Here is a 144,179-nt window from a genome sequence, read left to right as displayed (position 1 = left end):
AGACGAACTGCCACACTATCTAAATAATGGGGGTGGGGAATCTAAGGAATTCCACCTGAATTATAGGTTATTTATCAAAGCACTTTTTGAGTTTCTTTAAAGTCGAGTTGTGTAAGCTTTGATTTTGGAGGGAAGCGGCAAGATTTTGACACCACAAAGAGGCGAGCTAGCTGAAGGGCATCTTTCTCCTGGAATTTTCTGGAATTCAATCAGGACAATCCCACCTTTCTCTCATGAGAACAATCCTTTGTGGGGCTTTCCATGAGAGGGAACTTACTGTGGCACCCCCTGGCCCCCTGCCAAATACATACAAGCGTGCATACCCCCTCCCCCACTCCCAATCACCACCATTCCTGTCTCCCCCGTGCCTTCACGTCAGAAGCTACATTCCTGCTTGGGGGGAGGGAGAGGTGAACATGTAACTCTGCAGTATTCCACGAATTAGCACGCAACCACTCTTCACACTTTGGATGTCCACCATTGGACACTGCATTGTCTGATGGTGGGGTAAAAAAATGGCAACTCGATGTCTACTCTGCGTGTTGGAATGAGGGTGTCTTGCTGCATCTGCGTAATGTAACTCACCCATCTCTCCGTTTCTACTGAGATAAGGGGATCAAATGCCATGTGTCTACCTCTGTCAACAATAAGACTGATGGGCTTTTCCTATGGCAGATAAGCTTAACATGTCCTTTGAAGCATACTAACATATACAAAAGCTGACACAACACAGGTTGAAGAGCACTTCTTGATAAATAGGAGCAGATACTCACCAGATCCAGTGATACAGTGGCTGATAATAATTCATATCCTTAAGTATGACTTTTCCTGCAATGACTTTTTCCTTTCTTTCTTTCTTTTTTCTTTCCTATTCTTTTACAAAATCCAGGATGAGAAAGGCCTAAGCCCTGTTTTGTATATGTGCGTGCATATAAACACACATACTACACACCCTCCCGAATCAGCACAATTACCTCTTCATCCAAAAAGCTCCCACCCACTGCTCCCTATCACCTGGTCACTGTGGAGTCAAATCTGAGCTACGCCTTGAGCACGTCATGTGAATGGCATACAGCCATGGGGCCCAGGCACTGGCAGCATTGCCAGCAGTGAGTCACTGCTTCTTAACTAATATTTTTTTTCTGTGGAGACAATGCCAGCAGCCATATCACCCTGTGATTTTCTCCTGCCTTGATAGACAGTTGAGGCTAAGCAGGGCTGAGCTTGTCTAGTAGTACCTGGATGGGAGACCTCCTGGGCAAACTTGAATCTCTTCCAGTAGTACCAATACTGCACTGCAAAAAGGGGTACTGAATGCTTCCTTCTAAATGAGATGCTAAACTGAGCTTCTGACTCACTATGGCTATTAAAGATTACATCTTTAATGGGCCTTATCATAAACAATTGTTGGGTTTCCCAGAGGTCTAGACAAATTCTTGGTCACCTAATCATCCCACAATTAACTGGTTTAAATTGATTTCCGCTTACCCCCTTCTCATTTACTAATAACACTACCACTACCACTACCTCTACTACTACTACTACCACCACTAATAATAATAATAATAATATTGCTCCTACTGTTGTGTCTACATGCTGTCATGAAGTCACTGTTCCTTGGAATGGCAGGTATTATAAAAAATGAAATCAATAAATACTGCTGATGTTGCAGATCGCATCAACCCCAGGCAACGCTCGGATGATGGACCTGATGGTTTGGCGGCAGACCTAGTGGCAGGAGAGCTGGTCACTGGGGGAATTTCACACATGAGTAATAATCTCTTCAGCTACAGAGAGCTTACTCAGCACTTACTCTCAGCAGAGGTCTTGAATCAGGACTGTGAAAGTACCTCAGTTTTCGCACGTTCCACAAAATGAAATTCTCCCTGGAGCAAGCAGTGCGAGCTGTTGAAATATATATTGGATATCAGATATATTTCCACTGTGTTTCTGCCTGACAGACAGAATGTTACTTGAATTTATGAGAATTAACCTTCACATGGTACCACTGCCACATTACTGTAACTCTAATATACACTAACTTACTATAATTTCAGTGGTGGTAATTAACAATGCAATAGAAAGGGTTACATCTTCTTGAATAAAAAGTGGATCTTAGTTATCTATGCTACTGAAGGCTCAAATGCCACTTCCAGGAACTACAAATATTATTGTGGTGACCGAGCACATATTTCAATTCTATCTGGCCAGTTAGCAAAATACACTCAAGCAAAACATCTCAAAAATCATATATATTTACTGGGTTCTGTTACCAAGATATGGTATCAATAATGAAAAGCAGGAGCAGTAAATTATTGTGAACACAATGGACATATCTTTAAGCTAAGCAAGTAAACTGTGATTACACCAGAGTAACATGGTTACTGTGAAACATATACACCCAAGTAATAACACAGAGTAAAAGGCTTGCTTGGGTTTGAGCTTAGATTTATGGTTAGCATTTAAGGCTGGAGTAGGATATGGGGCAAAGTTAATGGTGTAATAATGTTATGTTATGTCAGTCATGTTATATGAATTTACATAAAGCAATCTCGATTTACACGTACGGATTGCACCAACAATTGCAGTGATCTAAAATAGTAAAATTACTGTTTCAAAACCTATTTTTGTCATATGTTGAAACAGCAACTCAGCCTTTGAAAAGCAGCGTCTGTTCACTCACCAGCTTGGAGGTAACTGACGAGATCAGCTCTAAGCAGGCAAGCTGGTGACCTTGGATTCAAAAAGCACCCATGCTACTTGAGGACAAGTTCTGACTGCTGCTGGAAAAGCTGAGGGCAGGTGAGTATAGCGTTGTTTCCCTCTTCAGCCTCTAGCTTCTAGCATAAGATCATGGGTGCGGCTTAACATCACTCACCTCAGTGCGCCTCCAAATTTCATTTTGGCACACGGGCGGGTGCCAGACATGAGCAATTCTTATTCCGCTAAGGTTAAAATACAACGTGGTGTGTTTTTAAGGTAGTGCATCCCATAGACTGTGTTTACAGAGAAAGCCCTCTGGCAGCAGTGTAATTCCTGCATTTGACATAACCATGTCATTTTGTGGCAGGCTTTGTCACTCCCTGTCAAACTGTAAACTATACACAGGCCAAGAGTTTCTTGTGTACTCGTGTTTTACTCTTAAGATTTTGGGATAATATGTCTGCTGTCAGTTAACCTGGAACACTATGAGATTATTGGGTTTTCTGTCATAGTTACTCCAAAAAAAAAATAAATAAATAAAATTTTTTTTAAAAAACTCTACCATAATGCCAAGTCATTTTCCCCTACTCTATTCCTCATCCTAACCCACAGGGGAGAAATCTATTGCTCTATAGCTCAGGCAGTGATTATCAGCCCTGGGCCTTTAAAATCACAGGGTCTCTTAGTTCTGTTTTCACCTTAAAATCAGCAAACAATGAAGAACCATTCAGCCATGGGCTTCTTTGAAGTATTTAAGCTTGACGTAGCGCAGGAACTGTTCCGGATCATCCGTGACTGATTTGTGGGCTTACAAACTGAGCGAAATGATGTAATTAAACAGTTCCATGAATACCCCCCACCTCCCCCTACAACTTTTTTTTTCATGTCCATTTTTCTAAATTTGCCAGTCATTTCCATTACCGATTTGTCAAGAGCTCAGCACACCCTGGCACCATGGAAACCAGCTGTCCAAACGCACCTCCGACAGAGTGACTGTTTGCCCAGCGTCTCGTGCCTCGCTACAAGAAGGCTCCTGTGTCCGGCTAACTATGCTGAGTGGCGCCACCATCAAATTGTTGCTCAAACATTTCACATTCCACCTTAAACAATGGAGGACGGAGACGTGGAAAATACAGGCGTTTCTCCTGTTTGCACCACTCTCAGACAGTAACAGGATGGCTAAGATAAACAGACTAAAGTTGTTCTGCTTCTCAGTCAATGGTGGCTGTTGTGCTGTTATTTGCTGAATGTAATTTCTCTGGAGCTGTCTGGCTGTTTTACAATATCCTTACTTGTGAGGGGTTGACGTGCTAATTTCATGATACTTTTATTCTATAATGATTTTCAAATTTCATTACTGTTTTCTGTCATTACTTTCATTACTACATACTTGTTTCTATTTACACCACCGCCTTTTCCTGGACTCTGGGAAATACAGTTTTTCCCCAATGGCTGTTTTTTACAACTCCTGTACAGCGCTTTCTATCCACAGAACTGTCAGAATGTGCAATAACAAATACAGATTACATTTCAACAGATTGCATGATTTGTTGCTTCTAATAAAAAATCAAACTTTTACTACCGCAATCAAAAATGAATCCTTTGCATTATGCTGAATTCTGGAAGTCTCATTTGGCGCTCAAAGAGGAGAAACAGAAAAGGCAATGAGCTCATTCATCCCATAACCCCGGAGCCAGGGGTGCAGGGAGCTGGGATGGGGTAGGATGGGGTGGCGGCCAGAACACCCCCAACCCCCCCCGAAACATGGAAGGGCCTTGACCGGTCCTCTTCACCCGGGGGAGCACTCGATGGGAGATGAGATCACCACGGTGCTGTCTGAAAACTGCTGTCCAGGTCGCTCACAGCTGGTCCAAAAGGAGCGATTCTTCTGTATTAGTTCTGCTGGCCCTAGTTGCTCTTAATGCTAAGCAGAGCCAAACCATGACATTTCTCTCTCTCTCTCTCTCTCTCTCTCTCTCTCTCTCTCTCTCTTCTCTCTCTTCTCACTCTCACTCTCTCTCTCTGTCTGCACATGGGTGTTGCCTTGGAATAGCTCACTGCATCTTTTCCAAACTGCATTAGCTGCGATTATGAAACTGGAGGGGAAAAGAATTAACTGCTTCGGTCTCTGTACAGTCTACAGTTTCTTGGGTGGTTCCAGGGGTTTTCACCAAAAAAAAAAAAAGCAAGAAAGCCAGCAACACTATCAAAATAATCATTTCAGTCTTGAACCAATTAGGGTTAAATTATTTTTTAATGTGTTACATATGAATAAACATCTCATATATGGAAAATGTTAGCAGAGCTTTAAACGACATCGTCGCCTTTTAAAAATAGTTTATTTTTGTTTCGTAAAGCCACCAACACCCCTCACAGATATTAAATTACAACGATTCTCACAACATAAAAAATACATTGTAGCAGTGTAGCTATTTGTATATATGAATTTTCCTTCAATTCACATAACCTTCCCTGAAACTCTCTAAGTATATAACCGAAGGTAGAGTAAAATCATATGAAATCAAAATACATTCACTCATAGCTTTGACTTTTCATAAGTGGCACGTAATTTATCATTCTTGCCGTGCATTATGCAAGTAGTAACTTATAATTTAATTGAAAAAAAACAACAACAACAACAACTCAAAACAAAGTAATTACAGTGAATAAGATAAACATGCATCTGTCTAAATACACATCAGTACCTTGCTTTCAGATCCAGCCATTGGACAGTATTCATCTGAGGAAAAGTGTGTAATTTAGAACTGTTTGTCATCTGGTGAAAGAGCAGGTTCTACTCCCCCCCCTCATCGCCCCTCACCCCCTGCCCCACATTAACCTCTGGCGTGCAGCATAAACACTGCCTCAGCTCAGGAACCGTCCACCCCAAGAAACCTGTCTTTTCAAGGTCCACAAAATCCTCTGGGGAGAGAGGTCATTTAGGGGTATAGTTTTTGTCTTCATTTTTCTGAGCAAGTCGGAGCCGTGATCAGAGTTGCTGAAAGGGCCTGCCTTTGTGACTGTTAAAAGAGGGGAATGTGCAAAATGCTGACGCAAGAAACTTAGGCTTATCTCCAACTCTCTTCATAATCAGAGATGGCTGTGGTTGAATCTTTTGTTTGTCTTTTCAGACAATGCAGAGGTTCTGTGAGATCATTTCACACCGTTTTATTCCAATAAAGCATATTATCTTGGCCACAAACTGAAGCGTAACAAATTCTTAAACTGAATGTATTTTTATCCTACAAACAAGAAATCTCATGAAGTGCAACTTCTGAATCTTTTATCCCAAAACAGCTATTCTTAAACTGCCCAACACAGCAACACTGATGCTCAAATAGAGGACAGAGGACCAATCACAGTTGAGCGAGAGAAATGTGAGGTTCTTTTCCAGCCTATTGTGGTGGTTTGTGCATAAAGCCCCAAGTTATTTTTAGTGGCAGCTAGTCCCTGAGGATCACCTGACCACTCTGAGATCCTAAAGCTGATCGGCGAGATCTGAGCTTCTCTGCCCCCCCACCCAAATCTCCCCCAAGAGAGACTGGTCACCCTGTCAACGCACAGACAGGCCTGGAGATGAGGGGTGACCCCCAGGGGCATCAGTTCTCACCCCCTGCCATTCCTCACACCAGCCTGAACCTTGTGAACTCACAAGAAAGAGGAGGGAAGAAAGGAGAAGAGCAGGAGAGAGACAGGAACAGAAAGAGAGGTTAAAACAAGTAAAGAAGAGAAAGAGACACTTTGGGGGCGTGGCTGGGGGTGGGGGAGCCAAGGGGGAACCAGAAGGCCAACACTCCTAATCTTGCAGAAACACTACCCAGCAACAACTTCAGACAGAAATGTGGGTGCTGACGTTGTCCACTGCCATCATACCTGTATACCATGTCCCAGCACTCATGGAACAGCGGCTTGCCCTGACCCCGTGTCACTGCGGGAGATAAAATTTTGCTGAGTTTAGGTCCACCTAACTCCCCTACTCCCCCCCCACCCCCCAACTGCCGGCCTTGACACTTCAAACGCCCTCAACGGTCCCCTCTCCTTTCCCACTCTTGCTGCTTCCCTTTACCGAAACCCTATCTCAGCGCCTACAGCCCGGACGGTCAGCCGGACTGTCAGCGCAGAGCGCAAACGGCTCCACTCCTGCACGACAACGCGGTGCTGAAAAAGGGCGGACTGGCTAAAAAAAAAAAAACACCACCTTCTCCTTTCGTTCTTCGTCTGCAAGTGAAGCCATGACGCCTCTGTCAAGGGCAGGTCGCCCGGCACTGGGCTTACCTGTGTCGCATTAACGTGGATGCCATGCATCGCGCTAGCATCCATTTGTCACATATTTTGCACGTGACACGTTTGGGTCATTAACGCGGGGATGAAGGGGGATCAGAGGGCATTACGACGACGGCGGGGCAGCCTACCGTCCTTGGAGCGCACAAGTGTCCCCTAGATAACGCTCCTCACACATGCACACAGCAGCACAGCCAGCTCTCCCCTCTCTGAAGGGCATTCTCATTCATTAGACTTCATTTAGATTGAAAACTATTTCAATACAATGTGATACAGAGCACTGTCGCGGTGTACTGTGCCCTATAAATCTCATCCGTTTTAATGTGCGCCTTGAGCAGTTCTGTGAAGGATTATCAGTGGCGACATTCTCTCAATGTTTTCCAAGAAAAGTCAGGGAGTGAAAAAGTTGCCAGGGAAGATTTGCAGCTGGATATACAGAGGACACATCAGGTCTGAGTTTAGGTACTCCTGCTGTTTTTGTCATCTGCACAGATTTATGAGGTAAAAAAGTATTTACATTTCTTCCTGTTCTACTTTCCTCAATAGACCTGGACTCACAACCCTCTGGTTTCAGTGTGTGAAAAATAGAGACAGATTTCTGCATTTACGAGTGAAAGATCTGTGCGTGGGTGTAGAATTTTGGAAACCGTATAGCAGCGATACAGTGAGCATATGCGCTTTCCGTATCGCTCTCTCTCATCCTTTCTAATTACCTCCAATATTGCCGTTCACAGGAAACACTCGGTCTCACTCTGGCCACTGTTACAGAGCAGATGGATTCATTGCACGCCGGCCCCCACTCATATCTCTCTCAGATTCACAGACCAGGGAGCAGTGGTGTCTTTACAGTGCTGTGGCTGCCAAGCATGGCTGTTTTCCTCATTTTTCATTTAACAATTTCACCTCCAATTGCTCCAGAGTACAAAACTAATTAATAAACGTAGAAAAATCACCACCAATATTTATGGCTGAAATGTCTGAGCTGGTATCAAAATGATATTTGCCCGTAACGTGTGGCCCAAAGGAAGATATAATCATGGGCAGGTAATTGATGACACGTCACCCTTTGACTGTAGTTGCCATGAGGCATACGCTGTGATAAAACAAAATGCTTGTGCATTACATTCTACAGGGGCTGATGTCATAGATATCAGAAGAACAGTAATTCAAATCAGACAGATGAGTAGTTATGATGGGAATCAGAATGATATGCTTTGGGTGTCACAGTGTATACAAACTGGACAGAACAGTTTGAAAACTGTTCTCCATCAACATTTCACAATAACTCATTTTCTTTCTCTTAACTACATCAGATTTAGTTACTGATGTAGTTAGTTACCCGGTTACTTTCAGTCACAGTCTCAATCTCATTGGCTGTCTTTCCTTCCCTCTCCTTCTCTCTTTCCCATCTGCTTTGCTTTCCCAACCCATAACCCCTTATACCCACTGCATCTTACAAGTTTGAAAAGGTTCGTGAGGGACTCATGTGGTCTTCTGTGGAAAATGTGCAATGCTGCTGCATTTTATTTTAAGCAGTACTCACATCCTGTGCTGATTGTCTTCCGTTTGCTATTCCCTCTGCTTGCTTCTTGTCTTTCTGTCTGCCACTTCATAAAGAGGTGAAAACTGACTACAGGCGTTCCACACCCTAATCCTGGACTGCCACAGGGTCAGCTGGTTAGTATTCTAATTAATTGATCAATTAATTAGTTCATTAATTACTATTAATTACTTCTACTCTAATTGATTGATCAATTAAAGCAGTTGATGACATAGATAACTCACCTCACCTGGTTTCTTGGGTCTAAACTGGTTTCTGATTTTAAGGTGAAAGCATATCTAGCAGGTCTCATTGCTCTCCAGGACCAGGGTTTGGGGCTCTTGCCATAATACATGGCCTATTGCTAGGGTTGGAGACTAAAAAATATTATCTTGTTAGGAAATATATAATAATTTAAAAAGGTAATTACATCACCCCCACCATGTGCTGAACTTGCTGACCTTGGGAGCATTTAACACAAGCTTTCAACCGATTCTCCATTTAAAAAAGCCCATTAGTAATTGAAAAATCAGGGTTCCATGACTAAAGCAAATAGCTTGGAGGCATACAGTCTCTTCTACTCCCATATTAAAAACAGTCAAGGTTGACCGATAAAGCAGAAACACAGCTTATGCTGCAAATGTACACAGCCAAGTGCAAGCAGAAAAAACAAAAAACGTGTGGCCCTTCTATCGGAAATGGCAAAATGTTTCCCACGGAAGAGATGGCAACTCTCTCTGCTATGGACAAATGAGATCTTTGCCACACACGTAAAATGCTCTTTTATACATTTGCGAAACAATCAAGATGCCAAGAAACAGTCAGGACCATTGGCAAACTCAGACTCTAGCCATGTAGCATTCACACTGTGTTGCTGCATGCAGCAATACTATTCACCGAAAGCATCCATCAGGGTGATTGCTTAACATGTTTTAATCAAATATTCATTAGGTGCCTGACAGGCTCGGCTGTTTCTTTTTCTTTTTTTCACAGATCTTTTCCAGCGTAATACAGAATATGGCTTCATTAATATACGTGCATGAATGCAGAAAAACGCTAGGAAGGATCATGTAGCATCACCATATAAATCCATGCAATAAAAGGTTTTTGAAAAAGCAATAATTTCTAGTAATACAATACAGTGTCAAGAATACAATTCACAGGGAGGCCCCAACTGAAAATATCAGTGGCTGTGATTACACTCACTCATTATGACTAAGAATCCACAGCTGAATTTTTTTTCAGGAAATATGCTATAGACTCCCCCTGTTTTTTTTTTTTGTTTTTTTTTTTTAAGCAGCCAGGAGTTTCACAACAGACCTGTACGAGGAAAAACAGGTACATGAAAGAGGCCAGAACCCATTTTGAGCCAGGAATAAAAAAAGGACGGCAACACACACGCAAAAAACTTTAGATGCTAATTTTCATGCTCTCTGGACAATTAGTCATGGTCACTATACAGTGCACACTGACTATTGCCTTGTCCCAAGGCTCATAGACCCACTCTGATCCATTCAGTTTGTAAGCATTGCAGTTATTACTCCACTCCTTATAGCAAAGTTACTCCTGTGCTTTCGTGCAACAGTCTGGAGCATGTATGTGCCTGAAATCTCAATTTGGTGCACAGCCTCAAGGAAGAGAAGGTGATAGCATAATAATAAAAAAAAAATTAACTGAAGCTTATTAGCTATGTTTCCATAACACAGAGGGCAGCTGCTCTGTTCTCACCTCAAATTATGGGTAGCATATGGGGACAAATAGTAGCAGCGCACATTCCACACGACTGAGTCTTGTTTTCAAGTACTACATGAAAGAGTGTAGATATTTAGATCTATATCACCTCGTCTCTGGGGAATTGGCGGGCCAAACTTTGAAAGGGGAAGCCTGGGGAGAGTGATTTGTCAAAGTCACAGGAGAACGACACAAGGCAACCTATCCTCCCAGAAAAGGGGTAGTATGGGTGTTAACCTTGTCTTCAACAGGAAGTCCGAGGAGGGACTTTTTTTTTTTTTTTTTAACCACTGATGGATATTACATATACCTGAAACAACATGAAGAACTGCAGTTAAGGTTAATGGCACATAGTTGTTGAAAAGCCTGAACTAAACTGACCTCACTTATAGCTGCTTATTTTCATCTTGTGAAAATAAATCATATCCGTACCAAACTTCTTTCGACAAGTTCTTCTGTACGAGTTGCAAAATCCCTGGTTGGGTTGATGGCATCTATAAAGCTTTGGGCCTGCCTGGCACCTGGACCATTTCCATGGTAAATGTAGAAAGGCCCGTTCAATGAACTCTGATGTGGAGTCGTTTGGATAGGCCCTGTGCCTTGTGCCCTGAAGGCCGTGACTAACTCAGAAACATGTGCTGAGCACAGTAATTCTGTCTACTTTAAAACCATGGAAATGCACTTTGACATGCACCAAGGGATATATCTCACTGCAAAATTACATTGTAGTTCTGAAATAATAGATAACCTTTTGGAGTGGTACAAAAGTGTTTTCCTTTATCACTGTTTGATATACACAAACACTTATTCTTTTATATTTATGATATTTTGACAAATGTATGTATGGCTTCCACAGCCATATTATTTGTAGTGTACAACAAATTCTCCCATCAATGATTTCGGTCAATTATGAAATAAAAAAATAAAAAATGATTGGAGAATAACAACAATCAAAGGTATTATGGAATATTATGGAACATCACCTGTATTTCAAAATAATAATTTAAAAAAACTGGTTAACAGTTGGCAGTAAATGAATAATGAGTGATATACAGTATATATATGTATATATAGTTATTTGTACAATACCCATGTCAAGACGCTAACAAACATAAGCAAACTCTAAGTATTAGTCTATAAATATGATATTAATTCTAAATCACAAATGTGAAAGCATAACTGAGAAATTGTGAGCATTAGCAGATGAAATACTGAATATTTAAAACTACCGATTTAGTTTTCCACTATAAGTTTACCATGTGTTTGCTTGGAGTCATAAATAATAGTTACTTCTTACACAGCAATATATGTACTACTGTCTAATCAGTTGTATGAACAGGCTGATAGAAAGAACCATGAGGAAATTAGTTGTACTGCACAGATGCTTCTCTGAATGAATGCACACATCATTTGAATAAATTCACCTTCACAACATATAATGACTTTATGTATTTTTAATATGACATTTGCAGAAATTACCTGCACATAAATTACAGCTGACATTTATTTTTCTCAAGCATATTGCGTCATATATAATAATCTCTCCTGTAAAAATGTATATTTTACAAATTAGGACTTGCACTTACTCTACAATCTAAAACAAGGTTGTGAATGCATTAGTAATGTGACATTCCCATGCTTTATAAGTGGAAATAAGCAAAACACCCCCCCCCCCCAAGCCCCCCCCCCCCCCCCACCACACACAAAAAAAAATCCTTCATGCCAGGTGAGTGAGTCACATAATGATCTATAGGCTGTAGTTCACTGGTACCGTCAAAATTTCCCCACTCTAGAATCCCATCTTCCATTCAAGAAGACCTCTCCAGTTACTGTTTGCACACATTACACAAATATAGATTGAGGGCATACAGCCAATCTTGCTAAATTACGCTTTCCCCTCATTTAAACCCTCACATAAACAGTCTCTTGTAATCAAAATGGAGAATCTCACAGAAAATGTTTAGCCAGATGTGTTGACGTGTGTATTTCCAAGAAACTTTAGCCTGAAGTAATTTAGATAAGGTTTTGTGCATTTGTCAAATAGATTATGTTACCCAAGAAAATGTATTTAAATAAGCTTTATTGAATTTATAAACAAAAGAAGTTCTAAATTTAAAAAATGTAAAAAAATAAATAATTAAAATAAAAAATTGCAATTCACAGAGGCCCTCTTGTGGGATATCTATGCCACTGCTCACTAGAGTGGACATGCAACTTCAGCTGATGGGAATATATGTGTTATTTGACAAGACAAACTTGTAAAAGATATTTTTACTTTGTGCTGACAGGTCTGCAGTCATGATGCCTGACATCATTCATATAAAAGGGGACAATAACTGGGGGCTAGGTCTTATTTGACAATCAAAGCAGAATTACCAACTGCAACCAAGCATGCATCTTGATGTTCTCAGAAACCTTACATTGAAACGATTCAATGCAGAGCAGAAGTGCTAAAGATTTCTGATAATGTAACAACAATATATATTAATGTACAGTAGGTTTATGTGAGATTTCTAAACCGACAGGCTTGAAAAAGATCTGGACAAACCTGAAAAGATTATTTAAAAATCCAAGTGAAGACATTTTTAAAGTGAGCAACCCCTTTAATTCTTAAAGTCAATTAACAAGACAATGGGTTTTAAAAATTCTTTCAAGTTAAATTTTATACACATTAATATCGGGCACAGTCCCAGATATCTAATAAATCTAATAAATTGATCTAGGTATTTAATGCACATTAGTTTGCTTAGAATCATTTTTGAACTAGCAGCTAAGCTTGAGATTCGCAGTCTGGCGCATTACATCTGAATAGACGGCTAATTTATCACTATCCTACAGTTCTTCAAACTTTTCAAGACAGGCGGCAACAACCTGTCAGGCCTGTCAATCTTGAACTTTTCAGGACCTGTAAGCTTTCACCAACACTGGCTATTTAGCTCTTCATATCCAGACCACTCTGAACCACCACTACACCCGCTTGATTAGTTTTACATTTCCTGAAACAATAGTCTGCATTTATGAAAATACACGTAGCCTACATGTTATTCAGAAAAAGATCCTTGTGGAATATAATTACAAAAAATATATATTACTTGATAAATTTTAGTAATTCGTTATTAGTTATGGAGTTAGTGCACAGTCCTCGCATAATTTCAGTTTTTTGGACACCACTGCGGTATTTCAGGGACAACAGTGACGCCTAGCGCCAAAGCAATGGAATATTAAAAATGGGTACATCACAAAGGCTACAGTTTTAGTCTATGGTTTTAAGTGTGACGACGCAAGGGGGTCTGAATATTTCGCCGATTTAAAATGCACTTAATCGCATACACAAACTGTCTGCGCCAATCTAGAAAAGACACAAAACATGAAAACAAAAACATTTAAATTCAGAAAGTGAATCTCTTTCATTCATATGTTCATTGAGACAAAGGGTCTTAAAATCTTGAATTGATTCACTGCTAAATTTTATCTATGTTACTGAAAAACATTTCTATGATATCCAGTTTGGAAAAAGTGTTTTTAATAAAGTTAAACCACAGTTACATTCTGTATTACATTTTTACTCTTGTTTACATTGACGTGTTTTGTACCTACCCAATGGAAAGTAAACAAAAGCAGCGTATGCAATATTCTTATCTCTGCCAATTACAATAGCAATTGTGTCGGTCAATAAACAAGCTGTGTCTGTAATATTAAACTTCTGCTTCACCTGCGTCTTGTCGTTTTGTCCCACAGTAGGCTACTGTCGAAAGACAGTGAGATACGTCACGGATTATGAAACTTCATCTCCCATGCCTCTAGGTTCAGAGTTGACCAACCGCACCCGTATATTATCGATTAGCGTGCAGTACGACAGTTTACCCGATCTTCTGAAAGGTGCTGTCATCGTCGCAGACATAACGCAGTAATGAAGGGGGCTTTCGCGTTTACCGTTTTACTTGCGGCTGCAACCGCTTATTACTTCTACCTTCCGCTGCCAAATACAGTTTCCGAACCATGGAAACTTATGCTTTTTGATGGAGTGGTCCGGGGTATGTTGCATGCGGTGAGTTATCACTTCACTTTACTGTGCAGTAAAACATAAAGCTTAGTCTATCTGGCGTACCCTATTTGTAAACAGACATTTTCCTGGTTGTTCTGCCACTTGTGAAGTTATTCATTTACAGGCTGGGCAACCTTTAAATTGTTATAGCACCTGCAGTGCCTTCGAGAATGTTAAATAATTGCGTCAAATTATCACAGAATTGCAACCACTGTAAAGTAATAAACGAGCAAGTTTATGCAGCAGGCTACATGCAGTATTACGTCAAACGGCCATTTTGCATTTTCAGTTGTTGTGACATTTCTTCCAATCATTTTCATAGCCTTATTGTAGGCTAATGGTTCCACTAGCTTTGAGTTTCGTTCCGCTTTATCAGTTATTTATTAACTTTCTATTAGTTTTCGCGAAGGCTTCAGTTTCGTCCTTATACAACTTACCTGTAGCTTACATATCGATCATGTACAGTAAAGAACACTGGTCTTGACGTTATTTAAGTTATTTTAGGGCCAGTCGTGTTCAGTTTTATCACACTATATAACTTTCTTTCTGGCATGAATCTCTGAATAAAGTAGTGGTTGTCATAGCTCATGGGGATTTATGGGATAGCTACGGCAAGAAATGGATTTCTTTAGAAGTGCAAACATCCTACAATAAGTTTCGTTATGGGTTAATGGGATTTTCAAAGGCTGAGCTGACATTGCCTGTGCTGGTGAACTTTTCCTGAGCTGGCATTCAGAGATTCCTATCTGAGAGAATGAACTCTGTGTTCCATTTTTTGTCTGTACATTAACCGGATTTCACATTTTTGTGCCAGTGTGCCGAAGTGGGAGGTGGGAATAGAGAGGGGAGAAGCAGGTCTGTCACTGTGCCCAAGCGGTTACTTAGTAGCCCTTCTTCTCACAGGGACGGCTGGCCGACAGCCTGGGTATCTGCCACTTCCTCCAAGTGCTCAACTACACCATGAACCTTGCCACGCTGGACTCGATGTCCGGTGAGAACCTGCTGGTCACCGACACCACCATGGGCGGCGTCGAGGTCCGGATATGCCAGTGGACGGGAGGTGCAGAGCACGAGCTGAAGAGGGGCGTGGTGTATTTCCATGGAGGTGGCTGGGCCCTGGGCACTGCCAGTGAGTGAAGCTTAGCTCGTGCTAAAGTAGGGATTCTCACAAGGGTTCCCAGACTATTTCACCTCAAGGCCTCCTAAAACCATACTGTACTTCAGGTTGTACTACACTGGTTATCTCAGCACTTTTATACAACACTCAATACAGGAATGTATATAACAGATCTACATAAGCTGTGTAGTACTGTATACATATAGTGTGTGCGCATGTGTGTGTGTACACACACACACACATATATATATACACACACACACATATGTACACAAACACGTGCACACACACACACACACACATATCCAGGATGTGTAAACTCAGCAAAGTTTATTTTAGAGGTGTCTGGGTGGTTCATCCTGTTAAGGCACTGTTCCAGCATGTCCCAGGTGTATGTGTGTGAAAATGTTTAACTGAATTGGCTTTATATGGTCTTTACATTGAATGTTTACAGAGACTGCAAATGCAACACAAATTCTTAAACATGCAATAAAGTAATGTTGTAAGAATGATCTCACACAAATCCTTTTTACCCCCCCCCCCTTTCTAAAAAAATAAAAACAGAGAAGGGATCCTATTACCTCCTTTGCAGGAAGATGGCAGAAGATCTGAAGGCGGTCGTTCTATCTGTTGAGTAAGTGCGAGTATCTTCAAGCCATTTTTAAATTGTTTTATTTTGTTTAATTTTACATTTTTAATTATTGTAATTCGACCTCAGTCACGCATCTTTTTATTTGTTGTGGTTGTTTTCGTCTCCAGTTACCGCTTAGCCCCGGAGTCTCACTTCCCAGATCAGTTTGAGGATGCCTTCCGGGCCTCTAAACACTTCCTGCAGCCCGAGGTTCTGGCCCACTATTCTGTGGACCCGGAGCGTGTTGGGGTGTCAGGTGACAGTGCTGGGGGGAACTTGGCTGCAGCCGTAGCTCAACAGGTACATCCAGACCGCCCTGTAGAAAAACAGTGAAGTGTCATTAACATTTCTCAGTGGCATACAGTTAGCTTTATTTTAGAATTGTAGGGCTTCATCTATTTTTGTATCGGAATCAATATAGAAATTCTCTTTTTGTTATCTTTTTTATAGGACAAACAAAGCACCTGAAATTGCTACCATAGATGCAAAACAAAATAATAATGTTCTGTTTTGATATATGAAGATGATAAAATCTAAACCAAAACTACACAACCTGCAGATGGAGCCATATAACACAGCATAATAATGTTGTTGAACAGACACTCTGAACTTTATGCTGGTAGGCTTTGTTGTTTCATGGCCTGGATCCAGATTCACTTGGGAGATAATGAAAGCTCAGCAAAAACCACACTCCCTTTTTAAAAGGGCAGCCAGAGCTAGGCTCGCATGAACACGTTATACCTGAATACACAAACAACTTGGAATAGAACCCCTCTGTCTTGGATACACTTCTTAACTGACAGCTACATGCTCAGTATCTCACCTCTCCATCCACAAACCAAGCGGCATGATCACAGATGACAGCCAATGAGCATAAACTCTGTGTCAAATTTAAGTTTGTGATTGTGTAATACTTACGTTTAAGTATTACAAATAAACAAAACGTCTGCACTGTTGTGCCTACTCGTTGTTCTTATATTACAAATTTGTCTTTTTGCAATATTAACAAAAGGGTCTTCTGAAGGTATACCTTCTTTAACATTAAAAGTAACACTGTATTTTTTCATGATTATTTAAAATTAGCATTTTTTAAGCCTCATTTGTCAATTAAACAAACACCTGTTTTGTCCAACCAAACACTTCCTCTCTCAGATCCCAAATGGGTGTAGCTGAACTCATCTTTTATTGTGTTTTTTTTACCTGGTTCCAGGTGGCCACGGACAGCAGCATTTCCGTTAAGTTCAAGGTGCAGTCTCTGGTCTATCCAGCGCTGCAGGCCCTGGACTTTAACACGCCCTCGTACCAGCAGAACCAGAACGCGCCGGCCCTCCAGCGATGGCTCGTGGTCTGGTTCTGGCTGGAGTACCTGAACGCAGATCACAGTTTCAGCGACTCGGCGACGATAAACAACCACAGCGCTCTGGACCTGCACCGAGTCGACCCGTTCCGGTCCAAGGTCGACTGGACCGTTCTGCTCCCTCCCCGGTTCCGGGAGGGGTACGAACCGGTGGTGCAGGCCCACGGGACGCCCCGGATGGCGGACGAGGTGCCGGGGCTGCTGGACGCGCGTGCCTTTCCCCTGCTGGCGGAGCGGGAGGTCCTCGCCCGGACGCCGCGCGCGTACGTCCTCACCTGCGAGCACGACGTGCTGCGGGACGACGGGCTGATGTACGTGCGGCGGCTGGAGGAGGCCGGCGTCGCGGTAACCAGCGACTACTACGAGGACGGTTTCCACGGCTGCCTGACCTTCGGCTTCTGGCCCACCATCTTCTCGGTCGGCAACCGGACTTTGACGAACTACATCGCGTGGCTCGATGGAAACCTGTAGCCCTTCTCCTCTTCCTGTCTGCTCTTAGCTCAGGTTAGATGCTGTCATCAAAGTCTCTAATGGAAACCATGCTTTAAAAAAATGAAAATAAACAGGCCACTGCTTAAACGTAGTTGAATGTTAAAATCGCATTTTTGCTTTTACACGTTTTAATGTTTTATCGTGACTGGATTTGATACCGTGACTTTTCGACTTCACTGAGCCAAAAAGCTTCTTTGTTTGTACTAAACTTTTATTATTACAAACATGTCTTAGTGTTTGAGCTCTGAAAGACTGTACTGAAAGATGATGGTAGGAAAACGACTCCATGCAGCCAAAATACTAGTCTCTTGTTAAATACTACTGACATACAGTGCCCTCAAAATTGCCATCCTCCATAAAGATAAGTATAAAGATACGTAAGATTTTAAACCAAGGTAATGACCTACATATGCTTGAAAGTCATTGTGAAAACTGTTGAGAGCCGTTTTTGTGGAAATAAATGTGAAGTAGCTGATTACTGAAGCTCAAGACAAAATATAAATAGGGGCCATCCCTCATTTTTTGTTTTTAGTTTTTAATCGTTTTTCATTACTGATAATGGCTTCCATGTTTGCTGTTTGACTGACTTATTACTTGCTTATCACTGGTACAAGATACACTGTCTTCCTGTGCAATGTATCGAAAGTACATTCTCTACAACTCATAATACAAGCCCATGCATGTCAATAAAAAATGCAGCAAATACTGCCCCCTTCTGGAAGAATAAAAATGAATGTAGTCCTTTGCAGCGTCTTGAGGGGAGTTCCTCAATATACCCACTCCAGCACTTCCTCTATGAGGTTGAATAACTTGTGCTACTTCTTTCTCAATGGGTAAGCCTAATAAGCATAATCACAAGCATAGGCATAGTCACACGTTTGCATGTTTAAAATTGTTTACATCAGTTAACTGAGGCGTGTTACATCAGTTAACCCAGTAAAGTGTCTGCCCTACAGTGTAAACATTGTGTAGGTTCAAACATGGGCTATATCGTTAGCTAACTATGACCAGCAGCCCACAGTAGCAGGACTCGTCCTGCAAGGGAAAATATGGGTTTAAGTCACTTCATTTCAGTTCACGGCATGATTTTACATTCAACTGATTAAAAAATCCTGGTGGATAGAAAAGAAAAGGTGCTTTTGGTCTCCTGTAGTAATGCGTAACCTGTAGTGTGGAACATGCTGCAATCAGCGTCTTGCAAGTAAGCACATGTGCTTCAGCTGTAATGCATGAGTATTTTTATATTACTTCAGTTTAAGTGTGTTTTTGTTAGATTTTGTAAGCAATGATGTATATATTAGATACGATTCTGCAAGCAGCTTGTACATTTCCAGGGGCTGCATATGCCTGCAGGTTCATTTTTTTCACGTGTTCAAAATTATAAACAAAAAACAGTTTTAATATTTTGCTGGCACTTCTTTCCTTCTCAGTTCTCAAGCAGTTCACTCGCGAGGTAATGTTGATACAAGTAACCGCACCATTTTTTTCATGAGAGCAGGTTGCATGGACACAGGAAATAGTTCCAACTGAAAATATGGTTAAACAGAATTTAGTGAAGAATAGTAGAGTAATGCACATACAGTACAATCTCTGGAGGTATAATTACACTGTACAAGCTGCTTTGGAGTTACTAAAAGCATTTAGGATTTCATGGTCTTGCTTTAGACCATGAAACCCTAAATGCTCCGATACGTGCAGTTGTAAAGCTGACAGGTCATCAAACCTTCTGCAAGTATCTAAAATATCCTTCATTGGACACAGAAAATATCTGGGCGAATTAAAAACATACACTAAATTTGAAATATTTTAAATCCGAGAAAGTAAACTATGCCTTTAAGTAGGAAAGGAATCTTGCCAGACAGGATTCTTTATTTATAAAGCAGGAAGGTAAAACAACTAACTTCAGAATGGTATGATAAGGGGAACTTAGGCTCATTTAAAGGAAAGGAAAGCAAAGTCATCTACTTTGGCTTGAAACCACGGGATATACATTGCACGTGTGGCTGTAAATTAATTATAAAACAGATCAATGGTACCCATTGTGACATGAAATATATATCATTTTATACATATGGTGCAGATTATATTTTATAGTATGTGCTCAGCCTCACATAACATCATGAACACAATACATTAAAAATATTTCAAAGTGCATAGATCATACTGTACATAAAATCATAGATGAAATATATTTGCATGTTTCACATATACACATTCACAATCAAAACTGTGGATTTAATGTAGTACATGTTTTGTGTTCTGTATTTTACTTTTCACCAAGGGATAGTATCTTGTCCTTGTGGCTTAAATGAGATAGCAAACATATTGAACTTCTGCCCTTACAATGAATTTATTTTAAAAAGGGCAGAGATTTTAAAGAAGGCAGACCTCTGGTGAAGGGTGTAAACTGCTACAAATATTTGCTGAGGAATGCAAGCAAAAGAAAATTTTTACAGTGCTTTATGGGACCCTGGACAGCAATGTGCTTCTTTAACATTCCACAGTGAGAGGAATATACTCCTCTTATTCTCAGAATTAATGTTGACCTGAGGCCTAAATTGCCCTTTTCTTCCATCCATAAATTCATGGTTGGATTAAACAAACATGTCCCCAGTATTTAATTGTACAAATATGTATGCTTGTTTGAATAGAGATTGCTGCAGTTTCAACCCCTGTTCTGTTCTTTTCAAATGATATATTGTTCTCTCTTTAACATTTATAATCATTCACTTAGCAGACACTTATCCTGAACAACTGACTGTGTGTACAATAAGGTTAAGTGAAAAGCAGTATTGGCAGGGAAGTTGTAAAATGATCCCAACCAAGTGTCATTGTATAAAACAATGGTGCAAATGATGCAAAACAGAAACATGGAACGTGTTAAACATTGACACACACAAGTCTTATAATAAAAGTTATGAAGTAAAACAACCAGTCAGGAGAAGTGCAGTGACAGCAATCTCAGAAATCAGGGATGGCCTAGCTTATAATATTTATCATTACTGGTGCAAGGACAGAGAACTGTTTGGCTTAAAACCACTCCAAGATTTGGTGTTTGGTTTGCAGCCAAGATACAGAGGCACATGAATCACATTTAATTTAAAAACTACTAAAAGTTCACACACAAAGCAAAAACTAGGGGAATGTTTTGTAACTTATACATACATGTGTAATTATGTATTATGCTTTGCAGTACTTTGTAAACTAAATAAATCAGTATAAAAAGAATAAAACATTTTTAATCAGAACATCATTAGTAAAGCACAAAACCACTGTATTTAAGTACTGGTCAAGCAGTGTGTGCCAATGTACGAATGCATATTCTGACTGTTCAGTTGGTTGTGTTTTTCAACAAGCTGTCCAATGTACATAAATTCTTGTTTGAATATTTGTCTGAAGATGAAGTGTGAACATGCCTGGAGTTGATGTTCTGCATTTCTAGTTAATTGTGCATAAGCACAGATTTGTTGTTGTGTTTTCTGCTGCTCTTCTAGTCAAGTGTGCTGCAACCAAAGCCAAAACAGAATTACACCCATGTGATTTTATTCTCTGCATAGGGCAAAGGAATGATAAATATTTCAAGCAGTACTCCAATGGTAGCGTTTTCAGCAAATGATTTGCAGACTGAAGATTTACAAGTTCTGAACATTTAATAAGTCACTAGCTTTTTTTTTTAGCTTGAAGTTAAATATTTTACCATGAGATTGAGGGTGTGCCTCATGGTTTGTCTTGCGTAGGTCAGGTAAAGATAAGCATTGGTCTGTTAGTCTGAAAAGGAACAAAACCTCTAGTCAGTCTGTTTGCCTTTGTATGTTTTCTTTTAACTACAAAGTGAGTTTTAAATTTGGATAAGCATTTTTGGAACATAACTTGAGCTAAAGCTCCAATGCTGCCAGGCTCCAACATGCTGGAAACTGTTAATACCGTGTTCTCTGTGTAAACATGTTATCACCTGCCCCACATGCAGACGTGTATCATGTAACACTGATACTGCAGAAATATTATGTTATTTATTTGTTCAGCAGATTTTCTCATGCATGCATTCTGCTGGGATTGCTCACATTTGTCATTTAAGCCAATTATACAGTAAGATATTTACTGAAGTGCTTCGGGGCTAAAAACCTTGATCCGGCCCTGCTCCTCTCAGATTTCAAACCAACATCTGTCTTATTATAACTTAAGGTTCCAAAACCCATATCCCTCTTACTCTAAACCCAGGGTTTAATACAGCAACCCTTTTGTGACAAACCCAGATCCAAACCCACAGCCCAGTTGTCTTAGACCCAGGAATCCCATGCTACCCCCTCTTGCTAGTTACATGTTTCCACATTGCCAGGCCTGAACGCAGACCTGAAATACAGCTTGTTGTTGATTGTGACAGCGGCAAGGACCTGTATAACCAGTCACCAGCAGAAAGCAAAGATAATAACATATGAGAGGTTTTAGGTTGTCAGAGCTCAGACCCAACTTCAAGGGGGAGGGGGTTTCACGTATAAGGCCTGGACAAACTACAGCAGGACAAGAGGAATTTCATGTGTGTATACTGTACATGATTGTGACATTTGCTGCTTGCAAACATATGTCCATATAATAAAACCTGTACCTGATGTTTGATTTTCAGTACAAAGGGCATTCCAGAAGGTGTGGCACTTTGGCTTCCCAGGCCAACTGCAGAATGAAAGCTTGCCAATGTTTTTAAGCTTATGCCTTAACAGATTAAGCATACATTTCAGGTAAACCGAAACCTAAATTATCAACTTGAATGTGAAAGAGTACAATTGCCCTTGGTAGAATGTTATCCATGTAATTAAGTAAGGCTAAGGTTCACACTTTGGATTTTAGTGTCAAAACTTTCAAATGGTAATCCCTTCCTTAAGAATCAAACACTGCTGTGAAAAAGTATTTCCCCCTTCCTGATTTCTTCTATTATTTCATGTTTGTCATGTTGAATAGATTCCAATATGCAGACAAAACATAATATTAGACTAAGGGAAACTGAGTAAATAGAAAGCACATCTTTTTTAACTACTTCACTTTTTTCATGAACAAAGTTATCAAACACCCGTATTACCCATGTGAAAAAGTAATTTTCCCTCAGTAACCAATTAACTAAATTTAACTAATATTTAGATTCAGCTAATCAAACACAGCCAGACTTGATTACAGCCAGCCCTTTTGAATGCCACGATCAAAGATGAGATGAGAAAAAAAAATGTGTTGAAATATATCAGTCTAGAAAGGGTTACAAAGCCATTCCTATGGTTCTGGGACTCCAACAAACCACAGTGACAGCAATAATCTCCAAATGGAGAATACTTGGGACAGTGGTGAATCTTCCAGGAATGGCCAGCTTGCCATAACTTCTCTAGGGGTACAGGAACAACTCATCCAGCAAGTCACAAAAGATGCCAGAAGAATATCCAAAGAATGGCAGGCCTCTCTAGCTTCACCTAAGGTCGGTGTTCATGACTCCACAATAAGAAAGAGACTGAGCAAAGATGGGCTTCATGGGAGAGAAGCCAGGTGGAAACCACTGCAAGAGAAACATCAATGCTCCACTCACATAAAAGCAAAAAATTACCTGGAATGGATGATCCCCAAGCCTTTTGGGGCAATGTTTGTGTTCCCTCAGGTTCCCTTTGTCTAATATTACATTTTGTCTAAAGATCATAAACCATTCAGTGTGACAAATGTGCAATAATAGAGGGAATCAGCACAGCACAGCATTGTATTCAGTAAAGTTTATGTCAGACAAAAAAAAAAATTGTTCCAGTTTGTTTCAAAGACAAGAACAGCCTTGCATCTCATAAAGCAGTTTAATATAATAAAAGATGTTTTTTTTTTCCCTTGACAGCGGAGAACTAGACTCTGACTCACAGTCTGGTGTGTCTGACAAATACTGAGATATATTTATCCTAAAGCAGTCTTTTACTGTGAATCAGCATTGCCACTTATGAGCCTAGAAGAAAACAGAACTAGAAAAGGACTTTATTGAAGACGAACAGATTTTTATCAGTGTAGATTGTACTAGTTGGTGTCTGCATTTTTCGGACAGTGAAACGTGTGAGTTGTGTCTTTGTATAAATAAACCTCCCATTGATATCCTCTCATAAACAGCTACATTTTTGGTTCAGACACCACTCTAATTTTGAAAAAGGCTAATTTAATATGATCTTTAAAGGAACCACATGATGGATTTCAGGTTGTATCAACATACTCTACTGTATATATGCTTGAATCTGTTTATGGGTTGTATTGCTGTGCACAATTTTATTTTAATGTCAGATAGAATTAATTTGATTGTATTTGAGGATACATTCAATTGTTATATGCTACTTAGAAGTTTTCACATTTTGCATCATGCACTGAAGTTGACCTTAACATGAGTGTCAGCTAAACTGAAAAGTAATAATAAATAATCCATAACCAGATCCATAACCAGACATTGTTTATTGTGGTTTAATACGCACTTTTAACACTAACGAAATGTTATGACAGTGGATTTCTTTTTGTTCCAAGTCTGATAATACTGTTTTAGCTGTGATTTCACTTGGCAAGGCAAGCTGTAATCTTTAATTTGGAGGGGGGCTAAAGCTTTGATTAATTAGACAAAATAATTCTTTCTTATTCTGTGAATCTTGCAGACAATTTACTTAAATTTACAGCAAGAAATGAGCAGACTTTCCTAGTGTGTTTTCTCTCCTGTATTACCAACACCGGTAGAGAAACTGTGGCAGTCATACCCCTTTCCCAGCAAAAAGCTATTTGTGGAATCTCCCTTCTGCCTTCTGTCATTTTGAGTGACGTTACATCTTGCAATATATCAATGCGTGTTACCTTCTCTTCCTCCTTTACAATGTGGCAAATACAAGCTATCATGTGTTCAACAGGTCCGTAGGCATGGGTGTCCCATTTCAGATGACGGAGTAAGTCTCAGTGTTCTCGCGTATCTAATATTTCATAACCGTCATACGTTTTGGTTTGTATAATGATGCATTTGACCTAAACCGAGAAGGGCATGTGAATGGATGCTTGGTCTTCAGCTGCAATACGAATGAGATCTAAGAATTTAACATAGGCAGAGCAAACAGAACTAGGTACAGAGAATTTAAAGAAAGGCTGTTAGGCAAGGTATTCATTTACACTTCCACATTTGAGCAATCCTGTTCACAACCTTCCTTGAATCTGCTACCCATCACCCCCTTCTCTTGTTCGTCTTTATTTGGGTTTAAAGGAACGTATTGTTCTATGTGGAACATATATGAGACCACATAAAAGTTACACAGAGCCAGTGTAAAATTCCCCCACCCCCACAGCCAGTTTAAAAAAGATGCAAACTGTCCACCTTAACAGATGTGCTTCCCCATCTATTCCTTTAGGCAGTCAAAGCAATTCATTCACAGCAGTTAGAGCCAGTGAAGCTGAACAACCTCTATACTTTGGAAAAGTCCCACATTCCAAGCCACCTGATTGGTTGCTTTGATTACTCTTTGGTCGCTTTGACTGCTGTCCCTCCCCCATTTCACTTTGAACAGCCACAACCCTGAACCAATATTTCTTGTGTTATTGTCCCTGACATTAAACTACTGTGATATTACAATTGTAACATCAATGCCAAAACCTAGAATCAAAGACCAACTAAGCATTGTTGTTAATGAGAAAATAGATTATCTGAGTGATTGCAACTAAAACTGGATGAACCAGCAACTGTTACTGATACTCAGCTCTATGGCAATCAGATCAAACCTAGACAACAAAACAGCGTTCCTTTCTCTGTTGTACACCTGGGGTTTATTAATAGCTGAAACTTCAATAAACGTAATTTCTTATTTCTTTGTTCTTGCTAATAGTTTAAGGCAAACACATTAAAGGTACATTAAAGGTTGAGGTAAACAGCTACTGGGTGACGTAATGAGTATTGACCTGGAAAAACCTGCACAAAAAAAATCTAATTACAAAACAAAGTAAACTATAAATGAAATAATAATAAAAAACAATAACAAAACAAAGAAATATAACCAGGTAAATGTGAAGGGAATTGCATTGGTATCGAACCAGTCCATTTAGTAACTGTAGTACCAACGTCTTTTATGTTTTTTATGTTCCCCATGTCACCATAACATTCAAATACATACAAAAGAAGACTATCCTAAGTAATAATCTGGCTAAAAACGAAACCTAACATTTATCGTAAGTGCCAGTCGTGTTTCCTTGAACAGTGAGCACTCCTCCTCCAACTCCGCCTCTGTGTTTTTATATTTAGTCCTGTGGAACCCGATTGCAGATTTGCGCCCTGAACATTTCGACTAATGGTCACCATGCCTAGCTCGCACATCACGCAGTGGTTGGGACTTTTGCTTCTCGCAGCAATCCTGTTGCAAACTGTTGGATTTGCGGTCACCTTTTTGTACTTCAGCAACGTTTTGTCCACGGTAAGGAATGAAAATGATCAATTAACCACGCAATTACATGGGCAAGCGCGCATTGTTTTCTGCAGAGTAATAATAATAATAATAATAATAATAATAATAATAATAATAATAATAATAACAGTAAATAGAACATTTACGAGCGAATAATTACTGTTGGATAATACTGAAATGATTGCAGCATTTGATGGAATACGTGGAGTTGGAACAAATACTGTACAGTAGACTGTTGACGTTTTACGTGCAGTAACTGATAGTTAATTTAACACAATTGCAGATTAGGCAGTGTTGTGTTCATGAGAAAGCAAAGTTCATTAATTGTTTGGGTGAAAATACAGTCAGAGTTCCAGTCAGGCAATTTAAATAACTTGCTTTTAAGACAGACAATAGTAAGCTAACAGTTTCACTTTCGAATTTTACAGTCCCTACGAGCTAAAATATACAAGTAACCAATATAATTACCATTGGATTCATTTAAGTAGTAGTGGACGTTTGCTTATTCAGCATTGCAGTACTAACTATTGTACCAAATAAATACATTTCAGATGAAGGAAACGTTTTCGAGGAGCGGCGTTTCGTGTCTGATGAAGGAAAATCTCAGAAACTTGGACATAGGCGCGGAGGAAAGAAAAGACGGCCCCTGTTGGCAAATAAGGCAACAGTTCCATTTTCTGGTTGAAAAGGTATGTTTTGCGCCACTATTTTCATACGGTCTATGGTTGCGCCTCTATCAGTGGAAGTAGCGAAGTCAAGTCAACATTGAGTTGAAAATTGTATTCATGGAATGCATTTTACAGTATGCAGCATCCTTTATGCAACCTTCAAAAATGTTTTATTTTATTTATCTAATGGAACATACTTAATGTCTCCACAGACTATGTCAAATCGCTTTGAGAAGGAAATATCTTCAGCAGTGAAAGGTATCCTGCAATAATTGTGATAAAATACATTTGCTAAAGTTTTCCTGTCAGTAATCCATGTGTTCATTTAATAGCAGTAGCTATTTAGTAGCATTTTTGATAATGGTGCTATGCATTCATGTATTACAGATGAGGTATCAAGGTTTATGCCAACCTTGACTATGGAAAATCATGATTCACTCCCACGGCCTGAAATTGCAGCCCACATCACTGGAAATTACTTGGCCACTGCAGACAGAGTTAAGAGTAAGTCTGACTCTGTTTTTAGTGTCAGACCCTGGCTTAAAGATGCAGTCAAGTTCCTTTATTAGAAGGCTTTTTGGAAAGGTCTGTTTCACATCTTTGATTACATTACATCACATTACAGGCATTCAGCAGACGCTCTTATCCAGAGTGACTGGCACAACTTTTCACATAGCATTTACATTGCATCCATTTATACAGCTGGATATATCCTGAAGCAATGCAGGTTAAGTACCTTACTACAATAGCAGTGTCCTACTTGTGACCTTTAGGTTACAAGACCAGCTCCTTAACCATTATACTACACCAAACACCCAGTTGTCGAGCAGCATGTGTTTAGCACAGTCACAGCAAAAATGCTTTTCATTTTGTGTTTAGTTTAAAAGGAGTCAATATTTGTTTATGAGAAAGTAAAACGGGGCATGTGTGGGTTCCTTTAAGCATTTGTTTCTTTTTTTGTGTGTTTCCTGTTGCTGCAGGACCACCCACCAGGAAAGTTCTTGGCCAAAAGATTGAGTCTTGGGAGACAGATAGAGGCCTGGCTTTCCTTCGCAACATGAAAATGAGCAATGGGGAACTTATCATTCCCCAGGCCGGACTTTACTATGTGTACGCTCAGACCTACTTCAGACACACCCATTCCCTTGAGGACAAGCTCTCAGCCAGGAATGAACAGATGCTACAATATATTTACAAAAAAGCGGTATCCTATCCTGAGCCCATCCTGCTGATGAAAAATGCTCGGACCACCTGCTGGTCCGAAAATGCTGAGTATGACCTGTACTCCATCTACCAGGCTGGGGTGGTTCAGCTCAGTGCTGGGGACCGCGTCTTTGTGACGGTCAGCAACGTCAGTACTGTAGACATGGACGAGAAGTCAAGTTTCTTCGGCGCCTTCTTGGTCACCTAGTGGTGGGCTTTGAAGCTGGTTTTAAGAAACAAAGACTAAGTACACCCCAGGTGGGAATAGGTCAGTTGTGAAGGGGTACTGGTCCAGTGAACACCTTGCTCCAAATTTTTCACAAATTTGTCTTCCTGGCACCGATCTCGAAGAAGGATGCAAAGAGCAAGGCCAGTTTATCTCTGTGTCCCCAGGATCAGCGGTTGGGGCTCGCCCCTCAGGTCCTTGAGGGTGAACAACTGGCCAGTCAGAGATCCAGTGATGGGGCTTCACAGTAAGTGGAGGGGAAATGCTGGACAAAAGACCAGGCCATGGCCATGGTCCACCTTGGTTACAAAGTAGCAGTGCGATGCACTGCTTGAGGAGATATTAACAGCAACATCTTTTCTATATGAATATAAGAATATAGCTATGACAACATATGTAAGAACATATTACCTCAATATAATTCTTATTAATTTGTTCAGTGAGCATTTTTAAGACACGACGTGATATTTAAAGTATTTTTAAACCATACGATGGCAAAAAGTCATGGTGTAAGATGACTATTACCCATCAACAGCTGAACATTTTCTTTGTGAAACCTAAAGATATAATATTAATAGAAATAATTAAAATTTATATATTTCAGTTTCACAAAAAAATATTCAGTTGTCACCAAGCATGCCTTAATAACTTTTGTGTATGTTGTGATTTTATGTTTAATACTGAAAGAATTGTAGTTGTAGAAATAGCACCACCACTCGGCAAGCAGAAGAAGTGCAGCCTTCAGCAGGGAGCAGCCAGAAGCACAGTAAATAGTGGAAGGCACAGAAACACGAGGAACTGGAGTGGTTGTATTGTATTAAACAGTTTAAATGGATATTTCACTTAGGTATAACACAAGTAATTTTGTGGAGCTTGCTCCATTGTATTTCCGTTAACGGCGGCGCTGATCCACTCGGTTTTCCGGTTCCAATTCACTCACTCCCGTTCATTTTTGCGACCTCGCCGATATTAATCGTTTTAAAATACAAAATAACCGGAACCGGAAAGCCGAGGGAACGGCGCTGCATTTAACAGAAGAAAACGGACATCTGTTGTTGCTAGTATTCACGCTATGCAAATACAACGGGTAAGCTCCACAGAATTACTTGTGTTATACCAGAGTGAAATATCCCTTTAACTTGTTTCAGTACTTGTATACAACTTAATACCCATGAGGTAAGTCTCAACTTGTAACTATTAAATAAATAAATCTTACACATTAAGTGCATTGAGAAAAGACTTGACCTGTTTAGAATATATTACTGTCTAGTTATTTGTATCCATAAGCATTTTGCAGACTGTGAAGTAATTGAATGCACTTTATTGAATGCACTGATTGTATTTTTTTGTATATATATTTTCTAACTGGGAGGGCAAAGCCATAAGAAATAAAAGTCTCTGATCAAAAAGTGTAATATTGTTTTGATTGGTAAGACATTCCAGTGAGAAGTATGATTGAAAGACAATGCATACACAAACAGCTTGATCAGTCATCAGTCCATTGAGGGCCCCATGAATATCTGCAAATATTTATATAAAATATATGTCGGTCTAGTCATGGGTATGCACGATCAGCCCATCCACACGATATGAAACTGTGCCTTACATGGTTGCACGATCAGCCCTCCAGATATGAAGCGGTGCGTACATGGGTATGCACGATCAGCCCATCCACACGATATGAAGACGTGTGCCTGTACATGGGTATGCACGATCAGCCCATCCACACGATATGAAGACGTGTGCCTGTACATGGGTATGCACGATCAGCCCATCCACATGATATGAAGACGTGTGCCTGTACAGTGCTCTAAACTGAGGTCCTTGAAAAAATAGCCAGATCGACCATCGGAGAGGAAGGTTATTCTCATGCACAGATGCCAGCTGTAAGATTAGACATGCTCAATAGAGTCACAGCACCACAGCTACCTGTACACATATTACTGATTTCTCAGTGAAAGTAAAGGTTGTGTTACTTAGTGGTCCATATTACAGTTGAATCGGTATTTAAATGCTGTATCATTTACATAGTCAATTAGAGCTGCTATTTATAGGTGGCGGGTCTTCTCAGATATCCTACACATGGCACATTATGTACAGCGCCAGTTTAATTCCTCCATCTTCATCATTTTCATCTCGTGTTTGCAGTCAGTGCATGACTTGACTTAAAATAATGTAGCAAGTGAAAAGGAAGGGCCCAGACATTAAGGTTGTTTGTCAAAGAAATGCCTAATGACAACAAAGTTGCATTTACTTTATGATTAAATAATTATAGGTCATAGGGGAATTACTGTTATTGATTTATCAATGATAGCATTATCAATTATGACTTTTTTTAGTGTTTCTTGGCTATGTAATAAAATCAGAGAATGAAAGATATTTTTGTTGCAACAAAGAATGCACCACCTATAATTCACTGGTAAACTGAACAATAACAATTCCTGATAATACAGATAGAGCTATGCTCTTTTTCACCTGGAGGTGTCCTATAGAATAGCACTCAGGTCAGGAAAACACGTTAGTCAAGCTTACTTCTCAGGGTGTATCATAAAAGTTTTTGCACAGTGATTAGTATATTCTTTCCTCAGAAATGAGTGCTTTATTTCAAAAAGAAATTTCCTGGGGGGGCCATGCCGCTGGACCCCCTACCATTTAGGTGTCCCCCCTCAGGTTCAAAATCAATCCTACCCTGGCTCAACCCAAATTGATTTGATTATCCAGTCATGTCAAAAATAAAATAAAAAATAGGTCAGCCGTCATGTCCGCTAAGCCAATAACTAAACACTGCTAACAATGCAGCAATCAATTAAAGGTTTCTTTACAGCCAGGTACCATCATAAGAGTGCAGCAGTAAAGTGCCACAGCACTGAATTTCATAAACACAATGCTTTTTCCATAATGAAAGGCAGACTACTCTGAAAATGACACTCTGCACCATGTGGATGTATGCTTTTCTCTTCATATGCACTCTGCTGACCACACCATGTGACACACTTGGGCCAGTCATAGACAAGGTGCCATTATCCATGAGGAGAATTCTCACATCCAACACCTCACTCGTGAAGAACACTTATTTACATCCAACTGCTTTACAGCTTTACAGGGTAAAAATACCATGCACAAGAGTGCAAATGCTCTACCCCTATTAAGATTTATAACAAAACCCCCCAAAGAACAGATTGGCGCCCTTATGTACACTGATCTCTAAGAAAATTGTTTTCATCTTTATGGAAAGCCATAATTTATACTGTTTTGGGGAATCCCACCTAGCACAATTCAGTTAGGGCAGCCTTCCAACAACATGACTCACGGCCATTAAGGTGGAACACAGCTGGGTGTAGTCACCCAGGGAGCACAAGCAAGAGTCAAAGTCAGCAGGATATCCCCTGCCTTCCTGACCAACAGTGATTCCTCTGGACAGCTGGGAGCCTGCCTATTGCCTGCGCCAGCTTTAGTCATCCCAAACGCACAACATTCTGTCAAACAGGCTCACTTAACACGGCATATGAATGAGACCCTTAAACAGGGCCTTAGTTGTCATGGGCCCAAGGCAGCAAAAGCCACTTTTACCATCCCCTTCTGGGTAATAGCAGTTATGGTAGACATATTTTCAGTCCCACCAAATCCCCGTAAATTCTCAGTGAATATGTACACATTTTCCATACAGTGGAGTTCCCTCTGGCTGCACATGAAGTCCCTTCCTGTCCAAGGACTTTGCTTCAAGTACTGAACGCTTTCCAATTATGCAAAACACCCATCTGTAAACACTCACCGTGTTCAAGTCAGGCCATATTTATTCATAACGAAATGTATCACAATTGCTGGCTTCCATTGCCCCCTTGTGGTTAAAATACACAGAAGCAGCACTATAATCATGCATAATCCTTATTTCCAATGATTCAACACACCTGGATTTTCTGCAAGTGTAATACCATAAATGTTAAGTATTTTTAATGAGACCGACCACTGTTGACCATCTGGTCACAATGTTTTAGCCTGTTCTGATTTCTAGTCAACTGGAGCCCAAACAAGGAAACTTTTTAACCAATGGTCAGCCATTTCACAAATTAAACAAGATTTTGAAGGTTTACAAAAATAATCCAAGAAAACAAAGTATTTTAAAATGTTTACTTTTTATCAAAAATAGTTTTTCTGCCATCTCTTACAAATTAAACAAGAAAAAGTACATACTGGACTCAAATCACATTGTTTTTCAAGGGTTTCAAAAGAACATTCACTGGAAATGACACCAGAAAACTATAGAGCAGTGTGTGCCATTAGATCATTCTGGGAATACCTGCACATTCTTCAATTTTAAAAGATTTCTGTACACAAGGTGAAGATCTGTGATGCATGCAGTGTGTGAAATTGAACAAACATAAGTCTAGATGAACAAAACATACAGAAATGCACTTGCAGAGGCTTGCAAAAATTCAGGTAGAAAAGACTTTTATACATTTTGTTGTTTTTCGTAAAAAGCCCTAAACAAAAATGGATGGTTACTTGTCAGCGATGCACTGAAAACAAAAGGACCACTTAGAAGTGTTGTTGCTCTCGATTTATCAGACAATTTGGGGTAGATCTAAAATGCACACCCCCACCAATCCCCCATCTCATGCCCTGGATCCTAAAATGATGAAATGAGTTTACCCTGGATACAGAAATGCAAGCGAATTTTGAACAAAAATAATCCTTTCAATTTCCCTACCCCACAAACTCCATCAAGATTCCTGTTAATCGTCAACAAACTGATATTGTATTCCAAAAAATGGCTGTTGATGCATGACATTGCTTTATTGTTTTCTTTTTTGATTTTCAGTGAAAATGAAGACAAGCCTGGGGATTGTGTGTGCTGTGTGCTTACCTTTACTGATGCGTGGCAATACTGTTATGGTCACAAAGTAAGTGTGGTCATTATTCAGCCTGTTAATCCTGTTAAGTGCTAAAACTAGAGCCCCTGCCTAAAAGAGATGGCCACCATAAGTGACAGACTAGTCCACTCTTTCCCAGAATGCAGCAAGACATTCATTCCAGACCTGGGTCAAATACATATTTGTTTTGGATTCAAATACTTTTCTACGCTTTACTGATATTGTCTGGCGTATTGGAACAAATTAAATGCTCTCAAAAAGTGAAAACCCCACCCTCTGGTCATATTGGCAGGCTCAATTACACCAGGCAAGATCAATAGAGAACAGAAAAGTATTTGAATCTAAAACAAATACGTATATGACCCTGCTTCATGCTTATGTTTAAAAATATATATATATTAAAAACATGGGTTAGACCATCTTGCACTGTGTGCTGCACTACATAAAAACATTTCACACTTGGAGGGAGGGGGAGTGTACAGTAGATGGATTGACTGTGGTTATTTTTGCATTCTAGATGTTACAACAGATTTTTCAAAGCCACAAGAGGAAACAGACATTGCTCTCCAGACAGCAGAATCTGTTACCAATAACACAAGGATTTAAGACATTGCACAAACTGAATTTCTCCTACCCTGTATCTGCAGAAATGGTATCTGTTTAAACCAATAAGGCTTCCACATTAGAGAAAAAAACATATTGCTGATGTTGTCAATGCAGTATTTCATGAAAATGTACTTTCAAATGCAATTTGATAGCGTAAACAAGATTATAAATACAACTGGCCTTTAAGAACATTCCAGATACCACTTCTTCAATGTGTTAAACCTTTATGTTGATGCAGAGTATGACCCACAACAATGAGGTCAAGATTACTTGGCCAAATATCATGATGTATAAACCACCTGCAGGAAAAAAAACACCTTGCAGTAGCAATGTGCTCTAATTTAAACCTTGCAACAGCATTCTAGTCAAAACACATACAGACAGGAGCTTTGGCAATTACTGTTCATTTGCACTGGACCAGAACCATAGCTGCCATATTGTAGTGAATGCCCCATTTTCATAGCCCTCCTAAAGCATAACAAAAATTATGGTGGAGGAGGGTGAACTTGTAGGCTGAGCTCAGTAGTTAAAACCTCATGTCCAGATTCTCATCGAAAATGCTGCCCTCTCGCGAGCTGGCGGCTAGGAAGGCTGTGACGGGCGAGCTGGCCGACATGTTGAGAACGCTGCCGTTCGCGCCCGCGTTCCGCACCGCTATACTGGTGACGTTGATGCCCAGGGTGAGCCGGGTCTGCTCCAGGGCCTTCTCGGGCACGGCGAAGGCCTCAAGCTTCTTCTCACCGTTTGCCATGTAGGAGTTCTGGCAGCCCCGGCAGATGCAGTCCAGGCAGGCCTTGCGGTTGGAGTAGCACGGGCACCGCTGGCCGCGGCACGTAAGAACACTTGGGTTTTGGGTGGCCCGGCCACACTTGCAGCCCTTCTTCTCCGGGGGCTTCTTGCATACCGCTTTGTTGGCGCTCCCCGACTCAAAACTGTTGCCGGGGTGACGATCTTTCGACTTGTCCTTTGTCTTGGGAACGGTCTGTCTGGACTTTGTGTAAAGCTTCTTGGCCCCATGGTCATTGTTCTTCCTAATGCACTTGCTGGACACCAGCAACAACTTGCTAACATTGGGCATGCTCCCGTTGGTAACTGTCGCTGTTGGCTGCGCCTGGATACTGGGTTCCTGTTTAACCATCACAGGTGCCACTTCCGCCATTTTTGGAGGCCCCTGGATAATGTTGGCGATGGGCAGGGGCTGGACCTTCTCGCTGTCACTCTCAGACCGGGACCGCTTGCGGTTTGGCCATGCGGTCTTGGGCGTGGCCGCTGAGCAGGAAATCCTGGAGGAGGGGGGCGGCTGAGGGTGGCAGGGAGCGAGCGCCTTGGGGTCTGGGGCAGGGGAGGGGTGAAAAAGGCTGTTACCGAGTCCCCCCGGGAGGGTTTCGGGTCCTTCTGCAACCGTAGGGCTGGGGTCGAGGCTCTGCAGCACCTCCTCCACGGTCAGTAGGAGGCTTCCGCCACAGCACCCAACATCCTCTCCACACGCATTGATGTCAACCGGCAGACTGCTGGGGAAGCTCTGTGGCTCCAGGCCCTCTCGGGTGGAGACGCTCTCTGGGGAAGGCACACTGCTGGCTGCCGACTGGTCTTCGCCAATCCCAAAGCAGTCATCCAGCCTGTCGGGGCTGGTCGGGAGAACCCGCGTCTCGGAAAGAGGCTCCAGGAGATCTGCAGACGCCTCCGGCTGAGTGCCGCAGTCCGTCTCGGAGGCTGAAGGTGACGGAGAATGTGACAGACTGGAAGGCAGCGAGACGCAGGGCTCGTCCGGCCCTTTTTCAGTCAACGACAACCCCTCTTTCAGCAGTTCCAAGACCTCTGGACAGTTTTCAGCAGAACTAGTGATATGATGCGCCAAGGAAGACTCTGCAATGTACTCAAAGAGCTTCTTGTAACATTCCACCAGAATAGAAAGCTGCTTATTCTCTTCAAACTGCTCATAGTCCTTACACCAGCTGCATGACTGCCTCAAATTCATCTTTTTGCCTTTACAAGCTTTACAAACACAGTGCTGGCAAGATGAGTTGGTTGGAGCCATTGGATCTTTTAGTAAATTCCCTAAAAAAGTCAATGAGAAATAAGCGTGATTACATTTGGCTGGTACAAACCTCAATATAGAGCCATTACCTACAAGTGTGGCAAATTGAATAAAAATTGTTGCATTAAGCAATGAGATCAGCCAATCTATTGGTGGCACATGCTAAGAAGTCCTTGCCTGATTAGGCGCACAAACCGGATACATTAACAACCAAAAATCAGTATATCATCAAAAAAGATACTGTATAAGCATTATATCATACATTTAATCAAATTAACGCCGATGAGTTGAGGTTTTTTCCCCCCAAGCCATTTCATTATAGGTCAGATAAGACTGTTATACAAGTCCTATTCTGACCGTGCATTGATATTGGCTTCCTAAGCAACGCCGGATAGTAGCAAAAGCGGCTGACATGCACTTGATTTGCTCCAGAGAGGATGGCTTTTTCAGGATTCGTGACTCGGGTTTCCTTGGAGATGTTAACAAAAAGCCTGCCCCAGCTCCAGTGGCAATATAGTCATCTAACGTTTCTGCTATCCAGCTGTCGGTCGGAAGATAGTGTAGCGTTAAGTCGCGATCTGAATTTAACGAGCGTTTAGTACACACAAAGCAGTCTAATATTCACAGACTACCTTCTATGAGCACGCAAACATGCCGATGAAACGACTACCACTGCATCAAATAATAGAACACGAGAACTCTGTACGCGGTTTTTCCAATAACCGTGCATAACACGAAAAAGAAAAAAAATGAACGAAATATTTGTATTTGACCCAAAAAGCGGCCAAGTAGCCTACAGGATCCATGCAAAAATAAACAAAAAATAGTGCGATGTTTACTTTTTAGTGCGATGAGATTAGGCTACTTAAACCAGCCTAAATACATTCTGAAAAATATCCAAAGAGTAAAATAATTGCTTAAATTAGCAGCATAGAAAACGGATAGTTTCTCAACTTATTTGTAGGTCTAACATATTAGATCTAGTTGGAAAATACCACGGAAAGTATACTTTAATTGTTTGTTTTCTTTTCTCTCAGCAATGAGTATTTTTAAGACGTTGCACTTCTCCAGAAAAAACAGCACAATGTCGATATAGTTTACAAAACGTGGGGTCGGGCAGACGAGCATAGTTTTACATTCATTTCAAATTAACGATTTATCTTTGGGATATAAAAAAAACTCACCACAAACAAGGCAGGACAGGGACTGCTTGAAGAAAGGCAAGAGCTTAAACAGCTCGCCAAAGGACTGTGGGTCCTGAGGGTCGCACTGCAGCACCGAACGAAAAACGGAAACATACAGTGCGGTGGCATTCACCGGGTTCATCGCAGCAACTTACGCCAGGTAGTTGGCTAGCCAGGTGTAGATGTGGGGGGAAAGTACCGTTACGCAAAATTTCCAGTTTGAACCAAAAGCGATAGAGCCAAGTCGTGGTGGTGAATACGTGGTTCAGCAAGCCGTCAACAGAAACCAAGGGCGGGAAGCATTCGATTTTTGCAAAAGACATTAATGAATATAGATAAGTGAAGGAACCAGCTACAGCTCCGGGAATACAATCGAGGGTATCGTTTCCACACAGCAAAGGAAAACAGGATATGCTATCGGAACTGAGCGAAACTGGGAAGCAGCACAAAGCTCACTCGCTAGGCTAGCCTAGCTAAAGTCTTCACTCGAGAGCATCGGTCATCACCAATTTTGACTCAGCGTTATCCCACTTTAACCCGTGGCACGAAATACGCCCACTTTACCATTAGACTAGTCAAAACTGTTCAAAATGTGTAAACTGATCAAAGCGACCGCATTGTTGCTAACCACGAGGGAAAACACAATGGATATGTAGCTAGCATTATAGCTGGCGTGAATGCTACTTCCTCCTGGAAAATATCTTGGCCGTCTTCCACAGCAGACGGGTTTGAACGTTAGTCCGTTTGCTAGTCACAAGCTTCTAGCGTTCACACACGAGTCAAAGCTGGTTTCAAGTTAAGCCTGCAGCAGCTCCGCTAAGTTACAGCAAAATTTAAACGGAACATGTTGGCTTAATTCCGGTCGATTTTAAACTCCACTTCCCTCGTGGACTTCTGGCTTCAATTCATGGGGTCAACAAAGTAATCCCTCCTCCCTCCAACAATGCTCTGTTCCGATTCATTTAGGTAATTAGGGAAAAATCCTAAACACTATTATGTTTTCCACCACTTCTCATGGAAGTGTCTGTACAGAAACAAAAGAGGCTGCCTCAAATCATCTTCGCTTATTTACCCTCATACTGTTTAACGTTAAAGTCATAACAGGAAGTCTACCTGAGAACTTTTTTCAAGCAGGACATAAGGAAAATAAACGCAAGAAAGTAGAATGTTTTCCAGTCCACGAGTCTCCGTCAGTGGCTCCCGAATATCCTGAACGAAAATAGGCCGTTCTATCCCTTTCTTCTGGATTTATCCCATTTCAGCTCCTCACCGATGAGTTTCGAGAAGCTCGATTTCGTGTTCGAGCAACACTGCACTTGCATTTGATGCCTGGCTTCATTAATTTCACTCGTTTACATACCAGGATAAGTCTTAGGTTGTACTAGCATTTATTTATGTGAAAATATAATTCAACAGTCTGGCACAACTAACTGGCAATCTTGCGATGCAGGTTCTCCACAGCTTCACCCACAGTAACTGAAGTAGGAAGGTGCACGCTGGTCCCCTCTCGCGATAATTTACGTAGAAATCTCACGATAACCCTGGTTACCTTGGGTACGCAACGTAGAGCGTGGTACGTTTCGTTGAAGCCACAGAATCGTATCTTTCGTTTCAAACCAGGAGATGATGGAAAATGAAAATACGAGGTTTTCATGCTCTGATTATAAGCAAGCTTACCTCTATAGTATAATCTCCCACCTTAAATGTTTAGTAATTTCCAAACTACACGAAATACACAACTGTACAATAATCAACCAAGGCAGACAACTCAGAGCAGCATCTGAAGAAAAATCTCAATGGAATAACATGGTTAGCTATCTAGGTACATGCTACTATTTCTATGCAGTCTATGGCTACTAGCCAGGGTTAACATTACACCCCAGCGTTAGCCCTCTGTCAAATAACTAGCAACAACTATCAAGACCAGACAGATTTTATGCTCCCAATGAACCATACCATTATAATGAACTTTGTTAACGTTAGCAATAACAGCTTAAGCTACTTTTCTAACTAGCACTCAACGTTTTTTTTTTTTTTTGCATTGATTCTTGAAATGACGAGTATACACACACACACCAGTTAACAATCCAAAGAGCTGCAAATATGAAGAATAAACGACGTAATTATAACATTATATAACTGCAAGTTATGTTGCGATCCGCTAAGAGAATTAGCTGATGTTCCATTCCACTGCTAACGGGTATATTCTAAATTCTAAAACGTGGGTGTGGTGTGGGCGTTGTTGGGATGGTCCACTCACGCAGAACCAAGAATATTTTAAAGCTGCGGTTTCTGGGAGTTATAGTTCTTGCGGATTGACATTCAAGAAAGGCAAGGCAGACACAAGTTAGTCAAGTTTCTTAGTCCGCACAGCCATTTAAACCCGCCCCATCATAAAAGGCTGCTTTAGATTGGTCTCACGATAGTAAGCAAAATCGTTGATTGGCCACGTAAGGATAGCAATCATCAATTTTTGTCAGGCTATCGACGGAGTGTCACGGAGCCATGGCGGCTTTTACTGTAGCGAAATGCAGCAGATTTCTTTGCAGACTGAGATCACCCTACAAAAGCCTGGTACCGGTTAATAACGCAGCTGCCTTTGCGGTGTCACAGCGGGACCTTCAGCGACATGCACGGTGGTATAGTGTCAGCCATCTCTCCGTCGAGGAACGCATAGACCAGAAACGGAGGGCGGCGCTTATTGGAGGTGGTCAGAACCGAATAGATGCACAACACAAAAGGGTAAAGAACGTAAAAGAACAGGACGATTTTGACCTCGTCACTAACTTAAACTGAATGACAGAAAAAAATTACAGAAAACGTAACGTTAGCTTGGAAACCTCAAACTCAGTTTCAGACTATAACGTTTTATACCTTTGACATTCATTTTACGGGTTGCATATGCTATAGCAGCTACTGGAGTTGGCTGAATTCAACGTTAATAAGTTTTTAAAATTATTAATTGGAAGCTAAGGTAGTATTCTATGCAGGCAAGATAGATATTTTGCGTTTATGTCGGTCAAAGATGTATTTTATTCATGACATTATTTTAAATATATTTTTTAATAGGGGAAGCTGACTGCCAGAGAGAGGATTGAACTATTGCTGGATCCTGACTCCTTCGTAGAGTATGACATGTTTGTGGAACACCGGTGTTCAGATTTTGGGATGGAGGCAGATCACAATAAGGTATCGTATTGTTTCTCTCACACAGACTCTCTGGGCATGTGCGAACAGGATTGTCATGTAGGAGTTTAATGCTTTACTAACAATCTACCAATGGGTATCATGTACAGGTGTGTAAATATCCTGTTTTCTGTTTAAACAGAACATGGAAAGGCTAACCTTTGGGAACACAAGTCCTACAGGTTTTCAGTTTACCTGATCTGAAAACATCTAATCAGAATAGTCTGAAGCACATTACATTTTTGCCATTTAGGAGATACTCTTGCCCAGAATGATTTACTCAGTACATTATTCCATTTATACAGCTGGGTATTTTACTGAAGCAATTCAGGTTTAAAGCCTTGCCAAAGGCAATGCTCCAGCTTTTCAGCTACGCTATTTGAATTGCAGGCTTAGCTCCCCAAACTATTATTCTACACTCCTGCCCTGTAGCAGTGCCTTCCCTCTTTTAGGTTCTAGCTCACTGCTTTCATCTCTGCAGGTTAGGTGAAGTAGGTCTTCTATTAAGCAATTTTTGATTCAGAGCAAACTGCAACCCTACAGACTGGAGTTCTTTTGGTTTTGAATTTGAGTACGGTCTGGTAAAGTATTTCTGTAAAGCCACAACTGCCGCTGGAACTGAACCACACTGTTCCCGATTCCTAACACGCCAAAGCATTGAGTGACACATTCTGGTAATAAAAGTTATGTTAGGGATTTTTTTTGTTATGCATCCATGGCAACTGACTTTTCATTACTGGACTAAAATGAGATTCAGTTACTCTTCTTCATTTATATATATATACTATTCAGGGATGCTCAAAATGTACAGCATTCCGTGTGAAATCTGTGGCAGTGTAATCCCTGAATCTCTCAATGCGACTGTTTTTGCAGTTTCCTGGTGACAGTGTGGTGACAGGGCAGGGCCGAATCAATGGGAGGCTGGTGTACGTCTTCAGCCAGGTAGGCAGCTGCAGAGACAGTCCGATTGACAGTGCAGCTGACAGCTAATGCAGTTTCGCAGCTCTGAGGACTCCCTCATCATTTCTGTTCCCTCCTCAGGATTTCACAGTATTTGGAGGGAGTCTTTCCGGAGCTCACGCACAGAAGATCTGCAAGGTACAGATTAAGAGAGCCAGAAATGGCAAGAGAGATGTGTCGCTGATGAGAAATTTCAGATGTCGCTGCAATGAACTAACCTGCAACAGTGTTTGAATTGAACAAGCGAGCTAAGGTGTGAAAGTTTACAGCCTCTGCTTTGTTTTTCTTCACAGGTCATGGACCAGGCAATGCTTGTGGGAGCTCCAGTAATCGGTCTCAATGATTCTGGTGGTGCCCGCATCCAGGAAGGGGTGGAGTCCCTGGCAGGATATGCAGACATCTTCCTGGTAATGGGAACAGATGCAGTGAATAGGGGCGTGGCCACATGACATGTAACAGGTGCTGTTCAGTCGATCCGCCTCTAACCGGGTTGTCTCTCTCCCTCTTTCGCGGTGCTCAGAGGAACGTGCTGGCCTCAGGGGTGGTCCCACAGATCTCCCTCATTATGGGACCTTGCGCTGGAGGGGCCGTCTACTCCCCTGCCTTAACAGATTTCACGTTCATGGTCAAGGTGAGAAACATGCTCTCCTTCCCTGGAAGCAATTGTTACTAGCATGTGGCAAACCACTGAAAGAGAAATAGAAATTAAAGCCACAGCAGGGCTTATTAGAAGCATGCCTGACTTATTAGAAGGTGCAGATCAGTGGGTTTTACCATATGTACTGAGTCCTCCTCCATAAGCTCTCTCCTGGCAATGAATCAGGAAGTGACATCACACATCCAGTGGTGGGGGGGGATGCGGGCGGGGCAGGCGTTTTTCCAGTCCATGCACTAACATATGCTCCTTGTAAGACCTGGAATGGCACAAACTGATAGGCACAATGTACATCCCTGAGTCAGCATATTTAACAAATGTTTTTGGCTACGGACTTTTGACTCTGGGTTTGTTACATTTACAGGACACCTCCTACCTCTTCATCACTGGACCGGATGTGGTCAAGTCTGTCACCAACGAGGACGTGACCCAGGAGGAGCTGGGAGGGGCGAAGACCCACACGGCCGTATCCGGTGTGCACCACAAATACGAATACAAATAGGAGACTTTGTACTACTGTCCAAAATACAGTAAACATTTTAAAAGACAACACTCCTGACGAGACACTCGCCCTAGCACCAGTGCACAGAGCAGCTCTCCATGGTCCCCACACCAGACAGTGGATCCCACAGCCCCTTTTTAATTTAGTTTTTGCCATCAAATGGCTGCCGTAATGGATTCATGCAGCAGAGATTATGCAAATCCTTTCAAAGGGGTTTTGTCTACTGTGAAGCATTAACCTGCACACAGGCCATCTTCTGGCCTTGGAGGGCGTAGTGATATGACAGTTTTATAATGCGGTGAAATTAATTGGATTCAAGCAATGGCTTGATGTACAGGACCCTCAAAAGAAAACACTGTTTAATTAAGAGGATAAGATGTCATGTTTCTGACTGCTCTACGTTTAACAGCCTCAGAAGCTCTTGAACTGTATGAGTCACTGCTATTGGCACTGGGGCTCCTGTGTGGAATTCTGTCAGCTCTGCTTGTTTTCTTTGCATAATTGAGTTGATGAGAAACTCCGTGGCCTCAATCTGTAGGTGTACAAAGCTCTTTCAGCAGATATCACAAAACAAGTGCAGTATAATATCCATTATTAATTAACCATTAATTCAAGTTATTGCAAAGCCCTGAGGCATTTTGGGGCTTGTTAATGGCTGGTAGTCACATGAGGGCAGGCTGGAATTGAAGCAATGGGGTATCCCAAAGCCAGCACGTCTTTTATTTAAGTGATTATAATGGTGTTTCAAACAATTATCATGCAATTAATGTTTGCTTTCATTCCTTCAGGTGTTGCACACAGAGCATTTGAGAATGACATTGATGCCCTGCTGAACCTCAGAGAATTTTTCAACTTCCTACCACTCAGTAATAAGGACCCAGCTCCTGTTACCGAGTGTCATGACCCTGGGTAAGTAATTTATTTATCTATTTTAATCCAAGGAATGGTAAAGTTGTATGGTAAAACTATGCCCTCTAGTGGCACTTCAGCCTCATTGCTGTAAGTCTTTACTGTGCGGTCTCTTTGCTGGCTTTGTGGTGCTGAAAACCTAACTTGTATCATATATGTACTTTTTTGTTTATTTTAGTAAGTGTTTTTATTAATATTCCACATCTCGTCATAGAACATTTTTGCTGCACTTATAGAACTGCAAACTGCAGGTGGAAATTTGACTTGACTGACACCTTGTGGTCCAATGAGGGAATGGCAGTTTTAAAAAGCAAGGGTGTTCACTTTAGAATACTTAAATCACTTGTTGAACATTACAGTGATCGCCTGGTACCTGGTCTGGACACTGTTGTCCCTTTGGAGACCACCAAAGCCTATGACATGTTGGACATTATTCAAGGGGTAAGTTGTGGCCTGTCTCATGCTAAAATATATATTTAATATAAATACTAAGGGGAATATATTTTATGACATATTTTAGATGTATTTTTTGGTATAATTTACAGTGAATAATTGCCCGACTGCTTTCTCATCCCAGATTGCAGATGAGCGGGAGTTTTTTGAAATCATGCCGAACTACGCCAAGAACATCGTGGTCGGCTTCGCGAGGATGAACGGGCGCACTGTGGGGATTGTGGGAAACCAGCCCAAAGTGGCGTCGGGTGAGCGCGGCGTGACCTGCGGCGAGATGGTGCCCTGTGGCTTCGGCGCAGTGCTGTTTTGGTCCAGCACAGACGCGAGCGCCGTTGTTTAGACGCTGACGTGTTGAGTCTGGCTTTCTCTCCCGTCTCAGGCTGCCTGGACATTAATTCATCAGTGAAAGGGGCTCGCTTCGTGCGCTTCTGTGACGCCTTCAACATTCCCATTATCACCTTCGTTGACGTTCCCGGATTTCTGCCAGGTAAGCGGGAATTGTGTGTGGAGAAACTGACGCGGGTAGCGCTTTTTGTGCTGAGATGAGGCTAGTCACACTAGTCCGGACTAAGTTTGACTGTAAATCACTTCTCTTGTAGTGTAAATATTGTAGCAATGAAACGGGAGTTTTACATTCCAACTCTGCAGTATTTCTGGCACAAAATATGATGACTGTTCAAGGCCCGTAAAGACAATTTATTTAAGTTTTCGAGGACATTATTTTTTAATGAATGGAATTATATTAGTATTTAGTAAAATGTATAATTCTGCCCTGGCACTGTAACCAGCTAATGGCTGCTGCTTGGACAAAATGCTGAACTCTTTGTTCACGTCCTCCAAAATCACTGAATTTGTAGAGGAAACTTGCATACTGCTGCAGTATAAGAGTGTTTTAAAAAATGCTCATACTTAATTAAATTCAAGCATATTCTAGTGCTATGTGCAAAATCTAAGCACCTTCACACCCTTGAATTGGCCATGCTCAGATCCAAGCACTTCCCAAGTTTTAAGGACCTGTGGGGACCAAACCCCTGAATTCCACCAGTTTCTTCACATGCTGGCCTATTCTGGGGAAATAGATGTTTACTAGATAGAATAGTTGTATCATTCCTTGTGGGGAAATTTGTTGTACAGCAGTATTAAAGACAAATATGAAAGCAAACCACAGCACAATTGAATATGAATTGGAAAACATGGAACAAGTGAGCGCCTCTGGCTGCAATGACACGCAGTGGACCGAGGACTGAAGAACTCTGTGCCATGATTGGGAGAGAGACAGGCATCGAGGCCGCGGCGGTGCAGGTTTGAGCGGCGTTTTAAACGGGATTTTGTTTGCTCAGGGACCTCTCAGGAGTACGGCGGCATCATCAGACACGGGGCCAAGCTGCTGTTCGCCTTCGCCGAGGCCACCGTTCCCAAAATCACCATCATCACCAGAAAGGTACGCTGCAGCCACACACCTGCCACAGCCACACATGCAGTCAGGATGGTCCTTGGCAAAATGTAAAAGCTAATTTCCGTATTTTTCTGTGGAAGTGACTGTCTGAACAATTAACCTTACCTGATGTATGCGTCCTTGGTAATAATGTGATTGTTGACATTTTTAAAACGGGTCTAATATAGGTCCGTAATACCCACTGCATTTGTAGCCTGCAGCGGGTGTTGGGTAAAACTGTAAAATGGACCATTTGCTGGGATGGAGATCCTCCGCCTGTGGTAATGAATTTTTTTTGTGCCTTAATGTTTTTCAGGCCTATGGGGGCGCATACGACGTGATGAGCTCCAAGCACCTCAGAGGAGACGTGAACTACGCATGGCCGTCAGCCGAGGTCGCCGTGATGGGCGCCAAGGTAACCGCAACGCAATTAATTTGTTGAAATTGGGGGTCGGATAAGTAAAATTCACAGATGGCAAACATTTTTTTCTTTGTGAAATTAGTATCAGCAACAGTGGCTTCCGTGATGTCAACAGAAATGCATCAACTTATTTAATTCAGTGGACTGATACATTTATGTAGGCAACTGTAGCTATGGTTGACATTGTATCTCCGTGAAGTATGATCCCCCTAGTTTCTATTCCTTGATCTTGAGGGGAAAAAAGCAAAAAACTTATGTGCGTGTGCTTTTTGTTAAAAAAAAGAAATAAAATACTAAATGGTAACGGATAGAAACTGGAGGGAGTTGACTTAAGGGTCTCTCCGCACACTGTCCCAGGGTGCAGTCCAGATCATCTTCAGAGGGAAGGCGAACCAGGCGGAGGCCGAGGCGGAGTACGTCGAGAAGTTTGCAAACCCCTTCCCTGCGGCAGTGCGAGGTAAGGCAACTCAGACGCTACTCCGGTGAGCAGTGCGGAAGTAGCCTAGCGCCGTCGCTGAGCCGCGTTCTCTCTTACCGCCAGGCTTCGTGGACGACATCATCCAGCCTTCCACCACGCGGAAGAGGATCTGCCGGGACCTTGAAGTCTTGGCCAGCAAGAAGCAGACAAACCCGTGGAAAAAACATGCCAACATCCCTCTCTAAAACGGGTCTTCCGGAAGGGTGTTTCAGAAGAGCTCGTGGCGCACTTACCTACTGTAATATTTTCAAAAGCTCAAAATTAATTTTGGGCACATGTAGAATGATCTGCAGTGACTTTTTTAACATGAGAGAATTGCAGCTTTGGCCCCTCTTGTCCCTTAGGGAAAACATTGCTAACATTGACTGGGTAGCTTGCTGTATGTCCTCAACTGTAAAATCATTGGAGTCTATTAAATACTTTTTCCGGAGTCCCATGGTTTTTCCTGCAATCTGGAAGATGCTACTGAGTTGTGAATGCATGCTGCTTTGTGGAATGGATTTGAGACCAAGTAGTGATGCCATGTGTGTTTTTATAGTGCCTTTAAGGATCATTGCTTCCTTCAATCCTGATGCCATTTACCAGTGAAGCAGGGTCATTAATTCCACACTGCAATGATTAAATGACAGGAAATTTAACCCCACACATGAAGATTACAGATTTTATTTAATAAAAAAAAAAAAAAATCAAAACAAATTTGTGTTCACAGAAAAAAGATTTAGAACAGTTTATTAAAGGGAAGGGGATACATCCGCATTAGGTTGTACAAAAGAAAAAAAAAACGTCTTAATATTGAAAATGTACAATTTACAGGATTACTAACAAAACCAATCAAGGAGACACTGGGAATATAAAAGCTATCGCGTTGAACTGAATTTGAGACCCACCCACATGAAAAGTACCTAAGATATGAAAACGGTCATTGTGCAGTCTACGATATAACTTGTTTTTTTTTTTTGACAACATGATGACTGTGAAGCACAAGGTTCGCTGTGGCCGGACTCTACCATGCTGCATCTATTATGCCCACAGAACTACACGGGTGACGTGATAATCCCACCACTTTATATCCAGCTATTGACCGCCGTCGCTAAATCCTGGCTTCCCGTGATTACTGTCCAGATTGGAGCTGGTGGTAGGGTAAAGCGCGTTGTCCACAATTTGGCAACAGATCTTTCGAAATAGAACTGTACAAACATTTGAACAAAAACCTCACTTGATTCAAAACTTCATACTAAACTACTAAAATTCAAAATATGCTTCTTTTTTTTTTTTTAAACTATTAATTTGTTTTAAAAACTCCTGATTACATTATTTGTGTTGCTGACTGGAAAAAACACTCGAGAGCTAAATTTGAACTGTACACAGTAATACGGTTTCGGACCTAGACTAAAATGAGACCTAGACAGTTTACCGTTATGGGTGTGTAAAGAAAAACGTTAAAATCGCCGTTCCAAGAAATGGGTTGAGCTTCAGAGCCTCGGCACCCTTGCACACAGACGCAGCCACCGAAGGCAAGTACAGTAACAGAGAAGACGACTCGTTACCAGAAACCATAATGCACCTGTGTATTAATCGCTTACCACCACAAAATGACCTTTTCTGTTTCTGTAGCGGTGAGGGGGCCAGTGTGCGTGGTTAAAATGAGTGTTTCTGCGTACGATGTACATCATACGGATATTTCTGCCTAATAAACAAACAAAACAAAACAAAAAAAAAACCCAAATACCCAAAAACAAAACAGCCTTCTGACCAGACACAACACTGAACTAATGACCTGTACAGTGGCCTAGCCAGCGGTGGAGGACACCACAAATAAATGTACACCTTCAAACTGGGGGGGGGTAGTGGCACCTGGCACATGACCTTCCTCCGGAGAATAAGAAGTGTACCACAACGTTAACCAAATCCAGTGCTAATCCATACATGGAGTACTGCTGCAATTCTAACAGGCATGAATCTTTTAAAGTTTTTTTTTTTTTTTTGTTTTTTTTTTAGTAATTATTTTTATTTTTTTAAACATACAATTTTTTTTTTTTTTGTAATTAGAAATGTAAAGTTTAAAATTGATCCTTGAGGGAGTTTATTGGGCGGGTGGCACCGGCACGGTCTGCTCGAGGGGGGGGGGGAAGACGAGCACACTTTAAGCCATGGCGTCGCGAAGCCACCGGGCTCAACGAAAGGGCGACGAGGACAATCCTCTTTATCCTCGAGTGGAGCGATGACAGACTGACAGCTTTTCCCACAAGTCTTTGTTGTTCAAAAAGTCCACCCCCCCCCCCCACACCCCCCTCAAATACATTTCACAAACAATCACAGTTAGAAGGCCCCATTGCTCCAAACAAAACCTAATTTTTCTCTTTTTTCAGTCAACATTCCCCCCTCCTCTTCGCATCTTCTCAGAACATGGGCATGGTGAATCCCTGTCGAGACAGAAAACCATTGCATTCCCTTGAACACGAGCAATAACTTTTTAAATCCCCCTCCACAATTTCACAGGAAAGAAAAAAGATTTGCCAAGGATAAAGGTTTGGCAAAAGTTTCTGTACTCACCGATTCATCCTCTATCATGGCTGCCGAGTCGAAAAAGTCTGGTCTCAGTTCTGCTCTCTCCCGTCTGTTCCTGGATGGAGGCTGGCGGACAGACAAAACCAAATGGAACATTATGAATGGCTGTATTTAATATCAAACACTTTTTATTCTGCTTTGCCCAATTGGTTACCCTCCCAATTTTCCCTAGTCCCCCATGAAGAAATGATCCTCTCCTTGTACGACCCAGATTGACCAGTTGTTGAAAACCTGTATTTCTGAAACTGTCCCTCATTGGCATAGAAAAAAGTCTTATTTTGAAGGAAAAAAAGAAAAAAAAAAGAATAATAATGTCTCTGCATGAAGGGTTCAAACATTTTAAATGAACAGAATGAACAAAATGTATAAAATGTGTAACTTGCAGCTGACGTTCAGCCTGCTGGCTAGAAAGCTGACGCTCACCAGATCGATCACCATGGTGTCCTCAAACTCCTCGTTCATGTCCTCCAGCTGGCCGCGAGACGACATCATCACGTCCTCGAAGATGGGCTCTGCGTCATCCTCCATCAGACCCCGGCTGCAATGCGAAGATTTCCTTTCATACCGTGTCTCCCTACACCTCTCTTCCCTGTGCTACACAGCCTTCAATCTCTTCATTTACCATTCATCACCCCCACAGCCTTCAGTCTCTCTTCCTGCTATATACCCCCCACTGCTTTGTGTCCCTCTGCCTGCTATAAAAATCACCCCATAACCTTTATATATATATCCATATATCCTTGTCACAGCCTGCCCTTTCTTTTCTCGGCTAATTTCCATTGAGTGTTAAGTGCTAATTAAAATCCTTGCAGAGGTCCAGTCCGGCTGCGTGACTGTCTGGTTTATAAGTGCTTATAAGTGCTGAACCGAGCTGGAGAGCTAACGCTCGGGGATGCGAGACTAGTGTCTAACGTTTTCCTGGTCCTCGCTTACACGGTCTGCCGCACCCCTCCACTCCGGGCCTTCATGTAGTTCATCCCCGTCCGGTCCTTCCGGTTCACCTCCTCCAGCTTCTGCTGCCCGAGCCAGGACATCTGCATCTGGGGGCTGCAGGGAGAAGCGCGGCGTCTCAGTCCACATCGCGCTCTCGCTCCGGTCTCCTGTGCTCGGACGGTACAGGCTAACCGTACGCTAGCCCTCCATTCTTAATGCTCGAATATCCGCTCTCTGTTCTATTTGAGCTGTGAAATGCTCCAGTTTATTGCACCGTATGAATATTCATGAAGGGGCATGACCAAGGACAATGCCGATGGCAATGGACATTCAGTGCCCAGATACGCCTCTTCATGAATATGCATAAGCTGTTACGTCACCAGCTGGAAGCTCAGACAGCGAGGGAGCAGGGGGGGAAGGACGGCGCCGCGGGCCCTTACTTGTGGACGTAGTCGGACTCGGAGCCCGGCTCGGAGTCCTGGTCGGGGATGTGCTCGGCCGCCTGCCGGGGGTTCTCCCGCAGGACGGTGGAGGTGAGCTGGGGCGTGGGCAGGGTGTCGTTCCTCATCAGCCAGGACCCCTCCACGCTCTCCTCTGCAGGACGGCACAGCACGGCGTCAGAGGAAAGGCTTCATATACGGCCCCTACCCCTCCCCTCCCCTCCCCTCCCCTCCACCACAGAGACCGCACCCTCCGTGTTCCTTCTACGTTTAGCTCAGGGCGAATAAAATTAGCTTAACGTGGACTTTAAAATGTCCACTTACGGGTGGCTAAACGGATCTAAACGTCCATGAAAATGAAAGTAATCGTTTCGTTCCGGGCAGGTAACAAATAAATCCGACATCCCAGTCGCAACCCAATTTAGTACCCTCGGTTAGGCCGAGGAGCTCTGGTCTCCACCGAAAACACAGAGCAATTCTCGTTCTAATGTTTTAACTGCAAAAACGAAGACAGTTCAGTAGCTTGTCGCGGCGCAGTGCTCTTTACCCTCACCGTCTATCCTCTTCTTGTGCAGGGGCGGCCGGCCCTTCTTGCTGCGGACCGAGCCGGCCTTGCTGCTGCTGCTGCCGCTGGTGACGGACATGCGGTCCTCGTCCCCGCCTGTCAGCAGGGAGTTCCTGTAGGAGATGAGCGGCAGCCACACGTCCTCCCGCCGCTCCATCATCTGCTCCGTCATGAACTTCTCCAGGTACGAGTGGCTGCGGGGGGGGTTCACACGGGACCGGTGAGATATATACCTTCACGCTTACAGCGGACACTTACCCAGAGCCACTTCCAGTTGCATTATACAGCCCATTTATACTGAAGCAGTTCAGGTTATGTGCTTTGCTCAAGGGTACAACAGCGGTGCTCCATCTGGGAATCAAACCTGCAGCCTTGGCATCACAAGCCCAGTTCCCTAACCACTGTACTACAAACTCCTGCCCAATAAGCACGGAAGCACCCAAGCACTCTAAGTACAAATGGCTGTGGGGTTATCAGGACAAGGTAGACATGCACACACACACACTCCTCAGGTTCTCTATGCACACATGTATGTGGTCCCATACCCTGTGGTGTCATCACAGGACATATAAAACCGAGGGCTGGACAGAGACAGGCACTTCTCTAGGTGCCAGAGGCTGTGGTGTCACAGGACAGTCTGGCGCACACACCTCTTAACCTTCAGGTGGCAGCAGAACACAACGGAAAGGCTAAAGCTCGGACACCTCGAGCTTTTCTCACTCGTACGGAGACGCACCCACACACACACAAACACAAGCGCAAACACGCGCGCACACACACTGGGGAAAGGCGCAGTATGTGTGCGCGCATATGTACTTACACAGTCTTTTTATCCTGACGGAGCAGCTTGGAGGAGAACTCGCTCAGGACTTCCAGGAAGGCCAGATTCGGAGGGGGGAACTCCACCCCTTTCGGGTTCTGGTACTTGAAGGCAAACTCGATTCCATCCCTTGGGGAGGGGGGAAGAAATAACATAAGATAAAACCTATGACTATCTCCATATTAAGTGACCACTGAGTTACATTAGTGATCCCCATGTCACATTAGCAACCCCCCATATTACAGCAGTGACCACAAAGTTACATTAGCGATCACCATGTTACATTAGCAACTGCGGCGCTGCATTAGCGATCCCCATGTTACATTAGCAACTGCTGCGCTGCATTAGCGCTCACCATGTTACATTAGCAACTGCTGCGCTGCATTAGCACTCCCCATGTTACATTAGCAACTGCGGCGCTGCATTAGCGCTCCCCATGTTACATTAGCAACTGCTGCGCTGCATTAGCACTCCCCATGTTACATTAGCGACCACTGCGCTGCATTAGCACTCCCCATGTTACATTAGCGACCACTGCGCTGCATTAGTGACCCCACTGTCCAGTCATTAGCGACCACTGCTGCTATACGTTACAGGACCACCGTTGCGCATAATACCCCATGTTACATTAGCAACCGCCGCGCTACATTAGCGACCCGCGTGTGTCCCTGAGGCGCGGGTGCTCACTTGTGCAGCGTGGCCACGGCCTCGCGGGTTTTGATCTGGTCCAGGCCGAAGGTGAGGGCAAAGCGGCGAGCCAGCTCCTTGATGCCGCTCACGTGGGACGAGGTGCGGTCCAGGTTGGGGCCCTGGTCCTGCAGAAGCTCATTGAAGAGCTGGAGAAAGGTGACGGAACAGGAACGTGTTACTCTGACCTTTTCTTTTGCCAATTATTGGGATGCGCGCACCTGTCCCCTCCCCTAGGGGGAGCAGCAGCCATACCTGCTGAAGACTCAGAATGAGGGTCTTGGCGCACTGGATCTTGTCCGTCTGTCTCGTCTTGCTCAGCGTCTCCTTGATGATGTCACCGTAATCGTTGTAGTACTGAAAGCAGGCACGGAAAAGAAACAAAAAATTTTAAACTTGACTGCAGACCAGTTGGGCATGCACTGCAATTCACCGATTTGCTGATTTACACATCCAAACATGACAATAGGCCAACTTAAATGCATATATAAAAAAACATCTGGGGTGGTTACTTGGCTCAAGCTGAAATACTTTTGGGTATGCAATTGTGTCTTAGTTTATGCTCAATTCAATCTGGTTGACAGTTGTGCAATAAACACATGGCAAAGTGCCTAAATTGCAATGAGGTGTTTTGCCACGTGTATATGCAGTGCAGCCAATTACAACTGAGTGTAAGCATAGCCATAGAACAAACCTTTATACACCTGCCTTACTCTGCCAACAGAGGAAAGACCTGAGGCTCAACTGACACTGGTTGATAACCAATTACAATTAGACTGATTAAGCTTAGGGGATCCTAATTGGAGGTCTCCCTGCAGATGTAGTTACGCTACACACTGTAATGTCGTGCGTCTATGCTGGGAGACGCAGGTCGGCGATGCGGTCGCACCTTCATGTAGTGCTTGAAGATGTCAGCGGCGGCCGGCATGTCCACGATGTCGTAGATGATGAGCTTGCTGAAGGCCGCCAGCAGGTTCCTCCTCTTGTGCAAGGCCTCGATCTTATTGGCTTCGTCTTCCTCGTCGCCCTCTGCGGACCGGGAAAAAAGGGTCAGTTTCCATGGCAACTGTGACTTCTTAAATGGTTGCCTTGTTAAGGAACGGGAAGCATGATTTATAAGGCAATTATATGCTATGGAAGACTCACAGACCTAAGCCAACGGCAGCACTATTGCTATGGAATGCAGTCTCTTCATTGGTTCAGTCGCTCTACCCACTACAGAGTTACATTACATTACAGGCTTTTTACCAGGTGCTCTTATCCAGGGAGCACAACCTTTTTTACAAAAAATTTACATTGGATATATACTGAAGCAATGCAGGTACAACGTCATAAGATGATACAGCCTTGCAAACCCGTCGTTAGCTACAAAAAGCCACTTTTGCGGGGCGGTCAGGAGTCTCCAGTGACGTCGCCCCCCACGGCGCTGGGCCACGCAATCCGCCCTGCTAGGCTCACCGATGCTCTGGTTCTCCTCGTCCTGGTCGATGAAGACGTGGTCAAGGACGAAGGTGAGCAGCTCGTTCTGCAGCTGCCCGTCGGGGTTGAAGACCAGCGGCTGCAGGCCCTCGCGGGCCCCCGAGGTCAGCTGGTGGCTGAAGATCATTAGGAGGTCGCAGAGCAGCATGAACGCCTGGGGGGGGGGAGTGGGTGCTGTCAGTGCTGTCCTTGTACCCCCATCCACACAAACACTACCATCTCAAAACTGCCATGGAAAGTAAACCCCCTGGGAAAGAATCCTTACTGGGCCAAGGTACTGGGCGGAAAATTAGTTTGCCAAAACCACCAACACTGTCCAGGTGTTCAGTCTGTATGTCTGACTAGAAATAAAGCGGTAACACTTCTCTGGGACGCGTCTTCAAAAAAACAAGCTCGCAGGAAAGCTTAGGAAATCTCCTTGGTAAACTATTGATAATAACACCTTTCCCAAGTGACCCTGAACACACAGTAAGTTCACTCGGTTCTTAAAGATCCCTTACTGGCAGGCCCACCATTTTCCCCATGGAGTCTCTCCTCCAACACAAACATCATTTCAGTGTCTTAAAAGGATGATGTGGCTTAGAACTCCAGCTCACCTGCTCCTTTACAGGGGTGTTGACATTGGACAGGCACTGCTGACACACGGCCAAGAAAGACTTGACAACTCTCCTTAGTGCAATGAGGTCATCCTGCCAGAAGGCAATGTGAGCATCAGTCAGGGTTCCCAACTCAAATAACATCCATTTTTTCAGATATGTTTAAAGAATAAATGTACGATTTTTAATTTGCCGGTGTAAGAACCTAAGTTTAGGCTTAGCTGCAGGGATACATTTGAAAAGGGGATATACATTTTGAGACTTTTGCAAGCATAGTATATATTTTTGCAGATTAATTCATGTACAAGCCAGTGAGCCATACAATTTGTTAGCATTATTAGCACGTGGATATTGTACTTAGTAGCAAGTGACTTTATGCTTGTGGAGTGCATAAAAAACAGATGTATTTTGTCTGCATACCTCACAAATTTCCTTTGCATTTCTGTGACTCTCCAGAATGAAAGTCCATGTTTAAATCGTTAAAGGACTTCTTGAACCCTGGTCTGTGTGACGCTGTGCTTTACACAGGAAAGGTGCTGGCTTTGGCTACCTTTACTCTGCGGTTCTAAAGCTGAGGAACCGTACGGAGACGTGCCGCGTACCTTAGACGGAGAACCCTCTGTGATCTTCACCAGCTGCCACAGGATGGCGTAATGCGAGCACTGAAGAGCCTGCACTGCAATCTGCAGATATGAGAAAGGGAAGAGAGGTGCATGAGATAAAAAAGAGCAAGAAAACAAGAAAAGAAGAGAGGAACGATTGGGAGAAACAGGGATAGAGAATGCATGAGGGAGAAGGAGGGGGAGGAGAGAGAGGGAAGAGAGGTTAAAAAAAAAAGTGATTTAAAAGTGAGAAGAGGAATGATTTGGAGAAAGGGATACAGAAAGTGTGAGGATGAGGGAGGGGGGGAAAAAAGAAGTAGGGGTGCAAGAGGCAAGCGGGCAGAGAGAAGACAAAAGAAAAACCGGTAATTGTAGAAGAAACAATTGAAGAGGAAGCGAGAGAGGGAGAGAACGAGCGAGAGAGCAAATGTCAGGCAGTAATTCAACCCGTTTGTCCGAATCTTTCATCTTGACTTTCGAGTGTGCCTTGAAGATACCTTCACGTGCACACGAAAGAACAGAACAAAATGCACAAATCACTTGGAGTTCCGAACGAGTGCAGTTCTCGAGAGACCTTGGAGAGTACAGACTGTTCTAAGGCACCTCACCTGCTCGGGCATGGACCCTTGCTCGATTCCGGTCTTCAGCAGCCGGTAGCAGTTTCCAAACAGGTCCCACCGGGTGAGGTCATGGGCACTGGAGAAAGAGAGGGGAAGGACTGTGTGTTAAACCGCTGAGCAGCCTGACCTCCGGCCAGCACCCATCTCTGAGAGCCTGTGCACCTTAAAGGCAGAGAGTGACTGTCGAGTGTGCCAGTAAAACGGGGCTCACACAGTCTCCTCCTTTTTGTTTTCACCTTAAGACCAGCAAGCAATTCATAAAGAGGTGAGGCGAGTCAGCCATGCAATCAACAGCTTTAATTACGTGCTGAGTAACATCAAAATCCAGCAGACCCGACTGCTCTCTGGGGCAAGGTTTAACGGGACAGAAATAAGAAGTTAATGAATTTTAAGGGAGTTATTTCATTTGACCGAATCCAAGTAATTGGATACAGCGCAACGTGACTGGTAGGGCACGGACTGGAGTCGCTCCCTGCAATGAAACCCTATGCCTTCCCCCAGCCTTGTGTCAAGCTCAGTAAGAATTCTGAACGGAAAAATAATCAAAAAGAACACTCGCTTTTTGGTAATTCAATTGCGGACGAACTGACATGTTATCCATTTACTTTATTACATCCACTTTTAGTTCTGTATTGGTTTGCTGCACACTTCCTGTCCAGAATCTTATTTTGGCGCATTTTTGCTTCCTGGCACTGTGCATAGTTGTCCCTTTCGGAGGTCCAGAAAAAGAGCCGTTCTAATTTTATCATCTCATCAACGTCAAAGCAACCCTAAAACACAAACTGTAAGAAACCAACCCCTGTCCAATCACAGTAGATGTTACAATGCTCAAAGTTTCAAAAAACTAAACAAAATAAATTTATTGTGAGGGAGAAATGGCAAGAGAAACCAAAAAAAGGCTTCTGGGACGTACTTGTGGAACGCGGTGAGCCTCTTGAGGGTGGAGAGCACGTTGTAAATGTCGTCGTCGTCCGCCTCCTCGCCCTGCAGAAGGACATTAACCATGTTTAAAATTTCATTTTTTATTCTGAAAGCAAGAAAGATCTTAAACAGCCCACTATGGGATGATCTGGTACTGGTTATCTGGACACCCTGTTTCCTGCTCCAATAACATATCGTTTACATGTTCACCAATCCAGCTAACGGTTAGAGGACCGTCAGAAGTGAAGATTAAGTGAAAATCCATACAGGACAGATACACAGCATTAGACTTCTAGCACTTAAATTTGGCAGTGGAATACTATACATCAAAAGAAATTCTGTTCATTTCCGGCTTATAAATTTGAAAAAGCATTGCGCATATTCATATCGAGGCTGAACAAACGCTTCGAATCCAAGGGGAAACAAGCGACTGCGGAAGGTCTTACGCAAAGTGTTTATTCTGGGCCACCGTGAGTCATGGCGGGGCTTTGCTATTCGTGAGTGTTACTCCGTGGTTTCAAAACAGAAGAGAGAGATTCGCCGAGGAGCTAATTCAGCCCTTTCTTGTGGGTTTGTTTGTACCCTGCCTCACTGATGCCCGCACGCTCGGAACGGCCGAGGTCCTGCGGCTTGCTGCCGCTCCCCCGTTCACAAATCCACCCGTCACGTTCACACGCCGGCGATAACCGCTCAACGCATACGCGGGAATGGCTTTTTGGAGGCATGATGTGCAATTCCGTGTAAAACGCTTACCGGAATGAATGCAAAAATCAAGGAGAACATTTATTCATTTTTTTTATGTGACGCGTCAAGTTTGCTCATCTGGAGCTGGGGGAGAGGAGCTTTGTGAGATGCTTTTAAAACAATTGCAGTGGCTAAAACAATTCTCACTTGCTCTCCGCCTCCATACCAGTTGGTATTCGCTGAGCATTCAGATTCAAAATGGCTGCCGTGTGTCACCCAGATGGGTGCTACACATCTCTGGTGGCAAAGTGATGTGCCTCCCCTTTCTCTGTGAAGCGCTTCGAGATTGTGAAAGGTGAAATACAGACGCAAAACCTGTGAGTGTTCTCGAAGTACCACCTAAGGCGCTGTTTAAAATCGCGTGCGCGTGCAACGGGGCCTACCTCCTGCAGCAGGTCCTCCACGGAGTGGCAGAAGCGGTCGACCATCTCGTCCACCAGCTGGCTGCGGGCGATGTCCACGCGGTTCATGATGGTGTACTCCTCGCTGCACAGGGTGCTGTAGGTGCGGCTGCAGGCCTCCAGCACCTCCGTCTCCGTGTGCTTCTCCACCACAAACTTGATCTGCTTCAGCAGGGCGTCCAAGTGCTGCGGGTTTGGGAAGGGGTTCATACACCTGGTCACATGGTGTGCCCGCTCTGGGGACGGGCCGGCCCGAGGGGGGCAAGGTCACTCCCACCCGCAGGGGTCACAGGTCTAACAACGGTGCTTGGGGGAATTGGGTCGGTTCCATTTACATCCAGTCAGTTCCGGAAATGGATTTAAATTCAATTCACAATCGAAAAACTCTATTAAGCATTTGTTGATAAATACGCGTCTAACTTTATAAATGAATGCATTGAATTTCAGTTCATGAATGAACTGAATTGAAATGGAAGTGACCCCATTCACTTTGGTGGAAGGAACTAAGGGACGTCTCCAATACACATACTGAAGATATCCCTCCCAGGGGAGCCACCTTTACTTCACTGCGCAAAAGATGGCCGAATCAAGCCGAGACTCCTGAGTCGTATACAGACTGTGCTCCACTCAGGGCTTCCTCTCAAACATTAGGACCCAGCCGCACCCTCACCTTCTCCATCCTGCCAGCGCTGTACACGTCCAGGTCGAAGAACTGGGGGATCTGCAGCAGGTTAGCCACCTTCTCAGAGTCCGCCTGGTACTGCAACGGCACAGAGACAGCCAGGGTCAGCACGGAGGAGGCAGGCATATACACAGCTGCACCACAGAGAGTGCGTGTGTGAGAGTGTGTGTGTGTGTGTGTGTGTGTGGTAGCGAAGACGGCACCCTGGAGTCTGACTGCGGCTCGTACCTTCGACAGCAGCATGGGCAGGGCCATGATGAAGTGCTCTGTCAGTTTGTTTTTATCGTCGATCTGCATCTTCCTCTCCTTCGCCGTCAGCACCTGAAGACATGAAGGAAATTCAACAACGGCTCTACAATGGCTCAGCATATGGACGACTTTATCCTCCTGAAAAGCGCTCTAAAATATAACGAGTGCCCCTGGACATGCAGGCAGTGGGTGCAATTTCACAAAGAGCCTCTCAGAATGAGGATGTGTCCCCATTAGCCCTGGGAGCCACTTGTCTGGATTAGCGTTAGCCTGGCTAGCCCGGGCTGGCGAGACGGACGACGACCCCTCACCCTCTTCCCCGTCCCGCGCCCCACGGGCGGGTGCGCCTCGGCCGCCTGCCGAATGGTGCAGACGGTCAGCTCGATCAGCGCGCTCTCCTGCCTGTCCGACAGCACTGCGGGGAGAGCGAGGGAGGGAAAAGAATGAGAGAGAGAGAGAGACATTTTATCCATTATTTTTGTCCTCATGATTTGCAATGGCTATAAGCTACACAAACGAATACTGTGCGTCGTGTTGGCCTCTGGGGAGAGTGGAATACAACAAAATGAATAAAGCCGCACCCGTATCTATGGTTTGAAATGCCTAATGTTATTTTCCCAGGCGAACTGCGCAGTAAGTCAACCAAAGTGACACAGATTTGAAGATTCCAGCAAAAGTCCTCTTTTAACCAACAGTAATGAAGAGTCAATCAACGAGAGGGAGAAAGGGGTACGTTCCCAAATCCCAATCAGACCCGGCGAGCGGAGTTCTGATTGATTACACGCAGTCTGAGGGACTGTTAGACGGTGGGCGGGGTCTGAAACAGTGCAGTACCTTCCTCTCCCTGCACGGGCTCCTCCAGCAGAAGCTCTGTCATGCACTCCCAGTCCTTCAGCAGCTCCTGGGAGCTCTCCCACAGGCTGTCCACCAGGTAGGCCGCATGCTCGTGCAGCTGTCACACAGACACACACACACAGAGACACACATCACACATTTATATAGCTCTATTAATTACAAACCAATCTCGGGTTATAGACTTTGAGGCCTTGAACTTGTAACCTTCTGTTCTGTACTAATCCTGTACTTTATTTAGCCTGTGCTGTACTGATGTCTAATGTTGAAAAACATTAATAGTGTGGTACATATCACATTTTACCCTAACGTAGATGCACATTAAACAGAGCCTAGCACATTATATTAAGGCAGGTTCCCCCTTCATCCTCACGTAGACGTATATTAAACACGCAGTGTAGCACATTATATTAACCCCTTCGTGCAAGCTGCCTAATGGCCAGGATGACGGTGTCCTGCAATTGCTCATATCAAGACACCCAGTGCTCCTGCTACCAAACTATGAGTGGAAACAACAAACTGTGTCCTAGCTTTTCCAAGCCTCCGTGATGCTCAGATCTAGAATTATAAAGCCTTAAATAGAACACGACTAAATTGGCATCTGCATGAAGGGGTTAAGTCCAGGTCCTCTGCAATCCTAACGCAGATGTATGTTAAACATGCACTGCAGTACGTTATTACTGTCCCTGTGTTCTAAGTGTAAATGTGTGACTCACCTCGCTCTCCAGGAAGAAGAGCACCAGCATTCTGATCAGGTTTCCGTTGGGGCTGTTTCTGCCCCTGCGCTTGGCCAGGGCCTCCTCCGCCTGGGGGTCATGCCTGCTGAACAGCCTGGGGAGAGAGCACGACCGCAACAAAAACAGAATTTACAACCACAACCATTCTCTGTCTATATGCGAACATCCCTTGGCATCAAATATAAGCTTATTAATCAACACATTCGACTAACCACTGTTCCTCTCTACATTCAAACTTTCAAAACAAAAAATATTTGTATTTGACCAACTGCTGCTTAAGAGACATTTTAATATAAGTTTACCAGTATCACAGAATGACCCAGTAAAATGCCATGTTTACCCTTATTAAGAGCAAAGGAAAAAAATTAAAGAAAAAATAAAGCGGCACAGTGCTGCCGCCATCTGGACATGTGTGATAATGCACAACTCACCTCCTTTATACATTCATTATACAACCAGAAAATGTTCTGAAGCATTTGGAAGATGAAAGGAAGTTTCGTACGGCATAACTACTTAAAAACAAACATAAAATTCTTCATTTAAAAACAAACAGCCAAAATCAATTACTCCGAAGGTACAAAAATCCTTACGGCCGTGAACTCAAATCATAATTTGCACTCGGCACGACAAACACCGGAACCTCCGAAAAACCAATTTACATTCTTGCTACATCAAAACAAACCCCAGGGAAAGTTAAATGTGCACAAATATTTATGGAGACATTAAAGCCCCTCTAATCTGCTTTGTTTGCACTCAATTTTGTGATCTGAGGCCGTTTCGCAAGCGGGGAGGCACCTAAAAAATAATGAGGCCTTAAAAAAAGGTCGTCTCAGCAGTCTGTGGCGGGGGGGGGGCACAACAGGAGCGGCGGGGTGCGGAAAGACTGAGGGATGAAAGGGAGAGCTGACTGGGACCGCATGGACCAATGGCAGGCCGGAGGGGCGGGGCCACGAGGGAGGGAACTCACTTCCGGTGGAGGAACTCTCCCGCGGCCACGGCGACGGGCCGGTGGGCGGAGTACACCAGGTGGTAGACGTTCTCGCAGTCCTCGTTGGACAGGGCGTCCTCGCTCCCCCTGAAACAGCCGACCAATCGGATCAGGGCAAAGACTTAACAGGACGTGACACGGGGAGCAGTCACAGGCAGAAGGATTAGCAGAAGCACAGGAACACAGGCAGGTTTACCACAATGCCAACTCTCAGAGAGATTGAATAATAATAATAATAATAATCACTTTTGGTACAGAGCCTCTCAAACTCAAGGTTGTTTCACAGTGAATATACAAAAATAGTACATAACAGAAATAAACAGAAACCGTACTAACACAACTGTGACATACACAAACAGATGCAGTATTAACACAATGGGACTGAAATCATTACTGCCTTATCCTCTAGGGAAACAGAGAAGCACATCTTGGGCATGAAAGTGTGGATGATACTCACTGCAGGATTAGTGTCACCAGTCTTATGGCCTCCACTGCTACATCATACTCTTTGTCCAGGGTCATCGACACAATACGATCCTTAATGAAAGAACACGTCAAGACTTTTAGCAAAACAGCAATGCTAACCGACCTCACTAATTCAAAAAATAATATTTCAGTAACTACATTCAGGTCTGGACTCAATGTTTTTAGTTAAGGCCAAAAGTTTCAAATGTTCACACATCGCGTTACATCCTCAGTTAATCTAATTTACCCAATTCAATAATATCACTACACATGTCAAAGCTAGTTATTAAGGAACTACCCAATCAGAGCCTCTATTTTCAGGTAGGATTCAATGAGTACTGCCCAATAAGTGTTATGTGTAAAACAAAAGGAGATGAAGAAAACCTTTCAGGTCTCAAGTGAGCATCGCTAACTCTATGTGGTCCACGTTTCGTACCTTGAACCTGTTGGTGAAGAGCTCCAGCTTTGGGAAGAGCTCTCTGTTTGTGTAGAGGTTCTGGAGGGCTTTCAAGCACTTCAATCGCACTTCACCTTGCTGTGAAGGAACAACGACCATTAACTAAACCCAAACACCATTCCACTCAACCTGAAACTGTCATCCCACCAGATTCTGGAGTTCGAAACAGTAATCCCATCAGATACAAAACACTGCCCCAACTAGATTAATGAATTTGTGGGGCAGAGAGGACAGCCTACTTTCCAACTCCAGTGCTCCCTTGTTGCTTGTTTGCCACATCTTGGCTCTTGGTTATTTTGCTTGTGTTGTAAAATGCTTGGTTTTTCTCATTACCCATACCCTTATTGACCCATTTACACTTCAATATTTCACTAAAGGAACTGAGGTAGGGCGATAGCCAATAGTTCATCAGGCCATGCCAAAGCTTATGAAGTAATGTCAGTTCATTAAGTCGGTTTATAAGCTCTCGTGGCCTTATGGAGGCCTCCCAGCAGACAGCACCGTAACGTGTGAAGCAGCGAGCCCTATGGGAAAGAGCCGTGGGAAAACTCACCCGGTCGTGCAGGGTCCACCCGACGTACTTCAGGTAGCTGTCGTTCAGGAAGGCGTCGCTGTACATCTTCATCCACATGCCGATCTCCTCTATGCAGATGGCTCGGATTTCCGCGATCGCGTCCCTGGCAAAGACGGGGAGAGAGAGAGAGAGGGAGAGAGAGACAGATTTGAGCCGGGGACCTGTGTGCTGGAACGCGAAACCCGCCGTTGGGGGGGGCGCCTCTGCGTACCTGTACCGGTGGACGAAAATGCCCTTGAAGATGGAGTTCATCATGTTTTCGATCTCATCCTGGTTTTCCTGAAGCTGTGAAGAGGAACGACAGCAGCGTTAAGTAAACTCAAGCCCCTACTGCATGCACTTAGTCCACATTTTAAAAAACACAATAAACATAAAACTACTAACATCATCTGCAACAAAATCACAAATCGCATGTTTATCAGACTAGGGGGAACCAATCAGAAGAGACGCATGTTTATCAGACTGGGGGAACCGATCCGAACAGTCACACGTTTATCAGACTGAGGGAACCGATCAGAAGAGTCACACGTTTATCAGACTGAGGGAACCGATCAGAAGAGTCACACGTTTATCAGACTGAGGGAACCGATCGGAACAGTCACACGTTTATCAGACTGAGGGAACCGATCCGAACAGTCACACGTTTATCAGACTGGGGGAACCGATCAGAAGAGTCACGTGTTTATCAGACTGGAGAACCCGATCGTTCTGCCTCTGCTCACCTCCTTCCTCTTCTGCAGCAGCAGCTCCAGCTTCTCGTTGGCCCTCTTGCCCACGATCTTGTTGCGCTCGGCCTCGTACTGCCTCTGCGTGTTGTCCTGGTTGATGCTCAGGTTCAGGGCCACGTTCACCAGGGCCGTCATCAGCTTCATGGCTGCGCACGCGAGGGAGACAAAAAACGTGGAGCGGCCTTTTTGAGTGTGCGACACGTACAACATCCAAATGCAGCCCATTATCCAAGCGATAGTCGCAGTTTATAAACTCAAGACCAGACCTAAAGGTCAAAGAGTGAAAGCAGGTCCCTTTTTGGGGACTGCAGGGTTTATAATAAAAAAATTAATAAACACTACACAGTCAGTATAAAGAATGTCAAAAACCCACACTTCAGTTATTCAGAACAGTGGTTCCGGAGCTATCTCTTAAAAATCAACAACCTGCTTCATGAGGAAATTAAATTACTGTAAGTGGGCCATGACTGTTTAAAATGTACCTGGAGGTCTGGACGTGACCAAAACTAAAATGACAAATTTTTCAACACATGCCAAAACAACTGCAAGTGCATGACACTGTAATTTGGGCAGAACATGTACACAAAAAAAAGAAAGGCACTTTGTTTGGGTGCTATTACTGTCAATGTGAAAGTGGCTTCACATCAGGCTGCAAACTGGGGGTGATGCACATTAGACGGGTCATGGGCTCAGACCAATAGGGAACCTCTGCTCTAAGGCGACCGTGCACTGTGCCCAACCAATCAGAACTACACACAGAGTACTGCAGGACCGGGCAACATGGTCGAGGCCCGGTTCTGCGGTCGTGTTCTCGGTCTCCTACCTGCCAGGGTGCTGGTGTGCCGGAAGGCTCGGACCTGGGAGTCGGAGAGCCCGGTGAGCAGCGAGATGACCGTGTCCATCATGTACTCGTCGTAGATGATGCTGTACTGGCACTGCCGGATCAGGACGCCGATGAACTCGCAGAAGTTGTAGCGGAACTTCTTCCACTGCGGCCCGGGCATGGTGAGCGGGTAGTCGCCGCTGTCCTGGATTCACAATTAAAACACAGAATGAATCATTCACCAAATGAATCATTCACCAAATGAATCATTCACCGAGATGGGTCAGGTGGGAAAACATTTAGTGCGATAAACCACCGTTTCAGATATGAAATGGCCCAACTGTGATGACATGACAGCAAACAACTTGGAAACCATGATATTGGATCCACATCATTCTGGGTGCCAGAATCGCACCCTCAACTGATGATTAAGGCTGAGTGTTTGTCACGGAATATTAATTAACAGATGTCATGTGCAGGAGTGGGGAAACGACTTACACAACTGCAGCAACGGTAACACGTGCTTGAAGTTTAAATATTGAATATTGAACTTTGCAATATTGTTAAAATGCGTATGCCTATACAAATAATACTGTAGGTTACACTTTAAGGCTGAGTTACCAACCAAAACTGCATAAAAATCTGGGAAACCAATGCAAATGAGGGAAATCGCAGGAAATGCGGGAGAAAAAAAAAAAAAGGAAAGACACCCGTGACTTCCGTGACAAATACCCAGCCTTGCTTATGATAACGTGGCACATTCTCAAATAAAGCTTCAACGTTAAATGAGACTGAGGAAATCCTCGCCCCCGGCTGCACTCGAAAGGCTATTTGCGTCAAACGCTTCACTACTGAATTATCGATTACTCTCAAGATTAATTACCAGAGACGGCCTCTCTCCATTCAGGAGTCAAATGTTCACGAGAGAGCTCACCCAATCCATAAAACACATCAGCGGATATGATGAATTCTCAATTAAAGAGTATCAATCAATTATTTTCTATGCGAAAGCTTTAACAAGGCAAAACGAGGCTCTTGACCGCCCTATTAGCAATAACCTTGGACAACTGTATTGCGCAGTATATAATCGATGCATTTAATGAAATAGCAGCCGAGGTCACATTTAGTGAATTATGAAATGACAGCTGCTATAAATCTATTACTTTCAGACCATGCATTCTTTTCATCCTAAGACTGAAAGAACATTGCACTGACAGCAAACTGCATGACAAGTCGGTCTCTGTGAAAAAATAGCAAAAGATTTAACTTGGAAGTGGACAGATTAGTGCCACCACACACCGGCCAACCAGATCGTGCCACATCATAGCCAAGAAATTACCTCGTCAAACTCCTCGGTCATTTTCCGGATAATCTCAGCATTTTGCATGTTGCGAAACATCTCGATTCTTACAGTGCCTGCAAGCGAAATGACACACACGTCAGTATTTTAATGTATGATTCAAGTAAGACAGGATAAAGCAATACATTCTACTTCCAGAAACCACAATCGATTTTACTTCTCTTCCTGCAGAACCCTCCATAACTTAAAAAAATATATATACAGTTGGTAATTTAAAAAAGAATTACCTTTGCACCCAGAGCACTGAATGAAGAAGTTGATTAGGTCGAGAAGTGCTATATCTCTGTCCTGCTTGTAGGACTCAATCCAGTCATCGACAACAGACTGCAAAGAGAGAAAACGTATAAATGTTGTACTTCAGATATGACAGACTGTAGCACTGTAACTAACATGTATCCTTGCTCACCAAACCTATGAAAGAGGTACTGCAGACATAACAAAATGTATCAATGTGTAGTGCGTACAACATTAGACTGCTGCGAAATATAACAAACCAAACTTATTTGCGTGCTTTGTAGCAAATCACAATTTTAAAATTCTGACGTGTGCATCTACACCAAATGCTTTACAGCAGAGTTAACCTCTTGCTCTTAAACTGTTTCTTATTATTTTCAGTGTTCATACTGCAGTAGTGTTTTAATTCAGCAGCATGCTGCTGTGATTGGCTTTGTGATGTTGAGGCGCAGTATTTAATATGCACGGGACCAGTCCGGCGACTGTGTGGAGGAAGGGGCGGAGCCTGGCACGGCAGTGCGATGGCGACGGCAGCGGGCGCTAAAATGGGCACCTGCATGGCACTCTTTCCGAGCTTGACCACCTCGAACAGGGTGACGGGGTCGCCCTCGCCGTTCTGCTGGGGCAGGCCGTTGGCCTTGCGCCCCCGCGGGGGCCCCATCTGGGACTTCTCCTGGGGGGCCTTCCTAGGCTTCTTATTCGCCGTCTAGGGATGGGGGAGGGGGGTGGCGGGGAGACAGAGTTAATGGCACACGTTTATGAACCTTACGTGTCCAAACACACAAACACACACACGCACACACACTCTTCAACCACCACAACGGCCTTCCATTTCCTGCAGTTCCGGTCGGCTCTGGTTTGGAATGAATTTCGCTGCCAGCAGGAAGCTGCTGATAAAGAATCTCCCCCACCGCCATGTCAGCGGGGGGGACAAGAGCAGACGAGCGACTTCTGAGCGCTATGCACACATCGTTTCCTGTTGGGCCCCATGCTTTTACAGCCGTTTAACCAGGGCTGCATGCAAAGGCATATGCGCTCTGTAACCCAATGAATGAGGCCCACTTCCTACACTAATGTCTTCAAAATGGTGGATAATTAAGGTCTTATGGGCGGCTTTAGGTACGGACCACTCGGACCCCATAAATACCCCGCGCCCCTCCAGGCCTGCTGGATGCATGCTGGGTACAACTCCACCAGCCCCCAGCACAGCCCAATCAGGGTTTGCTCCCTGGAAGACGGTGGATGAAATCCGGGGACACGCCCCACCCCAGCGGTTTAGCGGGGGGTCATAGCGGGGGGGTCATACCGGCGGTCTCCCGGGCCTCCCCCTCTTCTTCTTGCCCTTGAGCTCTCCGCTGTCGTCCAGCTCGCTCACGCTCACGCTGAGGCTGACCGTCTCCGCCTGGCCCGACTCATTACTGGGGTCCCTGTGGGAGACAAGCGGCATCAGACACAGTCCAGACACGGGCCCCGCGGCCAGAACACTCCCAGCCAACACAACATGTCCTTACAATGCAACTGAAAGTTCTGTCAGTGCTATAATATTGCCACAACATTGCAGCAACATTGTGATGATGTTTTGTGTTGGCTGGGTTGAGGGTCTAGATACACACACACACACACACACACACACACACACACACACACACACACACACACACACACACACACACACACACACACACACACACACACACACACACGCAAAGTAGAAAAAGGAAGGGGAACAGAGGTTGTATCCAACCAACTCCACACCATGATCTCAAAATCATGTGTGTTTGTGCATACTGCGTGTGTATCACTGCAGAAGGCTAGCATCGGTGTGCAGCCACACGCATACAGAGTTGGGAAAGGAACAGCAAACTTTTAAGAGCCCGAGGACCACTCTCGCCCAACCCGGACCGCAGAACTCGCACTCGCTCCCCGGCAGACGACGTGTACGGGCAGGACTGGTACTCACTGCAAAACTGGCAGCTCTGAGGTAATCATGGTGAGGCGATGTCAGCAGCCTCCCCACCGCGGGACTGTGGCAGCGTGCAGCGAGGTCTCTCTCTCTCTCTCCGAAGCTCTCCGGCGAGCCTGGCCTGTCTCTGGCGAACGCGGGCGAGGTACAGGAAGCGCTTCTCTTCTGGTGCTCTAGCGCGGTCTCGGCGTGGTCATACCCCGCAGCCTGAAAACGACGGCGAAACGCACACTTTACCTTCAGCGCTCACTGCGCCGGAGCAGGTGCCCCAACACAGAGCCCACTTCACTCAGTTTCACCTGTGAGGCTGATATTCATAAAACCACATGCAGCGACAATTCAAAAGTTGTTTTATTTATTTATTTAAAGAAATACATTTCAAATGTTTGCTTTATTTCTTAGAATTTCCGTAGAATCAACACTAAAGACGGATAACTGAGCATATTGATGAATGTGTGTGTTTTCATTAGACTGGCAGGAGAAAGCGCATGGTGAGATCTTGCAGAAAGTGTACAGAGACACCAACTGGCCATTTCATGAACTGCAACGAGGAAAATTAGGCAAGAAGGGCACACGGACCCACGCAAAGGTGGATATTTAATAAAGTATGAGATTTTTTTAAATGTCATATCTTTCATATTTAAAAAACTAAAAAAATTTCACAACTCTAAAAGCATTTTAAAAATCGTAGGATTGGTAGAAACTGACATTTAGAAATTGTTTCATCTCACAAAATCATTTCAGAACAAACATTCATTTAAAATTATTTTAAACAAAAAAATAACAATATTATACAAATAATAATTGTTTTAACATTTCTTAACAAATAAACTTTTAAGAAAAAGACAAATTTGATGCCTAACAGAAACCTATAGCTACCATCTAGGTGTATTTTTAATATTTGCCCTTAAATAACGAGAACACCTGTTCTCTTGTTATATAACTGATGATTAATTTGGGCCAATAGGGAGTATCTATGGCAGGAATGATGAGTGATTAGGTCTGTGATTAAATTTTGTAATGAAAAATATATTACAAATAGCATTGAAATGATATTTGAACCAATCAAGTACTCCATGGTGACTTATAACCTTCCCCTGTAGATGCAATCAAACAGAAAATTATGTGAGGCTATAAAAATGCTTAATGCAAATTATTAGTAATTCACAATTAAGTTTTGGAAACAATATAAAAGTAGTACTCTGCAATGCCACTGGGGGCAGTGTGAACCAAAGTATTTTAACAAAAGTGAATCAAGAATGGTCAATTTAATTGGGGTAATCCGTATTTTCGAGCTTTAAAACTTGCATGAGGACTTAATCAAAATTCAGTGGACTTAATATGCATTTTTATTTGTTGTCAAGTTTATTTCAGCCACTTTTTCCTCATCAGAAGTGATAAAAACTGAGACACAGGTTTACAATGTTCCCTCAGCAACAGTAGGGGGCAGGCTAAGAAAGTCTTAATTTAAATGTTATCAGCCCATACAGCCTTTGCAAAGAACTACATCAAGGACCAAGTCTGATACAAACTTCAGAGCGAGGATACAGAAGTGAACACACATGTATGTGTGAGTGAGTGAGCGAGCGAGAATTTGTGTGCGTGCGTGCATACATGTGTGCGGTGTGCTGTGAAAAATACATGTGACTTAGACCTGCAGTGGCCAAATACCTGAAATCACACTAAAGCCATGTGTTAAATTCTGAAAGTAAAACAGCAAGTTGACCGGTGCTGTAAACAGCAGAGCACTGGGAGATATTAACATGCTATCACTTCACTGGGCCACTGGGCCACTGCACGCTACGCGACCCGACGGGTGCAAACGTTCCAATATCTATTTTCAATTTTTATTTTTCAATATTTGGGGGTTTTTGGGGGTGAAGGCTCAGTGTTTGCACGGAGGAGACAGATAATGCTGTCGGTGGGGTTATAGCCTAACCTGTCTGGCCTGCCACTAGATGGCTGTACACTGTTGGGGAAGTTTGGCTTGCTTTATTTTGCAGGTGCAGAAGTCTCTGCACGTTCAGCTGTAGCACGCAAGCTTCTGCTGCAGAGCGTGAAATGTACTCTGTCTCTTTCTCTCAGTCACACACACACACGCGCGCGCGCACACACACACGCGCACGCACGGCTGCCTTTGCAAAAGGGGAGGCCTTCATTTCTCCGCTGAAAAGATGAGAAAGGACAAGAGAAAAAGGAGAGAACCGCAGAATTGACTGACACGGAGAAAAAATGTTGAGGAGGTGGAGAGAGAGAGCTAAAATAGTGCTGAAGGTAACAGACCCCTCAGTTTTTATTCCTACTCCCACTCCACAATCACTATTAACCCAAGGAGAAGAAGAAATCTAAGCTGCCTAAGCTCATTCATTCAGTCACCCCCATCGACCCAAGTATCCCCAGACAATGGCTAAGCTACCATGGCGACCTCTCTCACTCCCCTCCTCACACACCCCCCCCTCCCCCCATCCCCCTCCTGCAGCCAATGCTATGGTGATGACAACTCAGTCAGGAGAAAGCTAGACTGTGATGACTTCACTACGCACTCCTCTAGCTAACCCCTCCCCCCTTGCCCTAGGGGCCAGTGTCATGACGATGATGACATCACAAAGATGATTCAAATATGCAGGTGGCTCTGAGCAGGCCCTAGTGGTTAGGTAGAGCTGAGGCTAAAGGCAAGAGCTCCTTTATATATCAGTTTGAAGTGTAGCCTAAACTGGAGAGCAGCATTCCCCTTCATCCCTTTGTTTGAGTATGAGAGTTGCTCCCTTTCCCTGAAATACTATTTTCAGGTTTTTTTTTCTCCCTTTGTACTTGTTTAGCAACGTTTTGCTACGCAATCTACCCATAATACCCAACCTTGCAGAAAATATAGCGACGACTTTAATGAGCGTTTCAAAATGGGCCTGAAAGAATGGCATAAATGCCTGGGCTGGGAGCCCTGGGAGAGCTTCCAAGAACAGCAAACTCGAGCAGGCTCCTGCAGTATTCACGGCCAAGCCTCAGCCGCACGCTACGCTGCGTGAATTCGGGGGGGAATGACGTGTTAGCGGCTAACGGCTGCAGCAGTAAACGACACCGGTACCTTTACAGACCAGGCCGCACGGAACTGCAGGCCACAGTCCTGGTCCGGTATGCTTCATAGGTTCCAAGTGTGGGTGCGAAAACAAAAATGATGATGAACTCGAGACCTGCGTTAGACGTTCTGGTGCATCAGTGGAAACCGTGACCTTCTACCCTGTGCTCACCGCTGGGTTGCAATCATTTTAAAGAGGAGAATCCCAACATGAAGGCCTGCGGAGAGACCTCAGCATAAATAGCTACTGGTGTCGCCTCAAAATGGCTGCAATGAGAGCAAACAAGTTGCAATCAGTCCCTACGAATTGGTGGTTTCAAGGTTTACAAAACAGCTTTGACCGCGTCATCACTGGTTTGCACCATCTCCCCCACTCCTCCCCGGTTCTGTGCCATGACTGCCGGCGAGACTCAGCATGAAAGCAATGACACTCTTCCATTGAGGTGCAGGACCCAGGGGCCAACAATTCTTGGGCTGTGGGAAATTGGGACTTGTGGGAAGAGGTCAATACATGTAGGCTAACCTTGGAGGGGTCAAGCAAAGGAGATACAGGGACCGTCATTAGTCACAATCTTCCTACAATGGCGGCAGCTGTGCCCTCGGGGGAACCACCCCGTGGGGCAGAGCCATCTAAGCATGCCCTGATCTTTCCCTGTCAGAATGCTGGTCAAAGCAGGAGATGCATCAGTGTGTGGGGTACCCATGCGTTGTGATGCAAAAGAGCTACGCGTTCAAACTATGGGGTCTCCTTACTGGGCCAGTACACAGCTGGGGGTGCAGTTTGGGGGTGATGCAACCGTGATCTCAAACTGCTGATAACTGAAGGGCTTAATGGTACCATGGAGGAAAATAGGATTCACTCGATCTTCAATCTGATCGGACACCATTTCCTTAGTCAAAGAACTGACAAGAACACTAATGCAGTACTTGTTTCAGATCGACAAATCTCTTCCTATTGCTGATACCTATTGGTCATTGTCCCTTAGACCCAATACCATTGACAGGTTAAAAAGGACATGCAACCATCCAGCCAATCAGGAGCACTGACTCAACCAGATGTTATCCGAGGTATATCCCAGAGGTCTCCGAACAAACGCGAACATTCCGCTGCAGAAGAACTCGGATGCCTGGGACAGACATCGTCTCTCTTCCCCGCTCTGAATTCCTTTTTGCAAGCATCATTAATTTTTCACCATCCCGCTTTCTGCCCCGCGCTCCTCCTGACAAGCCCGCTCTTTTCTCTTTTAAAGCGGCAAGTCTCATTTCAGATGATTACAGACCTCGGAGCTGATGGGGTCGGCAGTTATGAATCCTCACAGTAATAGTGTAAACATATCTGTGCGTGTGCATTCCTCATATGGAAAAGAGCAAGGAGGGAAACATTCGGAGACGACTCACAGAGGGCCCGTTAAAACGGAGGAAAAGCATTTCAGTGGTAACAGTAAAAAATCAATGTTGGACTCGGTGTTTAAAATTTGTGTGAACTAATCAGGCGTCCATAATGATGCTGGAACAAAGGCCGGAACGCCGCTGGAAATGCTCCTTGGGTACGCTGTTGCTGGAGACTAGTTTTTAATTAGTGTCTTGGCAAACGGTCTGGACGGCAACGTGGCGGTAAATGTTGCAGTCTTCAAAAACGACTGGAAAAACGACAAACCGGCAGCTCCTGCCAAAAAAAATAAATAAATAAAAAATGCTTGGGCTACGGCTGAGATAGTAAAATAACTAGCATTTCGACTTCCACTCCGCTCAGAACGTTCCACATTCTCTTCCGCAAGGACACAAACGGCCAGCTGTATGAGATCATACAACTGCTAAGAAAGCAATAGTTTAAAGGTAGTAGCCTATATTCCCAAATCATCAGAGATCTCTGCTGGACTGAATGAACCCTTCAGGCTCAGGATGCTCTGATGTGCGTTGGCCGACACCCCGGCCAGCGCAAAGCCAAGCCCACATCATTGATTTTCAACCGAATTACGCCGCGTTATACGTATCGAACAAAGCAGGGATTCCCGGCCAACAAACGAAGAAAATCTGTAAAGACACAGAAGGACCCAAGGTCCCCGCCAAAAGAAGAATACTTTCACAGCCATTGCCCATTGATTTACCTTTCCAGCCAGTCTCGTCTTTGCCACAGAGTAATATTTATATGTCTGCACAGGCTGACAGTGGACACGGAAAATTAAACTATTGCATTTTATGCACAGATCATAAAGGGAGTGTGCACCAAACAAATAGGTGTGAATGGGCAGGTGAGTTTTATTGAGCTTATACTCTAACTGCACCATTAGAATTTAATTATCATTCCATTTGGATGGGGATGATTTTATTTACCATCCCATTCACATAAGGTGCAGATAAAATGCGCAGTGAATTCACTCCTAAATCATGCTTATGAATATGAAAGGTAGTCTGACTATGCTTGTAAATACAGGTTCTCCATTTTAACAGTGTCAAGAGCCAAAATGGTTCTCCTGTTGGCGCCATCACCGTAGGCTGGTAGGAGGAAATGGCAGCAAGATAAAAAAGCAAGCAACCCGTTATGAGGTTGCACCTTGGCGTTTCGTCTGAGCCTTAATGAGCGGAGATGTGCAGACATACCGGAGAAACCCTCAAGGGTGAAACGACTGGGCTGCTCTTCGAAGTCCCGAGCTGTGAGGTCAAAAACGCCCCCCGCCCCCCCCCCCCGCTGGGACCAGCCTTTTCACCCTCCTGCTGCTCGGTGGATACTGGACCGGAAGAGTGGGAACAGATTCGAGTTCTGCTTTCGATCCAGGAGCCAGTCGTTTATGGGCGTGGCTTGGGTCCAAGCGGGAAAAGGCACGGTCGGACTCCCTCCTCATTAACACGAGCCGGCTGCCCCTGGGCCTTGTACACACAGCACGGGACAATTACCGGGCTCTTAACGAGCAGCGCAATGCTTCAGCTGTCAGGATGCAGCTCAGGGGCTCTGAGGATGACAAAGCACACAGCACAAGGACTGTGCCTTCTAATGGCTAATGCAGGGAATAATGCCGAAGATGGTGAATCCGGATGAGAGGTGATGAGCCGTCCAGGCTGGAAAATAATCTCTAACAGAACTGCAGAGCAGTGCGGTGGTTAGGGAACCAAACGCGCATCCAGTCGGCTGTAATCGTGAATCCAGACACCTCCAAGTTTGAATCCTTGAACCTACATCCAAACAGCTGCGAGTCTGAATCCCAACTGGGCATGAATCCAAACGGCTCTGAGTTTGAATCCTGGTTTGGCTTGCATCCAGACAACTCAGAGTTTGAATCCTTAGATCTACAACAGCTGCAATCTGCAAGTGTGAATCTCGTTTAGACTTGCATTCAGACGGCTGCTAGTTGCAAATCTATTCCGGTGGCAGTAACCCTGAGGGATGAGCTTAATCCGAGCTGCCCTCAGAAAACTGTAAACTGACTACATGTGAAATGTAGGCCATGCCAGTAGGCCCGAAGATGAGAATCCTCAAAGCAAACAAGCTGAATACTGCAACAGGACGATGCACAGGCCAGACATCTGAGGGTTCCGAGCTGACAGGCAAAGCCAGCCTCAAATCATTTCAGTTGATCCTGGCGAAAGGCAGGATTTTTAAAACAGCAGCAGGGTTCTAGAATAATTCCAGTACTCGTACACTCAACTCAATAGAGTGCAAATTTAATATGCAGGTCTACAACACTCATTTATTTTTCTATCATTATTTCCTTAGTGTACCTTGGGACAGTTAGAAATGAGCCTTCGGCTATACACACTTGCAATGCATCTAATATATCCTTGGACACCAAAATGCTTTTTGGCATGTCATTAGTGAACAAACAAGCTATAAATCAACAAATAAATTGTATGCAACTCTCTTGTTGGAAATCAGACAGCGGCATTAACAATCATCAAGAACTATTCATTTTTTTGGCACAGGTCGACTATAGGCAGGGCTCCTGAGAATCATTCATTAAGATATAGCCTAGTCTACTTCCAGCTTTTTCCCCCCAATCAATTTCTGCATTTGCATTCCCCAGCTATGCCAAGCAGTCACTGAAAAGAGATTGGTTCTTAGGCATCCACCGTTATGGCCAGCAGATGACAAACTTCTCATATTCTCAATAAAAATCAACATTTGTTGTTTTTGCTGCCAGAGACTCAGAAAAATGGACAGTGGAGGCTGATTCTGCACCAGCCTCCTCTTTAGCGATTCATTTGAAAAGCATCCTTTTCCCTATTGCCATCTATTGCAGAGAGATCGGTGAGGCCTTCCCAAAACCCATACCCTCTAATACCCCTAGGTTTCTCTTCAGAGGAGATTCTTCAGTCTCAATTGCTAATACGTGGAGTTGACAAGGGATCTCACAGTCGTGATCCACACTACCTCACTAAATTATACATCAAGTCCTGTCTGAAAGCATCAGTGTGATTTGATACATTTATCCCAGCCCTGTGTCCTAATGTACAGGCAAGTGATAAGGACAATGCACACATAAAATTTTGCAGCACCACAGTATTTTCCAATGAAGGGAAAACTTGATTGATGGATGTTATGTATTTTAGTTCAAACTAAACACAGTAACTTTAAATGACTGCCTCGAAATAACCAAAAATTATTTACATTAAAATTCAGCATTTTAAGAATGCAACAAGTCACACAAGGTCAGCAGCAGATTTTGTCATGGAGGCCCCTCAGAAGCCAAAAGCACTGAAAGACACCAATCTGAAGTCCACTTTCATTTCTAAAATGCCCATTTCTGAGAATTTTCTGAGAAGGGAAAGCGTTCATTTAGGCGCACAAATCCTATCCATCCAAAACAATTTCCATGGGTTCAAAAACCAGAGTGTCAATTTTATAAGTGCACCCCGGATTCCGGCCACAATGCAGAGAAAGAGTGATGCGCTAAGATCAATTAGGTAGGCTACTACATTTACAAATAAAGGTCCATTTCCCCCCATGGGTTATTACTGCATAAAGCTCAAGATAAATGGCAGCCTTCCCCTTTCTGAAAATAAGAAGGAAAAGGCCAATGAAGCTCTGAAACAGGATGAGCGTGCTTCTCCTTTGGAGCCGGCTAATTTAATTGTGCAAGATGGATGGCTCGGAGCGGTTTTTGTGTCGCGCGGGTCGCGGATAAGACGCTGCAGCAGGAACAAATCTCCCGGCTCTAGTTAACAGCCGCCGAGGTGTTCGAATAACGACATTCACGCCGCTCTGCAAAGCTCACCTGAGGCTCAGATACCTTCCCCCCCCTCCCCAGTCAATTCTCTTCTAATGCCACAAAGTGAACGCTCCCGACATCCCCACAAGTCAGAACCCATCAAAACAGCTTCTGCGTAGTCGCGAGCGTATGTGACCGCCATTCCGATTCCTCATTAGATCTTAGTGTTACAGAGACACATGGTTTACAGATGTGTGCAGCGCTGCATTTAACACAAAAATGACCCCTAGGCCTACTTGTGGCAGAAAAAACATAAGTACTGCAATAAAATAACTGGCAGCCATTAGATATCACACACTCATTATTTGGCAATATGTCAAAGAGGCAAAAACATACACCAACTAGCGTATCACTCGGCATACTTTTATGGAATAAATAAGAAAAGTCCCTCTCGTTACGAAGGGTGAGTGTGGACTGGGTCCAGACTGGTCTGGATCCAGTAGACATGGAGAATGCCAAGTAGTCTAATCCCAAGAACAGTGGTGAATGACACGAATAAACGCATGATCTCATCCTGGCTCAGGATGTGCGGTTCGATTTAGGCATCCGCTCCAAAAACAAAGACGCGCTTGCCTCCTCGCACGGTCTCGGTTTCCTGAAATCAGACTGCCAGCGTCTGACGTCCAGACAGAGTTCTCCCTCTGCTCTGGAAGCAAGCTATACTGCCGTGATGAAAAAAATGAAAAAATAAAAAAGGAAGAAGAATGGCTTGCCCGGTTTAATAACGCACTGACCTGCGCGTTTAATGCAAGGCCTACACAACCCACAGGAGCTGCAACTTCATCAGCACGCTCTGCTGCAGACCGCCCCGTCCTCTGCTTTGCAGATGCGCTCTCTGAGCAATAAATTATTTGCAGCCATCTCGCTGCCGCGTTTCATTTCTCCCGACAGGAGGAAGCTGAGAGGGCGAAGACACGGCTGCAGAGTGCACAGACAGCCAGAAGGGCGGCGCTGAGGCGTGCTACAACTGCGACTGGGAAGTAATTTGCTTTGTTTTTTTTTTAATTTGGCCCTTTAAGCCAAATAATGATATAGTTCAACTAACACATTTCAGACCAGCCGGGGGCAAGACCATTAGTCCTCGGTGGAAGCTATTCAGAGGTTGAGCGATCCTAAATGTGACATGATTAATTTTTTTTGTTCGGCTGTAATATCTGTCGAGAGACTGGCGGTGTCCTCTAAGTGACTCCTGACGCGGGAGTTCCTGAACGGCAGCTTCTATAAAAGGGACAGCATCCTTAATAACGGCTCTAATCGGCTGGCTGGGTGTAAATGTTCTCAGGAAAGTGCAGAGGCTTTGTCAAAGAAAGCAAATGAGAACTGGCCCAGATACGCTTCTCTTCCTGCCATTTTTAAAATGGCTTGCAGTGGCGAAATGGGACGTACTGATTGGTGGACGTACCATGAGACTGCCATTCCAGTTCTCACATCTGATTCGACACAAGGCAGCTACTTATAAGGGGAGATGTAAATGTGCTCAACACCAAAATAAATTATTTTAATGAATAAAAGAGAGACAAGCAACAGAACTGAAGGTAGAATAAGCCCCGACGAGACCGTCTTTCAACATCAGGGCTGCAATCGAGACTGAGAGCCACGGTGTTAAAACTGTAGAATGAAAATTGTAACGGCTATGTTTCCACCAGGTAATAAATCACACGCCTCAATGCAAAGCCTGCGCTGCTGCACAACAACCAAAGAAAAGGGTGAAGACAGTAAGATGGAAACGATTTCCTTAAAATTATAAATAGGTATTTTCCCAATGATTCCCTGGGCAGCATGCCCTGGCACTGTAAATGATACAAACGCCAGAAACTCTGAGAATTCACATTGATTCATTGTTGAGGTTACGTGAAGGAAAAAAAAATGGAGGAATGGTGTAAAGCTGTGGATTAAAAAAAAATAACACACATTACAAAATGGATTGCAAGGTCGGAGATGCAAAGATCTTCTTCTCAAATGTTACTTGCTGTCTTTTGTGCACACTGATCTCTCCAGTGTGCTATTCTCCGCAGCCAGCCAATCAAATCCGATGTGGGGCTTATGACCTACAAGAGTTGCCGTGGCAACGCCTGCCTTCTGGAATACATGTCATGCATGTTAAGTGCCTTCCAGAAACACACACACACACACACACACACACATACACACCGGTGTAGACACACTCAGTTTCTCAAATTCATACAAAAAAACAAATTATTTTAGCCTTGGAATGTACCATTTGAGACCACAACCTGGGAATAAATACACATGAAACAGAACTCTAAACCTTTTGCATATTTCAAGATTCAAAACAAGATGAAAAAGTAATGGCTAATATCTGCCCTGGAATATTAAGCTCTTTATAACTAATGTGTATGTGAGGGTGTTGTGTTAGGGGTGTCATTTTTTTCCAAAAAATGAGTTAGAACGAATTTTATAAGAGAAATTCGGTTGAATTTGTTCAAATCTTCTGCCGTCAAAATTTCAGTAAAATATTGTATAATTATCATTATGGCCCACAATTAATGAATTAATTATTATGCCCAGTTTTTTTTCCCATAAAACCTGTAGCTAAATAGCCTAAACATGCTATGCTATAGCTAAAAAATAACAGCATAGTGAAAGCTTTATTGAACAAAATAAAACCAGGGAAGGTCATAACAATGCCAATGATGCCATCCACAGCAATGAAATTACAGTTGCTAAAACAAAACAAAACAATATTGTATGAATCCATCATTAATTCATAACAGCGGCATGGCTTAAACCGAACTTAAACTGACCAATCTCCCTGGAGGGGTTGGAGGGCAATCGCTGCCTACATACCTCACAGACGACTTTCTGCTTGGTTTTTATTTTGTCTCCAGGGGCATAGAAGCCCCAATATTTACAAATGGCACTCCTGAGGTGTGGTGGAGCTACAGTTTTGACCCAAACATGAACTTTATGTTTAGGCTACAGTATACCCTCCAGACAAAACAATAACAGGGCTTGTTGTCCATCGGTCTCTTTGATATAGAACGCTACCATGAGCATAACACAGATCAGTGCAGAGTGCAACTGGGTTCCTTATTTCACTCAGGCAAAAGGATTACAGGTTCGAACGCTTAAGCATATATTCAAAATTTTAATTTCCTTGAGAGTCAAACAAGTTTTATTATCGAACATAAAAGTGACATCTCTATTGTGCGTGTGTTCATCAAGAGCAAGGAAGCATGCTCACGAACAGCTCATAATGGTGACCAGACGACTGAAAGGACAGCCAAACTTTAACCCAGATGAGTGTACAGAATTGTGTTAGGAATAATCCACAATGACTAAGGAGTGCGTTAAAGGGTTTCAATGCACACTTCAGAGTGGATTATTCCCGCTTACACCATAGTCATTTGCCAAAAGATTAAAATACAAGGACGAGTCGTTAATATTTTGGGGCGAAAAAAAAGTTTTTTACTAGGCTACTGTTCTGACATGTTGCTGCAGTACATAGGTTGGTTAGCTGGCCAGGCAGTGTGCAAACTCCTCGTGCGTTACACCGCACTTCTAATCTGATCAAGGAGTTGCACATGTTCCTCCACTCCAGCTAGCAGTAAACTGTGAAACACGCACATCACTGAGAGCAGGAATGTCCAAGAGAGCAGCCGAACCACAGCAAAGCCAACTGGCTGTGTCTCCATAGCTGCGGTGACCCAGGGCCTGACCTCACACACACACACACACACACACACACATACACAGAGACACAGACACAGACACACACACACACACACACACACACACACACAGACAGATAGACACACACACACAGGGACACACACAGGGGCACACACAGAGGCACACACAGACATTTTGGCGATTCACGGTACATCACAGTATTAATATGGTTAATAAACAAGTTTTCGTTGTTTTATTTAATTCTACCATATTTTATCATACTCGGGGAACACTTGAGAACGTGATATCAAAGGCAAGGGTGTATACCCGCTGACATTAATTCTATTCATTCGAAGCAGTGCATTTATGTTACTCGCTGATGCCACAAGACCGTGGTTACGCTACAATTATTCATACTGACCGTCACTCATGTCATGACATGCCTAGCTGCAAGCAATCAAAAGGGACAACACAGGCAGGGGACAATACTATGCATCGCAACTGCAGTTTCTACCTCACCATAGCAACAATATCTATCACCACAGGTTGAAATACCACTATGGCTAATTAAGACTTCTCAAAGGAAGCAACTCTGGTGGTTAGCACTGGTTAAGTACGATGGATGAAATGTACCAGTGATGATATAAAAATGTCCATACCTACCCCCCCACCCCGACTCCTAGCGGTAGGGTGTGTGTGTGGGGAGTGCCTGCGTGAGTGCATGCGTTCATGCGGGAAATGCCTGTGCATGTATAAGTATATGTGTGTGAGCGCATGTGTGAGTGTGGGGAGTGCCAGTGTATGTGTGGGGAGCGCCCGTGTGTGGGGAGTGCCCGGGCGTGTGTGTGGGCTGTGTAGCTAGTGTAGCTAGGCTACTGGGCCCTGCTCAGCTCCTGTGACCCTACCCTAGGGAACAGCTGGGACAGGGAGGCCACTGTTAAACGGGCCCATTTAAAGCCATGAGAATGCGCTCCCATCAGGGGCTGTAATCAGCGCCTGAGAGCAGGGGGCTGCTGCCCGTGCCCTTCAGCTGGGAGGAACCGGCAACAACGATGAGCAAAGCAGCGCTCAGAGACTCAGGAGCATTGCTCCACACCCGCCATTTCAGGTGGGGAATGCAACGGACACTTCCCAGCCAGCATGCAAAAGCATGCTGAATGGATCAAACAATCTTTTCTGCAGATGAGATTCCTCTGGTTAAAAGTTTGCATTATAGTTGTAATGCAAGGCAAGGCAAATTTTATTTACATAGCATACACTTCACACACAAGGAAAATTCCAATATGCTTCACAAATAGACATTATGAGACATTGTGTTCCCCACAAAGGGAAGTGAACACACACACACTTAAAATTAATAAATAAATTAAGGTAGCTAGGGTGTCGAGAAGTCTGAACTGAATGACCTTGAGCACGCGGCTCTCTCTCTCTCCTGTGGATCGTGGCGAGCGCTCGTCCCTCCAGCGCCCGCCGGCTGGAGGGTTATAAAGCACCCCGGCGAAGGATAAAACCGTGTAAAGTTCGATCGACTGTCACCGCTGCTCAAGGGCGCCGCGGGCTAAAGTTAATGAGCTTTCAGTCCGCGAGCCTCAGAGGTAACCGAGGCCCAGCGTACAATGCCCGAATCTCAGCACCTCTGCTTTTTACCGTCGGGTTTTCTTTCGAAACCTCGCCGGTATTAAAATGTCAAGAGCCGTGTTGGAAACAAATAAGTCTGAAAGGCTGAAAGCGAAACCCCCCGCTCCCCCCGCGGAACGAGCGGAGGATTTTTGGCGCGCTAAGGGCAACCGAACGCGGGTCCCGGGTTCGCGCGGAGCCGCCGCCGCCGGTGCCTTAATAAAACCCGCCGAGCGCGATACGACCAGCCCCGCGCCGCTGTGCGTTACCGCTCTCCCTCTCCGCACGTCAGACGGGGCCGCGCAGACGAGCGGCTCACAGCCGCGCTCCCCAGGGGAAACCAGGCGCGCGGCGCGCAAATCGCCGTTGCCGTGAAACAGGCAGGACCAAACGAGCTCCGAGGACGAGTCAGGTGACAGAAAGCAGGTGGAAATCGCTGCTTGTATAAACGGATCCTAGAGAAAGACTGTGTCTGTTTGTGTACGTGTGTGCGTGCAGGTAAAAAAGACACCAGTGATACCCTGAATGAAGGCATTTGTCTACAGCTATGTGACAAGCCTCTTGAAGCCAGAGCCATTAGCTACTCCGTATAATAACCAAAAAACAAAAGCAACGATCATTAAGCAGCGAGCAGCCATTCTGTGTATTCACTTTGGCCTTTTTTTTCTTCCTTTCAGCCGAGGCAACCTTGCACAAAGACATAAACGCTCGCCTGGCACGCACAGGAGGAAGTGGATTAAGGAGGCCATTGTGCTAGCTGAAGCCCGGCGTCCGGGCGAAACTGACCAGGGGGGGGGAACTCTGAGACTGAGGCAGGTGGGGAGACGATGGCCGATGCTACAGAGACAGCTGGGCTCAACCGGACTGAACCGGATCTCCCCCATTCAGGCCAGGTTATTCATCAATGGAGGAGTAGCTACATGGCACCGGGCTTTCCAAAGCGCACTGGCATAAGGACAATAATAATAATAACAGACCTTCCGTATATCTATTATTAGTATTATTTTTAAAAATTATTATTAAAATTATTATTCTCGCCCCTTTATTATTTTAAGCCCAGGTTGGTTGTGTATGCGTGTTGGCGTGTGTCCATGATAGAGAGAGAGAGAGATAGAGAGTGAAAGAGGGAGATAAATATACATAATGGCCTGTCAACACAGATGACGCAACATCTATATGAACAGGAAGCACCATCCCTTCCCTGTGCTCCCAGTCGCCCTGCTGAGCCAGTGATGGGTGCGATGGCGGGCCAGTGATGGGCATGATGGTGAGCCAGTGATGGGCGCGATGGCGGGCCAGTGATGGGCGCGATGGCGGGCCAGTGATGGGCGTGATGGCGGGCCAGTGATGGGCATGATGGCGAGCCAGTGATGGGCGCGATGGCGGGCCAGTGATGGGCGCGATGGCGGGCCAGTGATGGGCGCGATGGCGGGCCAGTGATGGGCGCGATGGCGGGCCAGTGATGGGCGCGATGGCGGGCCAGTGATGGGCGTGATGGCGGGCCAGTGATGGGCGCGATGGCGAGCCAGTGATGGGCGCGATGGCGGGCCAGTGATGGGCGCGATGGCGGGCCAGTGATGGGCGCGATGGCGGGCGACCGTCCCCAGGCAGCCGTTAACGCGGGCGAGAGCCCGGCGCTACGTGACCCGGGCAGCATGCGGCGAGATGACGGATGCGATCATTAACGCGGCCCGAGCGTCGAGGGCTCGCCTTCACCCCCCCCTCCCCCCCTGGGTCGCCGCCGCGGCGTCCGACCCGGACGAGTTCACCCGGGCCCGTTACCAATGGCAACGAAGAGCCGGAACGAGCGCTCTCCATCCCGCGCGAGGATGCGACCGAGGAACAGCTTTCCTTTTTGGGGCCGGATCCAGAAACAGAGGAAAGTAATCACCTTAAAAACTGCGCTGTGCCTGATGCGGTGTGAGCTGGGGGGAGACCGTCTGTGTCGGGGCTTTGCTAAATAACCAGCCGAAACACTCCCCTCGTGAGAGCAGGGGAAAGGGAAGAGAGGAGAAAAAAAGAGACAGAGGGAGGGAGGGAGAAAGAGAGAGAGACGGAGAACAAGAATTCTTAACAATGTTAATGGAATTAAGAATGGAATTATGGTGACATATGTGATTAGAATGTTCTTAACTGAACGTTCTAATGCTGATGTAACAATCACTACCGGTAATAGAAAGCAACTGAGCTCTAGAATACGGACTTAGAATTCTGGGGAAAAACATTGTCTTCAAAGGGTTAAAGCTATTATTCTATCCTATACCCTGATGGACCAGTCCACAAAAACCGTCAGGCCTGTGGACTCAGGCTCAGCCAAGGGGCAGATTTGGGGAAATGGCACCAGCCGCAGGGTTCTGACTGCTAACTGACCCAGAGGGTCCCACTTAAACGGTGACGCGCCACCGTGATGAGATTAAACCTGCCCTTATCGGCTTCCCCACACTCTCTCCAGAGTCCGCCCATGGAGGAGAGCTCTGCTCTGCCGCGGAGCTGCTGGGCCTTCCCCTGTTAATCTCCGCTTAAGGCCCTGCATCCTCTTAAACGCCGACGCCCCGGTCGCCCCGGTGACGTAGCTTCAGAGAAGGCCCGCTTGGCTGGGGGTGTGTCGGGCACGCACGTCGTTCTTTAGTGCCGCGCTTAATGCCGCTTCCTGAACGGCCAATCGGATGATGGCCACGAGTGAACACACGCCTGGCCTGACCCCGCTCACGGTAAAGGGGCGGCGTGAAGCGGAGCTCCGCAGGACAGGGAAGGAAGCTCAAAGCCGAGGCCCAAAAAGCCAACAGTGCAGCATGGCCCACTCAAAATGGCGGCTACATGAGGAAGAGAGAAAAAGGACACAAAGAAGATGGAGAAGAGAAAAAGCTGGGGGGGGGGATACTTTAAAAGAGCAGAATGGAGGCTGAAAAAAGACAGGAGAGAGCAGAGTGAGAGAGAGAGGCAGGGAAACTAACACAGCCCAACGGTAAAGAGAAGAGCAGACGGGACAGCGAGATGACAGCCGCTAAATCAAACGGTGATGCGGGAGCCCAGCTCTGTTAACCCAGCCCAGCACTCACATCTGCTCCGTGTTAGCAGAGATAAAAGCAACTCCCAACTGCTGCTCATTATCAGGAATTAAAATCCACTGTGCACGTGCGCACACTCACACTGGCACACAAATGCACACACATGCACATGTACACACAAACAGACACACGCGCACACAGTCACTCTCTCTCACACACACAAACACACACTCATGCACATAGGCACTCATATGCATGCATGCACACAGACACGCACGCACACACACTCAAACACTCACGTACATATGCACATACAGACACACGTGTACACACAGACACACACACACACAGGCACACACAGTCACTCTTTCACAGAAACACTTGCGCACACACATGTGCACTCACGTGTGCATGCACCGACATACAGGAAACACACACAGGCACGCACACACATACATACATACACACACACACACACACACACAGGCACACACAGAGGCACAGAAACAGACACACACACAGGCACACACAGAGACACAGAAACAGACACACACACAGACACATACACACACACACACAGACACAGACACACACACAGACACACACACAGACACACACAGAGACACAGAAACAGACACACACACACACACAGACACACACAGACACACATACACTCACACACACACACAGACACACAGACACACACAGACACACACAGACACACACACACACACACACACACACACTCTCTGCTGTGCCGTTCTCAGAGGGGCACTCCAGCAGTGTCACGGACAGACGGGCATTTTCCGCCTTGTTAGTGGGACAGTAAATCCCCCCCTGTTCGGCCGGATCAGGGCGGATTTGATCACTCCGTCCGCGCCTCTAAGCCCGTGCGCCGCGGAGACGGGCCGAGCTGCTGACGATCTCTCGGAAGATACCGGAGAGGACAATACGGCATGCGCCATTTCACCGGCCAGACACACCGAGGCGTTCATCATCCGGCTTGTTACCCGTGATGTTTACAGAGGGAGAAACCTGGCATCTCGCAAACCCAGAGCCCTGCCACTCTGCCTGCGGGACAAGAACACCTGCCCGATATTAACAGACACGCATTCACCACCACTGATTTACATACTGCATCCGCGTAAAATAACCTCACATATTAATAACCTCATATATTACATCCTGTATTCATTTCAACAATAGGCTCTCTGTTTCTACGCATAGCCGCGATTAGCACTATAATGCAGGAAATCTGAGGCTGTGCAGACCGTCCCTTCATAGGTGTATTTCCTGACCATTGTGATTCAGATGCAGTTGCAGGCGTTTATGCCTCTGAATAGCACAGTCTGCTTCCCAGTGCCGCACACTGTTCAGCTGTGCTTCATCTGGGACTGAATGCAACATCAAATCAATAATATAAAAACAGCCCTTATCTTAATAATGTGACTGTGTGTCTGTGTGTGTGTGTGTGTGTGTGTGTGTGTGTGTATGCGCATGTCTGTGTGTGCTATGTTTGAATTTATGAATCCTGTGTGTGTGTATAAGTGTGCGGGTAAGTATGCATGTTGTGTGCCTGTGCACACATGTATAACATGCATTGTCTGTGTCTGTGGGTGAGACCGTGTGTGTATGTGTGTGTGCGTGTGTGTGTCTGAGTGGGTGTATGTGTCTCTGTGTGCGTGTGTGTGCGCGCATACCCAGCAGGCTGCCCCGAGACCTGCCCCATAATCCATCTGTGCTGCGCTGCGCCGCGTGCCACGAGGCGGTGGTGCTGTTCCCCTCCCCCACTCAGCGAGCGAGTCCCGCCCTGCCCGCGCTGCTCCTGCCAGAGCCCCGCCTACCTGCCTCAGTCTGGGCCCGGCGCGCCGCGCCGCTCGCCGTGTCATACGCACCTCCGGCCCCGGAGCCTCCCGAACGCGAACCCCTCTCGTACCGCCGCCTCGACCGGAGGGCCGGGCCCCGCTGCCTGCCGCCACTCACCCGAGCGCAACGGCAATCTGCTGATGAAAATCTCTTTGGTGCTATTCAGCCAACGCCTGCAATTTGTCTCTGAACGTCTACCTACCTTACACACTTAATTACACGCAATTAGAACTGCGATGCGATCGGTCGCTACAACATATAACCGCTGCTTTATGCCAACTGGCAAGCCGGTGATAATTAACTATTGATACGTTTTATTTAAGAAGACGGTTTCTTTGCCAATACTGTGGTTGTGCCATCAAAGCATATTTGAATCTAGTGTCCCCCCTGTACCTGTCCCATATTTAACTGTAATGTTTAGCACCGGTGCCCCACTGGTACAGTGCCATGTCGATGATGGCTGCCTGTGTCACAGACCACTTTCATTACAACTGAAATGAGAGCCTGGCTGGCGGCCTAAACGGGCACAGTGTTGGGCGGTGAGACTTGGTAAAATTTACAAAATGCAGGAACTTGGCCTGGTACCCAACACTGGGGTTAGGTTCACACCGAACGCTGTCATCTCGAGTAGTGCACCCAGGGCTGTATCTCAGGGCAGAGTGACCACTCTGGACCGCACCTCCTGCACGAGCCTGTCAGTGTGCCGTTAACCCCATCTGTTTGTACCGCTCCGAAAACCACCAACCGTCTTTTCCCCCAAGCGCCGCCCGGCGTACGAGGCGCAGCTGGGCCGGCGTGGCCACAGCTCTGCTGAGGTTTTCCGCTCCGTCCCTGCAGGAATACAGACCCCCCCCAAGGGACGAACCAAACCAAACCAAACCACAGAGGCCAGATGGATGGAGAATAATCCAGAACTTCTCCATTTCTGGCTTTAACCACAAATCTGGCACTGTTCTGGCACTGAACGGGACAGACTGGGCCCTCTACTGTAGAAGCTCTGCGCTCCCCTCCCCCGACAATTAATAGCAATGACACGGGAGAAGGCTTTTCACATTGACTGTCAAATAGGAGGACATCAGAAATAGCGCTCTACAAAGCTAAAGGCTGCTCCACTGCATGCTCTTGAACCTCAGGTGGAATGCGAGAAACTGATGCCTTCCAAACCACATTACCCAGAATCCTCAGCCAAGTTCTTACCAGCTACTGCCCTTGCCAAAACAGACTATACGCAACCCTACCCCCTGCATGAAAATGCACCCCCTCCATTCGACATAAAATACCCAACCCCTCCATTCCATACTAAAATAATCCATTATTTTCCAAATAAAATCACAATAAAACACAAATAATGCAATAATACAAATAAAACACAACAACAGTAGATGCTGGACTGGAGGCAGGAAGAGCCCTTTAAGAATAATCGGAGGTGACGTGAGTGTGTGCCTTTGTGTTCGCAGAAAGGAACAGACTGTTCTCATTACAGCGCCTCAGCTCTACAGAAGGCCTGTATAGAGTGCTGACCCCCCCCCCCCCCCCACCCACCACCACCATCACCACCTCAACTACTGCAACCCCCCCCACCCCCAATGCTGTCCACGCCGTGGTCATTTTCCTCGCAGGAAGCGAGCGAGCGTCAGTTGGCGCGGTTGTGCGGCCCGCAGGCGGCCGGCGCGGTTGGCGATGGAGCCGCCGATAAGGGCTGCTGTGTAAACACAGAGTAAGGCCACGCCGGGGGTGACCCAGTTTACACAGCGGCTCAGCGAGTCGGCGCCCGGTCCCTCCTGAGCTACGCACCGGTCACCTAATCGCCCCTGACACCGGGCAGAAGAGAAAACAGCCTCCTGTGCACCTTCCGAGCTGGAAGGCACCTCAAGGAGCCGCGGGAGGCGAGCGCTTTGGAAATTTCCGACGCGGCTGTCTCTAATAAACGCTCTCGTTTGGTGGCATTCCAGGGATTTTTGTTCTCTCTTTTTATTAAACCAGATTTATTTATTCCCCGCTGACATTTTTCCATAGCAACTCCAAAAGAAGAATAGCCAATACATGCTAAAATGCTTCTTCCTCTGTGTGTTAACGGCACAGATACAAAGCGGGATACATTACCACTTTGTCTCTCATTCTGTTGACCTGTCGACACTCTAATTATGCATATTTCGCCATGGCAACCTGTGACAAGGTTCATTAAGCGAGGGTAATGGATTTGACATCCCTGGAATGAATGCAAATCAGACTCCGGGAACTGAGGGCGCTCTCGCAGATAATAAAAATGATTCAGACTAATCATTTCAACAACACAAGTTTCTCCACCTTAGGGGTACACCGACATTTCCACAAGCTTCTGCCGCCTTCTGAAAGGTTGGATTCTGGGCGGTGCGCTGCTGTTGTAATCCATATGAACTGGGTGCCTTGCCATGAACCAGTTGGTCTAAAGCACTGCAAACTGGTTACGTGTCTAAGAAATAAAGTTCTAGCCAACAAAGTTAATCAACAGACAGGTATGGACATAAGGACCCAGTGGCACCTGCTCCCAAAATCAAAATGCTCTTAGTACAAGGGAATGTTTAAGCCTTTCCTCATTGGTAAATAAGTTCACCAGCTGTGCCGAGACCCACAACGACCAATGATGCAGTCCCGTTTTCCACCACGGAGCTGGAACCGGGCCAGATCACCAAGTACCAGTCCTGGCGCAGCTTGCCATGGTCACGTCTGACGCGCTGACCCACGTCAGCTCAGACCGCCAACGCTGGATTCGCTCACGAGCCAGCAGTGGGCGGAGCCGGGCGTAAATTGAAAAAACAGGCGATGACGTGCGGAATGGAGAGAGGAGCATGCCCCCATTACGGATTACAGCTCGAACCACGATGAGGGAGGGAGGCAGAGTTCAGGTAATCGTGCTCTGAGCAGACACCGGCATTCATTGTGATGTCATTCAATGTGTTGTACAGCTCTCTCTCTCTAACAGTACTGCCAACAATACAGTGCTGGGCCCAGTACTACAGTGATAAAGAGAACAAAAAAGGCAGAATCTCAAACATCAGCCAGCTGAATGGGCAAATACAAATGCGCCCATTCTAATTGGAGAAAGATCCGTGGTCCCTAATTAACATGACTCCTGTCTCCTTTTACACAATACAAGGTGTGAAGTGCGGAGACTACGGAATGTTTTAAAAGTTTAAACTGTATGAATTTTGCAGCCCAAACAAATTTCTCCTGAATCATTCAAGACTGGTTAATCATTCAAACCGGTTTTATCTTACAACAACCACTTTTACACAATCCGAATCATAATTCCACTTCAAAAGCTCCAGATTCCATCTCCCATAAGTCCCCTTGATTCTGCTGTGCTTTGCTGCCAGGCTAAAATGACACCTGGACTTTTAATTTGTTTTTTTCCCCCTCCCCCTTATTCATAATTTCATTAACACATGCCAACTGCCATTTTATATGGACTCTGATTCAAGCGCAATTTTTTATTTATTTGTTTTTAATAGATGGCCGTGGGGTGGTATGCCGCCAGGCACTGCATTTTAAGCAGTTCGCTTCTGACGTTGTTTGACTTGCCGACTGTATGGGGAGGCAGAACGGTGTTCTGAGCTGGCTGTGTTCCAAGCCTGCCTTCAGATTTGCGCGGTGACATTGAAAGGTAGAAGTCTTTACAAAGCAGGAGTATCTCAGCAACCTATAATTCTCTGAACTCCACTCAGGTTGTCAAGTGCTGTCAGTTGACAGGTGAGCTCCACTTGCGTAAACAAGTTTAGTGGCAGTCGGTGAGCTGTGACTGTTTCAGACTCAAGCTATGTAATTCACTGCAGTTAAAATGTTGGCTATGCAATTAATTTCCATCCGGTTGAGCAACGTTACAAACAACATGGCAAAAAGTACATGGACACCCCTACTAATTAGTGGGTTTGACTACACCAGCCAAACCAATTGCTTACCGATGCATAAAATCAAACAGCCATACAATCTCCATAGACAAACATCGGCAGTACGATGGGTCACACTGAATATATCAGTTACTTTCGACGTGGCACAGCCATAGGATGCTACCTTTCCAGCAAGTCAGTTAGCCAAATTTCTGCCCTGCTACCACAGTCAACTGTAAGTGCTGTTATTGTGGAAACGTTTAAGAGCAACAACAGTTCAGCCTCAAAGCAGTAGGCTCACAGAACAGGACATCAACTGCAACACTCACTACTGAGTTCCAGGTTGCCTCTGGAAGCAAAACCAGCACAAGTACCGTTCGTTGGAAGGTTCATGAAATGGAATTCCATGGCCAAGCACCTACTCAGAAGCCAAAGAACACCATGTGTAATGCCAAGCGTCGACTTGAGTGGTGTAAAGCACACCGCCATTGGACTCTGGAGCAGTGAAAATATGTTCCTTGGAGTGATGAATCATGCTTCACAATCTGGCAGTCTGACGGACAAATCTGTGTTAGGCGATTGCCAGGAGAACGTTACCTGCCAGAATGCAGTGCCAACTGTAAAGTTTGGTGGAGGAGGAATAATGGTCTGGGGCTGTTTTTCATGATTTGGGCTAGGCCCCTTAGTTGCAGTGAAGGGAAAACCTAATGCTACAGCATACTATGACAATCTCGAGAATAGTGTGCTTTCAATTTTGTGGCAAAAGTTTGCGGAAGGCCCCTTCTTGTTTCAGCATGACAATGCCCCCCTGCACAAAGCAGGGCCCATAAAGGAATGATTTGCTGAGTTTGGTGTGGAAGAACTTGACTGGCCTGCACAGAGCCCTGACCTCAACCCCATCAAACACCTTTTGGATGAACTAAAAGGCCGACTGCGAGCCAGGCCTTATGCCCAACATGAGTGCCCAACCTCACAAATGCTCTCGTGGCTGAATGGAAGCAAATCCCCACAGGCATGATACAAAATCTGCTGGAAGCTGTTACTGCAGCAAAGGGGGACCAACTCCATAATAATGCCCATAAGTTCAACAAGCACATATTGGTGTGATGTCTGGATGTCCACATACTTTTGGCCATGTAGTGTAGCTTTGTACTGGAGATACTGAGCAACTGATGCTTATTTTTTAACTAGCTGAAAGCAAGTGCTTTCTGGGTGACATTAGCTACAGTGGTCATCATTATACAAGGCATCATGCAAGAACAAGCATTTCAAAAGGATTTTAACTGTTCTCATCCAAATGGTTATAAATCACCTGCCCAAATTTTACTCATTTTGTTCATGTTTGACATCCAAGTGGAACCACTGGTGTTAGGCTATCACTGTCTCAACTGTGAACACTGAGAGAGATGCTTTTCCATTTATGCTATCTAACATGTTCATACTCAAACAGACCGGATGACATTAATTTTTAAAGTTAACTATGGCATTGCGCCTTTTTCACTTTCAGCTGAATGGCACTGAAGAAAAGTCATTCCAAGGTTTACTCTACTTTCTGTACGAGCCCCGTCAGCTTGTAGTTTTGCTTTGCTGTATCTAGGCTTCTTAGCATCTGCAATTGCAGCCAACAAGCAACAACACTTCATAGGAATCTGATCTCAAACCACAGGCTCTGGAGCCACGCCCAGCCCTCCCCATACAGAAAAAGCATCACGCCCAGAAATGTCCCAAACACATTTCAGAAGAACAAATACAGGTAAAACGTGCACAAATTCAGGAAAACTAAGTACAGACATAGATTGCCAGTGCATCATAGATATGCATTAGCATGGTTATTTCATAATATTTTCAAGTAAAAAATCCTTCATAGCCTGCCTTTAACAAAGGCATTTTCGCACCCAACAATTTAAGCACAAGTGCAAAAATGCGTTCAAATAGGCTATGCACTGTGCTGTCCTCCAACTTACCTGCAAGTCTGAGCTCTCATGAATCAAAAATAGTGTTTTTTTTACTCTGATGTTTGTGCTCATTAAACCAAAACAGAACATTTTGTTCATTGTTCTCCTGGTTCCAAGTCAGCATAGGTTTGACTTGTATTTCTTAATCACAGACATCAATAAGCAACAAAACAGCAAATCTATCTCCATGTGGCACAGCTATAAGGCAGACCTGCCAACCTTAGGAAAATATTTTGAGTACCACAATAGTCAGTATAACGCTTAGTTCGCATGCTTTCGCACCACTTCGCTTTGCACGCACACACAAGCCTTTCTTCATAATTCTAGTTTTGACTGTTGATCGGTGATCAGGCAAAATTGTATAATTTGACCTGATTCTAAAATATCACTTGCACTGCACTGGGCTATATTATGATATACTTGCAAGTCAAAAGTTTGAGTACACCTGCTTAAAACAATTTCATGATTAATATTTCATTATATGATATGTGTGCTTATACAAACTGATAACCATAAGTGAATTGCATTCAATTATATAATAAAAATGGAAATAATTTATTCTGTATATTGTAACATATGTTTTCGTTTTCAAGTATTTACAGAAACTGATGTTGTAATGTAAAAAAAAAAAACTTGCGATGTAAAACACTGTCAATTATGAATAAAACCAAGTTTCTGTTCATGATTTCCATTTTTATTTAATAATTAAATAATTGAATCAGCTTATATAGGCACACATCATATAGTCTAGGCCTAATGAAAAAAAAAAAGTATTCAATTGAAAAATTATCTAGGAATGTAAGCTTTTGTAACTACAGCTTTAGCTAAATTATTACCTGAAGCTCCTTGGTGGCTAATGTCAAAATCATAATTGCACAATGTGCAAAATGCATGGTGCGGAAGTTTTGAGGGGTGGAGGCACAGCCATTGCTCCTGATATTTTGCGAGGAACTTCTGGGGGGCAAGGACTCGCTTCTTTTTAGTAGGTCTGCTGCTCTCTCTCCTTGTCAGTATCCTCGTCATCTGAGGTCATGATTATTTTCTATCTGCAAGGCTGGTCGGGTGGCTGGCTGCAATAATAGGAATTATTTGCTATGTTAGCAGTCTATAGTCACACATCTTTGCAATGGTCACCTTGCTCCAACAGAGCGTGCGCGATTCAAAGTTTGAACAGGGAGTCTCCGTAGTGTTTGAGTTACTGCAGCTAAATTACTCCATCAGTTATTCACACGTCTCGTAACAAGGCTAAATCGCATGCGAGCTACTACTACGGCTAACTATATACACAAATTTATCTCATTAGGATACACCCCTTGAAATGCATCATCTCGTAAAGTTACCGAACATGCTTTAACGTTTTATATGTCAACATTACGGTCACATTTTTGTGCTTGATTATTATTCCCCACTTCCCATTTTACATCAGCAATGCAGCGTTACGCCTCGGTGGATAATAAAGTACCGCTGCGTATCAGTGGATGTTGAGTGGGTCGGGGAGGGGTTACAGAACCACAAGCACAAGGTCGTAGCATCTGGTTCAATCCGAGGGATGTAGTTTAAATACCGAATAAATGTACAGCATTGTTTTGTATTAATTGATTGCTTTCCGTAATTAAATTACAATAATATATATTTTTTTGTTGTTGCATAGTTTCAGCTGGCATTTTGTACCTGCGTATTTTGACCAAGAATTGCGTGGTTGGTACACAAAATGCATGCAGGTTGGCAGGTCTGTATAATGTGTTACAACTGTGCCGCATGGGGATCTTCAAAGCATATGTTAACTACAATAGGCTACTGTAACACATGTAAATCAGGTTCACTAGCATGCAGGTTGTTTGAATTAACAACATGGACATTTAAATCATGATTACATTTTGTGTCTATTTGCACACAACTGAGAAACAGTTTTAAATAGATTTATGGATTTCTTTATAACAGGTGCATTTTTGTCTCTTGTGCACAGAATAAATGACCTTCCTAAACTGGCTGCTGCTTTAAACATCCATGCAGAATATAGCTTACTCTTATGAACAAAGAGTGTTTTGCCCTGGAAAATATTGCAGATATTAACAATTCATGCAGGTATTTTTCAGTGTTACAGTTGTACCACACCTGTTACGACCGTCCCGCACATACTTTACAATTGTAACATTGGACAATGTTTACAGACTGTTTGGTTAAATTGTAAGCAAACCATTTGTGATCACCCCAAACATAATGTGATTTATTGTAGCAAACACACTCTTTGAAGTTAAATTTCACAGCTTTTGACTGCACTACCTGTGTAATTAAGAAGTGAACAATATTACAACTGCGCTGGTTCTACCCTACATTTCAGCTTAGCTCTAACATTGTGCGTCCGCCATTGCTCTCAATGAGTGGCAATACTACTAGAAACCTAGGTAGCTGGCTAGCTAGCACCCATTAATTACGATCATACTAAAAATTAATTAAAACTGGTAACTTTGGCATGACTCAGCAACCAGTTAGCAAAGAAATGTAGCCAAAACTGCTCATTTGCAATGGATCGGTAGCCTGGGGCTACCGTTGATGTCAAGCCCTGTAGTAATGCATGTTTATGTGCTATGACTATGTTGCTAGCTATGCATTGCATGAAGAAAAATTTTACAACCAGTAAACTTTAAGAGCTAGCAATGAAGCAATTTGCTTATGATTATTACATATTCTTAGCCAACCAGCTGGCAAATACAAGTAGGAAGCAAACTTGTTACCCATCACACAAACAATTCACATCGAGTCTGGTGATAAAAATGCTTTCCATTCAATTGGCCAACCAGAAGAAATACACTTCCCTGAGGCAGCCGTTAGATATTCTCCACTTAAATTGACACAAAAATATCACGTTTGTCTCTAGTTAATCGTTTGCAGTTTTCCGTTGATTGAGGAAAACAGGACCTGCTCAACTTGTCACTTTAATTCAGGGGTGTCAAACTGAATCCCACGTGGGCCACAGTGTCGGCGTGTTTTTGCGTTTTCCTTTCTATCAGCTGCTAATTATGGCCTTGAGGAAAAAGGTGTGGTTTAATTAGCCAATCAATGACTTGAGTAAAACACTTTGGCCGAGAAGACTCCAAAAACCAGCAGACACTGCAGCCCTCCAGGACTGGAGTTTGACGCCGGTGATACAATGAAATAGAGACAGAAGGTATGCGGGTCTGAGAAATCAATTTGCAGTATTACCAGTTCAACCACCAGTTAAAATATAGGTTTTTAGTCACTTCACACGTACTACCATCTACACTGGTAGGGTCAATTAGGCTACATAAATTTGAACAGCTCTATTGCAATGCAAGCATGAACTTAATGCTTTCAGTCAAGAGTTTGTCAATAAAGTTTCGGTGTTGTTCTTTTAAAACATGCTTCTGATGCTTGAACAGTCATCACGCAAAGCCTTTAAACAGCCCAGCGTTTATTGTAGTCATTAGGTAGGCTATGTACTAAGGAATACTTCATTTTTGAAACTGAATAGGCCTATCGTGTTGGCTGTTATCGAACCAACTCCGCTACATTCAACCATCAATGTTCCAACGAGAGGGGGCCCCTTGAGGGAGGACTGCTACAGTTGATTTCACAATGACCGATCTAAGATTGTTAGACCACCATACTTTGATCACAATATGGGTTAGATTATGGGAAATCTTTTAGGTGTATAGTTAGCAAATTTCGTAAGCAGATGGGTTACTAATGTCGACACTGTCAAAGTCTATGTGGCAGTGCAAGCTCAGGATTTAGGGGCCCCTTTTCAGGGCCTAAAGGGGTGGAGCCCTGGTGCCGCTGCACCCCCTACACCCCGCCAAGCTCTGCTTATGAATGGGATTAAAGGTGGATGGGGTTAAGTCTTAAGCAAGCATCTGTTGTGTAAACTGAAAAAGAGATGTCCATTTTATTTAATGCGCACAATAAAGTAGGGCTGAGGGAGAGCGAGGCATATCCTTGTGTAATCAAAAGCCTGCATCTCAAATTAAGCTATATTTGTCAGCCAAGCCCGTATGCCCAGTATAGCCTGCCCCTTAGCAATGACACATCAATCCAACACATCACCAACACAGTTGCACAACAGCTATTCCTGCTATCCATACGTGGAATGGACTGGGGACACCATATCACCACATCCCCTCACAAGGTCAGGCGCCATGTTAAAAACACCCTTGCTTAGACCACCACTTTCCTAAAGCACCCCAAAATCCACATTTTAGAAGCAACAAAGTAAAACAGACTGAGAAAAAAGCTCAGAATGCAGCTGGTAATCCCTGCATATCCCCCAGTTTGGAATCTTATCATGACTTCATCAAGTTTGACTGCGCCACAGAGACAGCAGCTGGTGAGTTAATGCACCCCAAAAAATATTGGGTTTCACTCCCCCGTTGGGAAAAGGAAAGGGACACCACGGGTCACCCCAAGTCGCTTCAGGGTTTCAAAATTGACAGGTGGCTTTTTGGGAACAGCCTGTCTGGAGAGAATCTGGCCGCACTGCGGGCGGCAGCGAAGCGGGGACTGAGCACGTCTCTGACAGACGGCACCAGAGGAGAGCTTATTCAGCCAGCCAACACCGCCCAGGCCCACATGACAACCACGAGAGAAAAGACAGGCCCGACACTCTACTCTGTCACATGTCCAGCTGACTGTGCGAGATGGCATGCTCGTGTGTTAGGCCATATAGGCCAAGGGTGCTTAAAACTCACTTCAGAACACAGCACTGCTAATGGTTTTCATTCTTCTACTCTAATCCAAGGAATGACTCAGGCTAGATCCCGGACATCAGGTGAGGGGAACATCTGGCCAGTCAGTGAGATTAATCAATTAACTATAAGGTAGGACAAAATAGTAGCACTACAAGCCTTAAGGGCCATGTTTGAGTATCCCTGACACAGGCTACAAGCGCTTGTGAGAGAATGTTAACAGGGTGAGCGTGTCAGCTGAATGTGGCCTTGTTTACACCTGGCAGTAACAAGCATCTCAAATCAAGATTATGGCCATTAATCAGTTAACCGCACTGCATTTACATCTGGCATTCACATGCGTCTTGTGCACCTATTGAGACCAGATTGACTTTTCCCTCCCAAAATCCAGATAATCGGGCACGTCATTTCCCCATTTAGCTTTCCAAAGATGGCAAGCGCCAGATAAATTTTGTTGTATGCATTTTTGCAACTCAAAACTGAGGCAGAAGCTGCCTTAGACAAGTCATGCCATGAAAGGCAACAGAGGGGAGGGCTGGTTCCACCCACGAACATCCTGAATATCCAGTCGTTTAACTGCTAAATGCTCCAATATTTTCAAAAATTAGGGCTCAAAACTGTGTATATTTCATGATGAAATATATATTTTTAAAGAATAATTGTGAGCTACCACAGTGTGCAAGTTATTTTTAACCCTGTGAAGTGTAAATTGGTTTTGCGATGTTTTTTGTCCAAACTTCTAAGTCAGTGTTCTAGAACTCCATGCTTTCAACTGCTTTACTAGTAGGGGTTAGCCTACATCAGCACAAGAATGTTCCGTTAAGAGAATTCTAATTACATATAGGTGATCTCACACCTTGACCCTAAGAAGACTAGGTTTTAAATTTTTTTTTTAATTTTAAGTCAGTATTCTAGAACTCCATTGCTTTCCATTACCAGTAGTGATTGTTACATCAGCATTAGCATGTTTAGTTTAGAACATTTTTAGAACATTCTAATCACGTGTGATTGTACACCTTAAAGGAGGCTACAAAAAAGCCCATGTGAAAGAAGTATGCATATTCAATGTGACAAAATGAATCTCTGACAACCACCCGAAGTGGTTTTGGAGGTCAGATCTTTAATGCATCTTGGGTGTGCTTACACCTTTTTTTATGTGGTTGAGCCCAATCTGTATCAAATCCAATCATGCGGGACACATGTTAATGCCAGGTGTAAACAGGGCTGGTGTGTGTGTGTATGTGTGTTAAGACAGAATGAATGTAAGCATGACCAAAAGCCTTTCAAGCCAAAGCCCACTTTCCTCACCAAGACAACAAACCAGTACAGACCTACCTCACTTCGTACCAAACAACTAACACTCCAAACATCAGAAAGATTCTTGACTTTGCAGAGTAATATTCCACTGCACAAAGCTAACCTTGAAAGACCTGGATACTCTATTCCCACATTATAACGGCTGTAACAGGGAACCAGTTTGGTTCTCAACCTCGAGGCCACGCAAATGAGAGGAATACTTTTACAACGGAAAACATACAAGAACAGCCACGCAACACACCAGTCACTTCATTGCCAAGGCCAAAAGAGAAAAACCTGTGGCCCAGACTGTTTTGCATTCAGTGAAAATAACACTATAGTGCAGACAATCTACTAATGCACAACACGTCATGGCGACCACACAGACGAGTCTAGATCTCCTTTTGTCCGCACTGCACTTGCAGAATTAGAAACGGACGTACCCTACATGTGCGTCACCCTACACAGAGAAGGACACCCACAGCAACGTACAACGCTTGTGAATGATTTTTGAATTGCGTGGTCTGCCTGTATCTGCCCTGTAGCACATGTTACAGTTCAATCTCAAGAGGCTTAGACCCACGAAGTGATCGGGACTACGTCTGACATCAATAAGGATTGAACACTTGTACTTATTTGCGTGTCATGGCTGGTTGGTAGATACACAGTAAGCAAATAACCCGCCCACAGGGTAGGATTGTAGCTAGCTTGTTAGCTTTGCAACCCCAACCCCCCTTACACATTTTCGAACTGGCGTTAGAAAACTAATTTTCCACGAATGCAGACCGCTTTGGGGAAGAAAAAAAGGAAAGAACCATACGTATGTCGTCATCTGATACCACTTACAACACGGTGAGGTTGGATCAACAGATTTTGGCACCCCCCTCCCCTTAGAAAACAGTTCAATCATTCGAATGAAATCCCCATCAAAGTATTTGGTACCATTCTCCGGACAGCACGTCGTAAAAGCCCCTTTTCAAATGGACCGTGGAAGGTATATGGTACAGCGAATTAAACTATCCGCATATCCAACTACGTGGGAAAAAAACAATCACAACAAATCTGCCAACAATCGTTAGCTACTGCTAACTAGGTAGCTAATGAGCTAACTAACTCCAGAGCTAAGAAAAGAACTGTACAAAGAGATCTTGTTTCTGTACGTCCGCCGTTCCGAGGCAAAGGAAGAATTCATTGCATAAATGGTAATATAATAGCGTAGGATGCGGTCAGTGATGTAGCTTGCTCGCTACATAATGTCTTTGAACCAATAGTTTTGTGGAACCAAGTACGTAGGTCGCGACTCTATGAGCCTAAATATCGAGAAATTGTAGCTAATACTCCTCAATAGCGTAAGCAGAGTAAAGAAAGCACATTCCCCCTTCTCGCCTAAACGTTCCCATCCCCCACCTGCAGTCTCTCCCTCTCCCGTCCTCCATCTTTAATCTGTGCCCCGTCTCCCTTTCCACCGCCCGAAAAAAGCCCAAAACCAACACAACTTACCTTTGCTGTCCATTGCGGTACCGTTTACAACTTTCCGAAATAAAAAAATCGAAAATATTTTTAAAAGCTTAAAGATTTTTTATTGTAAATTGGACCGCGAGTGGAACCGCGCCTTTCAGAAGAGCAGCAATCCTAAGCCGCCATCTGGTGGCATTTTACACAATCGAATGGCGCAACTGCAGACCGGAACCAGAGTGCCCTCTGGCGGACACAAAGCAGCACAGCAGCGGCGCGCCTAGGGGCTAAAGGCAGGGCTTGAAAGACCCCGCCAACACAGAGCACGCATGTACGTGAACAGAGGCGGGGATACGTTGGGGGTAGGGGGAAGTCAAGATGGTTCTTTTGTTGTTGTGACTATCTTTTGTTGTTCTCGGTTTTTTTTTAATAGCGGCTTTTTGTTTGTAATACATCTGGGCTGGTAATGCACACGTGCATTTGGCGTAATGTATTAACCTTATAAATTCCCTTTTGATAAACCTTTAAGTGTCAGTCACCTGTTATGGGGGGAAACAACCTGCAGGATGTGCGGTAACCATGTCATTGATGAGGCAAGCACAAAACAACTGAACTTTGAGCATTATTTTGTTTGGGTTCAGTATTCCTTTCTGCACTTTTTTAAATTTTTTTTATTTTTTTACAACCGAATATGGTCTAAGTGTGAATCATGACAGTAAAACTCAAAGCACTGCTTAGAAAATACTCACCTTAGTCCCTCCTGATAAACAAGAACCACACAATTGTGGTTAAGCATTCAGAACAGTGTGGTTTTGAGTTTTGGGTGTCTAGTGCACTGCAAGCCAGATCCAGCTTGTTAATCGAACATGCCTTGGGCAAGGAGAACATTCCCTGGATATAATGTTACTTGGAATGATAGCCCATGTACAGGTAGGGATAATGTTAAACAAAACATTTGATGCATACTGACGTCTAACTGTAGTGCTTGGTCTGTGGGGGTTTGGGATGGGGGTTGAGCAGCCTAATGCAATAAGTTTCTGGCCTGACGAGAATTGTTTCCTACTCCTGTAAAGGTGTGGCAATGCTGGATAGTGATTTTTAAATTGACAAATAATTGGAAAAGACAACTAAAAGGGCCTTCATATTCACACTGTTGCATATCTGTACATGTCTAAGAACCAGCTGCACACCATTTATCATGGTCTAGCGGTTGGTTTCCCTGGGCTAGGTATGGCTTGGTTATATTTAGAACCCTGTAAGATGAATACATGCTCAAAGATTCAACAGAAGCAGACTGCAAGCATTACAAACGAAACAGGAGCTGCTTGGTACGCATCAAAATGACGGGTTAGGAGCTATGCATAACTGACTTTGATGAGGCAATTTTAGCTGTTCAGAAAAAGCGCAAGTAATTATCATGATCTGCGGATAATGGAGCTCGTTTGCCTCGTTAAGGTGGCGTGACTCATCAGAGATGCGTTGGAGGGCTCAGGATGTGAGCAAAATGGCAGGCCAGAGGGCATTGGGGAAGGGAGGTGATTTTGGTGCTGATGGGCAAGTGAACGAGTATATGAATCAGAGGAGGCATTATTAATTAATGTGCTTCTCCCTCCCTGATATGGGGTTTTCCAGCACTTAACCGATGAAGCAAATGGAGCCATGACAAAATTTACGAGATTTTTATTGATATGTTACCATTTATATATATACACACACATTACCAATGGCCAAAAGTATGTGGACAGCTGACATACAAAATCTCATCCAAAATGATGGGTATTAATATGGAGCTAGTCCAACCCTTTGCTGCTATAACAACCTCCACTCTTCTGGGTAGGCTTTATACTAGATGTTGCAGCGCTGCTGCAGGGATTTGCTTCCATTTAGCGAGAAGAGCATACGTAAGGTCGGGCACTAATTGGACAATTAGGTCTGGCTTGCAGTTGGCTTTCCAATTGATCCCAAAGTTGTTGGATTAGGTTGGGCTTGGTGCAGGTCAGTCAAGTTCTTACACACCATTCTTGACAAAATAATTTCTATATGGACCTTGCTGTGTGCCCCAGGGGCATTGTCATGCTGAAACAGTGCCTTCCCAAACTGTTAGGGAAGTACAGAATCGCCTAGAATGTGATTTTATGCTGTAGCATTAAGATTTGCTTTCATTGGAGCTAAAGGGCATAGCCCAAACCATAAAAGACCACACCAAGGGGTGTCCAGATATTTTTGATCATATATATATTATCGGAGGTTGATTAACTATGACATAAATTACCAATACCTTTATTATTTGCTTTATTTTTGTAATGTATGTCTCTTGGCATTTGACAGTCTTGATATAATGTCAGCATTAGTACATTTTTATGTCACTTTGCAGAGCTTTTTATGGAGAGCAAATAGGAAACGTGTTTTATTTGTCCAGTACCTGGGAAGACAACATTCATCATTTGAAATTTAACAGACTTTTCATCAGAGATAATGGCTCCTTAAAGGTACTTAAAGCCTGTTTTTACTGTCTTGATGGGCATAAGTGTGGCAATTACCGTGACTCTGCCATTATCGTTCTTTGAAAAGGATAATGTACATATCATCATATTCTCTGACAAGCATTTCACACAGAGCCTGAAACAGCTAGGACTGAAAAGAGAGCAGTCTGTGGGGTTTGTCAACCTCGTTCAACAAGCTGGCATGTGTGGAACATCCTTGCATTGTCCCTTTAATGTTGCAACAGTGCCCTGACATCAAATGAGAATCGCTGGTCTTTATGTTCAGCCGGGGCCTAGGTGACGGTGTGTGGGTGGCCTGTGTCGGGGTTGTCTCCTCCCCCTTGTTTCATCCTTTCCTGTCCCTGCACTAGCCCTGGGGGAGGGGTGAGTCAACATTTGTGTGGATAACAATGAGGGGACTCTGTAGCTCATGGGTCCAGGCAATCCCCACCACCACCACAGACACACATCTTCCTGCTTACTAGTGAGAAATGCAAATATTCATTTTCAAGTACTGTTATCCTGTTAATAATATTGTGGATTTTGGAAGGTCTGGGGTATTATAGAAATTCTATGTGAGGATGTTATGTTGTATTCCTGTTAATATCTTGATATTCTGGCATAAACGTTGCATTTTTCCCACATGGGTGTTCATGTGATGGTCTTTTCTCGCCATAATACATCACAATACTACATTGTTGTTATCATTGCTAATTGGATGATTTTTGTTGCTAAAGGTGGCTCAATAAAGTTTGCTTCAAATTCAGTTCTCTCTCTTTTTTTTCTCTTGCTACTCATTACACTATTCATTAGCTGGGATGTCAGCGTCTCCTGGCAGCACTCCCAACAGAGTTTAATTTCCATGAATAAAGTGGTGAACAGACCACATAAATACCTTTCAGCGAACCGGCGATATCATTAGAAATGAGGGTAGTTTGGGTCAGTCACTAGAAACCAAAGGAATTCAAAGTTTAATGCATGCAGCCTTTTGGCATTATTTACTATTCATATTTAATTGAACCTCCACAAATACTGAAATTGCGCATGAGGCAACCAAGTATCCTTTTTTTGCCGGAATTTGAGAATGTTGTGCTCACTTCGGTGAAAGTAAAAGAACGATCCATATCTTAGCTACCTGCGCTGGTGATGATTCCATGGCCCCCCCACAGGTTTACATGCGGTGTGCAGGAGGAGTTTGCTCAGGCGGGGCTCATTTGCTCATTGGCCAACACCAAAAAATGATTTAAACAATACACAAATTTAGGAGGACACTGGGATGAGACCACAATGTTCACTGGGTGCTTCAAATTTGAGAATGTGGACTGAAAAAAGGAAGCACTAAAACAATAGAGGGGGGTGCAGTAGAAAAAAAAAAGTCTTTCCTTTCGGGGGTGGGGGTTAGGGAGGGGGAGGCGGGTGGCAGCTTCTGCTCCACGATGCATGGCCTGGTAGCTGAGCGGAAGTGCTTGTTGGGTGCTAGTCTGTTTGGCCTTTGTGTGCTGCGATTGTCCACCATAAAGGAAGAGGAGTATCCCAGAAGAGGAGACAGACATTTATTGCCTTCAGAAAGACCTAATTGTGAACACAGCCGCCACTAGGCCTTGAAAAGAGGCAGCCTCATCTAAGTGTCCCCGTTTACCCAGCAACCAGACAACACCCGGAGCGAGAAGATCAGACTCTGCATGAAATAAATTTCTCTTCGGTCTTGTTCATGAAAAATGAAACTCTCACAATTGCAGGCAGGGCTGCTCAGTGGGAAAATCAGAACAAATCAAAAACCTCTTCTCCTGTAGAATGCGGAAGGTCACCAGGACCCAAAGTGAGGAATTTAGTCTGGTTTGGTCTCAGCTGGCACGTCCATGCTAAATGTGAGGTTCCCGCTGGTTCCATACTGAGCTGCATGTTTCCTGTCGACACCTCTCTGGAGTGGCAGGCTTCTGCGGTCTGATAGGGCATGGGGAACTCCGCCCAACGCTGTCTATGCAGGATCCAGAGACAATGGAGGCCCAAGCTGCAGTTATGCCCTGGGTGAGCTGATCAGCTCCAATAATGTTCCAGGGATAAATATGCCAGGGAAAAGAGGGAACAGATGCAAGGAGAGTGGGGGAAAGGGGGGAAAAGATGGGTGTGGGTCAGAGCAGCCCCTCTGTGATAGGGGGGCCTAGGGGCCTAGAAGGAAGAGACAGCCCCCCTCCCCCCGCCCTCCTCTTCTCGAAGGTAGGAGACAGTAATAATAGCCCATTTACCTCCTTGCTCTGCTGGAGTCGCCACATTAAACATCTCTCCTTAAAACCCAGGCTATTGTGGTCATAAATTCCAAAGCAGGGCAATGCAGACTTCTAGGATCTGCAGAGACTCCCTGGGCTGTGATCTCTCAGGCTGGCTCTCTCACTCCCTTCTCAAAAATGGCTTGTTACATAACAGCATCTTCTTCCAGCTTATTTCCCATTTCAAGGGCAGGAAATACATAAACGTGGCCGCTACGTTTCAGCTTTTTTGACAGGTCTCCCTTTGCAGAGGCATCCTTGATTTCATATGTGGTGCGATGGTTATTCTAGGAGCACGCTTCTGGGTCAGCGTATCTGTTGAGAAGCAGTGCACGGGTGTCGAAATGCTGCAGCAGCTGCTGCAGCCCCAGCTGCCACCCCGGGGGAGGTAACCTGATGTGTCCTGGCTCTATGGGCCAAATTACATGTCAGAGCAGTGTTGTGTTTAACAAGCATAGAGTATTCTACGGTTGCCATGCTGGCTGTCACTGGAGATGGTGGAGTGGCATTGCAGTATGAGAAGCTGCAAGATGACAATGTGGAAATAAGCCAGCATGCCATGCCTTCGGGCCAGCCTATGGTGGCTGGACTTTGCCCACTGGGTGATTGGCTACCATCAGGACACAGTAAGTCAGAGTATGCAGGAAAATCGCAGCACCTCAGCTGTCTGCTGCTAGTCTGACTCAAACTCCCATAATCCCTACAGGTCAGCCACCCCCCTATTTCCAAATACCTTCAGTAAGTTTTCATCCTCCATTAATTATTCCAAAAATCTATTCAAAATTCCAAAATTTAATTGTGCAAAGCTCATACATACCTGGAGCCTAGAGCTCCAGATATATCACCCGGCTTCTCTAAACTGCAATATACTAAACTATACCATTTGGTCTTCTATTATTCCTGCTTGCCATCACCTGAACTATAACCTGCCTAATCCATTTTATTTGCTGTGATAGATCCCTTGTGGCATTTCTGCTACATTACATTCTACTGCTATTTTACACAAGGCTGGCCAGTGGAGAATGGGCTACCCTTCTATAGATGGATTCTCTCGAGATTTCTTCCCATTGGGGAGTTTTTTCTCGCCACCGTTTCAGGGTTTTCTCCCCACTGGGAGTTTGTTTTACCTCCTGTACTTGCTATTTGGGGGTTCAAGCCTGATGTTTGCTCTCTTTGCTCTGTTTCTTGCCTTGCTATTTTGTAAAGTGTCTTTGTGACAGTTCTCTGTAAAAAGCACTATACAAAAAAATTGAATTGAATTGAAAAATAAAGACATACACAAGAAGACTGAGAGCTGTAGAACTGTAAAGGCAGAGCATTTCTCAATCACATGGGCTGTAGTTCCATTTAAAACCCACCTGCAGAATGTAATTATGGTGTTTTTGTATTTGAGAGCCACACAATACTCAAACGAGTGTACAATACCTGGGTATAACAATAGCATTGCTAAATTAACTGAAAAATTGATTTGAGGCAAGCGTGCTTTCAAGGCCGATGGTATGAAACCTATTGTGCGCTATTATTGCGTGCTTTTTTTATAATGTGAATGCAACATACAGCTGCGACTTTATTTACCAAACCCATGCACCTTGGGTTGATGGAATAGCATGAATAGAAGGCCTGTTGTGAAAATAAATAGCTGTATAAAAACAAAAAGCCAGAGCAGGCTCCTTATGTAATTGTCACTCTGCATAGGCAATGACGCTAAATCTTTGCCATATCCTCGCATTGCAGCCTCTCCGCAGCATCACCCCTCACTACTGACGTCATTGGCTTGGCTTGCCTTTTGTCAGCCATCTGATGGATTTGTGATGCCTCTCGCCGAATGTACGTAGGATACTGTTAATTGCATACAGAAAATGCACAGCTTCGCTGTCACCTCCCGGGAGATGATACAAAGGGGGGAGGGGGGGGGGGGTATGATTCTGGGGGAATGGTTCAGGATTCAACCCACATGCGCTCCTTATGGACTAGCACCTGACAGAAATTAACAGGTTGCTCTGTTTTGCAGTAGGGAGCTAAATTAAAAAATGCAGGGTTAATGTGACATTTTAAATGTGGCCTGCATGCACAAAGGGAACCCAACATTGATACAACATGCCATTTCAAAATTAAGTATGATTTATTGTTCACATAATGTATTTCATCATTATGGATACAATATGGAGTTTAATAGTACTCATTCTGAAGAAACCATTACTGCATGTCACGCATACAGTATTTATTCAGACCTACTTTTCCAAAGAAGAGAGAAAGGAGGAGAAGCCTCAGACTGAGACCTTCATGTCTGTTCACTTAATTGTATGAGTCACTTTTCATGTAGTTCCATTGCTCTCTGAACATGGTATGAGGATACGAGCTGAACCTCGCTTCATTTCTCTCAGCCCTCATTTGAATTCTCTCAGGAGATGTCTCGTACTACACAAAGCTTGTGTTTCTCTGGTGTCAAAATGTTATGGGAATTGTCCATCAACAAACCATCAGCAGGTCGTCTACGAAAGATGCTGCTGCTGTGTGCTCTGTAGTGGCAAAGATAAGCTATGATTCTTATTGTTTCAAGGAAATGTTGCACGTGCAACATTTGCCTTCAGATGATGTCTCTTGTTTTTAACAAAGTGAAACAGATGGGAACATATTTAAAAATTACTCAGAACCCCGAGTGAGTTGTGTGAAGTCACACATACAGTACATGAATCACAGATGCATAATCACTTGAAATTTCTGTTTGATTCTATTCAGTGGTGGCAATAGGTGAAACTGCCGGGGAAACAATGTGCACACACTTTCCTTACTGACTCCATCCTGCCGAACAGGGATGCCAAGCTCTTGCATTCATTTGAGAGCTGCTTGCAATTTGCTGAACTATTCAAGTATAGCAATTCTATGTTTGCGGTTGTCACCGCAGTGATTACCCACGATGCACGGCTTTCCTTGCTGAGGAACAGGAGGGGGAAGTCAGGCGGCATGTGCGAGAGCGATGACTCTGGGATGCTAGTGTGCCAGATAAAAGTCTCGCTGAGGGACTCATTAGCGTTGTGGACTGTCAGAGTGGAGGAGGTGAGAGCGTTGAGGTGCCAGCGGGGTGGCGGTGCAGTCGGTATATTGCGCTACATTCATTTTGTCAACGTTATTATCCAGATCGACTTACAAAACGAAGCACATGAAGACAGGTAATAGGATTTTCAGGAGCAACACTAACCACAGAAAAGCCTTGTAAAACTCTGAGACCCTGTACCATTGTGAAAAGACGCTCTAGAATCATACTATAGTGCCATAATAAAACTATACTGTAAGCATAATCAACTGTCCTGTCAGTCATAATCCGATAATGACCACTAATTTTGCATGGGGTTCAATTATGGAGGAATTAAGGAATCATCTCCTGGTACCCTTCATTACCAAGTCAGTGAACATGTACCTCACACCAGGCCACCAAGCGTAGATCTGCAACTGGTTGTGCCCTAAGCAATGTCCCATGCTCTGCACTTTGTAACTCTAGATAAGAGTGTCTGCTGGGTAAATGACTATATAAATACCCAAGAGGCCAATATAATCCTGTATGTATGATCAGGGAAATGGGTCTTTCCGACAATATTGATGGCGCCATTTGTGCAAGAGAGAATCTCTTTGACGCATGAAGAGTGTAGTGTCTGAGCAATTTAGGACATTTTTTTCCAGGAGCAAGCAATCAAATCTGATATTTTACAAAGTAACTACTTAAAGCTGGAGAATAATATTTCAATCCACTTCTCTCAGCTCATATGGGCTAGCTAGCTATCATTAGCTAGGTAATAGGGGTGAGTCCACCAGTTGCAAATTCCACCTATCCCATATAAGTTATGTATTTGTTTTCCAGATGTGACTGCAGTTCAACTACTACAGCCTAGTCTGTGGTCAGAGAGACATATTGCATTTTTCACTAAATTCATATCTTAGGTGAATGTACGGGTTTTGTGCCTTTGTTGCCACAGGAGTTGGCTGGTTGGCTGCAGCCTGGAGGTCTTCTGGCCGCTTTCCCGATCTGCTGAAGGGGGAAGGTGGCCTCTCATTTAGCAATGTGGCAGGAGAGACATTTGCTGCAAGAGATACTTGAAACTAGCAGACTGAAACCCAATGGTGCTGTGCTAGCAACGGCTAGCATAGGTCCGTTTTCACCACTAAGCTATAGCTAGTTACCCCATAACATTTCTGAATATGACAGCGAAGTGGGAGTTTTTAGTAACCAATATGTCAGCTGAGCATTTTGGTATACTTGTGACTGCCTGACAGGTATGAATGCAGCTATTTCTGTATTTTTGAAAGGCACGTGATTCCAGCAGTCTGCAATAGGATGGTACAAAGCTACTGACTAGCATTGCTAGTCAGTGGCAGATATGTAGTTGTTTTGTAGGTGCATGAGCTTTATCATCTTGGGGGTGTGGGTGGGGCTGAGAATGGAGGAGGAGAGATTTTTGATTGTAAACACAGGAGCGAAGAAATCCTGCATAGTATGCCTTTAACACTGAATAAATGGCAGAGATAGAGAGATCCAGCAGTTGAAACTGTGCAGAACTAATTTACTTTGCGGCAGGGGGCTGGATAGCCAAGGTGACTCAGCCCCAGTATCAGAATGAATCAAGAGGTGAATCATCACCCAGGTCTTGCCAGCGTAGCCTCAAATAATAGTGTTCTGAATCAAAGATGGCTGCCGTGGAGGGGTGAGTGTGTGTGTGTGTGTGTGTGTGTGTGTGTGTGCCGGAAGTTGTGGTGCACGAGGAGTCAAGGGTTACACTATCTTTTGCTCTGATACAGCTGTGGCTTATTCCACAACCACATTGCTGTCCCTATATGAGCTTCTGTGTGGCATATCTGAAACAGAAGGGATTTGGGAGCACATTAGTGCCACAGTCCTTACAGCTTCAAGGGTTGTTAACCAGGTCTATATTGTGGGGGAAATGTGCCGTGCTTTACTGATTCTGTTCTTGTAGAAACCCTGATGTACCATGCCCAGGAGTGCACTTTTATACAACAGTTTTACATTATCACTGATGAGATTTTATAAGCTCTTGTGTATTGGAAACAAAGACCCACATTTTTCTGCTGATTGAGTCTTCCAAACCCATCAAAAAAACAAAAATGTTCTCTTCTGGAACCTGTCATTAGAGGCATCTATTTGAGCCCAGAGGAAGTGTTTGTGTTTGAAATTCTAAATACTTGCTAATTAGCAAACCAATGGACCACATACTTGGTGTGTGCCTAGTATGGCAACCATAGCCTTTCCTCTCCCTAGACTTCATTTGAAAATATCAGTTGACTTCAAATGCATTTCAAGGACCTGACAGGCATAAGATACTGTATTTATTTATTTTCTTAGCAACCAGCACTAAACTGTCTTTTGAGTTGGTAATTTATGTTTTTGTGGGAACAACTCTTATCATTCTTGAGACATCATTGATTTTGTACTAGTAGCATAAGCCACAAAAATAAAAGGCCACAAAAATAAAATTACACTGACTAATTCAATCAGAAAATTTTGAAAATAAGCAGCATGTCCTTTACCATGGAATTAAGAGTTCAAAAGAACAGGTCTAATTTCCGGACAAACCACAGGCCTTCTGTTTTGTGCTCTGCCTCATAGATTTTATCATTTGTCATTTCTTCAAGAGGCAAAATGGATTTCAGATAAACTCAGGAGCCGTCTGGACATTAACTTCCAGTATGTCTAACTTCACCTTCAGTGCAAACCCCTATAAACAACACGGACTGACAAATTATCTAAATGAAGTATGACAATAATGCTTTTTTATTTTGTTTTTATTGCCCTGAATCATCAAATCAGGTCTCCCCCAAAGGCTACTGCGTTTGTCTACACATATTGTTGTTTGACAGTCTCCATGGCAACCTGAAAGAACCTGTGTAGGATATAATTACTGCTAAAAGACACCAATATAGAGTGTCCCTGGAGGCTGTTTTAACATAAAGGTTAAAGCAAATACAGTTGAACAAATATGATTTGCTTAACAGTTTAATCTCCCAGACTCCCAGGGCCCAGTGTAGCCGTGCTGTATACTAGCCCAGCAATAAACGGCAAGAGAGTAGTTTTCTTGAAGAGGGTATGATTTCGCGGCTTGGCACATCTTGAATTTCCAAAATAATGTTCCCATCTGTCCCTGCACAAGCTCACTCAGTATTCTGACAAATGATTCATAGACAGGTGGCTATGCAAGACGGGCAGGTGTGTTAATTAGTTTGGCCAGCACACAAATTGTTTGTCCCTAAACTGATGTTTATCATGCCTCTTTCTTCAGTTGATCTTATTTGTTTGTTTCATGGTGACGTCACGTTAGAGGCAGCAATATGGCATTTTCTTTTTCATCTAATTTTCATCTCCCTGTGTTTGATTTTTGCTCAATTTTAGTTCCACACGTGGGCTTTAGGTGGTTTTAAAAAAAAAAGAAAAAAAAACATGCCTGTGTACTTTTCGTTTGGCTTATTGGTTAACCTAAGTGCTCTGTACATTTCTGTATTCTGGGCCTTGTGATGGATTGGCGTCCTATCCAGGGTGTTTTCCTACCTTTCACCCAATGTATGCTCTCACCAGGAGTAAGCAGTTTAGAAAATTGATGGATGGATTTCTGTATTCCTTGTGTCAACCACTGAACCAGTTTCACCTGCAAGTATGGCTTGCAAGCGTTCCTAGCTCAGCTTAACCTTGTATAGATTCTTCAGCTGTTTTGGCTAAGAGTTCATTTCTACACCTGTCTGTACAGTATTTCACCTCTCTGGGAGTTTTGACCACATCAATCCTGCGCCTCCTCACACTGACCTGTCCCCAGGTCTCTGAACCTGCAGTTTAGAGCATTTATTATAGTATTGATCCACGTCTCTGAGCAATTTTGCTTCTGGACTTAACTTTCCTCTGAGATGTGCTCCTTTTGCACAGAGGCATATTTATGTACTGAAGCAATGCGGGCTGGAGCTGGGGCTTGTGTGGGGCAGTCTACTGGTTTATGCTTTCAGTTCCCTGAGTGCAGTGCAGTTCTGCTGGGGTGGAGAAGTACCTTTTTTTACTTTGTTTATGACAGTACTTTGTAATGTGAGTTTCTGGTGCGATATAACAATACGAACACACACACACACACACACACGCATGCAAGCAGAATGCCACAGTGTACATTTGCGGTTGAGGAGATGCAGTTGTAATCAACGAGTCAGAGGTTTCAATCCCAGGTGGGGTGAGGTGTTGTTTGCCTCCCTGAGATAAGCCGCTTCAGCAAACAGCCAGCTGAAGGAAATGGAGAATACGTCAAACTGCTCGCAGGCAACAGTGAGTGAGAATCCATGGGACAAGGCCTGTATTCTAAGCAATTAAGCCGTATGGACCTCTGTTAGAGATGTTCTCCTGCACAATTCGATCATGCTTGCATTAATAAGGGTGCATGTTGCATCCCCTAATTTAGACCAAGGCTAGCTTCCTGTTCTTTATGCATGTAAACCCTCCAAGTCATTTGTTAAATTTTATTCATTAGTTCTGCTTGGGGTTAAGCACCAGACATCCTGCAGCCAATCGTAATCATGTATTCTGATTATGCCTTACCAGGGGTGGCTACAGGGTCTGCTGGTTTGTGTTTCACCTTAAAATCAGAAATCAGTTTCGACCCATGAAAACAGATTAGCTTGGATAACTGTGTAATCAACCACTTTAATTGGTCAATGAAGCACTGAGTGAAAAAGAAGCCCAACAGACCTTGTGGGGAATGAGAACCCTGGTGCATACGAAGGTCAAGGAGGTGTAAGGATTGGATAAGGTCAAGGATTGGTCTTGTCTCTCTATGACAAAAACCTAAAACCTTAAAAAAGGCTAAAAAACAAGCTCTGGTTCCATTGCATGCATTTGCCTTTCTGCTACCTGTGCCCAGAGTAGCTTAAAACATGTATAAGAATGGGCTGTAAGCTATTTATGTAGCTGAGTGTTTGTAAATGTCATTCAAAGTGAATTTTCTAATTTAACAAGGATTTGAAAAGGGATTCTAATATAACAAGAGACTGAACAAGCATTAAATGTCAGGTATAATTCACTATAGTAGTACCCAATGGTGCTTGCACAAAATTAATTAACCACATTCCTGACTCATTTTCATTCATTTTTTTATTTTAATGGTGGTAAGATGAAGATCGGGAATCTGCGTCCTGCCCAGGAATAAAACTCACAACCTTCATGTGCTGTTACGCCACCTGCGATAGCAGATGTAATTAACAACTAGGACCAAAAGTTCATTAGCCTCTGCTGCACTCAAAACATTTGAAGTTACGTTTAGCTTTAAAAATTCCTAAAAATAAAAAATAAAAAAAAGAATCATTTTGCTCTTAGTTCTTTCATTTTTGCTTGAAATTAATTGAGACAAATCTACCACCCTCCGTGGGTGCTTGACGCTCACGTCCAATCTATCCCTCCACGTTATTCGGATGACAATGCGCCATTCAGCTTGGATAGTCCCCTACTGCGTGATGGATGACCTGGCATTTTGCACCAAAACTATCTGTCTCTACATCTTCTTGTGAGGAGACGCAAGATTTCACCAATGAAACTGGGGACATTTACTGGAGGCTAGACTGTGAGGGCCGGATTGTGAATCTGGCAGGACACCCAGGGGAACGCCCTCCCAGTTTACGATAACAACCTTGGCATTTTGAATATCCACAGTGACCCTAGACCCCTTAGCATCAGATTGTTCCACGGCACCCTAACTTTATTTTTCTTGGATCAATGCTCTAAAGGCATTGCACAGATAATTTAATCACCAAGATCGCTTGTCTTTTACTCTGAGTCTATAGAATCAGCCCTTCCAAATGCTGTATTATATAAAGATAACAAAATATGCACAGCGCTGGCCCTTTAAAAAGCCTACTGTCCCTGTAATTCCAGCATTGGGTTGGTATTTAATATTACTGTAATAGTTCCAGCAGCAATCCCAAGCTAGAAAAATAAATAGTGACATGACTGCTGATTCAGCTGTGTGGAAGAACATTTAGCATGTATGTGTGTTGAGTGTGCATGTGTGTGCGGGTGTGCTTGCAGAAGAGCATGTGCGTACGTATGTGTGTGTCTACAGAACAGCATGTGTGTATGTGTGTGTGTCTATATGTTTGTGTGTGTGTGCCTGCAGGAGAGCATGTGTGTATGTGTGTGCACGTTTGTGTATGTATGTGTGTGTGTGTGTGCCTGCAGAAGAGCATGTGTGTGTGCGTGTGTGTGTGTATGCGTGCAGCAGAGCATGTGCGTATTTGTGTGTGTGGCTGCAGAAGAGCATGTGCGTGCGTGTGCTGTGTATGCGTGCAGAAGAGCATGTGTGTTGTGTGTGTGTGTGTGCCTGCAGAAGAGCATGTGTGTGTGTGTGCCTGCAGAAGAGCATGTGTGTGTGTGTGCCTGCAGAAGAGCATGTGTGTGTGTGTGCGTGTGCCTGCAGAAGAGCATGTGTGTATGTGGGTGCATCCTCTGCGGTATCCATTGACCACCATTCAATCTCAGTGTGTTTTCATAGACTGGCATCCTTCCTCTTCTCCAGTGAAGGAGATATGTGCAGCCTGTACAGCAATAAAAAATGTATGAGGAGAAAGTGCCTTTTTCACAGGAAAGGACTCAGATGGTAAATAACCCAGCACTCATCTTCCCAGCGTCTTAGCCAAAGCCTCTTTCAGACTTTCTTAGGGAAGAGCCACTTCTCATTCACAATGAGAGTATTTTCTCACATCACATCTGACAAGCCGGCTTTTTTCATACACTGTAGATAGTTGCATGGATATTTCCAGAAAAGCTCCATAAGAAAATATTCATTTGCTGAAGGTTCAAGGGCCGTATTTAAAATGTCATCCCCACCCTGAGAGGTATGTTTAATGAGAGTATGATAGAAATTTTTGGATAGAAATGTTTTGTATGTCAAAAAGAGAATGAAAGACAGGAAATGCCCCTGGAATGGTCTAACCGCTCTGTTCTATACCAGTCAGTGACTGTTCTACGGATCCCATTGACCTGAACCAAAATAAATGACTCAGTTCCAAGGGCTGGGCTATATGCCTCAATATGCAGTGTTCTTCTTTTTTTACCTTAAAGCTAATGAGTCACTTAGTCATGGTTAAAATATGTCCCACATATTTTTCTCAAATGTCTTTTATCTCTTTAATGAATTATATAATCAATAATATTTTTTATTTTTGAACAACAGCACAGGCCAAAAAAGATAGCATGTACAACCAAAGGAAGAAAGGGGAACAGAAATAGAGAGACACCAAACAAAAGAAACAAGCTCTAGATTCCAAGCCACACAAATAAACCATGCATTTCTTCCCTAATCTCCTTTTATAACTGGCCCACTTGAAAACCTGGCTCAATGTACTGCTGGTTGGAGGACTCAGCAGGGCTTGGTCAGACAGATAGTAATAGAACATTGTACAATGGATGAGCTGGAAGAGTCTCCACAAAGCTAAGCTGAGTGAGAGTCAGCTATCGTAGCTTTGTGGGTAGGCTTTCACACATGCTTGGAGTTCAGGCAACACTAGAGTGATTAGCTTCATGTCTTTTTCAAATTCTGTGGTGTTTGTGAATGTCTCTGTGGAGCATGGCATGTACGGTTTCTGTAAGAGACTCAATTTTCCATTCTAAATCTGGTCTCTTTGCTGGCAATGCTAGTCCGTAACTACAAGCACAAAGGATTCTGGGCCTGTTGTGATAATTTGAGGAAGATCAGTAGCCCTGAAAATAAACTCCTTGAGCAGAAATTCCCTGCTGATGTTCTCATATTACAGGCTCATTGATCTTCAGATCATTTCTCTGAAAATTACACTGTGCCTGTCATATCAACCGGTCGACATGTTGGCTTCCTGGATCTCACCAGGGTCTACACAGCGCTTGTGTGGAGTGTTATGGAGACTGCAGTGCTGGTGGAGGTCTGTGTGAAAGGAAACACAAGCAGGTGTATTTGCCTTCCACCTTAAGAATTTCCAAAATTTTTTGGCAGTATCCTCTCACTACTCAAGAAGCGGGGGCTCTTTACACAAAAGCTCTTTCATCAAACTGCCGTGAGCATAAAACCCCCGTTGTGGTTGTGATTGTGGTTGTACTCATCAATAATGCAAAATGAGAATTCACACGTGTATTAACTTCGGTATTCTAAGAAGGAGTGTGAATATATCCTTAAGACCAGGTGTTTAACTTGGGGCAATATCACTTTATCTACAGGCTTCTATTTACTTGGATCTTATGACAAGTGTAATAATTTTTTAATTCAAGTGTTTACGGGAACATAGCAAGCATACACTACAGCAACATCCATTAAATGATAGACTTGCTTGGCTGGCCTAGTCTACAAGTTCTCCTGCTATTTATTTCCTAATAAAATAATAGAATAAATGCAAATCACAAATACAATTAACCACAGCTAGAGGCCTTTTAGACAATGGTAACTGAATCATCCACTTAACCTTCTTGCAAAACATAGCAGCTGAATCTCTACCAAGCTGTTGCCATCAATATTCACTGCAGTTAATAAAATGACGGTATAAGAATGAAATAATGGGATGAATGGCACTTCCAGGGACCCTGCTGGACGGCCTAGGGGGTTCGGCTACTCCCACACGTGTCAGCACCCCCGAACAGCCCCAGGCCTGGGCAGAGCTCCGACAACACTCAGAACCATTACTGTCCTCCACGATTCAAGCTAACAACAAAGGGACTGAGCTGCCAAAAAACTGCTTGCTCTAGTATATTAGTACTGGATAATTTCTATGCTCATTTTGTGAACAACACAAGTGCAACTGGCCCATTAATACAGGCAAACTATAATCCTTTATCCCAACTGATGAACTCTCAGAGCCGTAAAACAAATACCCTCGTCTCTAGCTTCTACCAAAAAGCAAATCCAGCAGCCCCTAAATTCACAGAAATTTATCACTGTGTTATGCATCATCAACAGTCATATTATAATCCAACTGTGGATTTAAAGAAACCCTGCCATTGCATCCACACCCAACAGCCAGAGTTTTTTGTGAATCCACAAAAGCACATCAGTAGTAGTCAAGCTAAAGCAGAGGCACTGATTAAAAATGTACTTGCACAGCTCTTTTCTGACAAGGCCATTGTGCAAGGCCCCAACAAGCAAGCCTACTTTTCAGTGGTAACCAGATACTTCCAACAAAGGCGATGTAAACATTTTACCTCTATCAACAAGATGCTGGATCGCTGAACTTTTTGTACTGAAGTTGTATGTCTATATACAAACAAAACGGCTTCTTGGATTATACCTAAATAATGAGGCAAGGATCCAGCAGCAGAATGAATTAGGGTGTCCATGCAGGACTCTGGATTATGGTTTTGAATATCCCTGATGTGTTGATCCAAATTAATCTACTGAGGAATGGCCTGTGGGCCAATTCCGCACCAAACTGGCTCCCTACTGGTTCCAGGTGTTCACTGTGTCACAGACAGATGACTATCCAGACAGCACTTACTATAAATCTTACCATTAAGGGGGCAAAACCTTGGGAAACAGGCCCTTTAATGACCATGTTTGTAGCTACAACTAGTAGCTTAGCTCCTTTTGTTTCAGCCACAAAAGAGAAAAAATCATATCATGTACTCATGACAGAAATGAATTAATAAATGTAAACCTGTAATGAAAGCTTTTCCCAGCTTTCTTCATTCTATTAGGACTCTTCAAAGCTCACAGATGGAGGGGCCTTGCTACATAACAAGAGACGAGGCTGCAGTCTTGTACCAGAACGCCAGCTTCCTGTCAATTTTAATAATGTCGAATGGAGGCAAGACACCTCCGGTGCTCTGTGGTTTAACATTATTACTCATTAGCTGTTTGAAAGTTTGAGGCCGAAGATTCAGAGCGTGTCCTTTGTGAAGGAAGAGCATGTGAAGCAGTCAGAGGATAGCTCAGTCTACCCACCCAACAGAACAAAAGGAGGAAGAAATCATGAAACCCAATATTTAACAAAAAAACAACATAAAAATTTAATAAAACATTTCAATGTGTCGAAATAAACTGCATACATTAAACATTATAGTGATCAACTATTTCTTCAATATGACAATGTTCATATCTGTAAGTCACATATTAAATGTACATATGAAGCACATATGAATCGGGCATTCCTGCAGTAAGACAATGTTATTACCGTCTTGTATATTAAGTGTACATAAGACGTCTTTGTGTTATAAAATTAAAGGTATGGGAAACAGAGTTTGCTGTGTATCGTTTACACATTTAAAAACCATGTCAGTATTTAAAATGTCATATTGAATGGTGTTTCACTTCATAGCCACAGGACCTAAACAGTTTTAATGTCCAGAAGTTAACAAAACATAATAAACTGACTGACAAATGTCTTATGTGATATGTATGTGTGTTGCACATTCTTAGATGACAAAACACATGTTCCATTTTACTAGAGTGTGGTGTTACTGCCCTAACCACACTTCTTGAAGTTTATAGACAAGTTGATGTGGATCATCACAAAACAGTTAATAGTATAGCATAGTTAATAGTATATGTTAATGCTACATAGCAAACTCATTTGATATATCAGATACAGCTGGACCTTGCTTTTCATAACTATGGAAAAAGAGAGTCAATAACAATCTGGTGCCAGACTAGCACGACACTGATGTTAACTGTTTTCTGTTGACTCTTGCTGTGATGTCCATGTAAATCTTTGATGTTTAATATGACACTACTGGAATTCTCCACATTTACATTCAATTCATTTTTGGGAAGACATTCAACTGCTCGGAATTGAAATAGCCAAGCTAAAAATGTCAAAACACTGTACGAAACATTGTGGGATGAGACATGTAATATTAGGGGACTTCAATGAATAAAAGTACATAGAAAAAACTTTGATGTAGTCTGTTTAAATGCAGATGTTTTCCCCATTCATGCCCTGAACTGCAAAAATAACTGATTTCATTTCCTCAGAATCTTTTCCATATAATGGCAAATAAAGCATTAGTCCAGCCCTGTGTCAGACTCTGAAGATGTGGGAGGTGTTTACTCTGCCGTACAGTCGAGGCTGCTGTGAGGATGCAATATCACAGCGGACACATGCTGCTCCACTTTGATGTGACGTCTTGTGGCAGAGCGGCTCCCCGTGAGCCCGTGCATAACGGGCCCGAGGGCGACAGCCCGCCGCTGGGAAGGATTCCGGTCTCTCCCGCTGGCTGCTCACCACCTCTGGGCCTGCGTTATGTTCGTCTCTAATTTTAATGGCCGGAGATTTAATTTGCGTTGACGATGCGACCGCCGCCGGGCACGCGCGTGCGATTTTCAATTTCCACAGGAGCGGCCGCCTCGGTTTCAGCTATACATGGCAGCCCCTTGTTCGTTTCCCCCGAGTTCCAGTTTCTTTCGTTACGGCTCTGGCATTTACTGCTGCTTGGTAATCTGCTTCTCGCCTGCCCCTCCCCTAGTCTTCTGCCCGCGAGCATTAAAGGCTAATGTCAGCGTTGCGTGTGTACAGAATACAAGTCTTTGAGGGGGGGGACGAACAAGTTTTGTGTCACTCTTATTTTATCAGCCTGGAGACTGTGAGGAGATAACCCTATTCACAGAGGCTTCTCTGACTGCCGAGAAATGTGAGAAATGTGTCACCTCTGTACGTACTTGCGGCAAAGATAACAGCAGAATTGGGTTTCCTTGCCTCACTCTGTCACCTTTATTACACACTGCATGGAGGTCACACCGCTACCGTGGATGGGACTGGCTGGCTCCTAATGGGTCTATTTGTGTGCTCTGTGCTCTGTGGTCTGCTGCTGTTCTTCACAGTAAAAAAAAAAATGGCCTCGTGACAACTTGCTGTGCTTTCATCTCAATTACTTATTTTTACCTTCCCCCCGTCTGTCTACCCCTGAGTCTTTTCTTCCATCACTAAACGCAAAGGATCAATCCCGTCTTCTAGCTATGTGTGGACACGCTCCACAGCCTTTCATGGGTTGACCCTGAAAATGAAAATGGCAATCATATCTTTATTACGTGTTTCTCATCCATCCCACTCACCCATCTGTCTCTCTTATTCTGTGTATGTGTGTGTGGATTGCCACATGTGACCCTAAGTGCAGACTCCAATGTACGGGTGGAATTGAACGGTTGATAGTGCTACGTGACAAACTGGAGGAGGGTTCGAAAGTCACAACACAATGTGCCGGTTGAGTGCAGTTACAGTTTTGCCTGCGATACAAGCGTTTTAGCATTCAGGTCTACACTTCGGTCTTCACAACACAAGCACTTGACAGCGTGGCACACAATTCTGTCTCCTTTTTAAATTATTAGATAATTCATTTCCTGGGGTTTTTGAAAAACATCATTTCAGGTTTTAATTATGTTTTTTAATAGCCCGGTTTTTTGTGCATGATGAATGTTGTTAAGATATAGAGAAGTTTCTGATGAACTGTCAGCTTTCCAAGGGCTGCAGTATACATATACTAAATCTGACATAATATTAAAAAAACAGAAAACAAACTATGCCTTTATCTCTGGGTTGAAACAATGGCCTTGACTCTTCAACGTGAAAATAACATTATGCACAATGCTTAAGGTCTGTTTTTGTGCTCAGAGATGGAATGGAATTGTTCTAGGTTCACCACAGGCTCTTCGAGAATGTCTCATTTGGAAAAATGAAAAGTGCCCGAGAGATTTAACACCCTTTCTAAATAATTCAGCCTGTTCGCAGTACAGAACAGAGACAGACGTTGATCCATATGTTTGCTATGAGGGCAACCCTAGAAGTGTACTACTACAACCACTGTAGATGCTTCTCAAATCTATGAAGCACATCCTTGAATGACAGTTATAATTTCAGCAGAAACTTTCAGTTTGTCCGTAATGCATCACATATCTTTATTATTTTCTTCTTCTTATTATTATTATTATTTGCCCTTATGAGTGAGAAGCCTGAATGATTTTCTGTTTTGGTTTGTTGGTTAAAGGCACAAAGTGGAAAACCTGGATTGTGAAGCACTCTTATGTGCAGGTGTCTGGGCTCCACTGACTGATATGTTACCAGGTTTTTATTTTTATTATCGCATCCCAGTTGTCTGTCATTTCTGACATGCGGCAGTAATCGATTTTCCTCGTTATTCAGTAAATTGCCCACGTTTCTCTTTTGATTGGTGTTGACGTATTTCACCTCTATAATATGAGCGTGTGTAAAACAAATCAAACGGTCTAGCAGGTTCATCAATCTTCGTGCCTGTGGAGAGATGGGATTTACAGTACTTCTGCACAGACTAAAGACTAACAGTTTGTCATAGACGGAGGATGCCCAAGAGTAAAAGCGCATTTCACAGCTTTTGGCTCTAGACTGCTAAATCAGTCTCAGCACATCTCCACAGTTTTATTTGTGTCTGTAGTGTTCCTGTACAGTTATAACGTTCTTCCGTATAACATCTTCTCCCACGCTACAAGTTATCATCTAATATAGGAAAGATATATACATGTTTACAGGTCATTTAAACATGACATAAAGTGGATTTGTGGTATTTAACTTTCTTGCAGTAGTGCCTGAATTTAGGTCAATGTTAGTAGCTCAATGTCTATTTAGTGCCCGTTTATTATGATATGATTCACACAAAGCATTGAGCCGAACACTGGGGCAGGTGAATTAGCACAGCAGCATTTGCTATGAGATCACAACAGAAACACTGGAATATTTTGTCTTTGTTAGCATTAACAATACCATTAGTGGTCTGGACAAAGGTTATTGGAATTCGCATTGATTTTTTGCCAGTGGCATTTTAGAAACACTTTCCTTTTGTTGTAGGCCTATTTTAGTGGATTACCCTGTTGCTATAGATACACATTCATTATTCTATATCCGTCTTTGATTTCATGGCCACAACTGAGCTCACCAATTTATTCCTGTTTTAATTGGTTCAGTTTATGAAATTGGACTGCCAATGTGCCAAGCATTATTGCAAAGGTGTCAAAGTGTGTTTGTGCTGTGGTTTTGAAATTGACACATGGAAAAAAAAGGTTCTTCTAGTATTAAAATAAAAGAAAATATATATTTTTTTCAGTATATCTTTTCAGTTTAGCTATTATTCAGAGTTTCACACTGAGTGAAACACATCACTTTAAGCTGAATTCTCCATGATGTTTGCTCACAGAGTCCTACCTCTGAGCACAGCTGATAGTCACTCTATTGGAGTGGAAATGTGAATCCCGCCCTTATCATCGCAGGTGTATTTGCAGACTGTCAAGAAATCTCTTTCACTTTTTTCACCTCTCTCCAGGCTTAGATTAGTAACAATAGTTAGTAAGTCTAAATAATTAGTTATTATTATTATTATTATTATTATTAATAATAATAATAATAATAATAATAATAATAATAATAATAATCATTGAAATGCTTGAGAAATTTCAACACAACAGGAACTCTGTTTCAGACAAACTGGTCCTGTCCTCACACAGGTTTTTAGTTTGATGGTTTAGTTCTAGTAGATTGTCAAAATATAGTATGTACACAGACAAGCTTTTACAATTTGGAATGTCAGACACGTAAAAGCAGTAGGCTTATATGCAGTGGCATCACTAGGGTTGGTGAGACCCGGTGCGATCGATCGTTGGTGTCAACTGCTTCAGAGAAATTCAACTCGTCACTACACAAAACACTGCACAAAAAAATTTATTGGCAGTCATTTCGGTGTCACCTTCCTCTGATAGTGTCACCCGGTGCGGTCCGCACCCCCCGCACCCCCCTAGTGACGCCTCTACTTATATGTTAAGATTCCAAAGAACATGGAAAGGAATCAAAAGAGTTCCATTAGGTGCTGAACAGAGAGAAGTAAATAAAAAAAACTATAGAGTCCACACAGTGAAATATTTATTGCTCCCAAGGTGTTGAAGTGTATTAAGTAGTTTATTTGGTGTTAATAAATGCACACGTGTTGGGAACAGTATATTTCAGCGTGCCGACGACACTTGTTTGCACCAAAAACAGTGAAAAAACAGCTATCTTGCAGAGAAGACCGGGCCCTGATCACTGAATGCAAAGCAATTTAAATAAGCTGCAGAAGTGTGAGATTGATTTTTACAGCTTGTCTTTGTGACTGCCCACCGCAGCAGGCTGTGTCTACAGACAGGCTGTAAAATAGGAAAATCACATCGACCCATTCAGGACACTCCCTCGCCAGCCTGCCCGTTTATGCTTTGTCGCATTTGCCCCCTCCCCCCAACCACCACCACCCCCCCTCCCCCCCAGCCCCTGCGATCTACGATCGCTGCCTCGGAGCCGTTGATTTTCCATAAGCATTTTATCGTCTCCGTGACACTTGTCTCCAGATGCTCAGCTCAGCTCAGCATCACCCGTGCACACGTATCGTTTATCCAGGATGAGGTGACGGCCCACTCGACGCCCCCTCATGTCTTGTCTTCAGACGGTAATGGAGCCATGGAGCCTATTTTGCACTCCTCCAATTAAGTACCAGCTGTGCACTGAGATTACACTGAGTCTTTTAGCTGTCTTTGATACAATGCTGGCCTCTGATTCTCAATGGAACACATACTGGTGAAAAGGGGAACAAAATTTCATTTAAAAAATGTCATTCATTCTGTTTTTGACTTTTGCTGCTCATTAATAAGGAAGTTATGCAATTATTTTTCTATTCAATTTTACCAACACAGAGGGTGTAGATTCAAATACTTAAATGAAACATAAAGCATTCAAGCACTTTAAATGACCATTCATGATAAGCACAGCTTGGAACAGTCATGAAACAGTCATAGTGAATTATGATTTATGAGGAACATATTGGGTGGGGTCAAGAGGGCATGACACTTTATACAGGCCATGATTGACTGCTGTGAATGGTTATGTACGTGTGCCAGCTGCTACAGTATACTTGAAGTATATGCACTTCTGTATGCTAAACATCAAGTGCTATGATTATCATTTCCTAATGTTACTATGGTGATTGTACATCACTGTTGTCATGCTCGAATGGTATGGCAGAAATCTTCATTCAATGCACAACCATGTTAAATGCAGCCAATCAACTCATATTCAGGAAAAGTATTGATCTGGCGAATGAAACTGACTAATCAGGCTGTGAGTGTTGTTTAATTACATGCTGCATAGTTTATAGGGAGTGCTTCAGAGAACTGGACTAATCTCCTTCACAGAGTAACCATCTATCTCCCTACACAGACAGGCTGGACCTGCTTAATGTTCTTGGTCAATGTGAACCATTTATCAGGAAGGATCTTCTGCTGCATCCAGCCAAATTAAGGAGGAAGGAGAAACCTCAGATATTGGTATTCACTTGACGTCTTGCCTATGCACACAACACAAATGGGTGAAACAGTGTAACTGCCTTCATTTCGGAAAAAACAGGGCCTTTGTTTGACTGCATTTGGTGAATGAAATATACCATGAGCTCCATAATGTTTGCAACAAAAAATATATTTTTCTTGATCTGGCTCTGTACTCCACAATTTTAGATTTGTAGTCAAACATTTCAAATTTGGTCCAAGTGCAGATTCTCAGCTTTTATTAAAGGGTATTTTTATTCACTTTGGTTTCACCATGTAGAAAGTACAGTACTTTTTATACATAGCCCCCTCTCCAACCCCCCCCCCCCCCACCCCCTCCCCAATTTCAGGGCACCATAATGTTTGTGATATATTAATGTTATCTAACTTAAAGTGGCCATGTTTAGTACTTTGTTGCATATTCTTTGCATGCAATGACTGCTTGACGTCTGTGACCCTGACATCGCCAGTGCTGAGTATCTTCTCTGGTGACACTTTTCCAGGCGTGTGCAGCCACCTTCAGCTCTTGCTTTGTTTCGGGGGCTCGGTGGCTTAAAGCTTCTCTTCAGCATAAGAAACACGTGTTCAGTTGGATTCATGTCAGGCATAAGAAACACGTGTTCAGTTGGATTCATGTCAGTAGAACGACTCAAAACCAGTCAAGAATTTTCCAATTTTTTGCTTTAGCAATATGCTTGGGATCACTGTCTTACTGTAGGATGAAGCACCGTCCAATGAGTTTATAGGCATTTGGTTAAACTTGCGCAGGTAAGATGCTTCTGTACATTTCAGAATTAATTCTACCATCAATGAATTCAAGTGAGCCAGTACCTGTGGTAGCCATGTATGCCCAAACCATACCACTCCCACCACTATGTTTCACACATGAGGGGGTGCTTCGGATCTTGGACAGTTCCTCTTGGCCTCCACACTTCGCTCTTTCCATTACGTTTATACGTGTCTCAATTCGAAAATTGTGGAGCGCAGAGCCAAATCAAGAAAAAATATGTCTTCATCCTAAACGTTATGGAGCACACTACAGTTTGGCTGTTGTTCTACACAAGCACTGAACATACTGTATATAAACATCAGGAGTATGGGAAAGTAAGTTTTTTTACACCTGTGGGAAGAATGGCTCACAGTTATGTAGTGTTCAGCACCTGTGTGCTCCCACCATAAATCATATGTCATTCACCAAATGACAAAAAACAAAGACACTATGCTGATAAACAAGTTGCATTGTGAGCTTTATGTCAATGTTTTCTTTGCGTGGCATGAAGGCACCCTGCTCAGCTACATTTGAGCTACACTTCAGCTCTGTTAATTAGAATTTACTGAGTGGCTAATGTGGATTTGACGTGCCTCTATAAGCTTCTGCTTTTAGATATTCATTGCAGATACAGGCTGTTCCATTACCAAAAATAATTACATTTCAAAAATATGTGCTTAATTATTTATTAAAATAAAACCAATTTGTAGTGCAGTACATTTAATTTCTGCAAATGTATTGTATAATATTGTACAGTTTATTACTCAAGTACATGTAATACATATGATCATAATAATGCAGTTCAATTAAAATATACATATTATAATTAATATACATTTTGCATGCATGGAACACACATTTTTCAGCTTTTCACCAACTTTTTGTACTAAACTTCTTGTATTAAAAGTGTGCCACAAATGATTTTGAAAGCAATACCTCAAATTATGAATGTTAATGGTTTTCCTTTAACCAGCTGACTACTGCAATGAGCATGTAGATTATAAGGAAACACCTCAGCTTTAGGGATGCTGAAACTGGTTTTGGTTTAAAGTAAACTTTGTAAAGTAGACTTATTAAAAGGGCAGACATGAACAAAAATGTGCAGAATGAGCAACTGGATCTTGGCACTGGCACATGCACCTCAGTGCAGTACATTTCATTCACAAAAAAATATGTTCATAACAAATAAATAGAGATAAAATAAAGACAAAGGTGTTCAATGAACTGTTGAGTTAAAGCTGATACAATTGGGTGCTTTACAATAATGAAAACCAGTGAACTGGATATGCCTACATAGTGTGTGTTAGGTAGCACTGCTTTCTGAAATAGCAATGTGATTGTTTGCACAGACTGCGAGTAAACATTAAACAACTGGTTAATATTGCTTAAATTTGGTTCTTGGTTAAAAGACTGGCAGTGGCAGTGCGTTAAAGAGACAAATGTATTGGTTCTACAGGGAATTCTGTGATGAATGCATTTTCATCAGACTAAAAAAGGAGAAAATTATGAGGTGATAGAAGAAGAAACATAACAGGCGAGCTGTATGCGGTAGAGTGGCTATTTTAATCAAGAGATCATATACATTATGAATGATCACGTCTCCTCCTCTGGGGACTCAGACATGCTGTCAGGCGTAAGGCAAGGGTATGAAGTTCAAATGAAATGTAGACAGGCGTAATTATTCACACTAGACTAATATAATGAAGGCTGACATTCATGCATCTTTATTTGGCAGAATCACTGAGTTGTAGGACTACGTCCGTTCTTCGAGAGACCAGAGCTCGGACACATTTTAACAGGCCCAATATCAAATGATATGCATTTTTACCAGTATATAAAACATTGCAAGCAATGAAGCATTCACAGGCTGGAGCAGAGAGTATGGTGGCCAACAAGATTGTCATGCCCCATGCTGTCATTGGGAGTTACGAAGGCTTATGAATACTTACGGCAAGTCGCAGGGGTAATAATCATCAGTAGAATCCTAAAACATTTCACCAGAGTATTGGAAAGCACAAAAAAACCTTTGGAGAGGAATTTTTATGAGGGGGAGATTTATGTTAGGATAAAGGCAAGTCTTCTGAAGGTTAGTTCAAATCAATATATTAGATGTCTTGTACTTGTGCATTTCCGTAGCTGCAATGAAAATACTAATCCGAACAGCATCTAAAAAGGCAAAAAAAAATTTAGGAATGAGTAAAACTGTTTTAATACTGCATTACATTGCATGGTTTTTACTACAGTATTTTGCATAAACTTTATTTGTCACAGATGATTTGAATAAACAAACTTTATTTGTTAACTGAACACAAAGGGAAATGCAAGCTTTCTATTTCCCTTGGGTATTAAACTCAGAAATGGCACATATGCAGGTGCAAGGTTTTGTTATGATGCTGAGGAAATGTTCCTTTATGAGACCAATGTTTTGTATTCTAAAGATTTGTATATATTATATATTAATTTTTTTATGCAAGCATGTTTATTTTTCTGTAAAACACAAAAAACTGTTAATCTTTGGCACAGAAAAAACGTAAATTTATCAACACAATATTATTTTTCAGTCACAATGGAGACTGAACTAATTTTGTACCACAAGGTCTGTTCTTTAGAATCATGAGACATGTATAATATATAGTGCATGATGGACCTTCTCAATTCAAACCCACAACCATCATGGCTAGAATCTAATTTAACCTTTACTCCCCTACCTTCCTTACTGCAGTCCCCACTAACAGCTGTGGCAATGGCAGATACATTATTCACTTGTGTGATTGCCAAGACATGAATCCAGGATGACTTATAGCTTAAAAATATCTCTTCCAATTTTGGCACTATTGCCATTCAAAGAAATCTCCCAGGCTAATCTCTCAACAGCCACAATAAAATGTCACAAAAGGGACTGTACAGGCTGTTCAGAGGGATGATTCATCAGCAGGCACCGAGTTACTGCGTTGCCAGGAAACTTTTAAGAGGCAGACGTGGCACTGAAGCCGACCAATGCAACTACCCCTGATCCCACAATGTCATGGTTACATGCCATATAATCACTGGTGCAGTCAGATAGTAGATAGGATCCTACTGAAGCAGCCATGTTGGGTTGTTTCCAACATTTTCTCCTTTTTATTTCTTATCTGGTAAATTGAGAATTCCAGATCCTGTTAAATAAATAAAGTGACAAGATGGGGTTTGGCCAGAGTACCAATCTGCACAAGAGGGAATTAAATTATGCTAAAGTACAACGAGCTACTGCCTTCCATTTTGCTCTATTATATCCTGAGAACAGACAGTAGCTTAAAAACATCCATTTGAATGGAAAAAGGGATGTTAATTGGATTTTCATCAGCAAAAAAGTGAATTGTTAATCTCAGGCTCTTTGGATACAAAGAATTTTAGACTGGCCTTGATTTGATGTCTACCTACGCTTTCAAATGCCTCCTTTAAGATTCACAGTTTTATTAGTGGAAAAAGGGCTTCACTTTTTCTCTACTGGCTCATTGCTCTTATCTGAAAAATACCGCAGGTCTATGTGACATAAAAGCATTCTTTCAGCAAAATTATTAATGCCTGTGACCTTTGCAGAACGGAATTAAGAATGTTTCCCCGGCCACGCAAATTGCTCATTGTTTTGAGTTTCACTTATGTGTGACAGCGGTGCCTGGCAAAGGGAGCGATTCTGCTGAACTGAAGCCGCTGGTTGGGACTGATTCTTCAAAATCCATTAAAATGTCTGCGAAAAAACCTGTGCACGCTTGATAAAGTTCTGATCTGCAGCAGGCTTTGATAATACAGCCATGAATTCTAATAAGCTGCCTGAACTTACAGAAGGTTCGGAATGTGACAGAGCAGTTTTGCAGGAATTAGTTCAGCTCGTGGAAAGGTCTGGTGAGGCAAACCAACAGGCACCTTGCAGTTGAAGTGCAATTTCCTATGACTTAAAGATCCCTGCTATTTTATTAGTTTAGAAAAACAATACTATTTTATATAATTTTGGAGTAAAATCATAAATTGAGCATAAATTCACATATTTTTGACCTGTCTGGCTTTCCATACTAGGAAAAGTTGCAAGGAAAGGAAGCAATGAGTTAAAAAAATAAGCGATTGTAATGCACCCCAGGTCTCGGAACATCTGGCTACCTAAAACTCTGCTCCTGTCTTAACTATGAAAACCATATATTTTTGCATATTTATGGAATTCTTCCCACAGGTTTCCAGAGACTTTTCTCCATGATTGACACTTTGGGAAGACCCAAAAAAAGGCCTACCTCCCATCCATGTCAGGATGGGCCTGAAAACTATATATAACAGGACATGTCCACTGTGTATCTGATCATGTACAACAGAGATCAATGCTGTATTAAATCACTGTGGCAGCACAGCAGAAACACAGAGGGATACAAGAATTTGTCTTTCTTTTTGATTAAAGATGAGAGTGAGAAGAATGAGATTTCTAATTTTATTGAATCTTTTCATTGCAATGTTTGATGGACTCTGTAAATCCAATATTGCTGTGGAGCTCTGTTCCCTCTTGTCTTACTGTTGCATTTCTGTCCACAGAAATGAAGAGAGTGCTGTATCTCACTGTCAGACTGGTAACGCCTGAACTGTGGCCATCTTCCAATGAAAGAGAGAAAATTCAATTTCAGAAGCCGGTGAAATTAAATGAAAGCTGTTACCTTAAAAATAAATAAAAGTTAAAGCGTTAGGCAGCTAGCAATTATGTTTAAAAGCATGCTATTTTTACATAGATGTACTGGGACTTCACATCTTTACTTCTACTATGTAGTACTCCAATTGCTCAAAGCCTTGAAAGACCTCTACCACAGGGCAAGGCCATCTGGGTCTGTTTAAGGTCAGCTACCCAACCCCACCCGTACCCAGAAACAGAAGTCACATCTGTAACTCAAACAGATATACTTACACTGTACTTACTTCCTGTTGATTGAGTGTGAATTTATTTAGCATAATTGTTCCACTATATTTGACATGGCATTAACGTTGCTAATAATGAAGTGAATTAACCAGTAGGCCTATCTGTCTGATAACCGATGGCAGATTATGTATGTGGCTTTATGTTCATTTAGAAAATGAAGAAAGTTTTCATTGCTACTTATACTGTACAGAATAAGGCCAGCAATGATCACACAAAAGAATGCTTTCAATACCATTCAGAACATATAAATAATCACTTTAAAAAAGCCACCCAAGTGATTCACACCCAAGGGAATGAGATCATAAGATTATCCGCGGTCTGTTAGGCTGAGGCGAAGGTAATCACACTACGTTTAAACGGCTTTCTGTTTTGCGTGTTGGCTACAGTGCGCCCACCTGAACACTATTAGTCTTACAAACGTATTGTTAAATCAAAATTTATTTTTTACTTCTATCAGTTTCTTATGTTCGTAAAGCATAAAAACACATTTAAACGGAGCCATGCGGAGATCAAAAAGGCCCAGAGGTAATGGTAGCTCTGAACTTCATAAATCTTCCATCGATTAAACTGTGTTATCCGGGATGATGAACGGACGATTATTAAATGTTTTTAAATAAGCACACCTGCGATTTTCTGTTAGCGTCCCACCGGAACTTTCGTCGGCACCATCTCCGATTAAGGTCAACAGACCGCCAGCAGGTGCTCCTCGCGGCATAGATCTCTTTTCCCACGAGCGCAGGTCCTCGAGTCGAGACAGGGCAATGATGCATTAATTGTTTGCCTTGACGTGCGAGGGGCCAAACAGAGCAGAAGGTATAACTCAATTAGCCTGGGCGGTGATATCATCATCGCTACAGGGCACGGTAATGGACAGAGCTGACGAAATAGGGAACGTGATCTGAATGGACGTAGGGATCTTAAGAGTGGTAGGGGGACATTGTCTGGCCATGAACGTTGGGAACAAAAGGAGGGGAAGCATTGTGGTCCATGTATTGTAAAAAATAAAAATCAATAACAATAATGATAATTGTGTACCACAAAAGGACTCAGTGAAGGCAAGAAATTCAATGTTTTTGAACAAAGATCTTTTTATTACTCACTATCTATTATAAGAAAATGGTGGAACTGACAAATTTAAGAACACCAGTAAACATTTTCTTCAACAGTTTCCCAGTAACGGCACTACTGCCACACTAACACCACCTCCAGAAGCAGCTTTGTTTTCCCAGGAGGTCTCCCGTCCAAGCACTAAACAATTTCATCTCGGCTCAGCTTATATCATCAGGCAGAGGATGAAAGTCATAGGGCTGTTTGTGAGAATATTATGCTATGAGCACTAGTATGAGAAATCTGAGTCATATCCTTCTGTATTGCTAAATCTGATAATTGCATCTGACAGTCAGGCTTCTAAAAGGACATACAGGACCTGATTTAGCTCATGCAAAACTAATAACACAACCAATGATAGGTGCAAAACAAATACCATGACCAATCATTGGTCATGTTATTGGTTTTGAATGTGCTAAATGGTTTTGCATATGCTAAAGATAAATCAGGCCCACAGTCTGGTTTTACAAATTTCTCATTAATTCATACACATGCCCTGTAGTACTGGGAGGAGAGGGAGGGGGTCCTTTGGGGAATGTTTGGGGAAGTGTTTGGTTTGGTATTAGCTTGGCTTAGAAATAACCGTCTCCTATAAATATAGTCGATATGCGAACATTTGTTGATGTTTGTGTTCAAAATAACTGCCTCACAAATTTAGTTGCCTTGCATTTAGTTGCTTCCCTGGTCTGAGTAAGCACATGTAAAATTTTAATGAATTAAGCATGCGTTAATGTGAAGTTAAAGCCACCTAAAACAAGGAAAACTGCACAGATAGAGATCTGCCCTGGGGCTGTAACACAGGATTAAATTAAAGAACCTTTACAGCACCAGTCTCCATAAGAAATCATGAATACATCCCAACTGTTTCCTTGAATACCAACCATTTCAACCTCAAGCTTCTTGCGCATATTCATATCACAGCAGGTATGGTATAGAATATTTGAATGCAAAGGTGTTAAAAGAAAGAAAAAAAAAGACTTTTATTTCTAATGAAAATAGAGCAGAGGGTTTTCTGGCATGATGCGGGACATTCTGGCCTTTGTCAATAATGTATTCCTTTTCTGTACCTCAACAAACAAGTTCTCCAGCCCTGGGTATTAAGTGGTTGACTGACTGATTGTTTTATTTTTACTGTATTTAATTTGTTTAAGTTTTCTGCCTTGCCACCCAATGTCATGCTCTAAACATGTAACATGTTTCATTTCCCTAATTAAACTCAACAAATTTAGTATGAGGACGGTGCATTAGGACCCAGTTTTCAAGATCAGGAGTCAATCATGGTTGATATGACAATCCATATAATAGAGCAGTGGTGGGGAAGGAAGGCCATATCTGTTTCTGGATTTCATGTCAACTTCTGCTATTAATTATGGTCCAATCATTTAGTAATTGATATTTTAGCTTACATTTCCTGATAAGTTCTTGAATGACAGCTGAAGACTTTTCCTGTGTCCCATCATTAAACATTTCATTGTGGTCTAGTCTACGTTTAAACCTGCATAAGTGTATTGAGCTAATTAACAAATTTGGCCAGTGTAATTGGTGACAACAAAAACCCTTATACTGTACACTCAGGTCCGACAGAAATGGAATTGCTCACATTTGTTTATGGTGTTTGGAGGGGTGAAGCAATATATAATGACAGAGGCAAGGGGTTTTGTTATGATATAGGCTCAGGCTGTGGATATTCTTTTACGTAACCTCTGGTGAAGGGTTGCCATGGAAACACAGTCCTGCTTTCCCCACCTCACAATCAAACCTAAGGAAACTCTCCTCTCAACGACACATGAATTGCTGTTGTGTGGCTTCGCACTAATGCAGGGCTCTTATGAAACTGGTAGATGGGCTTTGATGCTAATGTGCACATGATAGGTTGTTGTGGTAAAGGTCCAACCAGGTCTGTCAGTAAGTAAAGCCATCTGTTTTATCCATGTACTTACTGTGAGCTCGTCACAGAGGTACGACTTATAGCTTTCAGATATACACAATCAATGTTGCATGCGGTGCAATTTGGTCTGCCGCCTCAGTGTTTGAATTTCAGTTCTTCTTGTTGCCTTTGACAAATACTGTATATTCATGATAGCGTAGTTTTTGGGCCTTACAGAGATAGTGGCACGACAATACCTTGACATTTTTCTCAGTTCCACATTCTTTATGCAGTTTGAAGATATGATGCTTGTTCTACTGCTGTCTGTATTGATTTAGATTACACACACCCTTTGAGCTGTTTCATGCTTGTGTTATTTTGCCAGGGCCTGAGTAACCAACTGACTCAACATCTGATATTATGGGTAGCACTTCATCAGTTAGCAAGGTGTGAGCTCTGTTTAACAGCTAATGTATTCTCCTAAATGGCAAATAAAGGTTTTCATTAAAGAAAAGGATAACTGTTGCCACAGTCAAATTTCATCAGAAATTAAATCTTTTTTGTCAAAAGTCATGTGTTTTTATTTTTTATAGGCAAAGGCCTTTATGGTTAGAGGTTTTCACAAATTATTTGTATCTATGCATCAGTATGACACTCCCATTCTAGTGGAGGGGTGCAAAGTTAAATTGAAGTTTCTTTTATGAATTATAAATGAAAATTAAGGAAAAAATGTATTTAAAAATGGAGGCAAAATTGCGTAAAGTCCTTTCTTTCCAGTAAAACAGCCCCCGACAGAATGGACCTGACCCCTGTCTTTCACTTAGTGTCGCTCTTCCATGAGGCCGACTGACCCATAGCAAACCAAGCTCTCCCTATGTGGGCAAACCCTTGTCTGTTTTGGCATAGAGTTCCAACCCAAGTAACCATAGTGATATCAGATATTGATCGAGTCTGACAAACTCCTGCGCAGGACCATGCCAGGAAAGGATGCTTTATGGTGCAGGTTCAACTGGACCCATCACCCTGAGGTAATTTTGGAAGGTTATTCTGATTGAATATGACTTTCCCTTGAGGTGACCTTTTGATTGAATCCAGGGTCATTCTCAAAGTGCAACATCACTGGATTGGTCTCAGTTGTCCCTTCCCATGAATGTAGAATGGATTTTTTAAATTTCAGAATCCACTCTTTCTCCTGTTTTCTTTTCTTTTTTCTCTCTTTCCCCAACCCCGTTTCTTTGGTTCTTTCTTTCTCCAACACACTAGAGGATGTGAGTGTTCTACTGGGTATACCAATTGTCAGAAAGAACCTCATATTTTAAACCATGTGATACCCGAGGCTCCTCTTAAAATGCCACTCAAAACAAATATGTGGAAACAAAAGCAAATACAGTTAATTCTATGCCTTAAAACATCAAATCTATTACAGTCAGAGGACAATTCATCAGAGGCCCATTAGGCTGGTACAAAAAACATTATCAACAAGCAATTGTTATGGTAGACATCTTAGCGATGTCATGAACTATTAATGCAGAAGTGGTGGGGGAGGGATTGTGCATGTGGAGAGGTTGGATATGATGGACAAGACTAATGAACATGATGTCCACTTAACGAGGAACGGACAGGTGGTCTGGAGACCGCTTCTGCTCAGACCATGTCAAGGATTCTTGAAATGTCAGCACCCAGTTTTTAAGTGGTCGATTAACGACCTGTCTGCCAGTTCAGTTACTCAACTGAATCTTTCCCTGGCATTTGAGCATAGTTGCACAGTGAAAAGCAGCAATGAGAACATTTAAGATATGTTCAGACTGCTAAATTAACTAGTAATTTTTTTTTTGCTTGAAATGCATTCACTGACAACATTTCGTCAAAGCAATGGCTAAATGGATACTTCACTGTGAGAGAAAATCAACCACTTTAGACTGGTCTCCCCCCAACTTTAATGCAGTTCTGCCCTTTTACTCTTGCTGGGAGAAAGTGCATATTTATATTTATGTTAATGATGTCCTCTGAGCTTTGTTTAACTATTGGTGAAATATGCTGAGCTTAGCATTCTTAAAGGACACATTTATCATTTTTGTCACTCTAGTATCAATGAACCACTCACCTCACTTTCAATATGTGATGCTTTTATTAAGCAATTAATGGACAATTGCTTTCAATAACCCTTGGAAATCTCCTCATTTGAATTTTGAAAACCCTCATTATTGTGTGGATAACAAATAGATGGCAATGAGGAGACCTTATTCTTATAATAGTAGTCCTGCAATTATAAAATCAATACATAATCTTAGCAAAACTGATCAGTTATACAACGAGTCCTCCCACTAGCATATTGGTTTTAAACTAAATTGTTGGGGTTTTAATTTACTTTTAATTGACTTATTTTCTTCCATTGATTTCAGTAAAAGCTGTTCAAACAGCTCAACACTGCACAGCTCACTGGATCCTTTCCAAGCAAGCAGAGCATTGCTTCCTTGTATTTCTAACAAAGTTTCACGGTCAGTGCCAACTTAAGACTTGGGATTTCTTAATAAGTATCATCCACAATATGTAGCCTGTCCACAGTAGTGTAGTTAAGTACACTGCCGCATTTACCTTTCTGCTGAGAAAAGGTTGATGGCATATGCAAAGCTGAGACATACGATATTCTGCACCCTGGTCCAGAGGTTCTCAGATTTTCTCAAATTTAAGTTTGGCATGCATGAAGTTTGCATCCAGTTATCTAACTCCTCTTTAAATTGTATATTTTCCATAAATCATTACATCATTTGAATTTTTTCTTGACGCTTCTGTTGGTGAATGGTCATAGCTCTCCTCATGGTACCTCATGGTCCACATGCCACCAAGTGGGGACTTCACCTTCAAAACCAGGTACTGATTTCAGATATTAAGATATCAGGCAATTCTACACTGCACATAAAACCTCTAGTACTTGAACCAAATGTACCTTCATTGTAGCTCCTTAATTCTGTAACTAGACCTCCTGATCCAGTGCAGGTTTTGGGCAGGTTGTGGGGTTTCTTCTATGACAAACATTCAGTCTTTAGGCAAGAAAGTTTTTGCTTTATGGTTTAGAATGTATGGCTTCTAGCAGGCTGATCTATAATTTGAAAATCAATAAAATAAAATTGTGCTGCTTGTAGTCCCTGACCCATATCATAACCCTAAATGAACTTTAGGTGGAGAGGATGTTATTCATGGGATCACATGAGTGTGGTTGCCTTTTTTCCACAGTACAGCTTTTTTTTACATAATGGTTTTTGGTTAGGATTAGGGGCTGGGTACATTTACTATTGTTGGGAGCAGGAATTAAACATGGTGGCCTGATGATGTGGCAGCAGGTGGCCCCTCTGACATGATTACATCACCTCCCTACTGTCTTCAGCATATGACGCGTGTGGCTCACAGCAAGTTTAATTCACCAGTGAATTTCATTTGAGTGTTCTATTCCTGTCCTGAGTGAGCAAGCCCAGAATATTAATCCCTGGTTAACACAGATATAGCACGAAATTGCTCGCCACCCTGACGTCTGTATTGCACAGCCAGAGAGGCTTGTGTCGTTGGGTGCGGAAACACACCGCCCCAGAGTTTTCGGCTGGATGTTTACTTGTAGACAGGGCTAATAAGCGAACGCTCATAGTCCTGCACACATTTCATGGCCAGCATGATATGTCCCAATAACAAATTATTGATTTATTGAAAAATGTAGTTATTCAACTTGCTAGGAGTTTAGTTATGTCAACAATGGTAGCAGATGAAAATTGTGACAAAAACCTATTTCTAAAGATAGACTACGTTATATAGCCACCTTGTCAACGTGCACAGTGTAAGCGCCCAACTGAAGTGATGACGTGTCTATAATCTTTCCGAAAATCATGCACAAAAAAATGTGCATGAGAGGACTGCACTGTGATTTGACTCACCGCTCCCCCTCACCTCCCCTCCCGTTATTTTTGCTCTGCAATGTGCAAGCGTCAAATATTTTCCAGGTATTAACAATTAACGTAGGAGCGCGAATATAATTGAAGACCAACGTATGCGATCATTCTTTCTTTGTATGTGTTATTACAGTAACGACCGTTCTGAAAAAAATGCTAATCCATTATTTTAGGCAAGTAAAGTGACTTCTCACCAGTTATGGGGAAAGATCTTTGCTTACGTTCAGAGAAATCGGTGATGAGTGGTCTATCTGAACGCATGCTCAGAACTAACCCCCCCTCGCGTGACACATTTGAATCTGTAATCCATGGAAATTACAGCAAAAAGAATCGACATTTGAGAATCGGTGGCTTTCTGACTCTGTAAAGCCGCAGAGTTGTGCAGCACTCGCACCCGCGGACAGCGACCAGTGAGGGAGGCAATGAGACAGCGAGCAGCTCACATTGAATCTCCTTAGAGAGAATCTGGCTGCATCCGTGAAAGGAAAATATGGAGAGATGGCATGTTTGGTTTTGTGTATCGAGAAAACAAGAAAAATGCCACTGTAATTTATGATACAAATTTGTACTTGTCACGTTAGGAGATAATTTTATTCTGAGAAGATAGGTGAGTATGGCTTTCATGTTTTTTTCTGTTATCAACGGAGATTCGCTACGATTCGCTAGTGATTTTCACCCAGGGCAATGGAGTGGTGTGAGGACTCTTGATACACCTGTGCAGATCCTGTTGGATTGCTGATTTTCTTTAGAATCGGAAAATGTAGACTGCTGAATATGACATGGTTTCGTGTAATAACCAGGCTATATCGTAGGGGTTCAAATCACTGTCGAGACAATGCACTCCAGCCATGCGCTTGCCATCTTAGAACGTGTATTACGTTCACTTCACTGTTTCATTCATAAAAAGGAAGGACAGATATTTTCGGTAGGCTTGCTTGGCAATATCGACATTTTACGCGCAACTGTACAAATCATGCTTATGCGATAGTATGCATATAATCGCGCCACCTTAGAAATATTTTGTCTATTTATATCTGATTACGTTGTTATTCGTGTTATACTGAGACGTATCCTATTTACGTAGGAGAGAATGATGACCTGAAGCTCAATAAATGGGATCCGGACAACCTTTCTGAGGCTTTTCCATGGCAGAGCCGCTGATAATAGTAGCACGATGTAATGTTACACGAGTTCAGTGCGGTCTTTCATAATCGACTCATATGATAATAATAATAATAATAATAATAACAATACACGTTGTAGTGTAATAGTAGTATGATTATGCTGCATAAGCCCTGCTTCAAAGAGTTTGTGAAAATGTAGTTACTGTACTTGAAGGACAAATGATTCAGTCTTCTTCTTGGTTAAAAAATAAAATAAAAAAATAAAAAACATTTCTGTGAAATGGTCCCTTTCGTTTGGCTTCTGTCGTCATAGAATTGTCAATGTGTGGCAGCACCGATAGCGTACTAAGATAACCTTGAAGTGAGACAGAGGGAAAATAATATTATGGATCTGATCTCCAGGACTGAACCTGTTCTCCGTCACTGACGTGGATAGTATAACCTATATCCAGCCAAATCAATGAGGGTGGGATAGTTCTGAACCAAATATTACCGCCCCCTTGTGAGAATAATTTGGAATAATACATTTTTAGCGTAAATATGCTAGAGTTAAGTGTACCTAGTAGTATGCCGTAACTAGTCTTTTTATTGCAGGCCTATATTATCACATAGTCTGATTGTTAACCTTGTATCGGCTATTAAAATATAATTTTATACATAAGAAAGCGGGCGGATGATATTGAACTGAAACATTTGCTTTCACTCAGATGAAAGGCGCTTTAACATGCATGAGGACTTACTTCATAGACATACTACTCACGTTTATATATTAGCCTTTTACTTGTGTGTGACGTCATTAAATGACGACAGAATTAAATAATTAAATTAATAAATGCGTAAGCCCTATCAGCATACCACATTCTTAAATTGGTTAATATCAAATATAAAAGCTAGATCTAAGGGTAATTTATCTTGTTTCAAGCTAAAAAATGTAAGACAGAAGCTGATGTTCTATGATCAAGCAAATGCTTAAGCTGTTAAAACAAAAAAGTCCAGATATTGTGGAGGCAGCAAAAGGAACATATGCATTGTCTTGAAGTGCCAAAAACAATGTTACTTCTTTTTTGTAACCCTCTGCTCTTTAATATAACCTTCTTAGAAAATGAAAACCTTTCTCAAAATATTATTGTTGAATTGTTTGAATCAGGGCTCTGGTAGTTATGTTCCATGACTCCTCCAAATGCTGTATTTAAATGAACAGCATTCCTTCTTTCTGCTGCGTCAGTGCTTAAAATAACGTTTAAATATCTGTTTAAAACACAATTTCTCTGCCCCCAGAAAACACCAATAGAGCCAAAGTTGTAGCTGCTGTTGTAAACAGTTTTTTTTGTAAAAGAGTTTTATATGAATATATGCCAGCATGCATTACAATGGAACAACAGGACAATTTTAAATCAGAGTGAATCAAATTAACTGTGTAATAAAATTATTCTCTACAAAAGGTTGGCTTTTGAGCCTACAACAAAGCATTCCGACCTTAATTCCATGCGGATTCCTTTAAGAGAAATTAGATGGCATTATACTAAATAATTGTTCAGGTTGTAGGGTAATTGTACCTATTAATACCACCCAAATCTAAGTTTAGACATTTTCTACATATAGTGTCACATTCTTTGCAGACAAAGGAATAAAAATGAAGGTATAATCTCTCGTGAAGTTTTATGGTTTGACAAATAAGAATGATGCCATGTACCGTGCTCTGACCGGGTAAAATTTGATTGGTGTTTAAAAACTCCACAGATATTTCAAATGATTAACAAGGTGGTGAACTTGATGTTTAAAACCCCATAATTTGGTGACATCTTAGTTTCTGTCACTTTATTTTATTGTAAACAAGTGCATATCTTCTATTAAATTGGTAATCTTTCATTGATGCAAGTATGTCTGGTCTGATTTTATCATTTCTGACCAGTAAACCTCAATAAAATTTGCAGCTCTATTTGTTGCTCAGAACATGTTCAAAAATGATTTTGCTAAAAGAACAAAAATGTTTCCCCCCCCCCCCAGAACTGCAAAGCAGATACACTGTGTTGCTATTGTTGTTCAAATGTGACTCTCAAACATTTCACACTTGGTATTTCTTAGTGGTGTGTTTGATTTTATGAACACTGGGTCCTGATAGCTCTGAGGAGTTGTGATAAATCAGCGCTCGGTCTCAGCGAAGCGTGAAACCATAAAATGCTGCTGCCGAGTTGGGTGTCGGCGATGCCAAAGTGCTGGGTCTCCCTTCTCATTGCAGAATTCTCTCTCACCCGAAGGAAAAATGGACGCCTCGCCATCCAAGCAGGGGAGGAAGCGGGTGAAGATCCACCCCAACACAGTGACGGTGAAGTACGCCACCCACTTCCCCCAACCGGGGGACGAGGGCTACGACGACGCGCCCTCCTTCGAGGACTTCGGTTCCTTTGTGGAGGAGAACCCTGACAAGAAGCTGCTGGCCGACAGGGGCGGCAGGACTTTCTTCGGCAGCACGGAGAGCCGGCCGAAGCCCGCGGGGCCGAAGGCGGATAACGGGGTGGGCGAGCAGCTGCAGAGCTTCGGCGAGGCCTCGGTCTTCGCCTCCCGGGTGACGTGGGGCGCCCTCTTCGGCGCGGCGCTGGCGCACGGCTGCGTGGCGCTCATCACCCGCCTGGCGGCCGACCGCTCCAAGGTGCCCTCCCTGGAGCTCCTCTTCATTCGCTCGGTGATCCAGGTGTTCTCCATCGCCGTGGTCTACTACCACCAGGAGGCGCCCTTCGGGCCCAAGGGCTACCGGCTCCGTCTCTTCTTCTACGGCGTCTGCAACGTCATCTCCATCACCTGCGCCTACACCTCCTTCGCCATCGTGCCGCCCAGCAACGGCACCATCATGTGGCGGGCCACCACCACCGTCTTCAGCGCCGTGCTGGCGTTCCTGCTCATCGACGAGCGGCTGGGGATGACCGACATCGTCACGGTGGTGAGCAGCGTCTTCGGGCTCTGCCTGGTCATGATCCCCAACATTGTGAGTGAAGACAAGTCGCCCCTGGGCTTCTGGAAGGAGGCCTTTGGCTACACCATGACGGTGATGGCCGGGCTGACCGCCGCCCTCTCCATGATCGTCTACCGGGCCATCAAGGAGCGGGTCAGCATGTGGACGGCCCTCTTCACCTTCGGCTGGACGGGCACGGTGTGGGGGGCCTCCACCATGTTCATCATGCAGGAGCCCATAATCCCCCTGGACGGGGAGACCTGGGGCTACCTCATCGGCATCTGCGTCTGCTCCACGGTGGCGTTCCTCGGCGTCTACTACGCCCTGAACAAGTTCCACCCGGCCTTGGTCAGCACCGTCCAGCACCTGGAGATCGTGGTGGCCATGATCCTCCAGCTCCTGGTGCTCCACATGATCCCGTCCGTCTACGATGTGATTGGAGGCCTCATCATCATCGTCAGCGTCTTCGTCCTGACCGGCCTCAAGCTCTACTGGGTGGGGAAGAGCAGGCGGCAGGATTATGAGGAAATACTTGACTCGCCCATCAAATGAGTGCGGGGCTTGTTCCCCTGTGTCGCAGCGCCCCTTCCTGGACGTGTGAGCGAACAGCCCCATGAATGTCTGAATCGAGATCTATTTATTTTGTATTGTGTTGTTCAAAGAGTGCCAGTTGTGTAATGTCTTTGTTATCTGTATCGTGAGGAATAAAAAAAAATAGTTTGCATTGCTTTCTCTCCAATGTAGTGTAATTTGATTCAATTCACTTCTGTGCACGCAGTTAAATTGGTACCATTTTTATAGAATGTTCCGTTATTTTGAGTTTGTGCGGCATTGAATGACGGATAACATGTCAGGGAAAAATCCAGGCACCCGCTGTGTCCAGTCAGTTACATTTGTATTCATAAGGCAGCATGATAATACTGAAGATGAATGTCATAAATGAACTGCTATTCATTGTGTAGGTCGCCATAGACATCCTCAGCCAAGGCAATCAATATAATCCTTGTTGCTGTTATAGAAGAAGAGCGCGAAAGTAACAGGGGTCACAGCTCTGGTCCCATTAGACTTGATACGGTGCTGGAATTTCTGCCATAATACGAATTGAAAAAAACACGTAATGCTTCAAAATCCTGTAACAGGGATACTGACTCTGAAAGTGTGACGTGGCATGTTCAGTTATGAGCTTGCAACAACTTTATCTCCGAGCGAGCTTTTGTCCTTGGCGTCATAGATCTCAAGGGGATCTGTGCCACAGCAACAAAGCCTATTTATAGCAGATGTTACAGATAATTTCCTCCACAAAAACATGTTGAGTATTGATAAATACAGACCCATTTAGCATCATAAATTAGGGAGGAGGCAGATTACATTATGATGGAGGACCCAATGGGATGTAAAATCACATGAGCACATGAAATATCTGTGGTAAACAACATACGCTCATATAATTACCATACCACAAAAAAATCTGCGTTTTGTACATTTGAAGTATGCGGTGAAAAATATGACGATATGCAATTTAAAGACTAGTTATTTGTATTTTTAAAATTCTTGTCCATTTAAGAGAATCTCGTCTATCATAATGGTATTTTGTGTGTGTCTGTCACATTGGATGACCTGTAAGGATGTGGCTAATACAATAGTGGTAGATTTAACACACACACTAGTTTATCTTGCATATCCGTGAAACTTTACATCAGAGAGCTTAAACTCTTGTTCTCTTCCTGCCACATATTTACTTTATTCCATCATGTTTCTTACATAACTTTCCGTAGAGAGACAGAAGACGTATTCAAGCTTTTAGCATGCCATTTTTTTGCAGTGAGTATTGGAAATACAGTTAAGAGCTAAAAACCAAGATTTCCTCATTCTTACTTGTACCTTATCTGAACGTTGTATTCAATTGGTATTTTGAGTCATAGTTACCAGCCATGCAGAACTGTTACATTTAGCAAAAGAAGCACATATTTGGTGTTGAGAAAACAATATATAGTGAAATATAGTCCAAATAGATGTACATTTTTATATATGTAAAAAGACACATCATATATTATATAACATTAACTATACTAGTGCCACATTCATACATGAAAAGTTATGAATATATTGCTGTAAGAAAAATATCAATCCAAATAGAGTTACATATTGGAATGTGGCAACAGATATATGTCTTAGTATACACCATCTTTTTTCTTTATATTTTGGATGTAATATTTTACCATATAATGACATATATTTTTTCATGTGGACTGTCGTTAAGCATGTCACTTTCAAACTGGTACACTTTCAATGACCAGATTGATCTGATTGCCACTTTCTTTGTAGTTAATCAGAGAAATATCTTTGTTAATATGTTAATATGCAATTATGTAACAATCACAACCTTGAAATAAAGAAAATGAGATAATTTTTAAAATGTTTTTTCCCTAAAAATTTTATTTTCACAAATTTTTTGTATTCTTTTGAATTCTTTCTTCACGTCAGAGTGCTTTTTATCAACTCTGCAAGTTGGCTTATCCACTCAAAAATGGGTCTGCCAACATTTTTTTAAATTATATTTTTGCATTTTGCTTTTTTTAAAATTAATTCTTTTAAAGGTTTTGTTTTGGTATCCTATGGGATGAGGAAAGAAACTTTTGCATTTTGTCTCAAATGAAACATATGTTACGTATCATTTTGTATGCACTCAATGTGTACTCATGTGTGGAGTGTTTCTTGTGGGTACCACAAGGGGGCACACTTAGGTTATTATAAAACTGTCCATGTTACCAAAACAGCGAATAATATGGCACACACAAACGCTCACACATATACACAAAATGTGTTCAGAAATCATAAAGAAAGGGAAGAATATGGGTGGGGGTTGGTGTGAAAGCCTACTGCCTGAAGTCAATATGCCCAATACTTCACCCCACTTTATTCTGCTCTACACTAGATGGCGCAGTTTAATGGGTTTGTTTTTTGAGGTTTGCTCTTTATATATGTGGCCTACTTTTCTTAATTTATGGACACAAACAATCTAATCTCATTATGGAAAGGGGAACATGGAATAAGAATAACAAACTTCATATATATTACAAAGCATCTAAACTTCAGACATAGTAACACGTCTTGCATAGTAACATAGACCCACTATAATAGCATCCCATTTTAGTGTGATTGATAATCACCGACTTACAGGCTGTAGTGGGGGTTTGATAAAGATATCAAACATAAATCATTTTAAAGCGGTAAATACAGGATGGCTTTGAGATGAAGAATTCAGGATCCCCCATGTTAAACTATCATTTCTTAAAGTGTGGTTTTGATTCCCGGACTAACAGGACTGATATAAACATTGTATATGTGCTGTGAGTGGGATAATATGCAATAATTAATAGTAATAAGTGGGACAGTCTAAAATAAAGTAGCAGTGTAAAAAAGAGAACAGCAATGGATGATGCCATGGTACTTGCGGTAGTAATGGTCAGGATACTAGTGTCGTCTGCTGTGGCCATGCAGACTGTTGGACGCATGCAGTACGTCTGTCTGTTTGTACAGGAAACAGACCGCATCCTGTCAAGCGTCATTTGCCCTTCCATGCACTTGCCGACCCAACGGCAAATGCTCTGTTCGGCCCATTCCCAGGAAAGAGCCTCGCTTCCTGTCGCCACGGAGACAGAAAGCGTTCAGCTTTGCTTGGCACAATCTCTGACATGACCCCACACTGTGACTGACTGCTTTTTCCACATACAAATTCAAAAGCTGAAATATTTACTGCAATTTCTCCCTGGGTACATATAGTTACAGGTACAGAAATGAGAAAGCAGGGATATACTTCAAATTATTTGTTAAGCGAAAGAATAGAGGCTATTACATTGTATTCATGTTAAAGTAATTCTTATTTTGTGTTTGGTTTCAACATATTTCAAACTGAATGCATTACACTTAGTAAAACATACCCTAATCAGAAAAACATCCAGCTGCAAGCAAATATATATAAATTATCAAAATGAGTGCTGCTAAGTTTTTATTTTTGCTTACGTGATGACGTGACTGCTTACCACATGTCTTGTGGGAATCAACCCTTGTTTATCTATAAAATAGTTACAATGTAAAATGTACGACTGCATATTCCTGTTATGCTTCCATTTTGAATTTGCATGATTAGATTGTTAATGACGTGAGGATATATTG

General features: G+C 43.2%; 6 protein-coding genes and 2 long non-coding RNA genes across 14 annotated transcripts in view; 4 read left to right on the top strand and 4 right to left on the bottom strand.

Moving 5' to 3' along the window:
- The window catches only part of LOC135256699 (uncharacterized), a 16,621-nt gene extending 7,296 nt beyond the window's left edge, over positions 1-9,325 (bottom strand). Inside the window, exon 1 of the long non-coding RNA XR_010330489.1 lies at positions 8,528-9,325. This is a non-coding gene — a long non-coding RNA (uncharacterized LOC135256699). The remainder of the gene's footprint in view (positions 1-8,527) is intronic.
- Positions 9,326-14,010: 4,685 nt separating this feature from the next.
- nceh1a (neutral cholesterol ester hydrolase 1a) lies at positions 14,011-18,613 on the top strand. The gene is made up of 5 exons (XM_064338723.1): positions 14,011-14,303; positions 15,204-15,429; positions 15,982-16,051; positions 16,177-16,348; positions 17,259-18,613. Exons 1-5 carry the CDS (start codon positions 14,166-14,168, stop codon positions 17,874-17,876), a joined length of 1,224 nt encoding a protein of 407 aa, XP_064194793.1. The 5' UTR covers positions 14,011-14,165; the 3' UTR covers positions 17,877-18,613.
- A 7,557-nt stretch (positions 18,614-26,170) lies between these two features.
- LOC135256697 (tumor necrosis factor ligand superfamily member 10-like) lies at positions 26,171-29,826 on the top strand. Its single transcript, XM_064338722.1, has 5 exons — positions 26,171-26,329; positions 26,872-27,009; positions 27,201-27,246; positions 27,376-27,492; positions 27,969-29,826. The coding sequence occupies exons 1-5, from the start codon at positions 26,207-26,209 to the stop codon at positions 28,397-28,399; spliced, it is 855 nt and encodes a 284-aa protein (XP_064194792.1). The 5' UTR covers positions 26,171-26,206; the 3' UTR covers positions 28,400-29,826.
- A 2,367-nt stretch (positions 29,827-32,193) lies between these two features.
- On the bottom strand, positions 32,194-39,319 carry msl2a (MSL complex subunit 2a). 3 transcript variants are annotated; one of them, XM_064338721.1, is made up of 2 exons: positions 39,193-39,319; positions 32,194-35,952 (listed from the first exon to the last, which is right to left on the bottom strand). In XM_064338721.1, exon 2 carries the CDS (start codon positions 35,930-35,932, stop codon positions 34,421-34,423), a length of 1,512 nt encoding a protein of 503 aa, XP_064194791.1. In that variant the 5' UTR covers positions 35,933-35,952; positions 39,193-39,319; the 3' UTR covers positions 32,194-34,420. The 3 variants fall into 3 exon arrangements, with proteins under 3 accessions (XP_064194791.1, XP_064194789.1, XP_064194790.1); XM_064338719.1 differs by lacking the exon at positions 39,193-39,319 and adding an exon at positions 37,117-39,170; XM_064338720.1 differs by lacking the exon at positions 39,193-39,319 and adding an exon at positions 38,230-39,169.
- Positions 39,320-39,542: 223 nt separating this feature from the next.
- Positions 39,543-46,545, top strand: pccb (propionyl-CoA carboxylase subunit beta). 3 transcript variants are annotated; one of them, XM_064338717.1, is made up of 15 exons: positions 39,543-39,858; positions 40,186-40,305; positions 41,176-41,244; positions 41,344-41,400; positions 41,556-41,669; positions 41,783-41,893; positions 42,282-42,390; positions 43,208-43,325; positions 43,685-43,769; positions 43,906-44,029; positions 44,161-44,268; positions 45,122-45,222; positions 45,533-45,631; positions 45,995-46,094; positions 46,179-46,545. In XM_064338717.1, the coding sequence occupies exons 1-15, from the start codon at positions 39,622-39,624 to the stop codon at positions 46,298-46,300; spliced, it is 1,674 nt and encodes a 557-aa protein (XP_064194787.1). In that variant the 5' UTR covers positions 39,543-39,621; the 3' UTR covers positions 46,301-46,545. The 3 variants fall into 3 exon arrangements, with proteins under 3 accessions (XP_064194787.1, XP_064194786.1, XP_064194788.1); XM_064338716.1 differs by having other exon boundaries at positions 39,544-39,858; positions 43,208-43,328; positions 43,688-43,769; XM_064338718.1 differs by lacking the exon at positions 39,543-39,858 and adding an exon at positions 39,919-40,090 and having other exon boundaries at positions 43,208-43,328; positions 43,688-43,769.
- A 219-nt stretch (positions 46,546-46,764) lies between these two features.
- Positions 46,765-99,547, bottom strand: stag1a (STAG1 cohesin complex component a). 2 transcript variants are annotated; one of them, XM_064338714.1, is made up of 34 exons: positions 99,325-99,547; positions 67,601-67,810; positions 66,947-67,067; positions 66,194-66,346; positions 65,634-65,730; positions 65,386-65,462; positions 64,047-64,251; positions 63,218-63,369; positions 62,707-62,780; positions 62,475-62,598; positions 61,901-61,999; positions 61,457-61,536; positions 60,979-61,086; positions 59,991-60,105; positions 59,257-59,374; positions 58,734-58,837; positions 58,402-58,494; positions 58,162-58,251; positions 57,474-57,677; positions 56,339-56,409; positions 55,414-55,501; positions 54,806-54,886; positions 54,204-54,296; positions 53,587-53,761; positions 53,018-53,157; positions 52,384-52,485; positions 52,129-52,277; positions 51,442-51,570; positions 50,604-50,815; positions 50,057-50,210; positions 49,617-49,730; positions 49,107-49,221; positions 48,669-48,749; positions 46,765-48,538 (listed from the first exon to the last, which is right to left on the bottom strand). In XM_064338714.1, the coding sequence occupies exons 2-34, from the start codon at positions 67,627-67,629 to the stop codon at positions 48,515-48,517; spliced, it is 3,771 nt and encodes a 1,256-aa protein (XP_064194784.1). In that variant the 5' UTR covers positions 67,630-67,810; positions 99,325-99,547; the 3' UTR covers positions 46,765-48,514. The 2 variants fall into 2 exon arrangements, with proteins under 2 accessions (XP_064194784.1, XP_064194785.1); XM_064338715.1 differs by having other exon boundaries at positions 50,610-50,815; positions 99,325-99,546.
- A 28,979-nt stretch (positions 99,548-128,526) lies between these two features.
- LOC135257960 (uncharacterized) lies at positions 128,527-129,893 on the bottom strand. Its single transcript, XR_010330822.1, has 2 exons — positions 129,641-129,893; positions 128,527-128,698 (listed from the first exon to the last, which is right to left on the bottom strand). It is a non-coding gene; the product is annotated as an uncharacterized LOC135257960 (long non-coding RNA).
- Positions 129,894-135,954: 6,061 nt separating this feature from the next.
- On the top strand, positions 135,955-140,727 carry slc35g2a (solute carrier family 35 member G2a). 2 transcript variants are annotated; one of them, XM_064338713.1, is made up of 2 exons: positions 135,955-136,536; positions 139,312-140,727. In XM_064338713.1, exon 2 carries the CDS (start codon positions 139,317-139,319, stop codon positions 140,553-140,555), a length of 1,239 nt encoding a protein of 412 aa, XP_064194783.1. In that variant the 5' UTR covers positions 135,955-136,536; positions 139,312-139,316; the 3' UTR covers positions 140,556-140,727. The 2 variants fall into 2 exon arrangements, with proteins under 2 accessions (XP_064194783.1, XP_064194782.1); XM_064338712.1 differs by having other exon boundaries at positions 139,293-140,727.
- The last annotated feature ends 3,452 nt before the right edge of the window (positions 140,728-144,179 follow it).

This window comes from Anguilla rostrata, chromosome 6, assembly GCF_018555375.3.
Source record: "Anguilla rostrata isolate EN2019 chromosome 6, ASM1855537v3, whole genome shotgun sequence".
NCBI lineage: Eukaryota > Metazoa > Chordata > Actinopteri > Anguilliformes > Anguillidae > Anguilla > Anguilla rostrata.
The sequence above is the reverse complement of the archived record's forward strand: the minus strand, read 5'-3'. Positions and strand labels throughout refer to the sequence as shown.

Coding starts and splice junctions, on each gene's coding strand:
- stag1a (XM_064338714.1), bottom strand. CDS start 67,629: ATGATTACCTCAGAGCTGCCAGTTTTGCA. Junction 54,297..54,805: donor CAGAGGGTTCTCCGTCTAAG/GTACGCGGCACG, acceptor GCCTTCTGGCAG/GATGACCTCATTGCACTAAG. Junction 50,816..51,441: donor CGTCAGGATAAAAAGACTGT/GTAAGTACATAT, acceptor CCCCCCCCGCAG/CCACTCGTACCTGGAGAAGT.
- slc35g2a (XM_064338713.1), top strand. CDS start 139,317: ATGGACGCCTCGCCATCCAAGCAGGGGAGGAAGCGGGTGAAGATCCAC.
- msl2a (XM_064338719.1), bottom strand. CDS start 37,258: ATGAACCCGGTGAATGCCACCGCACTGTATGTTTCCGTTTTTCGTTCG. Junction 35,953..37,116: donor CCTGTCCTGCCTTGTTTGTG/GTGAGTTTTTTT, acceptor TGACTTTTTTAG/GGAATTTACTAAAAGATCCA.
- nceh1a (XM_064338723.1), top strand. CDS start 14,166: ATGAAGGGGGCTTTCGCGTTTACCGTTTTACTTGCGGCTGCAACCGCT. Junction 14,304..15,203: donor TCCGGGGTATGTTGCATGCG/GTGAGTTATCAC, acceptor TTCTTCTCACAG/GGACGGCTGGCCGACAGCCT. Junction 16,052..16,176: donor GCGGTCGTTCTATCTGTTGA/GTAAGTGCGAGT, acceptor TTTCGTCTCCAG/TTACCGCTTAGCCCCGGAGT.
- pccb (XM_064338717.1), top strand. CDS start 39,622: ATGGCGGCTTTTACTGTAGCGAAATGCAGCAGATTTCTTTGCAGACTG. Junction 39,859..40,185: donor TAGATGCACAACACAAAAGG/GTAAAGAACGTA, acceptor ATTTTTTAATAG/GGGAAGCTGACTGCCAGAGA. Junction 43,326..43,684: donor GTTACCGAGTGTCATGACCC/TGGGTAAGTAAT, acceptor TGTTGAACATTA/CAGTGATCGCCTGGTACCTG.
- LOC135256697 (XM_064338722.1), top strand. CDS start 26,207: ATGGTCACCATGCCTAGCTCGCACATCACGCAGTGGTTGGGACTTTTG. Junction 26,330..26,871: donor TCAGCAACGTTTTGTCCACG/GTAAGGAATGAA, acceptor AATACATTTCAG/ATGAAGGAAACGTTTTCGAG. Junction 27,493..27,968: donor CACTGCAGACAGAGTTAAGA/GTAAGTCTGACT, acceptor CTGTTGCTGCAG/GACCACCCACCAGGAAAGTT.